The sequence below is a fragment of the Sceloporus occidentalis genome, unplaced genomic scaffold (assembly GCF_023333645.1).
Source record: "Sceloporus occidentalis isolate IW3139 unplaced genomic scaffold, rSceOcc1.0.p SCAF_3, whole genome shotgun sequence".
In the NCBI taxonomy this organism is placed as follows: Eukaryota; Metazoa; Chordata; class Lepidosauria; order Squamata; family Phrynosomatidae; genus Sceloporus; species Sceloporus occidentalis.
The window spans coordinates 159,668,634-159,812,812 of record NW_028316983.1 but is presented as its reverse complement, the minus strand read 5'-3'; the positions used below and the strand labels follow the sequence as shown (position 1 = coordinate 159,812,812).

Sequence of the window (144,179 nt, the reverse complement as noted above, 5' to 3'; positions counted from 1 at the left end):
GACAAGAACAATGTTATAGGTATTTCTTATCGTCATTAAAATTGTATTGTACTTGAATTTCTGATCAGGGACAAATTGTATATATAAATACTTATACAATTGGCACTAGGCTCCTGAATTTATACATCTTAAAGATGCATGATGTTTTGGGATATAATATCCATCCTCTTTTCTTTCAAATGAAACAGTTTATATGAATATTCTTCATTATCTGGAACATTTTTGCTGTCATACCTAGTTAATACACTTTCTAAGAAGTGAGTTGCTATTGATACAATAAGACGTACTCCTGAGTAAATAATATTAATCTTCAGAAACCTGGAAGGGGGTGGGAAGAGTATGACTTACATTGTTATTCTGTTATTCCCATGTTTGATTTTCAAGTATGTATGTTTATATTAGTGATCCATTTAGGCTCCATGTATAATTTCTTTGCAAGTGTGTTTGGTATTTCTTGTGCACCTCACTTTCCTTTTGTTGCCCGTAACAAGTAATCATATACATCAGAATGATATTTTTCATGCTGAATGGGAAATTCGGCTTGTTTTTAGTTCTTAAAATCAGTACCTGTTCATGTAAGAAAGAGTGTCAGTTATGTGAGTTCCACACTGGTCCAGAATATATTTTAAGCAGTGTTTGCAGTATCAGGGCATTAGGTATATAACAAATAGTATCACAGACAGTAATTCTGGGATATATGTACATAGAATTGGTTAATGTGTGAGATAAGATCATCTATGGGGCTTTTAATCTTTTTTATATTAAGTTGACAAGTACACACAAGGTATGAGAGGTTATAGCTGTTTTCTTTTACCAAAACTTCACCTCTCCACCCTGCTGAGTTAACTGAGTGCAAACTACTCCTGCTTATTGAACTCATTTTGAAGCAACTGTAGTAAGCTGAGTATAAAGGAGGAAAGTGGGAGGAAGAGAGAGAGACTGGGGCATTTAGAAAACAGCTGAAAAAGTAGAATGACAGAGGGTTAACTGGGACCGTCCCTGCCAAATCTGGACAGTTGAAGGTTATGTAAGGAACTGGACAAATGTTCAAGTGAATATGCATTTGTGTATTCTTTCCCCGCCATAAAGGTGGCCATTCCACCCATGGTAGGAGGGAAGGGGCAATACAGAGAACAGAACTTGTATGCAATGCAGTGGCAAGTAGTACATATCTCAAATGGCCTCTGAAGGCGACAGGAAATCCATCTTGAGGCAAGGGAGGAAAAATAGCAACAACCTTCATTTTTAACATATATAGCCTAATATATACTGGAGACAATAGCAAGTTTTTGTTAACCAGATGATGTGGAATACTGTAACACAGAAGGAAGTGCACCTCCTCACTAATTTCAATATGCTAATTTAGTTTTTGGAAATAATGGTGGCTTGGATCCTGTATAGTCTACATATGTGCAATGGCCCTAGATAGGGTGCTGCACAGTGAATTCCAGTGCAACTTCCCCAGTTGTCATTTATGGGCAGCTGCTGCTACTGCTGCTGCAATCAATGTGTTTTTGTTTTTCCTGTTTCTCAGGAGGCAGTGGGCTGCCATTTCTGCTCACTCCCATGAGTGATCCCTACTGTGATAGGCAGAAATAGGGCCCCTATTGCAATTCCCCCTTACACCTGAGATCACTCACATGAGGGGTGGGTGGGAAAAGCTGCCAGCTGCTTCCTGACTAAAATACCATTGTTGACTCCAGCTGCTGCCTGGAAAGTAAGGATTTGGGGACTTTCATGGTCCATAAACTAGAGTGTTAAATTAAACTAGGGGCAAAGTCTTTGACTGCATAGATCAGTAAAAGCTATGAAATGCTCTTAAAGTCATGGGAGTGCCACCATATCTGATAGTTCTGATGAGAAATTTGTACTTAGGACAAGAGGCTATTTTTAGAAGAAAATATGGAGAAAAAATGGTTCCCAAATGGCAATTGTGTCAGGCAAGGTTGTATTCTATCACCCTATTTGTTTAATTTGTATGCAGAAAATATCATATGAAGAGCAGGCTTAGACTGAGAAAAAGTAGGAGTAAAGTTAGGAGGGAGGAATCTCAACAACCTAAAAGAGAGAAATCTCAGCTGTGCAAGCAAGATTCAGGAAAGGCAGATGCACTAACGACAACATTGCATACATACAATGGCTAAGGAATTCCAAATGAAAATCAGTATGTGCTTAATAGACTATAACAAAACCTTTGACTGCATCGATCATGAAAAACTATAGAATACTCTCAAAGACATGGGAGTGTCAATACACTTGATAGTTCTGTTGAGAAAGCTGTAATCAGGACAAGAGGCCTGATCAGAACAGAATACAGAGAAGTAGAATGGTTCCTAGTTAGCAAAGGAGTCAGGCAAGGCTGCATATTGTCATCATACTTGTTCAACCTGTATGCAGAAAACATCATACAAAGAGCAGAGGTAGACTTAGAAGAAGGAAGAGTGAAGACAGGAAGAAGGAATATCAACAATCTAAGATATGCAGATGACACAATATTACTAGTGGAAAACCTCATAGACTTGGAACAATGACTAAGGGAGGGTCAAGGAAGAAAGTGCAAAGGCAGGCTTGCTGCTGAACATAAAAATAATGACCTTGGAGGACCTACATAAATTCAAATTATACAATAAGGAAATTAAAATAGTTAAAGACTTCTTGTACCTTGGATCAAACATAGTTCAGAATGGAGACTGCAGTCAAGCAGAAAGAAGACTAGAAACAGGAAGGGCAGTCATGAAAGAGCTAGGGAAGATCCTAAAGAATAAAGCACCAAAGTTAGAATCGTCCAAGCCATAGTATTTCCCGTTGCTGTCTCAGGGATGTGACAGCTGAAATGTGAAAAAACAGATAAAAAGAAAATCAATCCAACTGAAATGCAGTGCTGGAGGAGAGTGCTAAGGATCCGGTGCATGGCCAAAAAGACAAACAAATGGGTCCTTGAGCAGATCAAGCCTGAAATTGCCCTGGAAGTCAAGAAGATCAAGCTGAAGCTGTCTTACTCTGGCCACATCATGAGAAGGCATGACTCATTAGAAAAGACAATAATGCTAGGAAAGGTGAAGGGCTGTAGAAAGAGGAAGACTACAGGCTAGATGGATAGACTCTATTAGGGAGGTCACATATATAAAGTTATAGAACCTAAGCAGAGTCTCATCCACAGGGTCACCATGAGGCAGGATTGACTCAAGGGCAGTTAACAACAACAAAGTAGGGGTGACGTAGGGTCCGTGAATATGTAACAAACATTAATATGTAACTCCAGTTTATGCATTTGTTAACTGTCATACAGAATTCCAGTGTATATTTCTTATCTTTATTTTTCAAAGCAAGCTGCTTTTAGCATTTAAGGAAAGCAAGTATAACATGTCCAATACTTTGTGTGACAGAAGCTCATGCATTTTTAACATAATGGAAGAATAAATGCACCTTACTTGTATATCTATCCAGTCAAAGCAAATCATTTATTATTTTTAATGGGAGAATTCAGGAGCATAGTGTGTTACATTGAAATGTAACATGAAACAAAGTCGCAAAATATATTTGTATTTTTTTAATGCAAAGCAACCTTGAGAAGGTGTGGTTCTGAGTGGGAATGAGGAATTTTCTGGAGCCTTTTACTTCTGGCCATTTCCATTCAAAAACAATAATCCACTAGCTGTGACCACTTGCGCACTTCCACATGTGTGTCCATGAGGGTCGCATTTGTAACTCTGAGCTAGAAGAGTTGCTAATGGTAGAACTGATTGGGGAAAAATCAATACCATAGCTTCCTTATCAATTACAAACCCCCCGCCAGAACTTGGTTGCAGCCTCAGACATGTCCCTGTGACATGACATTGACTTTAAACACAATCTAAAATTGCTACACTGGATTTCAGATTATTTCATCTTGATTGGATTATATTTTTAGTATTATTTTGATATTAGTATTTACAAGTTTTTCTGAGGTAATTTTCTTTGAAGAAAATTCAATAAATTCTCACTAAAACTTAATTTGAATTAATTGTGTTTACAAACACACATGTGCTAAACATACTTACTTGGAAATAAATTCACTTTATTTGGTGAAATTCTCTCCAAAGCAAATATGCATAGTAATACAGGTGTACTTAGTTTTGAGAAAACTTAGTAGTTGTACTACATTCTAATTCTGCTCTGACTCATAATCTGTGCCCAAAATTTCTCTTTACACCAGAGACCAAGGCAAAGCTCTGGTCAAATAAGGGAATTGTCTTAAGCTTTGTGTATTATACTGAATAAAAAACAGTGTTTCAAAAGTCAATTGTTGTAAAGAAGGGTGCTTTTAAATGTGTGAAACAGCCCCAAGATCCTTCATTGCAGAGATCCTGATGGCCTTTGCAATGAGATCCTTTATTCAGGGATTTTGCTGTAAGATATAATTGATACGACAGCTTTTATAAGGATTTCTCTTATCTGAACTCTAGAACTGGCCAATCAACTGGATATAGAGTCTGTGCTCAGAAAACCTGAGCAAGGCTGTGTTGGTATGCCAGAGTTTCAACAAGTCTGGAAAATACATATATGAACTAGGTTGGGAAAAGATCCATTTTACTGGTTTTCCCCCAACCCTGTAATATGTTAGAAAGCCCTCAGATGCTTTGCAATTGTCATGCTGATTATGTTTTGCTTGCTTTGACAAGTTGTAGAAGGTCAGCCTACATTGTAAATGAATGTCTCAGTTTGCTTGAGAGCTGCTCTGAATTTGATTAACAACTGACAAGGACATAATCCAGCCAGGATCAAGGATTTTTAATACCCAGTGATTTAAGATGGGAAAAATTAAGTCATGTGCTATACTGATTTCAACAGAATTTAAGAATGCTTAACATTGCACAGATTGCCATAGGTATGATTATATGCAACAGATGCTGCAAAAATGAATATGGATGGTGTTTGAAGAGCAGTCTGTGGATACACAACTGTTCTGTATGAAGATTTTCTTTGTCGAGTGGTGTGTGTGGTGTGTGTGAACACTTAAGATGGCTTGGGATGTTATAAAATTCATATAAATGGAAAATGGGGCATCTTTGCATAGCATCCACTATGCCAGCTCTTTGAAAAATACTTGCCTTTGGTAGAAAAATTGTCTTCAAATGTACCCATCAGTAGCAAAATGTACACAAACAGTCATATAGGAAGAACAGTGCTGAGTAGAAGGTGGGTGGACTATAGATAGTATGAACAGTCAGAATACTGCCCCTGGTCTGTGGATAAAATTCATAACAAATTGGGCTAGCATTCCAACTAGTAGGTCAGTATGGTGGTGTAAACTACTTGGATGCCTTCTTTGGTTGCTCCTTGTTCACCATGAACAAATGGAAAGAAAGCTGGACATTTTTTAAACATCAACGATGACGACAACAGCAAAACTGAAATGTGCCATAAATTGTAAAGTTTTTCTAAAACTAGATGAGTTGTTTTTATTGTTTGAAACATAGCATTCATAAATAAAGTGCTTTTTAAAGAAGAATCTAATGTTCCCACGCACTTCACCTTAAGAATTTTATTAGCCATATAAAATTTTTGAACAATTTCCTGCTTTTATTTTATATTCATGGGTAACTCTATGGGGTCTACTTTCTCCCTCTTATTAAATTCTTATCTCAGATGTCTTACTTTTAAATACTCTAATAATGAAAATTAATAGGATTTCCTCTCCAGGTTGTATCTGTAGCAACATTAAAGTCACACAGATAAATATTTTTTTGTTAAAGTCTCCTGTAAGACCAAAACAAACTGCATGGATCTGTGTGGGTCTGTGTTGTAGTCATTACTGAAAACCTTGCACAATATGCAGGGCAACTTAATATTATGCCACTGAGGTCAGAGGCCTACATTGAACTGCTAGTTTCAACTAGATCCATTTAATTGGTTAATGGTAAATCAGCACTTACATTCCATTGAGTCAGTAAGTTAAAAGGGGACAAGCGGCAGAGGTGGAAATTGTTCAATACTCCAGATGTTTATTATTATTATTGTTGTTGTTGTTGCTGCTGTATTGCAAGTCTCAGCATTCCCCACCATTAGGTTAATTGGATGTAGCTACTGGAACTTGCAGTCCAAAGATACCTGGGAAATATTTTGCCTACCCCTCATTTAGGCCCAAGTACATAAGCATATGCTTAATTCTCCCACACAAATATACGCATGCTGCCCAACTGTCCCAATTTGACAGGGACAGTCCCTGTTAACCCTCCTTTCCCTTTCTTTTTCTGTTGCTTTTAAGATATTTCTCTCCCTTCCCCCTACTTTTCCCTTTATCCTCACATTGCTTCAGTTGCTGCAAACTGATTTCAGCACATGAAAGTAGTTTGCACTCAGTTAATTTGATGGGGGCTGTTGGAAAAACAGAATCTTGCCCTTCCCAGTAGGCTCAGGTAAAAGCAAATGGCTGTATCCTCTCCTAACTTGTGTTTTTTTTCTCTGTAATACCTTCACCACATGTTGATGTTATTGGCCAGAGGGCCTCAAAGAAAATATTTGCAAGGTGGAACAAGACTGCCTTTGGGTCCCTGGGGGAAGAATGCCTTTCAAAATTGGGTATTTAAGGCTAAGGTCAACAACCAGAATTCAGACCTATCAGTGATTACTGTATATCCCATTTCACAGGGTGAAATGATCCATTCATTTCATAGGGAAAATAGACAGGCCCTGGTAAAAAGCCAAGAAAATACCTGAAGGGCTACATATTTGCTAATCTTAAGTAAAATAAGGCAACTGAAAGAGGCTGGGAGGGTTTGGGTTTTTTTGGGGGTGGGTGGGCATCAGAAATTCACAGGTCCCTACTTGGCTTTCTTGGTCCCAGATCTATATACTGGCAGGACATTCCTCTTGTAGGCCCTGCATGGCCACACATGTCTCGGTTTTCATCAGTGAAATGCAGAAGGTTATGTACATGGGCTACAAATGTCAATTCTGTCTAGCTTATTGTACCTCTTGTGAGCAGTCCCTCCTAGGGGCTTTAGCCTACCCAGGTTATTACTCTCCCCATTTTAAGTTAACAGATTTATAGAAAGAACAAGGAGAATTCATTTGGCCTTTCAAAGGAGCAGTCACAGGCTGTTTACCTCAGCATTTGTCACTGGCACGGAGGTGGGGAAACACCATTGTGTCTCATCAGACAGATTTCAGGAAAGAGAAAACCACTGCCTACAGATTACGAGTTACAGCCCCAGCCTTTATGTACTGTAAATGTCCTTTAAAATAAAAGGCAAATCAGCTCAATTTTCCTTGTGACTACGTGTTAAAAATACACATCTGGTTGCCTATGCCTTTTGGTTTTCTTCCATTTTTAGTATCACCCTGTCTTCACTCCAAAAAGGCAAACCTAAGGCAGTTTAAATCCCACAGTGTCCATCACGTCTTACTCAAGGCAACTTCCTTCATCTTCCTCACCTTCTCCCAATGTATTACTATTAACAGGCAACTCACTGCTTCTTGCTCATTTAGCATGCTTATTTTAAAAATTGTATATTGCTTGTAAAATGCAGAATCGAAATCAAGATTTAAAGAGTAATTACTCCAAAACAAACAAAGTGGTGAGGATAACAGAAATAGTGGGGGGAACTTTCATTCAGTTTTTTAAAAACAAAAGTTTGTTTAGTTTAGCGTATCAGTGTTAGTTTCTAAGTTAAATAATATCAGTTCCTCCCCAAAAGTGTCTGTAGTTGTTCATTTTATTTAAGAGGGAGAAATGAGAGCATCAAAGTTTTAGCTACAGTGGACATTAACAATGGTGTCACTAGGGTTGCCATCACTCCTTGCAGTAACTCATGGTGCAACCCCTGCATTGACCTCCTTCCATACCACACCATACCAAACAAACAGAATCCTTAGCAATGTTTTTGCACTAATTTACTTATAATTCCCATAAATCACTGAATGGAATGGTGATAGTTGTGACATAAACAACATGCAAAATTAAAAGTATAGTTTAAATTGCATTATCATAGCACAGGATAAATGTGTTCACGTATACATAGTTTCATGTGGTTAAAGTGAAAATTGGATAAAATGTGAAGCTTTTAAAGATTTTTTTTAAAAAATGCATTTTTTTAAAAAAAATAATGAATGTTGAAATTTTAAACTTTAACTTAAAACAACAACAACAAAGAATCTGGGGTCTCTCCATTCTCTTCCCACTGAGCTTCACCCCATCTCTTCAGCATTTCAGAGACACAGGTGAATGCCACAGACTATTTCTGCCCAAAGGCAAGTATTTGAGGAGCATTGGTGTCACCCCTCCCCCCAGATGTCACCTCGTGTGGTTCGTACCCCTCGAAACCCCCTAATGATACCACTGGACATTAATATATATGAAGCACATTTTTTGGCCTAATTGCTGAGAAACCAAGATCCAGGTCCAAGCCTAGAATAGCCCTTTTTATTACATCAGTTTATATTTCCCCTTTTCATGCTTGATCAAGATGTTGATCACGGGTTTTGATTTTCCCCACCCACTGAGAGCTCCATGGAAGCATAAAAAAACCCTTAAAAGTAAAAAAAAAAAGTTTAAAGAAAATAATCTTAAAATGACACTCTGAAGTTAACTGTTACAATGATTACACAAGTGTGTGGGAACAGAGAGGACATACAATGGACAGTCAGGTCCAGCTATGTTAAATAGTTTGAAACCTGATTGAAATAATTGCCTTGAATCTTCCTTTTTCAAAGAAGTAAAAACAAGTTCCAAACAACCTGTGGGCTTTTCATCCAAGTAGTGCAGGGCAGGCCAACATCACCAGATTTTGATGACACTTCCATCAGCTCTAGCCATCACAGTCAATGGGGGGATATAGTTAGGATTGTCTAACAACATCCTGAGGAGCACAGGGTGCCCTCTCCCTTTACTAGGGAAAAGATGCAACTAGGTTGTTTATTTATTTATTTATTTGGATTATATCCTATTTCCCTCCCATCACCTGGGAACAGACCATAGGGAGATTATCACACCCAGAAATCCTGCTGGGATAGATGCAGGATTGAAAAGTCAAAACTCGGTATTATTGCATGCTGCTGCAGCCGAGCGAATGCAACCTTTATGCAGCCTGGATCCCAGCCACTTTTCAAAAATATCCAGCTGCTTTTCAAAAATAGCAAGCTCCTGTTTTGAAAAGCCACTGGATCAGCATGGCTAGGGTCTGGGCTGCATACAGATTTCACTTGCCTGGCCATGGCTGCATGCAATAACACCCGGTTTTGACTTTTCAATCCTGCATCTATTCTGGCAGGATTTCTGAGTGTGATAATCTCCTGAGAAGGCCCTGTCTCACACCTCACCAAGTGTGCCTGTGATGGTGGTGGGATCAAGGCAAGAGTCTTACCCGTTTTGGCATTACATGCCCATTTATGCAGTCACCTCACTCTGATACATACAGTGGTCCCTTGGTATCCACTGGGGTTGGATTCCAGGACCCCTTGTGGATACTAAAATCAGTGGGTGCTCAAGTACCATTAAAAACTAAAACGGCTTGGGCTAGGTTATGAAGCAGAGTATTATAGGTACTTTTATGAGAACTGAAGGAGCCTAAAGTATAAGATAAGTTATCAGGTTTACAAAGGATGACTTGGAAGTTTTTTTTTTATATTAGTGTATAATAGATTGTACATAAGCGTGTTATTTTGTGTTATACTTTTGTCATGTTGTACACATGTATATGGATATCTATGCTTTTATATATATATATATATATTAAATAAAATTAAAAAAACAAAAAAACAAAAAAACAATGGTATAGTAAAATGGTGTCCCTTATATAAAATGGCAAAATGAAGATTTGCTTTTTCGAATTTATATCGTTTTGAATATTTTCAAACCATGGATGGTTGAATCCATGGATAAAGAATCCATGGACATGGAGGACAGACTCTACTTGCATTTTAGTGGGGTATTCTTTTCAATAAACACACATAAAACAAGGCTGCTAAGCTGCGCTAGGTGTTTAAGCCTAAAATAAGTCGCCAGGCCCAAACAGAGAAGATCCATTGAAGCAAGGTGATTTTCGTAAATACTATTTTACTATTCAGCACTTTATCCAGTGAATCCACATGAGCTGAGCCTGGTGAATACATTTAGGCCTCAGATTACAATTCTATACTCACTTGTGAATAAGCCCCACCAAACAAAGTAGTACTTAACTCTTGGGTGGAAAGACACACAATTGTTCTGTTAACCATCAAGACAAACATTCCAACTCAGGAGCAGTGTTGCCAACAAGCCTCGAAGATATTCTCCGTAATGTTTTATCAAAATCCTCGGAATTCCCCAGTATTTACAGGAATATTCAGTCAAAATCTCCAGAAAGAAAGTGATTAAATTCCTGGGATTCCAGGGAATTCCCCGGAAATTGGCAACGCTGCTCAGGAGGCTAATTCATTTGACTTCTCTCAGAATGTCTCACCATTAGCTCTCCTGGTTAGGGCTGATAAGATCTACAGTCCCATCACATTTTGAGGGACACATGTTGCCTCTGCCTGAATTAATGCATTTTTGTTAATTATGCCAAGATATATTTTATCTGGATTTCTTGTTAAGTTCATTTCAAAAAACCCTAACAAATCTGTCTCTGAAAACAGTAGCTGGGGTGGGTTGGTTTACAATCAAGGGGAATCCCTCTGGGTTTTTTTTTTTGGGGGGGGGGGTTGTAGAAAATTTCACTAAATGTAACTTCCACTTTATAAAATATGCAGTTTCTGTTGAAAACTAGTTTTCTCCAGTTCATCCGTTTTACCCCCAAAACATGTGATTGAAAGTCCAGCATTGAGATCACAAATCATTATGAAGATAAAATAAAACCAGTGAGGAGAGTAGATAACATCTGGATGATGACAAAATGCAGACTGAAGGTAATGCGCAAAAGCTGTAGAGCATCATGAGTGCACATAATCAGGTAACTGGGAAGTTATTTTAAAAAGTAGTAAGTTACACTTAGAAACCCCCATTCCCACAAAGTAGTTTGTTACTGTTATAGTTACAATACTTTAAAAATAATGCTACTTTCCTGGTTCTGAAAAATTAATTGGTTTTGGAAGAAGCCTTTGTTGTGAGCAAACTGCCCCAAGTTTATTACAGCGATGTGACCCACAGTATTCTAAAATCACAAGAGCCAGTGTGGTGTGGAGGCTTGAGCATTGGACTATGACTCTAGAGACTAGGGTTCAAATGCCTACTTGACAATGGAAACCCACTGGGTGACCTTGGGTGAGTCCGCCCCAGAAAACCCTGTGATAGGTTCTCCTTAAGATCACCATAAATTGGAAACGTTTTTAAGGCACACAACAACAGTTCTAAAATCACACACCAGCTTTCAGGTAGACACAGATGTGATTTAAGCAAATTATTAATGAATATAGATAAAAAACCAACTATTATATTAATTAATGATTATTAATTCACCCAGTGAGAAACCAGATGAATGCAAAAAAGCAAAAGGTGATAGGTTCATCTTAGGGTTCCCATAATTTGCATAAGTACCAGCGGATGAGGGTAATAGTTTAGCATCGCAACTAGCTTTTGCTCACCATGTTTAAAGGAGCCATTTACAAGTTCCCCTATAAAAGGTGGTATCCCCCCTCCCCCCTCCCCCAAAAAGAAGTAAGGCAAGATCAGGTCCTTTTAGATGACACTGTGTTAGAAAATGTGTTTTGGGTGTTTTGCATAGAGACCTCATCCTCTTCCTTCTGACAGCAGCATGTCTGGAAACACTGTGTCATACTTGAAATGATTTCAAGTGTTCAGTTTTCTGACCTGATACACAGGGATCTGGTGCACGGTCTTCGCTGAGATTTTGACTCATCAAACCAGACTTTCAAGGGGAGTGGTCAAATGAGGCTCATTTTATGATACATGGCAGCCTATTTCCAGAGTTACAAATAACTGGCACCATGAAATCAATTCCTTTCCCAGTAAGATAGAACTATGTTGTATTATGGTTATAGTTTAACTGATATCATTCCATAAATTATATCAATAACTTTCATAGTGACATAGGATGGTCTTACTAAATAGAGGAAGAGGAGGAAAATAACATGGTTCAAGAGCTGGCTTATGGGGGAGCAAAATAAAAACTAATCATTATGTAAATGTTTGCAAAATATTCATTTTTTTAAAAAAAAAATGCTGGCTTATACTATGCCATGTGCTGTGGTGTGGATGTTATGGAATCAATGGAGATTATCAGATGGGGGGAGGTAATGACAGGAGAAGGACAGGAGCAAAGTGTCATGTTCCCGTCCTTATTGTGGATTGCATGAAGATTATCATACACATGGTGCTTACCTCGTGATTATCCCATCAATGAAGAGGAAAAGAGGAATTGTCCCGTCACTTCACTATTAACAGGTTATCCCATTATTAAGAAATGGAGGTAAATGACAGGACTATTCCTCTTCATTGATGGGATAATCACAGGATAATCGTGATGTCATCTGATAACCTTCATGCAATTGCACAATAACAACGGAAGTATCACACTTTGCTCCCATCTTTCTTCTGCCATTACCTCCCACCTGATAATTCCAATGAGGTTTGGGGCAAGAGTGTGTCTTTTCTGCCACAAGCTGGGAGATGGCTTTTCTAGTTAGTTTTTAGCAACAGGAGAGTGCATTTAAAAAAAATCATAACCAGAATGTCAACTAACTAATTATGGCTTTTGGAACAATAACAAATGAGTTTGAAAAGTACCTCTTTATTAGTCTTAGTTGTTTGGAATACAGCTCTGAGAATCCCTCACGCTGGCTGGGGGATTTCATGAGCCATATTCGAAAAAACCCCTAACTGTTCCAAGCTCTGTTCCCAGCACTGAAAAAGGCGATTACCCCTGGCATGACCAGTGCATCCCAAGACAACCTATAAAAGAGATGCTAAAGAACCAAAGAAGACAAACACATATAAAATAAATATTCTCTCAGAAGAAGGTGAGATGAACCTGCCCTCTAATTAAAATGTTTATCAGAGGCTTTTTCCAGGTTCTCCTTCCATCTGAAGCCAGCGTGGCATCTATTGAAGAGAAATCCTTTTCTAGGTTAAAGCCTAAACTTGGAACTCCGTCTCCAGCTTTAGTCACTTGCTGCCATCTTTGTTGTCTTGGGGGCATCAGGTATTTTTGGATTCTTATAATGGGTCTTGTAGCTACTGAGTTGAGGTTTTAATCTTTCAAGATAAAGTGCTGGTTTTGATTTTTTTAAAGAATCTTACTGATTATTGTGATTGTTCTAAGCTGCCTTTTGGCTACAAGATATGGGGCATGTTTTCTGTTTCATGTACTTAATATGTTAAATACTGGTTAAGAACTAAGGGTAACTTGGGAGCAAGATAAAAGAACAGCCAGACATTTTTGAAATTAAGTGCTATTGCCCCCTAAATAAAGCATTTCAGAGGCTCAGCCCTTAGAAAAATGGAATTTTTAAATGAACAACATGAATAATAACAGACTTATGAGAGTCAGGTTTTGCCCATCTTCTGCTTCACAGGTTGGTTACCTTTGTTGCTTAAGTCTTTGGCTTCACAGGAACCTTCCTGTTATAAGCTGCTCTCTTGACTGTGGCACGCACTGTGGTCTGGTTTGTGGTGTAGACAGTCACTAGGTGGATAGCCCTGGCCTTTTGTTTCATATGTGGATATCTATGTTGGTCTACCTGGAGATTTCTGTTCTATGCCTTTGCACAAATGCTGTGGAATTGCAGAGAAAGGCATGACATTTTAAACTGTGACATTTTAGGTGACCATGAAGATTCAATGTATGACTCTTCTCTGTAGTTTAAATGAGATCACTTTATTCTCCACCCTCAGTTTCCTGGGGTACTAAGAGAGGATAGGCAGTCAGGAGATACCTTCTTTTCATTGTCTTTAACACTAGGTTTATTCTTACTGCAGTCAGCTTCTACCATGGTTTAAGCCTCAGGGAAAAGTAAGCATGACAAAACCACAAATCAGCAAAACCAACATATGATGTCCTGGCACTAGGACTTCAGAGGAAATAAGACTGACGTGTCACCCACAGCCCACTAGCTGATAACTGACACAAGGCTGGTTTAGATAGTTTATAGGATGAAATGGGTCTGACTACCCAGTTTTTTTGAATTCTTTGGGTCCTTGACTTGTGATGTCTATTTTTCCAGTCTAAGTCAAAAGGTCATTTTATTTGTTAGCCTTGCTTGAATTTAGTTATTTCTAACATTGCTCCATTCAGAAACACGTGTAGCCACTGTAGAATTGGGTTTTTTTAAAAGAGCAGATTCTAGCAGAGATCATTCAAACCACCTTTCATATTCTCCAGTTTGTGGAACATTGTAGAATATGCCCCGCAAAATCTCCAACATGTTGACTGTGCAGTGCTGGGCCTCAGAGTCAGCACTCTGAAAATTTAGGGATTTTTAAAAAATCCAGCCCACCAATAATAATAATAATACTAATAATAATAATTTATATTCCACTTAATCACTTGGAATCCAAGCAGATTACAACAATAAAACCAGATACAGTTAAAAATTCTAAAAACTGCTATCCCTCCCCCTTTTTAGTAATACTAAAAAGAGATTAGACCAGAAAGACATTAAAACAATAGCATAAAATAACAGTTAAAATCAATAGAAGATTTGTAAGAAATTTATAGCAGGGTCCAGATAGGATGGAAAAGGGGATGTAGAAAAGAGAGGGGGGGAGGCAGGTAAATAGAGGTGGACCTAGTCTGGAAAGGCCTGCTGGAAGAGATCTGTCTTAATAACCTTCTTAAAGGTTTCCAAGGTGGTAATCTGATGGATCTCGTCCAGCAGGTCGTTCCAGAGTCTAGGAGCAACTGCTGAAAAGGAACCAAATCTCCCATACAGCACTGCTGGATCCTTCTAATATAGAGATAGAAATCATGGAGTCCTCCAGGTGTTGTTGGATTGTAGCTCCCAGTGTTCCTTATTGTCCATTCTGCCTAGGGCTGCTGGGAGCTGCAGTTCAACAACATCAGAGGGAGCTGCTTGAGTCATACTTGTGTTCTAATGGAACTGTGCTCTGAACTGTGTTCAGAAATCAACTGAACCAAATTTATTATTTTAGCACTAAACCTGGAAGAGTTCACCCATCGCTAGATGCATTGAATTTTTTTTAAAAAAACAAACAAACTAGTGTAGCATGTTCATTAGATTGGCTACTTAAGCGCTGCCAATAAAAAAGGAATTGATTAGTGTATAATGTGCTCTTGTAGATTTATTAACAGATGCAAATTGAGAAATAATTGCTATTACTTAAATAGAAATATGGTACATCTTGTTATAGTGAAGATTACTGTGATCAGGTGACCTATGTGCCTGTCCGCTTATTCTGGTGCCCAGAGGGACTCTTCTGTTAATCCTCTGTTGTCCTACTTTTTCAGTGCTTTCAAAATATCCTGGTCTCTCTCTCCTCTTCCCAATATCAACCTTTCTCCTTGGCTTGGTGAAAACTGAGTTCAAGGTGCAAAAGTAGTTTGGATTCAATTAACTCAGCAGGGAGAAAAGGACAAGGCAAGTATTGCCCTTCTGAATAGGCTCGGGCAAAAGTAAACTGCTGCAGGTTAGCATGTTTGTTCTTCCTCATTAGTAACTTTTGCCATCTTGACCACACTCTGTTATTCCTTGGCCATGTGTCCTGGTATTCATCTGTGAATATTGGAAGGTATGGATAGTTGAAATCCAATTAATGTTGTTTTGCTGATGGAGGTGGTGGTGGCACTGCAAAACAGATTGGGAGAGAGGGGAACTGGAGCTCAGTGACATAATTCACTGCATGAAAGAAATTTTTCTCCTTGAAAATATTCTCTTAAACAGGGCAAAGTTCCAGGTGAAGATAATATTCCTCTAAAGGGACTTGATTTGGTGGGTCTCATGGTTAGCAGCCTTGTTGATCAGTAGTTTGTTCCACAATCATGTCTGATGACTGGGGACTAACAGCCATTATGCCATTATATAAGAAAGAGAGAAGATCTGTTACTCTTTTAAGTGTTAGTAGTACATTATATGCTACCCAACTGTGTTACAAACCAACAGATGGTTGAATCAGGAACACATTTTAGTTGAAGCACATGCAGGATTTAGGACTGAGTGGTAAACTATTGGTCAAGGGCTGGTGCCTCAACATTTTGTGGAAACATATGCATTTATAATAGGAGGATCCTTTTATGCAGATGTTAAATTTGCCTTTGATCTTATCCTATGAAACAGTATGATAAAATTGCCACAAACACAGAAGAGTGCCTTTTCAGTGTTGGCACCCATACTTTGGAATGCTCTCATTAGAGACGTTTTCTTGGTACTTACTGATGACTTCTGTTGGTTCTAAATCAGGAGCTTTTCATTTTACCAGGCATTTAAACTTAGATTAATCTGTTTGACTTAGATTATTTTGATGTTATATTTATAGGTATGTTTTTTAAGATTATATTTATGTATTAGTATTGTTTGGGATCTAGTAGCCAGTGTGGTTCAGTGGTTTGACTGTTTGGACTATGACTTTAGAGACTAGGGTTTGAACCCCCTGCTTGGCCATGGAAACCTTGGACAAGTCACACTCTCTCAGCCACAGAGTAAGACAAAGCCAAACTACCTCTGAACAAATCTTGCCGCAAAAATCTCATGGGAGGGTTGCCATAAGTAGGGATTCTGCTTTTGAATGGTTGGTTGAATATAGACAAGCATGCACAGTTTAAACCACAGTACATGAATACTAACTATCTGAAAGTAAGCTGTCATTGTAAAAGTTCCATGGCCACTACTGATGGGGATTTTGGCTTGATGGCTTCTTTTGGGTTTCATTTATGTCCCACCAAACCAAATGGGTCTTGAGTGACAGTAACGTTTGTGGTTACATCTGCACTCCCTTTTGAAGTGGGAAGCAAATAACTATCCTACAGTTGTAAATGGCTGAGTGAAGTGAACTTAGTTCACTCATCATGGGATAGCACATTCTTGAGGGTAACTTTTGTACTCATCTGGTATGAGAATTCTTGAATGTTACTACTATGACTCACTGCAACTCTGTTTTGTGTGTTTCCTTAGAGAGAAACTGATGGCTTGCTTGATATGACCTGTTGAAGCAGCCAGCTGATATGCACATGAGACCACTAGGCTGGAAGAGGGTATGTGCTCATGAAGCAAAGGGAAGCACTCAAGACTTAGAAAGTTTGCTTTTTGGACTACACCTCTCTGAAGCCCACCCAGCATGTAACTTTTCCAGTTTCTAGGAAGGTAGCATTGAAAACTTCAGTAGCAAATTCTGAAAAAGATGGGACAAAGCTGGACAGTCTGGCTGGAACCCTGTTGGTGTCACGTGCATCTGTACTTTTTGTGCACATAGGGTAATAGTTTTTTTGGCTGTTGTGTAATGGACATATTCAGTTCATAGTTGTGTAAGGAGAATTTCACAAGTGTAATAATTTCATATGGGTCTAAATCCTATTCTTAGTCCCAATTTGAGTAGAGCCACTGAATCAGTTGGATTTACCTATGTGCTGACTCACCCTTTAACAATTGATTTAGTGGGTCTACTCTAGTTGTGACTAACCAACAAGATTCAAGCCATGCAGATGGACATTCTTGGGTGGTGTGTAACTATTTGTCAGGCTCTTCTGTATGCCATTTAGTGGCACAATATGCCACTGGGAAGCAGTCACTGTACATTCCCCATGGCACAATGAGACAATAAGCAGGCACACTGACAGAGAACACAGCTCAGTTGGTTGCACAATAGCAGCACAAAGTAGTATAGCACAACCACCATATAACTATACAAGTGCAGATTTACATTATGAGGATTTGCACCTCTGGAATCTTGGAGAGACTTTAGAACTGACTTTACTCTTCTAAAATAAAACTCTGGGCAGCTATACCATTGTAGATTGCAGTGACATGGAATAAGGTTGTGTGGTTGAATGGTCCCTGCCTTAAAAAAATCCCTGCAGAAAAAAAAAGAGAAGCTCAGAACGTTACTTTTTTAATATGTTTTCTTCTAAACATTCAGAACATGCAGTTCTTTCACTTACCTGGCTGCAACCTGAATTTATATAGTCCAGGAAAACAAACATCATTACATATACTATTTATAGAGACTAACTATGTCAAACATGGAATAGAGGGAGAATCTGTTAAGGAATATTTGCTCCTAAATTCTACTAAGATGCTACTACTTTATGAAAAGAACCCCACAAGCACTGGTCAAAATTAAGGTAATTGTTTCATGAAAACAGTGATTTTATTACAATTTTCTTTTGGTAAGATAGCAGAGACTAACTATCCACTCGGATGCTGAAATAATTCCTCCCACCAGTCCCATCTCTTCTGCTTCCACACATGACCCAATGGATGCACCCTCCCATTTTGGGGGGGTGTGTGTGTGTGATATTTTTCAAGTCATAAAACCAAGACCAGATATCTTTGGAGATGTGCTACATGGCTGTGGTGAAAACTGATTCTTAGGCTCAGAGCAAACTGAGAAGGTTCTTACTGTGTGAGTCCCCTTTTTAACTACCAAGGAAATTAAACAGATGGTGCTGCCTTGTTACCATAGTCCTTCCCCTAATCTGCATTGGGGAGGATGGTCTGAGATGCTTAAAGTCTCCTCACTGGTATGGGTCATTGGCAGCTGGTGGCTCCCATCAGAGTGGGGGCATTGAATCTGCTCTGGGTTTCAGTCCAAACTTGAAAGGAGCTGTCCAAAGTGCTGAGGATAAGATATATGTTTGACACATTGGAGGGCTCATTTAAAATGCAAATAAAATCCCAGAGCGGGTTCACAGTTGCACTGATTCAAAAACCACATTTTGGTAGTTTTTCTTTACAGATTCTGTGAACCTGCTGTTCCTTGGACAATTACTCTGCATCTCACTGAGAGCTTGGTAAAGAAAAAAAATTGGGGAGACTGAATCTCCCAGAATCCCCCAATCAGTATGGCTACTGTTCATGTTGATTGATACATAGATTCCAGGAGTTGCAGTCAGAACGATAACTTCTCTCAACCATGCCATACATACAAGCAACCTGCTTTATCTCCTCTCTGGGCCACCAACTACTGGAATGTCAATGCCTAACTTTCTCATTTCCTTTACCCAATGTGAATAGCTTGCTAATTTTGCTATGTCATTATATGTAATAGGACTTGAGCATCCATGGATTTTGTTATCCACGGGGGATCTTGGAACCAAACCCCAGCATATAACAAGGGTCCACTGTATCTTGTTAAGAACCAATTGACTCCCCCCCCCCCTTTAATGTCTTTCCAATGTCCTGAAAAATGTTTAATATATTCTTTAACAGAAGGATGTTTCCTGGAATGATACCTAACTTTATTTTATTCTGAGCTAGCTTTCTTAGAAATGGCATGAAATTTCTTCTTATCTGTGAAATCTTGGGTACAGGAATTTTCGATTCACCTTCAAGGGATCTTAAATGGTCTCTTGGTTAAGGGTATTCCCCCCCCCCCACCCGTTTTGTCTTTTCTCACCTCTTCTTCATTTGACACATAGGGTGGCCACTTGCGCATTGCCTGAAACAGGACATCCAAAGGATGCTGGTTGATATAGTGGCATGTGCCAATTCATATGCATAGATGCAAATGCAGAAATAATCTTTTAAATTTAAATTAATATATAATTTAGGAGGAAGAATTTAGGGGAAATTAGGACATAAATTAGGGCATAACTCAGTTGAAATGTTTACTGTTGATGAGCAACTTCAAGGCCCCTTCTTCTCCCTTTCTAAGGGTTATTCATCTTTACAATGGACTTGGATTTTAAAAGAAGATCCAAAGAGTATCCCCTGTAAGGAGAGGACTGTCTTCTGGAAACTGAGCATGCAGCCGCCTTAATAATACATTATATTCCCTCTGGACACTGCCAAGACCATGACACATATACTACGCACAAGATGTACCTTCAGCCTATTTTTCACTACCTACTTTTCACCTGGTGATTGACACACTTCAGAAAATAACATATAGCTAAAACACAATATGGCTCTGATTGCAATGAAAATAAAAAATAAAATTAAAAAATAGAAAAAATTGTTCTATCATTATAGAGCCAACTAAATAATCCTGCTAGAATTACTAATAACGGTAACCACATTATTACATTGTTAGATTTCTTGTTGCTGACAAAGTCCATAAGCAGGTTTCAATCTTTCAAAAAATCTGCAACTAACATGTCTTTTATAACCCATGTCAATTTGACCATTTAGGCAAACTCAGTAACCTTAATAATTCATTCTTCCGTCATCAGATCATGTATTTTCTGAATGTATATCCTTTTGATCTTGATTGTATATTAGACTGTTAGAGGTAAAAATGTATGTATGTGTGTGAATGTGTATTAAAAATGACACTCTTGAAAATATCCCTTTAAGTAGGATGTCATGTGGTTTTCCTTAACAGCAATGTAAAAACCCACACTGAAGAGAAAACACATGGCGAATTATAATAAATAATACTCCCCAAAGCCAGCTATTTGAGAGCCAGAAAAATATAAGAATTTAGGTTTCCAGCTACTTATATACAACCTTTTTGTGATCCCTCCCATTAATAACAGCCCCAACCAGGATGCTTTATTTGCAACTGGCTGGAAAACAGCTCACCTCCCCCCCCCCCCCCCCCAGCAACCAAACCATATCATTATTTTTGCAGAGGTTCATGTAAAAGGCAAGTATCCTTCTAGACCTTTTGGCTTGTTTCTTCTATTACACGTATGTCAAAGTTTTGGGCTAGAAATGCCAGATTTGGCCAAATACTTTAATTCCCAGGGATCACTGAGCAGAAGCGAGTGGGGGAAATAGGTTGACATGACCACTAAACCCAGTATAGGCAAATAGGCCCAAGATGAAGAAACAGAAACATCTAATAATAATAATAATAATAATAATAATAATAATATTTATTTGTATACCGCCCTATGGGAAACCAATCCGGGCGGTTGACAACAGTAAAATATAAAATTTAACAATTAAAAACACTTTATCCCTCCCCCCCTTTAAGACAGTATTAAACAGTATAACATATTAAAAACACAATATCAAAGCATAAAAACAATTAAAAACTAAAACCCCTGATATCCCTCTGTTGATCCTCAACCATCACTAAGATGGGGCCACGGGAGGAATGAGGGAATCAGGGAACCTGGGCCGGGATGGTTAATCTGGAAAGGCCTGCCAGAAGAGATCCGTCTTGACCGCTTTTTTAAAGCTGTCTAATGATGTTATCTGACGGATCTCATCTGGCAGGTCGTTCCAGAGTTTGGGGGCGACAGCAGAGAATGCCCTCTGGGAGGTCGCTGCAAGCCTAGATTTTAGAGGCTGCAGTAAGTTCTTCCCAGAGGACCGGAGAGCGCGGGGAGGATTGTACGGGAGGAGGCGGTCCCTGAGATAGCTTGGACCCAAGCCATTTAGGGCTTTAAAGGTGATAACCAACACCTTGTACTGGGCCCGGAAGCTGATAGGCAGCCAGTGGAGGGACCTCAAAACCGGAGTAATGTGGTCCCTCCTAGATGTTCCTGAGACAAGCCTAGCTGCCATGTTTTGAACCAGCTGTAATTTCCGAGTCAAGCACAGGGGTAGCCCCATGTAGAGCGCATTACAGAAGTCAAGGCGTGAGGTTACCAGCGCGTGCACAACCGTCTCGAGATCCCTTACTTCCAGAAAAGGGCGCAGCTGGCGTATCAGCCAAAGCTGATAACAGGCACTCCTGACTGTCGCATTTACCTGGATAGATCATACGCCTGGCTGCTTGTGATAATTTTGTGCCTGATAGAGCCAGTGTGGCATAATGGTTTGAGTGCTGGACTATGACTCTGGAGACCAGGGTTCAATTTCCAGCTTGGCCATGAAGCCCACCAGGTGACCTTGGACACATCCCAAACTCTCAGCATCATGGGAAGGTAATGGCAAACCTCTTCTGAAGAAATATTTCTAAGAAAACTGTATGATAGATTCATCTTAGGGTCACCATAAATTGGAAATGACTTGAAGGAACACAGCAACAACATGTCTAAGCACTGGCCTAAATACCCTGAAAGCAGCGATCCCATCAGATCTTGGAAGCTAAGCAAGATTAGTCATGACTAGCACTTGGCTGCAGTGGCGATCCCGCACCGAGTGTCACCTGGTCTGGAGGATGGGACTTATGGGGGTAGGGGGCGCATGGGAGCAGCTGTGCGGGCCTGAGGTATGGCTGTAGAGCTTAAAGTGCACCTGCGTGGACCAGACCCACTGCCGTATAGGCCTAAGGGGCAGCCGCACAGCCCCTGAGGAGCACCTGTGTGGGCCTAGGCAGCACCCGCGGGGGCAGGGACCAACTGGGTATCACTCCCTTCTGGGGTGTCAACCGTTGTGGTCCACACCCCCTGTGCCTCCCCAGTGATGTTACTGCTTGGATGCAAGACTACCAACAAATCCCAGGTCCCAAAGGCTATATTTCAGAGAATGGAATGCAAAACCACCTCTGCGTATTCCTTGGCTAAGAAAACCCTATAAAATTCATGGAGGCACCGTAAATCGACTGTTGACTTGAAGGCACATTACACACATATGCAGCTTGCATTTTTTTGTTCCATTTTGGAGTGAACATAATAAAAACTAGATCTGAGTGTAACCTGTTCCCAAAATATTTTTTTATGACACCTAGGAAGTGATCTCATTCAGTTCTCCCTTACTTTGAGGCCTGACAATTATTATGGTTATGCTTCATTCCCTCTTTTCTTCTTCTAAAAATACTAATATTATCACTGCATCCACTACTTTAACCACTTCTCTTATTTTCCTTGGACACAACTCCTTTCCACTTAGCATTCCCATAGTATCTCATTTCATTTCATATTTAAAGTGCTGATTTTCCCTCTCATCACTATCTTTCATTCATATATTAAAACTAATATAACAGTCCATGTCCCAGAGCAGTGACCAGCAAAATCAATAGCGAAAAATTCTGGAATATACAGTTTCTTTACATCTATCACACAATTCCTATCCCAGTGCTAAAGAGTTACTGTACTAGCCAAGCCATGTTTTTTAAAATGGCTATTTGCATTACTCCCACTGAAGCACTGAACCCAACTTTGTTCAGATTCACTGCACAGATCTTCTCAGTGAAAGTTCGCCACGTGGATTTAAGAGTGCATAGCAGCTGAATGGGTAAGTGGTACCATGATTCACTCTCAGTGATGTCAAGGAATCTGGCCCAAATAGTTGTTGTGTGCCTTCAAGTTGTTTCTGACATATGGTGATCCTAAAGTGAACCTATCAGGGGGTTTTCTTGGCAAGATTTGATCTAAGGCAGTTTGCCATTACCTTCCTCCAAGGCTGAGAGAATGTGCTTGCCCAAGGTCACCAAGTCGGTTTCCATGGCTGAACAGAGATTCAAATCTTGGTCTCCCATTGTCCTAGTTCAACACCAAACCACTACACCACACTGGCCCAAACTGGGTTTGGAATAAATAGGGAAGGAACTGCCAACCTATATTCAGTCAAACTGACAATTTTGCCATGGTTTGTACCATGTAGCAGATTGAGCTTAGAAAGTGGATTCCACACCAAGGAAGGGTATTATGGCTGGAAATCTAAGTTAAATGGATGGCAGTTTACTGAGATCAAATATATAGTTTTTAAGAGATTGAAATGAAAATGTCTACTTACAAATTAAGCTCATTATACATGTTGCTACATTTCTAGCTATGCACAATTCCAATCGAATAATTGTAATTTTTTTCATATGTAAGGAACATTGTATTTGCCACACAGAGCAAGTCCCTGACAATGTAACCACTCAGATGTTATCAGACAAGAAATCAAATTATATCAGGTTGCTGCAAATTTATCTTCCCAGTAGAGTGGCTGCTTAGGATAGAGGTTGGCAGAGGGTTGGATGTGGTTGATTAACTCACAAGAGCTGTTCACTCCAGTAATGTATGGTGATGATGCCATATATAGTGTTACCAAAAATGCATGGACCCTGAGAAGGCACTTACAATCAATATACAAAGGGGGAATTTCATTAGCTCAACCAACGGCTGTGAGAGAACTTTGGGTAACTAAAGCTGGGATCAGACCTGTGTATAACGGTTCTGAAAAACTGAACTTCCAGAATATAAGTTCCAAATATAATTTTATTTATAACAGCAAAAAGGAAAGTCAATTTTCACACACACATTCAAGAACAATATAAAGATGGTAGCTGATAGCAACTCCGAGCTTCTAGCAGTGGGTAATACTGTACCAGGTTCAGGCACAGAGCTCTGATAAGTGGAGGGACACAGTGAAGTGAGTCTGGCTCAGCACACTGCCTCAGATCATGGGTTGCCTGTGTGTGCCGAGGAGTCCAGGGGAGATACGGACAGGGTATATATCTGACCTCAACCGAGACTGAGTTGGAACTGCCCAAGTAGGCACATATATAGGGCAAAACCTATCCCGCGGCAATTTTGGGACTTGAATGGATTTTCCAAGTGAAAGAATAATCAAGGAGGTGGAGAATTGCCTGGTCATTCATGTAGATGGCCTTAGACAAAGGCATCTCTCTCCTAGAGGGAGATACTCTTGAACTTCTCTTTTACTTGCAAACACAGATATTGCATGCAACATAATTTCCATTGATGAAGGGCACATGCAGATTCTGATTGTTGGGAGATTCCTCTGGGCTATGGACTGTGCTCCCATGCTGAGTGTAAAGCTTCTCCATACACAGACTGGGATTTTCTTATTATAATTTTATGGTCAAAGCGGCTTCCTCTGCACTGGGAAGCCCTCTGGGCTCTGAGCCTTGAGACAGCACCTTTAATATTAAGTTTACGTCAAATGGAAGGACCCTGCATAGAAGGGTGAGCTTTGCCTTTCTTACCTCATAGGTATGTCTGATGAGAATGCAAGAAAGGGCCTTCTCAGGGTTGTTTTATGCCTCTGAAACTCACTTCCTTAGGATGGTTAGACTGACTCCCTTGTTGTTGTTATCCCACCAGCAGGCAAAGAGCTTTTTCATATCATTTTATAATAAAATATGTTTTATATTACTTTAATTATTTTTGTGTTATTATTTTATATGATAATGACAGGTGATCAGGAACTGTTTGTAATGAAAGAATTTTTAATAGCGTATTGTACTCTTATTTCTTTTTAACAGATATATGTTAAATGGGTTTACTGTTTGATTATATAGTGTTAATTTCATTTACAATACAAAATTGTATTGTTAATTACACTCTGAAGAATAACGTTTTGTATGCTTTTATCTGTTTCTATATGTCAAGCCACTTGAATCCCAGTTCTGCAGGAACAGGCAGGATAGGTAAGTAAATGGATACTGTAAGAACTGAGCAGATTATTGTCTGGGAATAAAGTACTTTTATCTATTGAACTAATCATGTTTCCCCCCCAAGTGTCAAGAAGAGGTTTATAGTATTTTAAAGCATAAATGAGAATCACTTGTGTTGGTGCATCATGGCATAAATTTACTTAATGCTTATTTAATTATGCACATTGAATGTTCTGTAAAATGGAAGGATCTAAGTTACTCTCTTACCCAAAACGAGTAATAATTTGCTTTGAGGTTTTGGGGAAAAGGTTGAAGAGGTTTTGGGATGTGGCAGCGAAAAGAATGGATGATGAAAAAGACAGGTTTCCTTTCTCATCTTCCCATTAAAGTCACCCAAAAGGGATGTGTGAAATATATATAGTTTTGTTGCCAGGATACAGTCTTACGAAAACGACAGCATACAAAAACACAGGAAAGCAAACGACTACATGTTCAACCAAAAAGGATTTTATTATTTTGTCCCTTTGATAATGTCCAGTTTGGACTTCAATTACAGTGTGAATATGATACACTGAAAGCAAAGTTTCAACAATGACTGTTTTAAAGCAATCATGCTCAATATAGTATGTGCATAAACCTGTTTTAGGAGAGATGGACCCATTGACCTCAAGGTACTTTTCCAGCACTGATTCATAACATTTAAGAAGATGAGTAAAAATACAGAGGGTTTTTTTTTTCAGTCTTTCAGATCCCTTAAGAATATACCACTGTTCTGTTACTTCCCACAACAAGGCTAGACATTTTTCCAGTAACCAACAGTTTAATTGTTGTAAACCTGTATCTAGGACACACTGATTTAGCAACATCTGTGTTAGAGACAGGCAATCCCTGCAGAGAAACATGCAGCACACTTTCTTTTATTGGCTTTATTACTGTTCATGAACACTATGCATGAAGGGAAATAATTAATGTCCTTAGGACTGTGGCAGTTTTAACTATGGTATATATAAGTCTAAAAATTTATGCCCAAATATTGACCCCAAAATCCCAGGTTAACTTAGTTATGGGTCGCAATGAAACGTGATAGCGGCTCTTTCAGATTTCCCTATGCAGTGGGGAGAGGAGTTTAGCAAGAAAGAGCCAAGCAGAAAGAGTCCTGGGTGATTGATTGAAATTGCAGTTTCTTTAAGAGTCCCCTCTTGCCCCTGCATCTGGCTGAAACAAAAGCTGAAACGATGAAGAAAAGCCTCAGTGAGAGTCTCTCTTGCCATACACACACACAATGAAGGAGCCTCCATGTTTTACCCTTGACCTATCCATGGGTCATGGCAAAATCCATAATTTTGGCCCCAAAACCTGACCTCAACTTATACACGAGGTCAAATTATAGTTGAGTATATACATTATGAACCAGTCTCACAAAGCAACACACAAGTATAACATGTACAGAAAGCCTTTCATGTACAACATGGGCCATTTCTTTTCTTTCTTTTTAAAAGTAGGGGCATGCTTTGGATTCAAACAAATCTCACACCAGTTTGGAGCTGTCTGAATCAAAACAAGGATTCTCCAAAGCACACTGTCTAAGTTCAAGTCTAAAAATGCCTGAAGATTTGTTGCAATTTTAACTGGAGTGATATGGCAGCAAATTCATACCATTTCCCCAAGTAATTTTGGACCAGCCATACTCACTCTATGTCTAACCTACCTCACAGGATTACTATAGCAATTTAACAGAGGGAGGTAGAGGGAGGGAGTGCAGAAGGTCAGACACCCAGCCTGCCTCAAGTATATCCCTTGAGATCCATGAAGCGAAAAAAAGGCTATAGATGTAAAAGTATATAATTTACATGCTGCAACTAAAGAAGAGCAAACCTCAAATCAACACAAAAGCCATGGCTGTCTCACCTTCTCAACAAAGAGACATGGGCCCCATCCTAACTACTCTCATATTGTCTTTTAAGAAGGTGCCAGATTTCACTATTATAATTTTATGTTCTTAATACACAAGTAATAAACAATGACTATATTTATGTTTGCTCAGACTTTCAGGTAGATTGGCTACATTTATCTACAAGTGTTACTACAATATCAGCCAGTTAAGTGATTTTTCTGGTAAAATTAAAACTCAACCCAATAACTGTAGCATTTTGCCTATAATACACAAGAAATATGTACTTCACAAGAATTTTGGGCTAGCCATTAAAAAAAACTCAATTTGAGAACCATGCCACAGAGACCTTTAAATGAGAAAATGCAATGTATCTTTCCCCTTTTAAGATGGAGCCATGGCTGGATCTCATTTGAATGCTGGTTTGCATCTGGGAACTTTGTTCCTTATGGCACCTACAAGCTTTCAACAGCTTTGTGCTAGGTTTTTTTCTACATTTAAACTGTAGAGAATGTATTAACATGTGAAAACAAAGGACGGTGCTGAGCGAGAGGCCAGGGCGCGGCTACAAAGCCAGACTACTGGAAGCAATGAGAAAACAATGGAATATGTATTTGTTTTGCTTCAAAACCAACACAGAATCCTATGAATGGTCAAAAGCTGGCCAGTGAACTTACCTGAAAAGTTTTTACTTCATAGGAAAACCCTCTTCTCAGACTGCCATTCCATCTAAAAAGTTATGACTGTAGGCATGTACATAAACATCTAATTGGAAAAGATGATCAGGCATAGCTTCAGATTTGGGGAGTCCTGGGCAGATTGCACTCACTGTCCAAGGCACTTACCTGCCACTTCAGGTGGTGCCCCTGTTGTAACTACTAGCACTCGCCAGTGCTTGTGTATAAGCACACTTACCTACTGGTAGCAAAGGTCTAGTACAGGGACCAGAACTGTGCAGACCTCCAGATGTTACTGGACAGCAACAGCCCAGCATTCCTCACTATTGGCTAGGCTGGCTGGGACTACTGAAGTTCAAATTCAACATCTGGAAGGCCACAAAATCCTTGCTCTAAAGGACTGCCACGTGACTTCCCAGATCATTACTAGAGCACATCTAGCACATGGATGCAAAGGGAAGCAGCCAGCTACCCTATTGCGAATGTGTTTACCTGGCAGCAGGGGCTGCTGTTTGGGGCCCCTGAGTTGACACAGCACCAGTGCTGGATAATCCAACCTGGGAGGGCAAGGGAAGTGGCACAGGGTGGGATGGCACGGATGCAAAGCATAAGCCCTGGTGAGATATACTCCCAGATTGCCAGATGGGGTACCATCAGGCTTGGTATCAAAAAAGGCTGTAGCAGCAAAAGCTGTTTGCTTAGAAAATAGTGTGAGTGTGCTTGTGCTATTCCTGGCTCCATGTAACTTTACACTCACTACTTCATGAGGGCACATTTAATGTTTACTAGATGTATATAATTTTGGAAAAGCATTGGTTAGCAATATTTGCAAGGTATCAACATGGTCTGGCATAACAATTGAGCTATAACACAGAAATCTGCTGGCAAATGGTGCATCTAGATGAAACAAAATATATCTATAGGTGAGTGCAGATGACAATCTTGGTATACATGCAGCCAAGGTAAAACAATAATCTGATAGGTAAGAATGTATAATTTCAAAATTTCTGCATCTGGCAAGGATATATAACTCCAATTATCTACATGGGACCAGAATAATGGAGAACAGCAGAGCAGTAAATTTTGTTTAATTATTTGGTAGATTAAAACATACAATCAGTTTTCCAGACAAACACAATATTGGTTGGCTTGTTCCTTCCTTCCTTTCCTCTTCCCTCCCTCAGCAGTCTCTCCAGCCTTGTGAAAATGCTACATTGAGGTTATACAGATCTTGCTAAATGGGGTAAATGATGGTGCCAAGGCCAGGCAGGATTCCTCTGGATTAGGGAGAGATATGTCCTGGGAGCACAGCCCTTCTATTAAAGCCATCCAATCTGAAAAAAGGCCATTTTATATGTTTTCATTACAGAGTCCCAATGAAGAAAACTTCTGTTTGGCAAACCACCTGGCAATGAATCTTACAGCATTTTGGAGTGACAGACTGACAAGTAAACAAGAGATTTTATTTTGGAGTTCTGATTCAAGAGACGGAATTCATACAAATGGAGTAATATAGTTACCTGTCAGCAAGCTGAACAACACTGTAATACAATGGCATACGTAGAACAAATGCAAACATCAAGAATGATGAGATTTATTATTTCCTTTTTGTGAAATAATTACAGTTTAGAGCTGCCTTATGTTTTCACCACAGTGGAAGAAGAAGCTTGAAAGCAGGTAAGCTGCAACTGCATGCTACTCTTGAAAGTGTTCAGAAGCTCTTCAAGCAATCTGTTAAAAAGAATAATATTTTAAAGATGGTTATTGTTTTTTTTTTTAAAGTATATATTTTGGCTATGGGGGGGAATGATAGAAGTAGAAATGGGCTTCATCATGCACCATAAATGTAATATCAGGGTTGTTATATTAGTTTGATGCAGCATAAACAAAAGAAGAATCATGAGGCGCCTTAAAAACTAACACATTTATCACAGCTTAAACTTTCATACTTCCATCTACTCCATGAGATGCATGTTATTCTGAGTTAGAACAGAAGCAACTCTCTTGTGAATTTTTGTTGTTGTTGTGTGCCTTCTGTTTCTGACTTATGATGACCTTAGGGCACTCCTGTTACATAGTCTTCTTGGAAAGAATTGTTCAGAGGCAGTTTGCCTTTGCCTTCCTCTGAGGGTGAAAGAGAGTAATTTGCCCAAGGTCATCCAAAGGGTTTCATGGCTGAGCCAGGGAATTCTTAGTCTCCAGAGTTCAGCATTCAAACACTTGGCTCTCCCTTTGTGAATAGCTACTGTTAATAATGTGCTTATTATTGTCTGTGCTTTCTGAATTTCATTTTACTATAACCTCTTTGTTTACAACACCTTGAACCTCAAATCATTTCTGTCTTATAAATCATGACTATACTTCATTCATTTCATGAAGTGGATTACAGACCACAATAGCCTATGCTATAAGAAATCTGATAATCTTGTACCACCCTAAAAACTCTTTGACATTCACAAAGGTAGTATACATGGAGGTGGCAAGCAATTACAAGCATATTGTCTAAACCTACCCATTACTAAGGGTGCCATATCAGTTTCCTATGGACACACACTTAAAGACTTCTGGTTAAGAATGATTCACAATAAATTCCTTTTAGATGTGTTCAAATAAAATGTCATTATTTCAAAAATCAGATAGATATGTTCTTATGAAGAATATTTGCATACAGAACAGTCTCAGTTGGTTTGAAATATGGGGGAAATGTTCCTTCCCAGATCTGACGTTGTGCCTTGATACTAACTTTGATATGAATCACAATCAATGCTATATAATTTATTATTGAGCGCTGGTGGCCTGTGAGCCAAATTGAAGGGGATGGCCATGCCACCATTTTGGGATCAAGCATATCACTGAGTTTTCAGCCTTCCTAGAATTGTCATTCATGGTAGGCATCATCCTTTCATTCTCAGACTGGCTGAAGGAGCAATCAATAACTACTGGAATATATCCAAGTTTCCACTTCAAAGACAGGACTGGCTGCTATCTTCTTGCAGTATTGCTTTCAGAACAGTTCTTCCAAATGCAACTTGCCTTGATTTGAATTTATCAACTTTATAGTGCCTAACTAACATGGATGGCTCCTTCCATCCATGCTTTACAAAGGTCTTCTAATGATGCAGCTACTCTAAATGCATGCTGTTACCAAAGATTTTTTTTGAATGCCATTTTTTCCTCTAGAAGACAAAAAGGGGGCATTTCTAGGAACTGACTTCCAGCTCTCATTAGCAAAGACTTAGAGACTGGATCAACAGTTAATGACAACTTTTACTTCTCAAATGTACAGAAATTAGATTTGACTGAAAATGATACTTACTCTGAAATCCTCCTAACCAAGGTTATTGCTACCAGAAATACCACTGTGAAAGTTAACAACTTTAATGAAGTCTCTTTATGTGGTTCAATTTTTTTTGTCAAAATATTCATCAAGTTCAGATCCCAAGTTTAGACAAGTTGGAAACGTATGGTGCTTGTAAAGTTGCACCTCTGAGAAACCCTTTTAATGTGAAGGTGAGCTGATAGGGACTTCTCTTTACTGGAAAGTTTTGTTGACAGAGCTGTTACCTATTTTTTTAATGTACTGAGTCTCAGGTCTTTCACTAGTCCATCTTGTAAAAATGCCAGGACCTCTTTTACTTTCATAGTTTCATGCAGTACTGAATTCTCTGAACACAACTTTTGGAAAGCTTTCCAGGCAGCCTCATACATGCACTGGACAGGCTATCTTCCGGAAGCCAAGATTGTACTAAGTAATGATTTCCAATATCCTTATTGAATCAAGTTTCTCAACTCAATCTCCAAGCAGTTAATTTTAACCATTTTGTATTGGGATGGAGTATTGGGCCCTGATGTAATAACTCTGCCACCCGTGGCAGGAAACAGACCCTCCACTGACATGCCTTTCAAAAGATGAAACCATGGCCTGCGAGGCCAAATGTGGAGAGATGAAGACTATTTCTGTTCTTTGCAGTTTTGATGTTTGTAAGAACTCTCTGAACTTTGAGTTATCAGCAATGGTGGAAAGGCATACAGAAGCCCCTCTGGCCATGTTACTGCTAGAACATTGTGACAGTCTGCATTTATATTTCCACCTATTGGGGAAAAACATTTTACTTTGAAATTTTTGCCCAAGGCAAATAAATTCTCCATATGGTATATGTAATCAGTAATAGATCTGACTTGTTTAAACTCCATTCTCCTAGTTATGCTCTATGCCTGCTTTAACAAAATCTGCTTTAAAAATCTGTCAGGTTTAGTGTCCCTTTTAGATAAACTGCTGACTGTGTTTTAGCTGTTTCTCAACCCAACTCAGAATTCTGTTTTCCTTTATCAGCTGCTGATGGCAGCTGGAAAAATATGCCTTCACTGATCTGTTGCCTGTGCATATCTGAACATTCTGATTCTCTATTATTGGTGCGAACCCTAATGCTAGCCAGGAGATTGATACTGAGTGTTCTTTCGAATTCTTTCCATTCTCCCTGTAAAGACTAGCCATTGCAATGTGCTGCTCAGCCATAAAAGCTCACAAATGTTATTACTGTTACTTTCCCTTGTGGAATGAAGGAACTGTCATTGTCCAATACCTTGTTCTTGATTTACCATTTTAAATTTCTCCTTACTTGGAATGGTAATGTCAGGTTGTAATGTAACTTTCTGATTATGGAGCTTTGATGAGGTTTTAAGAAAAATTGTAATGCTCCTGTATGGAACTATCATGATCAGGATATTATCATTCCTAACACTTTTACTAGATGCATTAAATCTATTGCTTTTATTTGTAATAACTCTGATGTCATCTTTTTTTTTTTTAATTCTTACCTCTGAAAGAAATACGCAGCCTTTCACCATGCTCCCAAATGAGTCAGATACCTTGTTGACTATAGGGGGCACCTTTTATGGTTCACCAGCAACTCAGGGTGTTCCAAACAATTCAACCGCTTTCACAGATTTGACTTGGCTTTCACCAAGATGTCATTTATGCAGAAGAACAATCAAATACCCCATTGTCTCAGGTAAACTATTATTGCGATGAACACTGGTGAAAACTGTGGGAGCTGCTGCTAAACCAAATGGAAGGGCCCTGAATTTATAGTGAAGGCTGTTGCAGCCAAATTTCCAGTATATTTGATTCATAGGAATGTGTAAATATGTTTCTTTCAAATCTATCAAACATAAATAGTACCATAGTTCCAAATTACAGGGCTACTGTGGTGTAGTGGTTTGAGCAGTGGACTATGACTTTGGACACCAGGGTTCGAATCCTGGCTCAGCAATGTAAACCCAGTGGGTGACCTTGGCCAGGTCACACTCTCTCAGCCTCAGGGGATGGTAAAGGCAAATCCCCTCTGAAGATAGTGGCTAAGAAAACCCCATGATATCCTTAGAGTCGCCATAAGTTGGAAATGACTTGAAGGCACACTACAACAACAACGTTCCATATTGTCTAAGATAGTTTGCAAGGCTTCCATCTGGAATTTACAGTTTGGAACAAACCCCTTTAAGTATTTTGACCCAGACCCAGTCTGAAACCTCCACTGTGTATGGAAAAAGGGAAAACATTGCATAAATGCCCATGAATCTTTGATTCTGAGGCACATCCTCCATTGCTCCATTTCCAACAAACTACAGATCTTTTGCTGAACTGTCTCTCTTTTTATAATACTTTTTTTGATACTGGCCATATAATTTTTTTGAGGGGGGAGGCCTTTTACCTAATTGAATGTTGTATTCCTATCATTACTTTAAGGACAAGTTTGTCTGGTGTTGTTGAATTCCTCAAAATGAAGTAGTCTTCCTTCCACCAGTTGTCCCTCAAGTCAATATTGAGCTCTTCCACCCCTCTTTGGGTGATCAGCTCCCCTTCTTGCCTTATTTGGGTCCTGATGCCTAAACAGAAACCTTGACTAATTCCACTGAGGTTTGTAGTTTCTGTAGTCTCTTTGTCTCTGAAATGTTCTTTCTCCTCAAATGGAACAGGTTTTGTTCCTAAAATATTTTCTATTCTTTTCTTTTTTGAATTGTTGGTAAAACGTGTTATCTTTTCCTTCTATCAGCATTATTTCTGATGATTTTTCACCAAAGAGTAATTTCCCTTTAAATGGTGTTTTTACTAAATTGGGTCTTGATTTTTAGTCAGCCACCCAATGTTTGAACCATAATGATCTTCTCCCCACTGCCGTTGCCATTATTGATTTAGCTGTGAATACTGTTGCACAGTAACCAGCATCTGCTACATACTGTAACACTTTCTAAATGCACTTATGTCTTCTGAGTTCAAAACATCGTGGACCCACAGCATGACAGCCCTAGCAAAAACTGATGCTGCCACTGAAGCTCTAATAGCTAAAGCTCAAGTCTTGTGCACCTTTCTAAGTGCAACATCTATTCTTTTTTTGTCTATGTCCTGTACTGCTGTGTCTCCTTCTTGAGGGAGCACCAAATTTGAAATTAAGAGGAACCAGGACCCTCAACCAAAGGAACAGACAACTGGTCCATCATTCCCTTTTCATACATACATACTTTTCAATTATAACCAGTATTAAGAGGGGTTTCCTATTCAGAATCAATTAAAATTTTAAACATTTCTGGCAGTAGAATTGAATGCTTTCAGATGGGACTCTATTAGCTCTCTGCTGATCCTTGAAGTCTTTTTGACCTCAATTAAAATCAATGTCGAAAATCTGAAAGTAGTCAGCCCTCCATAACCACAGATTCTTTATCCATTGATTCAACCATGCATGGCTTGAAAATATGTAAATAAAAATTCCCAAAAGCAAATCTTGAGTTTGCTATTTTATATATGGGATATTGAATTATGCTATTATATTTAATGGGACTTTTGCACCCTCTCGCACATGGCGCCATTAGCACCCTCATGCGCACTAATGACATCAGTGTGGCGTGGTGCCATTTGGATGCTGCACTGCGCATACGTCTTCCATTCAAGTATTAACAGGGGCTGACCCTGTTTAGCTTCTAAGATCAGAGGGGATATGGTGTCTTTCAGACATAAAAAAATTCAGCCAATGGATGTACAGTGCTTTTCAACTATCTTTGGTCCGCTAGATGTTATTAGATTTCAGTTCCCAGAAGACTCTGTCAGCACAACCAATGACCTGGGTTTCTAGCAGTGGAAATCCAAAATATTTGAAGAACTAAATATTGTGGAGAAACACTGGATTAGCCAATATGGCTTCAGTTTATGGATGGTTTATACAAATGATGGGGCACTTAATCCCTATTGTCTGGGTTCTATTCAGTACTTACTTTTTCCCTTTGAGTGGATGTTTACTCACTGGTCAGAACAAAGATTGATTAAACATTTTGATGAATATTTCAAACTAGCAGACAATGCCTCTGAGAAGGGCAGTACTGAAGATGAGCCTTTAGATGGGAAGTGTATTTTACATTTTTTTTTTAAAAAAAAGAATTAAGTAGTAAGGGGCAAAGTAAAGTTAAACTCTCAAAACTCTAGGAAGCAGAAGAAAACAATTTTATATTAAAAATGTTGAGTTAGTCTTTAGGCAACCACCACCAATTTCCTCTTGAAAAAAATGTAGCATTTATAGCTGCAGTAAATTCCACAGCTGTATAATCTTTGCCAGGGCCAGCGAGTAAAAAGACATAAACATGTCAGTATCTACTTCCTCAATAACACCCTCCAGAAATGGGTATGAGTATAGCAGCCACACACAGTCAATATTTAATAAGTCAATATTAAATATAATATGTCACTGGCAACATGAACAGGTCTAAATCATTCCATAAATTTGAATTCATTATTTGAAATGCTGCAATGAAGTGTGTGGTGATCTCGCAGATGCAGCAGAGTATATGAGCAAATAACAAGCAGCCCTGAATATAACCCTTCACCACTTGAGCCAGCAAGCGGTATCCAGGAGGAAACTCAACAGGGTATTTTGTGTGCCAAACTGCTGTTGATGCAGCTGGAAACAACCCAGATCCAAAAGTTACATCTGGAAATGTAAGCTTGCTGAACTTCCAGCATCAAAAGGAGATTGGGGCTGGGGTGACAGTGTGGTGAAGTGGATAGCATGTTTTATTCAGATGTGGGAAACCGAAGGTCATTTCTCTGCTTACCTGTGGAACTGCTTGTGTGGTTTTGCACAAAGTCAGCAGCTCTTAACCTAATCTATTGCACAAAATTCTTGGAAAGATAAACAGTGTAAGAACCATAGAGAATGTGCATGTATATTGAAAAGTGTCATAACCAATAACCACCACCAGGTTTGCCAAAAATATGAAATGTTTCTAACATCAATGGTTGTTTTAACTACTATTCTGTTCACAGAACACACCTTCTAAATAAAAAGAAAGCAAACTTACTTTTTATCTCCACCACTTGATAGCTGAGGCAAGGCTTCTAGAGCTTGCTTAAAGCTTGAGCTGTAACATTAAAAACATAATTAGCCTACACAATTTTCACAAAGATCTTCTGAATTCCAACCTCTCTTTCAGTGCAGATATATTTCTCAATTATGTAGGCTCTGAAAGTTTGCCAATTCTTACAATAATAAAATTTAACTTCAAAAATTAACACAGAGTAGAAAAATGCTACATAGACAGTATTCTGTGTACTGTATTTGTGCATGTGTATGTGTATATACTGCAGAATTAATGCAGTTTGACCTCACTTTAACTGTCATGGCTCCATCTGATGGAATCCTGGGATTTGTAGCTTTTGTGGCAGCAGAGCTTTCTGATAGAGAAGACTAGGTATCTCACAAAACAACAAATCCCATAATTCCACAGTACTGAGCCCGGCACTTAAAGCAGTGTCAAAGCAGTGTAGATGCAGCCATACACCTGCATTTTACTCCAAGAACTGTAAGCTCTAATCAACTAATGTGATCATTTTAATCTGTTATTTTGATTATAAATCTTATCAAATACAAGTAGAGGAGTTCCCTTCCTTGGAGGTCTTTAAACAGAGGCTGGATGGTCATCTGTCGGGGATGCTTTGATTGAGCTTTCCTGCATGGCAGGGGGTTGGACTGGATGGGCCTTGCGGTCTCTTCCAACTCTATGATTCTAATGTGTCAAAAGCAAAACTTGTTAAAGAATCCACTACTATGGGTTTCCATGGCCAAGCTGGGATTAAAACTCTGGTCTCTTAGGCGCGTTACAGACCATCGAATTGCGGCGGTCTGCTGCTGCTGCCGGTTGCTTTGTCCGGGAACCACAGCAGCCAAACAGCGCGGTTCCCGGATGCAGCAAAGAAGGAGTGCGAAAATCGCACTCCTTCGTGCAGCCTGGAAGAGACGCCGCGAGGCGCTAGTCGCGCACTCGCGGCGTCACTTCCGCCGCACGACGTGCGGACATAGAGCGTCCGTTACGTCAAGATGGTGGCGGCCGTGTGGAACAGCCGCTGCCATTTGTTACCGACTCAGTCCGTGCTAGGGTTAGGGGCATCTGGAAGAGACGCCCCTTTCTAACCCTAGCACGGACTGAGTCCGTCCTAGGGTGCCCGTTTGTAACGGGCCTTAGTATCCTAGTCCAACACTCAAACCACTATACCACAGTGGTCCTCTTCCACAGCTATCCTACAGCAATAAAAATATAATAATAATAATAATAAAAAGAAATGACAGGATCATCTCAACCTTAAAGGCTCCTCTTCCTTGACCAGGGTTGGGAAGAGAAATATAAGTGACTGATTGGGAGCCCTTTTATTGGGAATGTTCATAAACCTGTTTTTTGTCTAGTGAAATGGGCCTACCTGGCCTGGGAGAACCTCTCCTACTGTATGACACCACTGCTTCAAGGACTACAAATGTACATTACCCAGTACAAAACACATTTGCAGTTGCCAGACTATCCTATTCTAATGAGAATACCATGTTTTTACTTTTGTGCATATTAACTGAATTCATAAATTGTTAATGGACACTGTAAGTCATCTTTACTCACTTGCTCTCAGATGTAAGGAACACAGCCACAGCATCACTCAGAGCGCAAATTTCAAGCCGGGCCTGGAAGACAGAAACGACCAAATATAATGAAAATGTATTTCATAGCTTCAAGTTTTGTTCTCAAAAGGCTCTGAGTCTCCCTTCACATGCAAAGTATAGCTGGTGCTCAGACAGCATCAAAGCAGTAAGACCTTAACTGCTGAAAATTTGTTTCCTGTGTTGGAAACAACAGCCACAAAACAGCTGCAAGGTCAATTATAGTTTTGGGAAGTTCAGGAAGTAATTAAATAATATCTGATTATTAGGAAACATTTTATTCACTTATTTATTTATTTAAATATTAAACATATATTCTTGAAGTTATACATTCTTGAAGTTCTTTCTTGACCTGTAAAACAAATGCTTTGAAAAATATTTGCACTTAATATATATATATTTAAAAAAACAAAAACAAAGAGGCACTAGCTTCTTAACATACAATCTTACCAAAGAGGAAGGAAGTGCAAGAGGGGTGAAATCTGTCAATACGCTTTTTGTTCTTTTATTTTGCTGCTCCTGCACAGTAGCCACAAGACTCTTTTATCCACCCCCATCCCCTTAAAGGATTTGTTATTTTTCAAGTGAATGACTTTAAGGGTTACTGCAACAATATTTGCAGACACCCACTTTTTTACTCACTTTACTCTTATTGCATGCTGTTGTAGCTGTCCAATGCAAAATCAAATTCAAAGACTAGGTATATCCCAGAATGCTTTCTTTGATAAATCCTGCCTTTGAACAGAATATTGAACATATTATGAGAGGCTTTCCTCAGTCCAATGAAACCCTACACTCCTATCACAGATGGTTGTTAGGGATTTGCAAGAGAGACTTACATTGTGTGTGTGCGTGCACACCATCAAATCAGATGCTAATTTATGGTGACCCCATTCATTTCCTAGAATTTTCTTAGGCAAGGAATACTCAGATGTGGTTTTGCCAATTCCTTCATCTAAATATAGCCTACAGCACCTGGTATTCATTGGTGGTCTCCCATCCAGGTAATAACCAGGGCTGACCCTGCTTAGCTTCTAAAATCAGATGGGATTTGAAGTCTTTGAGGTATTTAGGCCCCTAAGTAAATACAAATTATGGATCTCCAGAGTGGCTTCAAGACATTTCCATAGATTTAAAATGTTAGACTATCAAGTAGTTGCTTCTAGACTATGCAATACTGTTGTTCCGGTACAGTATCTGAAAATCCAGATCAAGACCTTCACAACGTGGAAGTAGGCAGGGGCCAAAATCAAAATCACCAAACTTCTTCGGGTTGCAGGTAGGTGTTAATTAATTATTATAATGAATTAATATTAATTACTAATTCCTTATTAATAATTAATATTATTACTATTAATTCCATCCTCCTCCTCCTCCTCCACCCTGCTCTTTCTCGAGAAGGCCAAGCAGCGGAGGAGTCTTGAGCAGGATGATCAAACGTCATAACCAGAATAGAGGACAGAACACTACAAAATGTAGGACATTTAAGAAATATATATATATATATATATATATGTATGTATGTATGTATGTATAAGCTAGAAAACTGAATAATGGTAATAGCATATGGGCCATTTACTTTTTAAAAAATAGTCCAGATTTAAATGCTACTTTAAAATGTCTTTCCATCTCCCAGCTATGAAATGTTTTGGGGGGGAGGGGGATGAGAAAGTATTGAGAGGGAGGGACAGCAAACATATTAGGTGATGTATTCCGGGGTTTGCAGCCAAGTCACACACTCTCAGCCTCAGAGGACTGCAAATCCCCTCTAGGTGTTTTCAGCCAGCAGATCAAAGTCTTTGGGAAGCAGAGGAGCTAAGCCACCACCTTTAGCTCCTCCTTTACTCTTTGTGGTGTGTGTGTGTTCCCTTTGCAAATTCAGGCAGCCAAATCTGTGAACGTTTTCATGCACCTCCTCCTTCCAGGGGGTCATCAACTGAGAAGCCTCAGGCTTCCCCTGCTTCCCCCACGTGCACACAAAGACATGAACATGCACCCCCCAAAGCATGATCCTTTACATCCCCCCGCACCCAAAAAACAAAAGCAGGCTAAGCTTGGTTTCCTTGGGGGATCCCTACTACCCCCCCCCCCCCCCGGCCACAGATGCCCCAGATGGTTGACAGCTCCTTCTCTGAGGCCAAAAGTCCTTCAGGAATGAAGGGAGGGAAGGTATGGAGAGTCAGTAGGGACTTAGGCCCATTTGCCTCCACCTCCCTCCCTCCCTCCAATGGGCAGAGAGAAGTGCCTTCTCCTCACTGTGCTATCATGACCCCACTTTAAAAACAACAAACAAACAGCTTCATTTATATACTGCTTCATACATGAACTAACAGTGTCTAAGTGGTTTACAACTGTAAGCTAATTGCCCCCAACAATCTGGGTACTCATTTTAGCGACCTTGGAAGAATGCAAGCCTGAGTCAAGCTTGAGCCCTTTCACTGGTATTGAACCTGCAACCTTATGGTTTTGAGTGAGTGGATGCAGTACAGGCATTTAACCACTGCGCCACCAGGGCTCCTGACTCTTTAATGCCTTGACCGTATGGCACAGAATCTTCTGCTTTGGTAATCAGGTTTTGTTATTTGCCTTCCAGTCAATGGAGGTGAATTGAAGTCTTCCAGATCCTTGGGAGCCATGCAAAATCGCTTGCAGGGCTGCATGAGGCCCATGGGCCGTATGTTGTGCAGGCCTGATGTAGACCCAATAAAGTTTGCTGAATCATTTGATTCTCAGGGCTGTCTGGACAAGAGATTGGTGGGAGCATGTCCCTGCAACAGCAACAGCACACATAGGAATGCAAGCTGATTTATACTAATAGTAACTGCCTTTCACACCTTAGGTGACTACTCTAGTGGTGACAGTTGCAAAAGATCAACTAGACAAATCATTCTTTTTTTTTCTTTTTTGCCCAGTTCTCTTCCCAGAGAAAATGCTACTGCAAAAGGAATTCATATTCTGTCTCAGGGATGGAAGCTGTTTTGTCCTCAGATGATGCTGGACTGCAACACTCATTATCCATCATCACTAGCTATGCAGTCTAGGGATGACGGGAGGTGCTATCCAACAACTGGAGAGTCACATGTTCCCTACCTTAGCACCAGTGGGAGGGTAGAATGTCAGAGGAGTCTTCTTCAGCTTAATGGTGCTCTCTAGACTGTGATATACTACCATTCTCTTTATCATTAGCCAGTGTAGTCATCAGTTGCTGCTGCTGTTAACTGCAGTCAAATCGACTTTGACCTATGGTGACTCTATGAATGAGAGACCTCCAAGTCATGTTATCCTTAACAGCCCTCTCAGGTCTTGCAAACTCAAGGTCATGGTTTACTTGATTGACTATACCAGGGGTAGGCAAGCTGCGGCCCGCGGGCCGGATGCGGCCCGGCGAGGCCTTGGGACCGGCCCCAGCCCAGTCCTGCCACTGATTGCTGCTGGGGCCTTTGGGGGGCAATTGTCTATAGAAGCCTCAGAAACATGCATTTATATTAACATTTTTTAAAAAATCAGCAAATTTTTTCGCGTGTCCTCCATTTTTTTTTAAAACGTGTCTTCCATTTGAAAATTGTGTCCTACATTTGTCCTGGTTTATTTATATATTTAATTTTTTAAAAAATTATTTAATTATTTATTTTTTGGCTTCGCCCCCCCCCCCCCCCCAGTTGTCTGAGGGACAGCAACCCGGCCCCCGGCTCAAAAAGATTGCCTACCCCTGGACTATACATATCTGTAATATGGTCTTCCTCTTTTCTTATACTGTCTTCTACCTTACCAAGCATTACTGTCTTTTCTAGTGAGTCTTGGCTTCTAGGGAGAGTTTAAGTTTGATTTTATCTAGGACCCATTTATTTGTCTTTTTAGTAGTCTTTTCCAGCACCACATCTCAAATAAATTGATCTAGCTTCCACAGTCATACACAGAAATTCGAAATATCATGGCATGAATAACTGTAATTTTAGCATTCAATGCTATATCTTTACACTTCAGAATCTTCCTTCATAGCTGCCCTTCCAAGTCCTAGCCTTCTACTGATTTCTTGACTGCAGTCTCCCTTCTGATTAATGACTGGGCCAAGGTACATACAACATCTTGAACTATTTTAGCGTCTTCATTGCCTGCTTTAAAATTATGCAAATCATCTGTGGTCATTTCCCCCCTTAATATAAACCTTCCTTTGCCATTCCAAGTCAGTTGGAAATCATTCCATTTCTCCATATTTTATATCCTGAGTGCAGGTTATGCATCAGGACAATCAAATGATATGGCACACCCATTTTTAAAGAGTGATCCATGGTTTTTAATGATGTACATAGTCAAAGGTTTTGCTATCATCTATAAAGCTCAAATGATTTTCTTTTGAAGTTCTTTGGTGTGCTGCATTATCTAATGTATGTTTGCATTATGACCTCTAATGCTTTCTCCTTTCCTGAACCCAGCTTTACAAATGTCCGATTCAAAAATGCCTCTATATCATTACTTCAGCATGAATCCTACCTATAACTATTTCTGCACCAATATGCTTGTTGTAGGTTTCTGGAGTGTATTTGTGTAGTGTGATCTATCTACAAACTCATCTAGTTTACCTACAAACTTGTGTTGTTTACGCAAGACTGCCATGGCATCCAACAAAGAATTCTTGGAACTGTTGTTTGGTAATAGTGCAGGGATGCTATTAAATGCATAAATCCACACACAGAATCACACTTCTAAGGATTCCATGGAGTGAAGGAATAATTTTTAAACTAACAAGGACCAGAGATATAATTTCTTTCTTCAGCCACAGTATTTCCAGATCTCAGCTACCTGTAAGGCACCGTTTCTACTGAAAGATGAAACACACTGCATTAGCCTGTTCAGTTCTTCAGCAACTGCTTCCACAATTCTTGACAGCACTCGGGGCACAAGTTCTTTTGAGACGGTGAACACCTGCAGATTTCAAATTGAAATAATGACATTTAGCATCCCAAATTTATTTTTCCCCCAAAGAGCATTATCAAGAAAAAAAAAGTCTTCCCATCTCTAGTTCACGCAGACTATCAGTCACCCCCAAAGGCTGTACAAATAGGTAAAACAAGCAGGGACCTACAGTAACTTGTATTCCATTCTAAGCAGTCCTTTTCACTCTACATCCCTCTCTCACTGTTCTTCTCTCAATGAAAGACTCTATGCTGCTGCTAGCACAGCAGCATCACAGAATCCTGAGCATTTCAAGTCACACTGGAGTCACAACCCACCACCAAACTGTCTAGCCTATTTCTTGAAATTGTTTTTAGTACTGAAAGAGGTTTACTTTTCTTGAAGAGCAAAGTTTCAATTTCATCAATATGTTCTAGGTACTAAGTGTGGATAATCTGAAATTGCCTCACCTCAGCATGTACAGCAATGATGTGCACTAAGGCTTCTTTCAGATAGTTTCTAACACCTGTAATTAAACATATGCACATAAAACAGAAGGTCATTTCCATTTGCTTGTCCTGAAAGACAGATTGTATTACTGGGCATAATTACTTGTGCCATGCTGGCCTCTCATTCCTTGACATAAGTAGTTTTGACTTGGGTACCAGAATATAGAAAGTGAAAACTTCTCCCAACCACACTACCACAATCTATTTCCTTTTTGAAAGCAAAATGGAGAAAAGTACATTTCCTTAAAGCAAAAGGTTAAAGAAGCCAGACGTTCCTAGTCTGGCATCCTTTTCTTCCTTCTTTAGAAGAGTACGGTTTAGGTTTGTTGGTGGTTTGTGGGGTTTTTGCAATCCCTTAACCAATGGAAACAACTTTCCTCCAGTGAACAAGGTACAGTTACATTAAATCACAGCTAACTTAACGAGGGATAAAACATTTACAGTGTAACTGCAACTTTACACTGATATTACTAAATGGCAAAAGAGGGATATCAGGAGATTCCCGTGCTAGCTTATGTTGTGCCTTGTCTTGTTGCTCTTTTATTGGTGGTGAGGGGAAAAAAGGTGGATGGGAGAAGAAAGTGTTTGTGCCAGTGGATGGTAGCTTTCAGATTTTATTCTTAAACAAAAAGGTGCTTAAAAGCATCTATTTTAATTACTATTGAAAACAAGAAAGTAAAGATTTTTTTTAAAGAGCTGAATATACAACACAAGCAGAAAGTCTGCATTGGAACTTGGAAATGGGGTAATTGTTGCCTGAGCCTCACAAAGGCTGCATGTGGCCCCCTGCAAAAATGTGTAGCCCTTGCTGCTGAAATTTAGCAGTGGCAAAAATGAAATGTACATTTTGTTTTTTTGTTTGCCACCATGGTGCCAACATTTGGTATAGCAGTGATATAGTCTCAGTGGACAAAATCTGGCTTTCAGGCTCATGGAGGTTACCCAGCCCTGATGTAAACAATTCTGGGCTGGAGAGCAATGGTCAGAGAGACTCTGCATACAGTTTCTTTTATTCCACAAGGGACTGCCACTAGAGGAAAAGACTACAACCCCCTATGAGTGTATGCTTTTTGTTCTCAGATCGAGGGATCTGGCTCTTAACCAAACAATTCCAAATCATTATTACCTACATGTTTACACACTATTCATAATATTTTAAAAAATATAAACACTGCTTAGGAAGGTAAAGAGAAGATATCTATATTCTTTACAAAGAGAAATAAACCTGGAAAGCAGATTTTCCCTATAAGCTTTTATTAGACCTATAAATATGCAGCACATAAATGATTCCATCACAGCTGAAAAAATGGCTGCCAGAACTGTTTTCTTAATAGACAAAAGCAGGAGCGGGTGAAGTGCAACCTGGGCCTGCATGCAGTCCACCAGACCCAAAAGTGCCCCCCCCCCCCCAGTCACTAAAGGTTCATCTGCAAGACACATAGGACTCCATAACACTATTTAAAAGTTTTATAAAAACATTTTGTAATAATTTCTAAAAAATTAGTACACTGGTCTTAGATGAGCACTCTCAAGCATTAGGGCTACGGTGAAGGCTGCTCTGATATCTGACCTCTTGAATATGGGTGTTCTCAAGCATTGATTCCTTCACTGCTGTCAGAAATCTGCTAAAGGGTGCAGGAAGTATAGGAGAGATGGGGCATCTTTAGCTCTCCAGTTAGAAGGTATAGAATAGTCACATATTTCCTTACTCTTCATAAGAAAGTATGTCTTGATGACAAACTGACCCACCCCACTGGGAAAAAACCTATCAATTGCTATAAGATGTTTTGTCTTAAGAGCAGGGGAGGAAGTTGCACCAAAATATATTTTCTTGCACGAAAAAAACTCAGTACTTTATGAAAAAGAGAGCATTGTTTTTATACAAAATACATTTTTTCTGTACAAACTACCATATATACTTGACTATACGTCGACCTCATGTATAAGTTGAGGATTGGTTTGGGGGCCAAAATTATGGATTTTAATATGACCTGTAGATAGGTTGAGGGTAAAACCTAGGGGCAAGTAAGAAAGGATTTAAAGGATGAAGGAAAGGGAAACAATGCCAAAGAACTTACAAAATTTCAGCAGGCATAACTGTGTGTGCTCACACCAAAGGCTGGATGGATGGAGGTAGGGGGTATGTTTCCAGTGCTTTCAGAACAGATTATGCTCTTGCCTTTCATCAGGGGATGGTTCCTTTTTAAATAAGGGATGAAGTACAGTACTTACGTTGGCCTATGAATAAGTCAACACAGGTTTTCTGGTCAATTTTTTGACTAAAATTTCTAGACTTATATGTATGATATATACAGTACAATTTTTTGGGACAAGTAACTATTTTTTTAAAAGTCCCAAAATTTGGATAATATTGGAATAGGCACACACAAAAAATACAGTACTGTACAGAGGACACTTCTGAAATATTTTTGTTCTTATTTATGAGAACAATGTGAGCAAAGATTTATACATTCCTACTTTCTAGATGTTTTGAATTGCCCTCCTTTACCATCTGTCCTGCTGGGTAAGACTGACAGTGTCTGCTGGCTAAAAGACTTGGATGAACAAAGGTTCTCCATCCCTGAAATACAGAATAAATGTTCCCTCAGAGAACTTCAGAGAAAGACATGACTCACTAGAAAAGAGAGTAATACTATTTTAATGCAGCACTTTTGTATGTTTTTAATTGTACTGTTCTTTTAAATTGTAAGCCATCCTGAGTCCCAGTTTTGGCAAAAAAGTGGGTTACTACTACTACTACTACTACTACTGATGGTGTTGCTTGGTAAAGTACAAGGCAGTAGGAAAAGAGGAAGACTGTATTACAGATGGATAGACTGAGCCAAGTAAGCCATGGTGCTGAATCTGCAAGAGCTGAGCAGGGCTGTTGGTGAATGGGTAACTTAGAGGTCTCTAATTCATGAGTTGTCCATAAGTCAAAGTTGACTTGATGACAATTAACAACATCAGAACAGAGAACCCATTACTACTTTTCAAGGAAAGCTTGGAACATCATATTTACACTAATGAAGAATCAATAAATGTGTAAAAATCATAAAACGCCCTTCACGGAATAGATGTAGAAGCAAAAGACATTTGCCAAAACCCATGTAATTTATGGAGGTACTTTAAGATTTTAATCAAATGGGTGGTTAGGACATGGAAAAGAAACACTCTCTAAAGTTTTGGGTTATCCACTGTGCTCTGAACAGCAGAAATGGATTATTGGGTGAGATGGATTCATGCCACCAGGCCAATTAAAGTTTCTCTTATAGTCTTATCCTAAGCACAGAACTATTTGAACACATCTGAAGGTGTCAGAACTTTTTGCTCCAAGTATTCCAGCAAATTACCACCTCTAAATTCTAAAATATATCTAACAAAAAGCTGGAATGCCTTCAAAGAGGGGATGAACTCAACCACTCACCCAGCTCAAATATACAGAGCACAAAGTGAAGTAAATGTTGCCAAGAAAGCCGGAAAGGAAGAATATTTTCAACCCAATTTCCCTCTACATTAAACTCTCGGAGGTTTGCCCTGTCTTGATATGATGAACAATTCTGGCTATTCAATCAGGAAGTGCAACCTGGACTTCCTTTTCACAAGTGATCTATAGCCTACCCGCATATCCAAGATTAAAAAAAAACCTCAAACCACTTTTAAAAGTGAAAAAGCACTTCTTGCAGATTTGCAAAACTTAAAACACTTTTGCAGCAAAGACTATATGAATGTTCAATGCTTCGAGAGCAATGGTATTTTTCCCACACTCACAACATGTGAGCTATGAACCAACAGTGACAGATACAAAACTGGGGGGGGGGGGGGCAAACTAGCCCCAAATATAAAATCCTCAACACTAGGTTACATAACCAGCATCTGATCAAACCAGTGATATGAACACAGCACATGCATAGTAGATTATTTGTGATCATTACTTCAGACTTATGGATGGTGTGCGTGTGCGACTCTACTGTATGTAAACAACGATAGCTTTGCTAACATTGTGAACAGGTCCCTTTTGTACTGGAGGAACACCTAGCAGAGTACGGCTGACAAGAGATCCTGTATTGTGAAAAAAATGTCCCTTCCTCCCAAAAGATCAACTAGATAGAAAAAGCCAGATTTTCTAATACAATCAGAGTGTTCCTCAGATTCTTGCTGTATTTTTAACATTCACTTCTTTGAACAGCACAAAGTAACTGAAAAGTAACCACACATCATCTTTACACTGATAATTTAATATGATTTATTTCTCACTAGGACAAGGAACACTTGGCACACTGTGCTACAGATATAAGACCCTGCATTCTGGAAACAAAAGAAATGGTGGTGGTGCAACCTACCATGCCTTAAAATTGGAAGCAAATCATCAAATGAAGGCCACTGGTGTACATGAATGTGTAAAACAGCCTTTGCCCACTATTTTGATTAGCATGCCATCCTATGGATTTTTTACATGATGACCATGCTAAGAGAGCCAGCATGATGTTTGAGCGCTGGGCTAGAACTCTAGAGACCAAGGTCTGAATTCTGCTTGGCCATGGAAATGCACTGGGCAACTTACATTGTCTCAGCCTCAGAGGTAAGCCCCTTCTCACAAAATCGTGTCAAGAAAACCTCATGATAGGGTTGCCTTAGGGTTGCCATAAGTCAGAAACACCTGGAAGGCACACAACAGCAGAAACAACAAAACCTTCCTAAAATACTGGTTTTATTTTTGTCACTAATTCTGATGATGATGATGTCAGGGATGATGGGAGTTGTAAGCCTTCTCACTCTTGCTTCCACAGAAGTCTTCTCACTTCTTCAGGATCCAGCTGGCTCTTGTATCTTCTCTCAAGACACCAGACAACTCAGTAGTCTTATATAAAAGATCTACTTTATTCTACTATATACAGCTCCAAAACTATCCAACACAACTCCAATACTTCTCCAACTATCCACTACTACTACCCACAAAATACATTGGGATTCATAGCAATTATTATAGTCATTGGAAAACACCACCCACTCTTGTCAGTTTCCACCCAGTGGGCGTGTACATCCATTCTCATTGGTTCTCTTGATTCATCCCATAATTAATGATTTCATCATTTCACCTTGTCCACTTAACAATTCTCAGGTGTGTTCAGTTATTCACTTTGCATTTCTGTCCTTGGCATTTAGGACTTGCTAATTACATTACCTTTTACACCTGTGTGGCTTCTAATTGCTTTTGCTGAGTCATCCTGACTCTCACATACATGTTTTATTTCTTTCACTGTATATCCCATGTTGCTTTTTCCTTAACAGGTTATGTATCCACTAATTCTGATGATGATGATGCAAGTTATAAAAATCATAACCTTCTTAAGATATCTTTTGACAACATATGTGATGTCATGGTATTTGAAGGAGCCGCTCCCATCCACATAACCTTTTGAACTGTCTCACAAAAAGGTAGAACTTTGACTTGGAAATTCCCCAGTGAGGAAAAAAAAAAGTTGTCATGTACAGAGCAGATGATACGATGGAAAAAATCCACCACCATTAATATGCCACTACTATATAACTTGTGCATTATTACACAATAATTGCCTTTCTGGATTAGACTAAAGGCCCAGTTATTTCAATAACCCAGGCAGATGTCTCTGCAAAGAACAAGTGCAAACAAATCAAATGCCCTGACAAATCAAATGCATTTTATTAACCTTATGGCCTTGTTCCTCAAAAACATTAATGCCACCTTGTGGATCCTCATTCTCTGTTCCACAGGTAAACATGTAGAGATTGTTGCACCTAGATGAATGTACACAGCCTGCTGTTTTGTGTGAGAAACCTGTGAATCTACACAGTAATCCTGCATTGGCATTAGAAGAGGAATACAGTGCTGTTTCCCTGAAAATGTTTATTACACATTCCCTGAAAGAAAGAAATGACATTCAGTACTAATTCCTCTAGCTAATTTGATAAATGAAAAATAGGTGTGATACTAATTAATATCCATGTTACCAACTGTGAGAACAGGATCTGAGACATAGCATTTATTTTATTTTATTATTCATTTTATTAAATTAGAACTAGAAATAAAGAGTAAGATTATGCAATTTTCTGAAGAGTCCTAAAGCAAACACAGTTTCAACTGGTACATCCTCTGGAAGTGAAAGAGGAAGTACTTGGTAAAATCTTAGGGCTCTGATACTAACCTCATTGACGTCTCTGGCTAAAAACTATATTATAAATCTGCTTAAAAGGGGTTCGGGATTTCCTGGATAATGGAACACTAAACCACTTTTTAAAAAATATAGTACATTACTTTTTTGTAAACAACTATCATTTGAGTTAAAATTATAAGCTTAATAGCTTACTTTATTTGTTTGTGTTCAGGTCCCCTGACAATAATAATATTTTTAAGAAAATAAACTTTCTAAAAGTGTATGTGTGGAGGGGAATCCACAGTGGATATGAATTGTTCACCTTCATTTAAAACCTGATCTTCAGGTCAAGATATCTAATCTGAAAAGACTGCAGTAACTTAAAGAGTAAGAAAAACATTTACTAGAAGTGAACCGTGATCATCTCCATGTAGAGATCTTTTTTTTTAATGAGCCATTTCCTGCTTTTACTGGAAATATCCCACCACTGATCACAGAAGGATCTCAAGATGCAAAGCTTTACTTTTGCACTGATACTGTCATTGTCGTCAGAAGAAAACATGAATGTGTAGGCAAGCTCTGGAAAGTCTTTGGAGGAACTACCCACCTGTTTAATCATATTTCCTGTTTTGAACTCCTTAATTCTAAATTCCCCCTAGCTTGAGAAAAATAGGTTGAAGAAAACAGGGCTATAAATATCTCAGGCCCCATCTCCTATTCTGAGTGTTAAAATGACAGACAGTTTCTAGAAAATACAATGATTTCACAAAAGTGTTCCAAATGCCAGGAAGATTGTTACTTGGCATGAGCGGAAACTCAAGTAAGCACCCAACTATAAACTGCATGAAGTCTGCAGGCAGGTTGGCCAAGTACTGCCATTTGCTATTGGTGTGGTTTAATGTGATACTGGGCAAGCACACTGGGCAAAGGACAATGTTTTGATTTCCTTCTACTTTACTACTGGATATTGGAGTCAGAAGGCAATCAGGGACTTCGTCTTCTTTAAAGACCTCTGTGGAAGCTGTGAAGTCCCCATCCCATCAATCTTGAAAGTTATTTCTGAACCATTATCCAAACCAACTTTTTGACCATTCTAGTCATTATTTATTAGTTTGAGAAACTAATGTTAGCAGCTGCTATACAAAATCACTTATTCTTGCAAAGAGAATTTATTCACAAAAATATATAACAGGCACATCGTAATTTAAAACTCCCTTTTCTTTTATTAAAAAAGCTCCCACCCATCAGAACCAAAAAATTCCTTAGTGCTTTAGTATTTAAACCAATGTTTACTTTTATTAATACAAACCATATACTGGCTACAGGTTATTATTTGTTTAAACCCCATCATTTTATAAATCACCCAAAGAGGTGCTTCTTTATGATTTTAACAATTATACCACAATCTTCAATATACAAAATAGCTGATAAGTGATATGCACTTATATATCCATAAAGCTATTGTTACCATAATAATAGCCTGTCATAGCCTTTGCAAGATGAAATGACAGCAATTTAACAAATGAAGAATGGGCTTACAGATATGCAACGTTTATGAATTTAGTTTGCTTGTCACTCAAACATTATGAATATTACCACAAGCACTTTTTAGAAAAATAGGAAAATGAATCCATTGAACTGAAAAAGTCTTACATTATGGAGGGGAATACCTAGAATGCTACAGAGAAACCCAATTCTCTTTGAATGCACATCTTCTTTAAACCTGGCCCTTAAAGTGCCTCTGTTATACTGAAGCTATAATAAATTGGCTGCAGGCAACACCTGACAAATACAAGGAATGCAACATACAGATTTATATGGTGATATCCATGGGCCTGGTTTGGAGACAGCAGCTAGCATACAATCTGGCTGTTAAGATGCTTAGTGGAGTTTGCCATGATGTACAAGGCCTAAATACCTTAAAGGCATCAGATCCAATCTGATATTGTTGGAAGCTAAGAGGATCTGTCCTGGATATTACTTGGATGGGAGACTATCAAGGAACACCAGGTGCTGTAGGACAGTGGAGTCACTAGGGTGGATGTCACCCAGTGCAGTAACTCATGGTGTCACTCCCCCCCCCTCCCATTTCACGCCATACAGAATCCCTGGTAATGATTTTTTTTGCACTAATATTACTCATAAATTGTAATTCCCATATACTACTGAATGTAAATAGTTGTGACATAAACAACTAGCAAAATTAAAAATATACCTTCAAGTTACAATATCATATGCACAGCCTAAAAGTATTTACGTATACATAGTGAAGATTTGGTTAAAATGGGACGTTTTTAAAGAAAAATTCAAAAGAATATATTTTTAAAAATTTGAAATTTCTGGGGCCTCTCCTTTCTCTTCCCACTGAGCTTCACCCCACTCCCACCATTTCTTAAAGCATTTCAAGGGAAGCAGATGAATGCCACAGCCTATTTCTGCCAAAATACAGATGTTTGAGGATCAGTGGTGTCACCCCCTCTTAGGGTGACACTTGGTGCAGTCTGCATCCCCCTTGTGGTGCCACTGCTGTAGGCTATATTTCAAAGGAACTGGCAAAACCACCTCTGAGTATTCCTTGCCTAAGAAATCACTAGGAGATTCGTAGTTGCCGTAAACTGATAAACTTAAAAACACACACACAACCCCGTACGTGTAATCCAATGCTGAAAGTCCCGCTAAGACTGCCAATTAGTGTACAAGCCAAATTCAAGGTTTTACCCTTAGTTTATAAAATTCTAAAGAACTCAGGACCAGGTTTATCTGAGAGACTGCCATCAATGGGGGAGGCCATGGTTGCTGTTCTGTGGATTAGTGAAGATTCTATGGACATGGTGCAAAAACTGACCTTCCTTGCTGTGTGGTGTCCATCATGTGGAATGACTGTTCCATTGAAATAAGGGCAGCTTTCAATATAGGGTGGTTCCAGCTCCAGGAGAAGATTTGTTTGCTCAGGCATTTTCCTTTTCACTAAACAAGGGTGAATCCACACTTTAGAAATGATGTAGTTTGACACCACTTTAACTGCCATAGCTCCAGCTTGCAGAATCCTGGGATTTGTAGTTTTGTAGCCACCAGCACACTTTGGCAAATAAGGCTAAAGACCTTATAAAACTGCAAATCCTGGGATTCCATAGGATGGAGCTACAGCACTTAAAGCGGTGTCACAAAATCAAATAAAGTATTAGCACTTATTAAAATGTTCATGGCACAGTTCTTTCTTATTTGACTAACCAGTTTGTTAAAAAGGCCAAATACCTGTATGTACCCCCCAATGTTAAATAAATATTAATATTTAAAATTATACGGTTCAGGCCCATTACTGAAGGAATGGGAAAACAATGGAATGGGAAAATTACATGTTGTTGGGCTCTAATTCCTGTAGGCCCTAGTTGACATGGCTAGTCTTCAGGGATGATGGGAGTTGTAGCCAAGAAACATCTGGAGGACCACATGCTATCCACCCCTGCATTACCAGTTTTGAGCAGCATTTCAATTAATTCAAATTCAGAAAGTGCTTGGGTATGATGATATAATATTTGAAATAAAGGCTGCCACACAAAGCTCTTCAGGGCTACATGGAACATGGCTAAGGACTGGAACAGACAGCCCAAAAAAGCCTGCTTCCAGGCATCATTGGCACACAACATTTAGATGCTGCACGTCCCTATAATTCTGGGAAGTCAGCTTGAAGCTGCCCGGCTGAGACATGGGCTCCATCATGATACTCAGGCAGTGTGGTGTTGCCGGAGCATAATGAAGCCACCACAGAGCTGTGGCAGGGCGGGGGAAAGCTGGCTTTTTCCTGGCCAAAAAAATAAGCAGATCTTTGCTGCTCCTTTTTCGGCTGGCTTCAAGGTGGATTGGGGATGTGGTGTGTGGTTGCTGCAGCCCTAATCTGTCTTCAGAAGGGGTGGCTTGAAGTTGCCACTTCAGGACCATCTCTTTCTCTCCTCTGTGATTTAAACCTCATTTAACAATACTAAAATGAAGTGAAGGGGGACCTAACAGGTCACAGAGAACCCTAACGTACAGTGAAACATCTGTAGGCATAACAAAACTGCTGCACTAAAGCTAATCTCTGCAATATATTTGAAAGACAAGAGTGTCTGTGACCTTGCCTAGCTAGGTACTTCTCTCTCAGGTTTCCAGTCAGACTCCTACCTCCTATAAATCTAGGCAAACCACTTGTCTAGTTATCAAATTGTTGATTTAGAAATTAACAGCAAACACTACGGTGCACTGTTTTTTAAAAGCTTCACAGCTCAAAATGACATATTTCTTTTTCTTATGTGCCTTCCCATCCAACTGGATTATATTTGTATACTCTGCTTCAAGCATCTACACTTTTCCACATGAGGTGGGCTTATATCAGGGTACAGGGCTATTCTGTGCACAGTGGACTACTGGTCTAATTGTAAATCCCATATGCACATAAAGTGTACTGTGCAATAAATGATACAAACACATGAATGACTGTACAACCAATCTTTATACCCATTTCATTGCAGGGAAGAAATAGAAGGACCACAGGAACCAGACAATTACTGTGCATACAATGTAAGATGCAACACAGTTTTTGCACAATGTGATGTACATATGCCCAGTGCCACTATCACATGTAGGTGCTTTATTTTCCCATGGGAGTATGAGGAATTGCACGAACCAGTGTATTGTAATGGTTTCAGTGCTGGACTATATCTCTGGAGAGCAAGACTCAACTTCCCATTGGCCATGAAAACCCACTGGGTGACCTTTGGCGAGTTACACACTCTCGGCCCCAGAAAACTGCACTAACTGTATATGGTTATGATAGTGAGTTAAAGTCTGTTCATGGGTGTTCAAATTTTATGTTTCCTAGAAAGAAATCCTTCTCTCATTTTGGATGAGAATTTTAATAGCATACCCACGAAAAGTAAACAATAAATTAAATGGCAAAACATAACAGGCTAAACTACTGGTCTGTAGGACTGACCTGACTTATGATAAAAATCAAATCCTTTTTACAACATGTGTTAAAATGGTTTCTAGGTAGCTTCATTCTCAAATTAAGACTAGATTTTTTTTCTCAGACATCTTTTAAGTGCTCTTAGCATTTCATAAAATTTCAGTTTCAATTTCAAAGAACTACCACCAAAATGAACCATCATCTTATGTATCTGGAGACTGGTAAAATTTAAAGCTTCTTCTTCTTCTTTTTTTTAAAGTGTGAGCTGTGGCACTCAGCTCAAAATTCAACATTTGGAACTTATCTAAACTTATGAATGAAGTAAAGAACTGGAAGGCTGAAGATTTTTCACAGTTCAAAGTTAGAGGTTTAATAATTTTGAATCACTCGTAGCTACAGAACAAGTCCAGAGCTCTAATCTCATCCAAACATTAATAAAAATGTGAAGTGTTTCATTAAATTGAAATTGCTAAGCACAGTAAAGAGAAATCTTAAAATAATGAAATGTTTGCTATTACAATGGCCTTGCTATGCTGGTTAAGGGACCATTCGATCTGCCAATTTACAACTTGGCTCCAGCCTGATTATAACATTCAGTTCACCAGCCAAGTTTGTTTGTTTGGGCTTTTCTTTAAAAAAAAAAAAAAAATCTAAAACTTTACCCCAAAATTATGGATTGGAAAATATTATCTTGAAAACTACTAAAGATCCATGTTAGGGGAGAAAAACTGCCTCGCTCTGCTTCGTGTTACCCACCAATAAACTATGTTCACAGTGTAACTTATTGGTGAACCAGCGTCTGTAAACTGAACTGCGCCTGAGAGTATCATAGTGGTATTTTAATTCAAAGGTTCAAACCAAAAAGTTCATTTTGCTTCTTTTGGAATGCCAAACTGGACAGTAACTTCACTGCTCATGATAAAGAGCAATGGTGTGGTGCTGAGGCTGGTCACAAGGTACCATTAAACCCACAGTTATAAGCTCCCTCCTCAATATGACATCCCTTCAAATATTTAAAGAGAGCTATCATATCACCCCTTAACCTTCTCTTCTCCAGGCTAAACATCCCCAGCTCCCTAAGTCGTTCCTCGTAGGGCATGGTTTCCAGACCTGTCACCATTTTAGTCGCCCTCCTTTGGACACGCTCGTTTTTCAATGTCCTTTTTGAATTGTGGCGCCCAGAACTGGACACAATATTCCAGGTGGGGCCTGACCAGAGCAGAATATAGTGGCACTATTACTTCCCTTGATCTAGACACTATACTTCTATTGATGCAGCCTAAAATCGCATTGGCCTTGTTAGCTGCCGCATCGCACTGTTGACTCATGTTCAACTTGTGGTCTACTTGGACTCCTAGATCCCTTTCACATGTTGTCTCCTTAAGCCAGGTGTCCCCCATCCTATATCTGTGCATTTCATTTTTTCGCCCTAAATGCAGTACCTTACATTTCTCCCTGTTGAAGTTCATTCTGTTAGCTGTGGCCCAGCTTTCTAGTCTATTCAGGTCATTTTGAATTTTGATCCTGTCCTCTGGAGTATTAGCTATTCCTCCTAATTTGGTGTCATCTGCAAATTTGATAAGTATTCCCCCAATTTTTTCCTCCAAGTCATTGATAAAGATGTTGAACAGTACTGGGCCAAGGACAGATCCCTGTGGGACCCCACTGGTCACTTCTCTCCAGGATGAAAAGGTGCCATTGTTGAGTACCCTTTGGGTTCGTCCGGTCAACCAATTACAAATCCACATAACAGGAATGTATTCGTTTGGAACTCTCTACCAAAATATCCATTAAGTCTATCAATAACTCTTGCTGAACTGTATCTGTGGCAGTTCATTTCATTCCTCTCCCTTGTCTTCTATTCCTTTATTTTTATCCTATTAGTACTTTGTTACATTCCATTTTGCAGATCATTTAAAAAAAAAACTTTTATCAAATTGAAGTGTGGGGGGGATTTGTGGTACTTTAAAAACAAACATATTGGTTGTGATGTGAGATTTCCTGGGGAGAAACTATTTGATAAAATTCATCTTGCTGCTGCTGTAACAGAGTAACATGAAAAAAAGCATCTGGAATTTATCTTGGCCTAATTCACACTCACAAATCCTATACAGTATTTTGCTTTAGAATTTTAAAAACTGCCCTTCAAAACAAAAGCAAAAAATCTTAAGACATCTGAAAATAAGCAAAGACAGAAAGAACTTGCACAGCTGTCTAGAAACCTAGCAATCAGAAGTAACTCAGAGAAGGGAGGAGAATACACAGCTATTATGCTGAATGAATAGTAGAACTGCTCAACATCCATGATAAACATCAAAAGGCACGAGGATGACAAAACGTCTCTTTCCTATAGAAACGTATTTTCATAGCATTTTATAATTTTGAGGACCAGGTACACCCCCAAATCCTCAAAGGCTATCACAGATATTGAATTTCAGAATAAAGGAGATTAACCTCTTTGTTGTTTAACACAAAGGTTTGGCACCCTGACAAATGATATCCAAATGTTTCTCAAAGACCAAACCTATCTCTGCATTATTTTTGGGTTAAAAAAGAATTAACTGAGTAACCTAGTTATTAAAAAAGGGTCCACAGATGACAGACAGTCAATATTTTCTCTTACTCTGGAATATAGAAGGATTTTATTATTTGCAGTTAATACGTTTTTTTAAAAAATTGAATATGTTGTTTTATGCCAAATGAAATGTGATCGTGACACAACAGCCTATGACCCGTAAGCACAATACTGATTATGACATTACCACATGATCCTCTTGTACTTCAGCTCAGAGTATATGACAGAATGTGCTCCACTGACCACTGAAATCATCCTCACCAGTCAGTGAAAGACAAATGAAAGATCATTGTGAGACAATCACATGGCATGGGTGCTTCTCAGACCTTTGATATTGCACCAAAATGACAGAAATCTTTCCTTACTTCATTTCTACATGCAAGAGGGAAAAGTATCAAAACGTTTCTTCTGGTTTTTGAACATTTTTCAATTTTATTTTATTTTTTTGACATTCTGGGTCTTTTTGCAAAAAGGCTTTTGTACCAAACCTACTGCTTTTTATGCAAAATCCAATGTATTTGGGCAAAAATGTATTGTGGTGCAGATTACATTTTGTGGGGAAAACCCACCATGAAATTTCAGGACTTTTTCTGCGAACAGCTCATGATGGCTGACCTTTTTTTTTATGGGAGTGTTTCAGCCCTTCAAGACTTCCTTCCTTGTTGAGGATAGAACAGCTATTCCTTATATTCCCACTGCAGCACTGGTTGCTGGGGGGAAGCATTTTTTGTTTGTTTGTTTGTTTGCCTGTGGGAAGTAATGCAAGACTGCATCTGGGAATTCTTCATTTCTCTAATTCCTGCCTTGTGATAATGTCAAGACTTGCAACCGAGGGCAGCACAGAGTCATAGTATCATACAGTTGGAAAGGGCTTCATGGGCTGTCAAGATCAAACCCCTGCTCAATACACGTTTTCCAGCTAAAGCAGCTGGCTAGCTGTCCATCCTCATTTTGAAGATGTCCAGAGAAGGAGATCCCATCACCTCTCTAGGCAATTGGGTCTACTGCCGAACTGCTCTTACTGTCAAGAAGTTCTTTCTAACATTTAACTGACATCTACTGTCCTGTAACTTCAAATCATCAGACCTGGTCCTACTATCTGGGGAAGCACAGTGCAATCATGTCACCCCTCAGTCTTTTCTTCACCAAGATGAACATGTCCAGCTCCTTCAACCTTTCCTCACATATTTTGTACTCTATACTGCTTCTCACCCTTATTGCCCTGCTCTAACCTGTTCATATCCTTCTTAAAATGAGTTGTCCAGAACTGAACACAGTACTCCAAATGAGGCCTGACTACCAGAATACAGTGGGACTATTATTTCCCTTAACCTGGAAATGATGCTTCTATTAATTCAGGCTAAAAGAAGCATTTGCCTTCTTTGCAGCTGTATCACACTTCTAACTCATGTTCAAATTATGATCAAAAATAACCCCAAAGTTATTTTCACATGTAATACTGCTGAGCCATGTATCCCCCATCCTATACCTGTACATTTGTTTTTTGTGGCTCAAATGTAGAATTTTGCATTTGGCTCTACTGAATTTCATGTTATTATTTTCTGCACAAATTCCTAGTTTGTCTAGGCTCTCTGTCTCTTTGTCTTAGTGGCATACCAACAGCAACACAAGCAGAAACTGCCTGGTGGCTGTAGTATTCTAGCATGCAATGCTGCTCCTGCTTCACGTACTCCTGCTCCCTGCTGCCATCATGTGATAGCTGCAAGAAGTTTGAGGATACTTATGTATGTGCCCAAATTGGGCTGAGATGTGCAACATACTAACTCTAAATAATTTACAATACTATGAATTTTCATATTTTGATGCAAAACACATCTCTAACTGGTAAGGCACTGAAGATTTACCAATACCTTTGATGACCAGAAATCTTTTATTGATAACCAATATGAATTTGATACCAAAACAACAACAACAACCAAAAAACCACCTCAAAACATTTACATCAATCTCTTTGGCTGATTTGAATGTTGTTCCTACACGTTTCCCTACACAATGGCACTCTGGTCTCATATACAAATGGTCAGATTTAATAGAAGTTTTGTTAGAGCAGCAAAGTTGTATTTCATAACTATTCCAAGGTGTAGGAAATATGAACCAGTAAGACAACAAAAACTACTACTCAGGGAGATTACTACAGATAGAAGAGACTGTAATTATTTGGGTTATTTAAAAAGAGATTTAGAAATTATGCCAGTGAAGGGAGAAGTTTTAACATTTGATCTGATGGCGAGAAACAAACTGAAAGTATAAGTTTACTGATATAAAATATTTTTATATTATTAAATCTTATTTGCCTGCAGTACAGTTGTTAGAAGTTTTAAAACTACCTACCTGTTGGAGCAAGACAGTCTTTCCAATCAAAATAACCTGCATAAATGCCCGGTTCCAATGAGCCCACTATAGGGTCAGCTTTTAGTTCAATGTACATTTCAAATAGCCGTTGATCCAATTCTTTCAATGAATCCATGCTCACCTAAAAGAAAAGGGGAAAATATGAGAGATGTTAACAATACCAACAGAAGCACCTACAGTACTTTAGTTTAGCAAATATTCAAGCATTTAACAACTTCAGAAATTAAAACACTAGGTTCTATAAGAAAACATTTAGAAAACAAAGTAGATTGTTTTCAATATTGTTTTTACTTTAATAGGAAAATGACAGAATCTGAAAAGTTAAGCCTATGGCATATTTTGCTAAGGGATCAACAGTTAAACAAACAAAATTGCCTCTAACTAATGTGAGGAAAACAATCCATGTGGTGTGTGGATTGTGCCTCTGCATTACTCAGAAAATGAGCCTAAGTCATCTGCCTGGGTTTTTGCCTCCACCACACAGTGGCAAGGTGGCAACAGAATCAGAAGCTCCCACTTCTGTTTCAAATAAATTGCATTTTAGACATTTGTGTTAATGCTAAGTGTGGTTAATGTTAACTATGACAAGTGGAGGTAAGTAGGCTTGTTTCCATTAAGTGTAGTTAACATTTAATCACAGTGTGTTCAGGTTCAGACAAGACAAGCTGTGCATACTGAGAAATGGAAATGAAAGCTATCAAATGCCTCCTCACAAATACATTATGAGAAAGAAGAACAGCAGTCTAAGTACCCAGTACGGTTGAGGGCAGAGTACTGTATATACTCAACTACAAGTCGACCACATGTATAAGTCAAGGGCATGGTTTGGAGCCAATATTACGGATTTTGATAAGATCCATGGATAAGTCAAAGGTAAAACCTAGGGGCTTCTAACAAAGGATGACGCAAAGGAAAACAATGTCAAAGAACTTATAAAATTCCAGCAGGCATAACTGTGTTCACACTAAAGGCTGGATGGATGAGAGAATAGAGGGGAGTCAGTGCTTCCAGGAAAGATGCTCTTGCCCTTTACCAGGGAATGGTTTCTTCCCCCCCCCCACCCACCCTCCAGAGTTAAAATACAACACTTACATTGACCCATGGATAAGTCAACTCAGGCCTTTGGGGTCAATTATTAGACTAAATTTTAGCAATTATACATGAGTATGTACAGAAAGTTCATTTTTACAATGGTATATAATAGTTTAGCATAAATAAGGAAGGCCATTCTCCTCATTCATTTCTACCAGAAAGACCTGTCTGCTAAAACACACTAATAAAAATTCTCTCTTTTCAGGCTCTATGTCATATTTTTGGTCACCCATGAACATAAACTTGCTAAGTTTATTAATTGCAGATGCAGAAATTAGGTGATGGACAACAGAGGGGGTGAAACAGACCACCCAAAAAGGGCAGATTGGGGCTGTGCTTGCACCATTCGCACCAGGGCCATGGCAATCACGTGGGGACAGTCCCAATCTGACCCCTGCCATGGTCCCAAATGTTCCATGGCAAGGGACAAAAAAGATTTGCTCCTTCCTGGACCGGGTTTGGCCCTTAGGTAGCCTGAGCACAGCTTCAACGTGGGTTGTATGCGTACATCATCTAAACGCTACGCACCCAAGTTGCGCAGAAGCTGGCTTAAAATGCCCATCTATTTCAGGCCTAAGCAATCTTTTATTAGAGAGGTCCTCAACGTTGCTAAGAGAGAAACATGTCATAGGTTCACAAGGTATAAAGTCACCAAAGATGTTCCTGTCATAAAGACACTGGAGATGACTGTCGAAACCAAAACCAACATGTACAAGATAAAATATGGTAAGCTAAATCTTATTTACATGCATTATAATTAAATATGCTCAGCAATACATTTGCTTTGTTCCACCCCCCGCCCCCCTCGATAATACACACATTCCTAGAGAGTGACTACTTCTAAGAACAACATTTTAAGAAGCTGTAATATTTCTGATTAAAAGAAGCCCTGGTGGCGCAGTGGTTAAATGCCTGTACTGCAGCCATTCACTCAAAACCACAAGGTTGCGAGTTCAAGACCAGCAAAAGGGCCCAAGCTCGACTCAGGCTTGCATCCTTCCGAGGTCGCTAAAATGAGTACCCAGACTGTTGGGGGCAAATTAGCTTACTTGCTAATTAGCTTACTTGCTGTTCGCCGCTATGATCTTTGGAATAGCGGTATATAAATAAAACAAATTATTATTATTATTAAAAAAATTATAACCATCTATTTACAAACAGTCAGGACGATAAGATTTCCATTTCCACCCACTTTTGACATTTCTATTATTAGACAAGAAGAACTCAGAACAAAACCATAAATCTAATTTAAAAACAGTGGTTGCCAAAAAACATTCTTTTTCATGCTAAAATGTTTTAAATTATCTCTAAGTACTGCATTAAAACTATGTATCACTAAAATTAAAAATGTTACTGAGAACTGGAGGATCTTTTGAAAGTTTCAATATTATGGACAATTTGAGAAAAATAAAGAGGAAGAGAAATATCATTCTCAAAACACATAGAATCATTCACATAACCTAGCTGGCTGCAGGATCAGTGTAAACAAAATGTACTGTATATACTCATGTATAAGTCTAGAAATGTTACTTTAAAAATTGACTCAAAAAAACCTGGATTGACTTATCCACAGGTCAGTGTAAGTACTGTACTTTAATCTTTGTAAAAAACAAAAAGAAACCATGCCTTGGTGAAAGGTGAGAGCTTAATCTCTTCTCGGAGCACCTAAAAGAAGCATCAACCCTCTTTACTATGTCATCCATCCAGCCTTTAGGGTGAGCACTAACAGTTACGCTACTGTACAATATAGTTAATTCTGGAATTATTAGTCTCAAATGTGAAATCAAATTTAGTACTTTAAATAATCTATACTAGATACTAAACTACTAAATACTAAAATACTGTCAGTGTATTTTTCCGTAAACATTTCTTACGAATACAGCCTAATCTAACTAATTATTCTGAACAGTTATTGAGAATTCAGATCCAATTTAGATCTAAGACTTACTTGAGTTATTTTTTCAACTCCTTGGAAGCCGTGTTTTTCAAAGTGCTCAACTAAGTTTAGAAAAGTATGACGTTCCAGGTAACAGCAGTTACTAAGCACAACCAAAAGCCTCCGTTCCTAAATGAAGGAAGAATTTAGCAGAAGAATATTATATTAATGCTACAAGAAGGATGAAAGGCAAATAACTGTGCTAGCAAGAGAGCAATTGGAATTGTTTTTAAAAAGAGCCTACAAATTACTGATCTGGCAGAAATATTGAAAAGAGGAATAGTACATGCATTATGTATATAGTTTAAAGATGTTGTTTAATACCAAATATAAAGGTAATGTAATGGTACTGTTCCAAGTAATACTAAGTATAAGAACGCTTGGCTATTCTCCTTTATCTGATTTTCAAGAACAGGTTTACCATACTCACTAAAGACAAACTGGAGTCCTCATGCATGCTTCCAAATAAATCTGAAGATGAAACATCAGCTGAAAGACTAAGAGATTTGGAAAGAAGTTACTGTAGTTTGAGCATGGCTGTTATGATTTTATAAACATTCAACATGTACATACATTATAAAGTTAAATTGGTTTAAGGTCACTGAAAGTGACATAGTTTCCACTGAAGAAAATTAGGTTAACTGTGGCTGCAGCCGCACTGCAGAAATAATCCAGTCTAACACCACTTTAACTGCCATGCGTTCATATTGTAGAATCCTGTAGTTTGTTGTGGCACCAGCGCTTCCTGACAGAGAAGGTAGTCTCACAAAACTGCAAATCCCAGAATTTCATGGCATTGACCCATGGTAGTTAAAATGGTGTCAAATCATATTATTTCTGCAGAGTGGATGCAGCCTGGGATTCTTCAAATGGTCATCTGTACAGTCATACATGTAAGTGATGTGTGCTTGCATAGAAGAAGGCTCAGAACCTTCTCAAGTTGAACGATGGAAGTTTTTGTTGGATACCTATTACCAGCCCTCTAGTAATGCAAGGGGCTGTGTCATGAACCTTGAGTGCAGTATTTTCCACAAATTTAACTTTCTCAGAAGGTAGATGAACTCAGAGCCCTCTCTGTGGGTACACACGCTGTCACCCCAGGACAGAGTTTGCCAGAGTTTGTTACTAGAAAGCCACAGGGATCTGGCACTTTGCAATAAATAAGTGGGTTTGGGGTAGCAGTTTGGGCACTCAGTCTCTATAACATTTGCCATCACTGAATTACTAGGCCTTTTCTCCACATATGACAGGCCTTCTAGGGCTTTACAGAGATCACAAAGAAGAATCTGGAAGCTGAAATGTGAGAGGTTTTTAAAATAATCTGTCAGGTTTCCTAGTCTCCATCGTAGAAGTACAGACCCCAGAGGAGAGGCAATTCAGCTATGGTACATATATGCACTTAGTCTTCTTTTTAGCCTTTAGAGTACCACTGAAATATCCATGAGATCTCTGAAGTTACTGGTTCATCACCAAAGTGGACAATTTTTTGATATCTCAAAGTTGTTTGTCCAGAAACAGGAAAATATTTGTGTGTGCATGCGTTTGTGTTTCAAAAGTAGAAAACTGGAACCAGAATCAGCAATAAAACAAGCTAAAAGTATTGCTGAACAGCTATTCTTTATTGCTGATGTTCAGACTGACAGGTTAAAGACAATAAAGGGAAAGAGTATCACCAGATTATTTTACTTACTGTGTAGTATCTACATCACTATCAGGCTTTGTACTCAACTGTTCCAGGCAATCAATGAATACCTTTGAAATAAAGAAAAAATATTTTTATTTATCATTATAAAAAGGGATACTTTAAAGCCACATTTTTCTTTACAACTCTCAACCTTCACAGTATATTTTCCCTTTACTCAAAGAACACAGTTTTTAACTTAACATTAGGTTAAACATTAAGGTCATTAACATTTATATTGTATCTACTTTTAATTACGTAACTCAAGATGTTAAATTGAACAAGATATATATTTTAATTTTAATTTCACTTCTCCACACAAGAACTGAGAGTGTGTTAACAGAATGGAAATAAATAAATGCTGATAGTGAATTCATACAAAGCATATATGTATACCGATGGCCCAATTATTTTATATTATAATCTGGTTTATTGCTGAAGGCAGGGTATACCTGTTCTGAAGGGAACATGTATTTCTCCACTCTTAGATTCCTTTACTCTTTTCATCTTGTTGTTGTGTCCCAAGTCATTTCTGACTTATGGCAACCTTGGTCTCCAGAATCATAGTACAATGCTCAAATCATTATACCATGCTGGCTCTCTCTCCCCTTTTCATCTTGCCTGTATATATACATTTTTTCCTTTTAATATTTTATCTGCTCTGAAGTTTATTAGAAGATCTGATGATGAATACACACCAAACACTTGGTGAAAAAGATCTATACTGGTGGGGAAAGATGAATAAATTGAAAAAAAATGTAGCTGAAACAACAATTAACAGGGCGGAAATATATAATTTACAAACGTATACTTATGCTTGGATACCAAGCACAGGACAGTTGAGGTTCCTATGTTCAGTGTATGATTCTGGTCATTTGCAGCTAGGGCCTATACAGAAGCATTGCAAGATTCAGCTGAACATAAGGAGGCTAAGTGCAAGTCTCAATATGAACCAAAGGGAATTCAGCCTAATTCAGACTGGAGCTTCTTTATTTAAAAGGAGGACATTTTAAACTTCATTTCCTATCCTCAAGCCCTCATCAATTCCCCATTGAATCAGATTAAATACTCATTGCATACAAGACAACCCATTTTACAAAAAATGTATCCAGTATGTTGGCCTGCCTTTGATAATAGATCATGACATACAAATAGTGTCAACTTTGGCAGGTAAGTATTGACTGAAACAGAGAAATTGAATATTGGCTTTCCTACACTAATTGCAATTGCTTTTTAAAGAAAAATAACAAGTACTAATCTATGAAACTCCCAATACCTCAAAAATTGCATCTTCCAAGCTGAAGATAATGGCATTTTTGTCTAGTTGGTTAATTAATTATTCTCGAGGTTTTCTTTGTAGTGTTCATTCTAATCTGTGTGTGGATAATACAGTGGAGCCTCGGGTTACGAAATTAATTCGTTCCGCGGCCGCTTTCGTAACCCGAACGGCTTTCGCAAGCCGAAACCCCATAGCCGCTAATGGGGAAAAGCCGCGATTTGGTGTAAAATCGCGCCGAAAAGCACCAAAAGTTTTTTCGGGACCCGAAAAAACTTTCGTAACCCGGATCAATAATTTCCTATGGGTTTTTTTCGGGTCCCGAAAAATTCGTAACCCGGGTATTTCGTATCCCGAGGTTCCACTGTATCTACTCTTTGATATGACTATTATAAACATTTTATTATTATATTGATTTTAGATTATGGGTTTATGGTTGTTTCTGTTGTTACACTGAGGACAGATTTTTGAATCCTTTTTGTTAAGTTTCTTGGAAAGGGTTTCTGTGGTTGGAAGGAATACATTAATGTAATAAACACATTATTGAACTGCGATATGCAATTGTACAGAAACAATTAACTTAGCTTCTTGTCTTAAGTCTGATGTTCGTATTACCTGCATAATGTTAACGCTCAGCTGGCACACATCTTCCTGTATTTTTGGTTGCTGAAAAACCTAAAGAAACGATACACACAATGCAAGTGAAATGGCTACACAAGAGAAAAGAAAGATCTTTCATCCTACATTTGGTCATGACATTTTATTGCCAACCTGAAGAATTTCTGCGAACCCACTAAGCAGAAAGTAAAAGGAAGTATTCTCAGAAACTACATTTTTTTTCATGCTGATGTTTTTCAAGTATTCTATTATGGACAACCTGGTCTTATGAATACTCCACAATGGTTTCAGGGCACCAGTCCTTACTAGGGTTGTCAAATGGTTAAAAAAAAATGGCCTGAATAATTTGGGGGCTCCCATTTCCCTTTCCTACAGCTATGTGAGGGTGGCACCATCTGGCTTTGTGTTTATATTTGTGTGTGTGTGTGAAGGAGGCGCAGTCTAGACTGTGTTAGGTTGATCTTTGCTAACATCACATACAGACATACTGCTTGGTGACAGAGAACTAGTAGTGACATGTAGCAGCTCAAAATCAGACATGAACAGAATGTTTTCAGTATCTCTGTATTGGTGAGCTTCACTCTTTTACCACTGGGATGCAATCCTCAGGTACCAGGTTTCACGTGACCCTTTTGGAAGCTTCTGGGAATGCTATTATCAATGAGATCAAGAATTCATGGGGTTGCCATAAGTTGACTGACTGGTGACTTGAACGTGTGCAAACATACACATACATGCAAGATGGACATGCCTTATTTACGAGGCTGGTAGTGTTTCTGGAGAATTATTAGCTTGACTTATTATTAGGCATGCACACATCCAGTTTTGAGGAAAAAATAACTGAGGGGAAAGGTTAGTGTTTGCCTCTGCAGCAAATTCATTAGTGCTGGAAGCCAAGTGTGTATCCCAGTGTGCTCTTGTGGGGGTGGCTGCAAGACCCTTGGAGGCTGCCCAGTCCCTAACCAGAATATTGGCACTTTAATGTAATTCCTTCTGTTTGTTCTAAGAACATATTTATTATTCAAATTCAAAAGAAATGGTGATGATTTTAGTGTCTTCTATGCTATTCAGATCCTTGGAATTTGACCCATACTTACACTTGTCTCCCCAGGTTTGCATTCCAGGACTCCTTTAATTGACTGCAGAGAATGTACAACACACTGCTCAAACTGGGATGGCTGAAAGGAAGACAAATAATTTTTTTTAAAATATAAAGTTGAGATGATATGTATAAAAGCTAAAAATCTTATTTATTTATTTATTTATTTATTTATTTATTTATATTTTGACCTATATCATGGGACCTTGAGTCAGCATACAATAAGACTAAATTACCATATATATTCATCTATAAATTGAGTAATTTATGCCCAAAAATTGACCCCAAAATCCTGGGTTGATTTATATATAGGTTAATATGGTAATGCCAATCATGGCAGCTCATTCCGTGACAAACACAGACACATACATCTTCCTCCCCACTTTCCCTTCATGTCTGGGAATGGGCTGCTGGATGCAGAGAAAGTGCAGGATGATTTTTATTTCTATGGGAGCAACAGCTGATCCAGTCACAAACATACACACACACCTTCCTCCCTACTTCCCCTAGTCCAGCATGCATGTGCACATACACACACTTTCTCTCCCTGCCTGCCTTAGCTCCTTTTACATTTGGCTTTCCCCTAACTGACTCTTCACCCCCGTCTCCTCCTCACCCTCTGTGAAAAGACAAGCCAGTTGCTGCAGACAACTCTGGAGGGACCAGGAATAAAGAGCTTTCATTCTGGGGAGAGTCTACTGTAAAAGCAGGTTTTTTGGTGGGATTGAAGAGGCAGAGGGCACCTGTGACTGTTTAACTACACTCAAAGGAAAAAATGGCTGCAAATGGGGCTCTTTGGTGCTTCCTCACTGTAGAAGAGAAACAGCCTCTGTCCATTGCCGGGGAAATGCTGAAGAGCCACCATGAACCTGAGGAGCCTCAAAGGTTTACCCTCAACTTATCCACGGGTCATACCAAAATCCATAACTCTGGCCCCAAAACTTGCCCTTGATATATACATGAGATCGACTTAATAGTCAAGTTTACATAGTAATCAGTTCAAAATAGTAAAAAATAATTAATCAGACTGAAATAATTTAATAAGGTAAAACACAACAGTTTAAATAGTTTAAACAGCATACACATGCAGAAGTGAATGAAATCAATTAGATCTGAAAGGCTTTATTTAAAAACAACACTGCTTTACTTGACATCAGAATAACACTAGCATTGGTGCCAATTAGGCTTTTAACAGAAGAATATTCCACAACTGGGATGCCACAACAACACAGAAGACCAGGGGTAGGCAACCCTTTTGAGCCGGGGGCCAGGTTGCTGTCCCTCAGACAACTGGGGGGCTGAAGCCAAAAAATAAATAATTAAATAATTTTTTTTTAAAAAAAAAATTAAATAAATAAATAAACTGGGACAAATGTAGGACAAAATTTTCAAATGGAGGGCACTTTTTAAATAAAAAATGGAGGACACACGAAAAATTTTGCTGATTTTTAAAGAAATGTTAAGATAAATGCATGTTTCTGAGGCTTCTATAAACAATTGCCCCACCATGCCCCTCGCGCAAGACGCCAAAGGCCCCGGTGGCAATCGGCAGCAGGACCGGGCTGGGGCCGGTCCCAAGGCCTCGCCGGGCCGCATCCGGCCCACGGGCCGCAGGTTGCCTACCCCTGCAGAAGACCATCTTCTATGTCCTTCCACAGTATACTGTCCATGAGACACAGGCTGCATCTATAAGAGGGCTGTATCCCAGCTCCATTGCATAGTATCCCTACCTTGGTTTGACCCCTATATTGCCACAGATACTTGTTTTAATCCAAACTGAAATCAATTTGGAAAGCCACTGGGGACTCCTATTATGTAGCCACACTGGTGCATGAGGGCTTTTCTACTGCGTGTATATGCTTGCCATATTGGCTTATGTCCAGTCAGATGACTGCAAGAGCTATGGGTTTGTTTTTGGATTCCCACCTCACATGCACATATTCACATATTTGCTTAATCAAATAGCCTTTCTCTGTTTTCTTGTTCTGATTGCCCACCTGCACTTCTATAAAATGAAGCTGGTAGAGGAGGGAGGTAAAATGCTGATTTGTGAAAGTGAAATAAGTGTTTTCACATTGGAAGGAGAGGAATGTTGTGTGTTCCAACAGGACTGGATCAAGGTAAAGAGGCAGCAACAGAGGAGGCCCACTCCAGCAGGACTCAATCCTTTGATATGCTATCTATTAGTTAAATCTGTTTATAAAGCCATACAATTTCAGTAAAAATACATGGTTCTGCTATTCCTTCAACAACACTTTGAGCTAGACAATGGGGAGAAACAGACAGGCCATATCAAGTGGATTAAGAAGCAGAGCCCTCTCTTCAGTCCATCTGGTGCCATTCAGCCTTGGAGGGAGAGATGCAGGCCCAGCTCCATCGGGCCTGGCCAGGACTAAGAAGCTGAGCCTTCCCTCCAGTCTCAGAGGGAGTCCAGTCCAGGCCTCAGAGGGAGAGAAGAACTGCTGGACCTGATCCCCTTCCCCACTGCCATTCCCTTCTCCTTTTGTGTCATGTCTTTTTAGATTGTAAGCCTGAGGGCAGGAAACTGTGTAATTAACCATTTGTAACCCGCTCTGAGAGACTTTCTGGGCAAAGAGCAAGGTATAAATGCTCTAAATAAATAAATAAGTGGCTTCTGGCATGCCTCCAAAGCAGCTGTAAACTGTGCTGAACCTGCACTCTGGACCAGAGCAAAAAGGAGCTGGGATAATCTGACTCCTGGCAGTGCCAGTCAGCCTCTGCATCCCGCCTTAGGGGCCAGTCCATGTGGACTGCAGAGTTCTGACCTGCTTCTGGCCAGAGTGGACTTGGGCCCTCTTTCGTGCCCGTCTGTTTTGGCCCTGAGAGATAGTCACAGTTCTAATGACACACAACGAGCTTCATGACTAAATGGGAATTCGGACCCAGGTCTTCCTAGTTGTAGTTTGATACACTAGCCATTAAAGAGCTCTGCCTTTCCTGATATGTATAAACTCAAGTGCACGCAAATGTATTTGCTAATATTCATTCTATATTAGCCATGTTCCTATCTTTACTATCTCACCCTTATTTGCCAACACAAAATGACTTGAGCACATACAAGAATTAAAATGGGGTGCAAGAGATATTTTCACAGTTTAGTACAAAGAGAAATGACATAACTTTCCTGATGTGGTTTACATACTGCCAGTTATTTCACCCAGAGGATAAGGCAGAGACAAAGTTATAATCTTTACATTATTTTTAAAATGTATTTTGTATTAAAGATTAATAAACAATTTTACAATGTCATAATAGGGACGTAGTATAGATTATTAAGGCTGAAATTTGCAATTAAAGCCCACAGACAGTCTCAGGACTGGGTCAGGTTCTGAACTCAGGACTTGCTAGTCAAATCCTAATAGAGTATGCTCTGTACCATACACTGTCTGTCTGTTATGTGCCTTCAAGTCATCTGTTAATTTATAGTCACCTCATAAATTTCACACAGTTTTCTCAGGCAAGAAATAATCAGAAGTAGTTTCCTTCCTCTAAAGTATAGCCCACACCACCTAGTATTCATTGGCAATCTCTCATCCTGGTACTGTCCAAGGCTGACCCTGCTTAGCATCCAAGATCAATGGGATTTTGTATCTTTAGTGTACCGTATATTCCGGTGTATAAGACGACCAGGCGTATAAGACGACCCCCAACTTTACAACTTAAAATAGAGTGTTTATACTCACTGTATAAGACTACCCTTCTCTTCTACGATAAGTCAGAAAGGAGCTGAAGGCACACAATAACAGTAGCAGCAGCGGTAGAGGAGAAAGAGGGGGGGAGGAGAAAAAAGGAGAAGGAGAAAGAAGAAAAGGAGGAGAAAGAAGAAGAATAGGAAAAAGAGGATAAAAAGAGGAGGAGGAGGAAGAGAGAAAGAAGAGGAGGTGGAGAAAAAATAAGAGTAAGAGGGGAAGAAAACGTAGAGGAGGAGAAGGAGAAAGAAGAGGAGGAAGAGGGGAAGAAAAAGAAGAAGGGGAGGAGAAGAAGAAGAAAAAGAAGAGGGGAAGAGGAGGAGAAAGAGGAAGGCCCCAGGTAGCTGGCTGCCTTCTCCCGAGTCAGGGGAGCCGCAAGCTCTCTTTAGGACTCAACCAGCTGGCTTGGCCTTCTGATAATGTCCCTAGAGTTGGAAGAGACCCCAAGGGCCATCCAGTCCAACCCCCTTCTTCTGCCATGCAGGAACTCCCAGTCAATGCATTCCCGACAGTTGGCCATCCAGCCTCTGCTTAAAGACCTCCAAAGAAGGAGACTCCACTACACTCCAAAAAAGGAGTGTGTTCCACTTTTGAAATAACAGCATACACAACATTATTTCACCCGCCTTGACAACTCCTCCCGCCCTTCTTCTTGGTGCATCTACAATGTAGAATTAATGCAGTTTGACGCCACTTTTAAGAGCTGCTGCTCCATCCTATTGGAATCCTAGGATTTGTAGTTTTATAAGGTCTTTTGCCTTCTCTGCCCAAAGAATGCGGGGGGGGGGGAGGCTGCTCCAAACTACAAATCCCAGGGATTCTGTATGGATGGAGCTGTGGCAGTTCAAGTGGCTCCTATTGGAATCCTAGGATTTGTAGTTTTATAAAACTTATAAAAACTACAAATCCTATGCTTCTGTGTGGATGGAGCCACTTGAATTAAAGTGGATGGCGCATTCTACTTCTACGGTGTAGAAACACCATGAGAGGCATGTGAGAAAGAAAGAAAGATAGAAAGAAAGAAAGAAAGAAAGCCTCCAGCCAGAGTCCTAAGGAGCAGCCTGGCTGGTTTCTCTGTGTGCCAAGAGTTGTTGTTTTTCTATTTCTCTCCAGTTAGTCAAAGAAAAGAAACAAAGGTCCAAAACACAGGGCAGCAGTAGTCCAGTTTGAGAACACTTTAACTGCCCTGGCCCAGTGCTAGGGAATCCTGGGAACTGGAGTTTATTGTGGCACCAGAGCTCTCTGACAGAGAAGGCTCAATCTCTCACAAAACTATATTTCCCAGAATTCCCTAGAACTGAGCCAGAGCAGTTAAAGCAGTCTCAGATTGGATTATTGCTGCAGTGTGTTTTTGCCTGGCAACAAAAATTGGGTCCTTCCTTCCCAACTGACTCCGGAGCTCTTTCTTTCCCCCAACAAGGCTCCATCCTACACAAGGGAAGGGAAGGGAAGGAGAGGCAGAGGCAGAGCATGGGAAACCCTCTGCTCCTTCTCTTGGGAAGGACTGAGCCTCAGGAGGGAAGGTAGAAAGACCTCCTGCCGCCCCTCCCCAGAGAGGAATGCCACCGCCCGGGAAAAGGAGGACAGGAGGGGAAGGAAGGGGAGGGAGCAAGGAAGGAAAGAAGAGAAGAAAAGGAGGAGAAGGAAGGAAGGAAGGAGGGAGGGAGAGAAGGAAGGAGGGGGAAAAGAAAGGGAGGGAGGGAAGGAAGGAAGTGGTGGAGAAAGAGAGAGAAACCTAGGAAGGGAAGGGAAGGAAGAAGGGAGGAAAGGAAAGGTAGGAAGGAAAGGAAAGGGTGAAGGAAGGAAAGAAGGAGATGAAAGAAGAAAGGGGAGGAAGGAAAGGGAAGGGACGCATTGTGCGACTCCTTTGCCTTCAGGAGAAGGCTTGCCGCTGCGGGCTCTCTTTAGGACCCACCGGCAGGCTTGGCTTTTTTTTTTCCAGCGCACAAGATGACCCCTGACTTTGGGGAAGATTTTCCTGGGCTAAAAAGTCATCTTGTATGCTGGAAAATATGGTATTTACGCCAATTTATACAATATAGTAATATAGTTATGCACCCACCAAACAAGTTAAGCCTTCATTATCCACAATCCAGTCTTCTTTTTCAGCTAATCTCTTCACATCTAGAAAAGGAGAAAAGGTTTCCAAATTGTTATCTTCTCATCAAAAAGAAACCACAACAGTTATCATTCTCTTCAGCTGTAGCTACTTATTATCTTATATTGCTATGAAAACTTTTTAAAAATCTGCAACAGCTTTCTATGTATTAGGTGTATTAACAGAAAAGCAGCCCCATGAGTTTAATTACATGTATAAAACATATTGAAAATACGGTGTGTGAAACAATTCTTTTAAGATATACTGTTTATACTCCTGTACAAGTCAACTTCATATTTAAGTCGAGGGAAGGTTTCAGGGTCAAATCCTGGATTTTGATATGATCCGTGAACAAGTTGAGGCTAAAACTTAGAGGACTATAAGGAAGGATGGAAAGGGGGAAATGCAATGTTTAGAAGCAAAAAAGAATAGGTGCCTGCTAGGACTGGTATACAAATGAGGAAAGATATAAAAATTGTATCCTACTACCTTCAGCTGTATGTTGTAAAGTAGTCATTATACAACGAACTCTGAGATCGAAAATAAGATCCTGGATGATCTGAAGCATATCGTTTGGTATTTCAAGAGCAGCAAGAGATTCATAGCTAAGCCTAAACAATACAAAAACAATTAAAATAAAATTATACTTAGCCTATAAATTAAAACCAGCCTAGTTGTTTTTTTAAAAAAATACAATCAATCTTGTTTCTTTAGCACATCAACGCAACAATCTACATAACTAGTGCAAGTAGCACCTAGTCTTATGAATGTAAAAATGTTGCTTGAACAATGGAATAAAGAAACTGGATCTGACTATCGTTTTAAGGATGAAAAGACACTTTTGAAAAAAAGCAGATGCTATGCCCCAGCGTGATGCATAAAACATAGTTTAATGTGGAATTCAGATTCTTAAGAGGTGTAATTATTCAAGCAAGAGTAATTATGGAGTGTTTATGGGGAGTGGCTTTTTAAAAAGTTTATTTCTTTACGACACAGTTTACTGTGACACACACTGATATTTTCACTCCTCCTCATTGAGGTTATGAGGACGGTAGCAAGCATGAAACCATCCTCAAGAAAACTTCCCTAAGTGGTTCAAAAAGAGCATTTGTAAGTCTATTCAAGATCTAATTTAAATCCCATGATAACAAAGCTTAATAAAACCTGCTGCCCGAACAAAAATCATACATTAATCACTGTACTTACCTAACTGTCTCAATAACATGAGGCAACCACTGGCTAGAAAGTTCAGACTTCATTTCCCAGCCACCATATTCTCTGAGCTCATTTTCTCCAAGGCTGAACGGAAGTAAAGCACCACGAATCAGTTTGACCAGGGATTTCATCACTTGCTGAATCATAGTCTAAAACAACAAAAGGAAAGAATTGACACCCTTGTACCAAGAAAGATACAAGAAAGGTAGCAGGCAGTAGGAAGAGAGGAAGACTGCATACTAGATTGTTAATCAAGGAGGACATGGTCCTGAGTAAACAGGACCTGAGTAGAGCTGTTGAGGATACAATGTCTTGGAGGTGTCTCATTCACAGGATTGCCATCAATCGAGGTCATCTTGAAGGCAGTTAACAGCAACATCAAGAAATGACACACTGTTAAATATTGACATGCCTGGCAACACAATCTAAGTTACAGGTGTCAAAAGGCAGCAACTTGTCACAATTGTACAGATTCACCCTTTCCTATAGTCAGATTCTGACAAGTCTATGAGGCCAGTAACCAGTAGTTTGGTTCTGTGTCCTCCTCCTGACTCAAAAATCTTCAGAGTTATCTACATATGGGGCAGTTAAGTTCCCTACCTCAATTTCTTTCCCTGCACTTCCAAGAACTTACCCACACTTTCCCCCAATATTCTCTTTTCCAAACTGAAGGACAGTTCCTTTACAATATATGCCTTGCTATGAAGCAAACAGCTTGGTCTATCTAAACCAATTAACCTTTGTCTATTTCATCAAGGAAGGGATCTCCAAGATCTTAGGCAAATGTTATTCATAGCCCTACTAACTTTTGCCATGTGCTCTAGACTAAATTTCAAAGGACGGAATTGGCAAAATCACCTCTGAACATTCCTTGCCTAAGAAAACCTATGAAATTCATGGGGATGCCATAGGTCAACAGGCAGCTTGAAGGTGCATGTGCGCGTGTGCACACACACACACACACACACACACATACACTTTTGAATAATTGAAGCTTATGGATAAGTTAACTGGCATAATGGGAACAGAAGTACTAGCTGTTGGGCTTGTTTTCAATCCTACCATTATCTGAGGAGTTTGTGAACTCAGTTTATGAGACAATAAAAACAAGAGAAGAGGTGACAGAAACACAAACAATGCTTACAAATGAGGAGTGGGTGGAGCAAATGTGGGATATTATTAGACCGATGAAAATGATTATAAAGTGCAATCCCAAGGCAACTGAAAGTAGCAGATATTCAAGTAAGTAATCACCTATAATAAGTTATTCAAATTCAGGGAAAAGGGGGAATTCAAATAGGGCAGTTTGTATTATTTCAGGAGTAGGAACTTTTTAATTTTTCCTCCCTAGATCTCTCCCACAAAGGAGGACCAGAATCTATTCCCAGCTGAAGCACTGTGCAGCTCTGTAAGGCAGTGCCAGGACAGTTTAATTCCTTTTTCAAAAGAAAACAGACCAAAATAGACCTATGGATTACAGGGCTTCCATTCCTGAGTTATCTGAATAGGCTTTGTATTATAGCGCTAAATTGCTCTACTTATTCCTAGTTTAAAAGTGTGGTGTAGTGGGTTGAGCACTGGACTAAGACACCAGGATTTGAATCTTGGCTCAGCTTATAGTCACCATCAGCCAAGTTTGGTCTTGCAGGGGACAGCGACCTGAGTACAGAAGTATCTGGACACTACCTGCATCACTAGTCAAGTTCATTATTATAAACAATTTAAAAATCCACATGACAAGTCTTCAATTATTAAAACAATGCTGCCTTCAAAAGATCAAGATGGGGTGTTTACACCCGACTTACCTTGAAATCGTTTTGCCTTTGCCTAGCATTCTTCTTTGATCTTTCCATTTGGCCTGATTTTTCAGCAGTCTTGGAAAATGTAAAAATAAATGAGAGTTAGTATTGATATTCAGGCCTTGTTCCCACTATGGTTTAAATTGGATCAAGATTTTAAATGATCTGGTTCAAATCATTATGGTTCCCACTCAATTTGAATCACTGAAGCGATTCAAAAAGGGGGGGGGCATGATTTTTACCCATTTTTACCTGTTTAACCCACGTCAAAAAGACTCTGGTAAAATGGGTTGTTTTTTGGGTTGAATCGATTCATTTGGGAAATGAATCAATTCAGCCTACTGAATCCCTCCAACTTTCTTCCGACCTCTTTCCCCGGCTGCGGGGAGGCCGGGAATGGCAGAAGACGGTCACAGAGCTGGGAAGCTTAGGAAAGAGGTCGTCGAATGGAAGAAGCCCACAGGGAGGCTGAAGGAGGATGCAAAAGGCTGAGGAGAAGCTGGTGGCCCAGGTAAGGAGAAGCAGGGGAGGCAGGGAGGCCCGTGACAGGGGACATGGCCAGGCCTTCCCACTAACTTTGTGCTGCTCCTCTTGTTCCGGTGCAAACATAGTGAAAACCACGGTTATTGCTGCACCAATTTCTGGATTCGGTCACAGAAACCGATTTAGCAATAAGTGGGAATGACCCCTCAGTTGTTAGCCACTGGCACGAACAAACTGGCCTCTCTATGAATTCCATTGAGCAAAAGTACTTGCTTTGAGCCCGACTTAACAGAATTTGGAATAAGAGATAAAAGAAAATGGAAAGATCATTTCAATAGCTTAGGTTAAAGCTTCAGCTGCTTTGATGAATGAAGTAAACAGAAAATACTATCACATTAACATGCTTTTAACTGGTTTATCTTAGATGAATCTTTTAGAATCTCTATGGGACTGTGCAGACCTAAGGGGCAGCCTGCAGCCACCTCTATCTGTGTCGGATCAGGGCTGCGGAAACTGCATGCCATGGCCCCAATCTTTCCTTTCTGTGCAGCGCCAGAGGAGCACTGTGACTGTGCATGCCATGTGGAGTGTCACGGTGGCCTGGGGGTGGAGTCGGGATGTGCGTCATATGGATGTTATACACCAACTCCATCCCCAGGCCAGCCTTAATGGCCAGTCTGTTGAGCCCCTCTGTTTCTCCATGAAGTATTTCTAAATAACTAATTATAGATGTTTTTATAGCTAAATCTATTGTTAACAGTAAATATAATGTAATGAATGACGACACCTAAAGAAGAAAAGACATCATAGCAAATTTGAAGAGGAATCAAATGTGGAGATAAGACTCTCTCTATCCATATAAAAGAAAAAGAAAAAAGTTTGATGTTTTAGGACATGATTTATATGGACAATACTGAAATAAGTGCAACACATCTCACATTTCATATATCATACACAACACATTCAAAATAAACTTGAAAAATCCTATTTACTATATAACAATTCTTTCCACTTTCTAAAGAGCTAATCAGACTCTGCCTACTAACACTCAATGTAAGCACATACTGTAGCATTTAAACATTTCACTAAAAACAGAAAGCTGGTTTAACTGTTTGCACACTTTGTATATTCTAAATATTCTGTTAAATGTGTTGCTCTTATTTCCTGGCTACAATGTGCAATCGTGGTAAATCAGAGTAATGGGGCCAGTCAATGGATTTCTCTACCTTTGTAAACCTCACAGATACTAGAACAATGAAAGGTGTATTGAAAGTAAAGATTTTCCCCTTCCTCCACTAGTTTCGCTGACTAGGTTAACCCCTTCCTGTAGAGACGTCTGTGGTAAGTCCAACGGTTAGATTTTGCAGATTTGCTTCACGTAGCACAAACTTTCAGTTTAGCTACATACTATTTAAGTCTGTTGAAATACTAGAGAAATCTTTAACTGATTTTAAAGATCACCTTTATTATTAGAAAAAAATAAATCACATAGCTTCTTTATTACTGTTTTTCCCTTGTCCATCCTTGCTCACCACTTTCAGAACTGAATTATGTTCCAGTGGCTTTTTGTAGCATTTTCAAGATAGTCTCAACCATCCTTTAGATTAATAAAAAATGGAGGCTAGCTATAAAAACTATGCACAAGTAAAAGAAAATCAAGACCTTGATTCCACATCTGTTCTTCCCTAGTTGTTGTGTGTATACTATTTTTAGGTTCAAAATCTTGTAGTATCTATATATGTCCGATATGTTGAAGTTAATGGGCACCTTTAAAGTTCAGACTTCAAAAAATTAAGTGAACAGTTCCTTCACTCAATGAGAAAAAAAGCTGTCTCCAGGCTCTGGAAGGACATTGGCAAGAAATGCTTTGCTATTCATGAAGGACAGGAATTCTTCTTCCAGGTCCTCATTTTTCAGACAGAAATACACAGTTAACAACAGCTGTGGTTGATGTTTACTGCTGATCCACCACAACCTGCTCTCCCAACAGGTGGCAACAACTGCTTAGAAATAGCTGCTACTGCTGAAGGGGGTGAATGGTGACAAGCTAATGAAGAAGAAGAAATAGGAAGATCTGTTGCTAGCAGCAGTGTACTACCATCTCTGTGTGAGGAGAGCAGAGTGACTGAGTCACCTTATGGCCACCAAGAAAGAAACAGAAGGAAACAGTAGTAGCTCAAAAGTGAATGGTGGCATGTGCTGGGCTGCTGAACCAAACTATTCCCAACACTTCCTTAGGACTTCACAAAGCTTACCATCTCTTTGGCTACCAAAAGGGAGTGGAGAGAGAATGAACTTTCTTTATATGTTAATTTAAAGAAAACCTGAATAAAAGAGCAATTGATCTTATGTTTCTCACAGAATTCCATATACAGTAGCTGAAAGCACTAAAAGATATGGATGCAAAAAGTCATACTTCACTAAAGAGGCTCCCATTCACATAGGAAATCCAGAGTTTCCAGAAGTTGGGTAGCTGGCTCACTACAAGCTTTGTCAGCTTTTCAACAAATGCCACTTGTTGAGGTGCTTTAAATCTCCATGCTGAAAATGAATCACAAAGTCATGAGTTAACTTCAAAACAATTTAAAAGGAATCATTTCTAACTGCTGATCAGAGGAAATGCAAAAACCTATTAAACATACCAAATAATATTAAAATAAGACTTTGCCCATGAGGCCTTGCTGTTTGCATTGGTTTAGCAACAAAAGATGGCAATATGTGGCTCTCTAAGTTCAACGGGAGATCAGCCCAACAATATGTGAAGTTACACATTATCCACTCCTGCTGTAGGCAGTTCAACTGTGTTCATATCAAGAAGAAAAGTTTGTTGACAACCAACAGCTTTAACTTAGGCCTGGTACAGATGGGCTGAATGTGCTGTGCTGGTGGAGATACTAGGGTTAGGGATCGCACACCAACCACATGGCCCCTAACCCTAGCATCGCGTGGCGTCCGAGTAATGGAGGCGTCCTGTCCATACGGGTGCGGCCATTTTGATGTAAGCAATGTGCAGCATCTGCACGCCGCCGCGCATTATTTGCGTCATCAGTGTGCCAGTGGCACACTTGTGACGTCACTCCGGCAGTGCAAAAAGAACCCGGAAACACTGGGTTCTTTTTACTCCGGTGGGACGGCGCGTGGCTTGGGGGCTGTGCCATCCCTCTGCAGTTAAAACGGGTGAATGCAGACCGCCATTTCACGGTGATCTGTACTGCTCCTTAGCAAACTAAAGTAAGTGATTTCCTTAGCTTCTCTTATGTTTTACAGTTTGGTTAAAGCATACTAAAGGAAGGAGATGAAGAATTAATGAAGGTAATAATAACTGTAATAGCAATACTCAACATTTAAATAGCTTTTTATTTAAACTACATCACAAGAATATTTTATAGTAATTCTTACAATGGAAAGCTGAGACTTAGGCCCGAAACAGACAGACGTAAAAAGCTGGCTTCCGCATGGCTTGGGTGTGGCATTTAGATGACACATGCCCCCAACCTGTGCAGAAGCCATGCCAGGGTTGCTCCTGGGCAGCATAAGGCAGCCCAAACCTGGCTCCAAAAGGAGCTGATCCTTGCAGCAGTCCATTTGGGACCACAGCAGGGAGTGGCATTGGGGCTGCGATGTGTGGTTGCTACAGTCCTGCGGCACTCCTGGGTGGAAGCGGTCTCTGGCCATTCCTTCCTTCCTGTCTGTTCTGCCCCTTTTACAGTATATCATGGAATAGGCACTTCTTGATTCACAGCTCAGTCTCCTACCATTCCATTACACATGTAAAGGGCATAGGCTTTGTCAGATTGCAACTCATTTTCTCAAAAAGCAATAAAATAAAATAAAATTAAAATAAAAAATAAAATAAAAAGCACATAATAATAATAATAATAATAATAATAATAATAATAATCCCAGCACCTACTTTCATCACGACTGGACTGATTGCTGCTGCCTCTTTTCAATGAAGCACTCCGACTGAGATGGCCAAGTGAAGATGGACGTACTTCATTGTCTAGATCCATCATGGGGCTGTGCACTAATGGATTGCCTGGATGGGGCAGGGGGAGAGAATGACCCAGTTGTTATCATTAGGTTTATGCTAATTCTGTGCTGCATGAAAACATCCACCATAATTTGAAATCTACAAGGACAAACAGATGCAATTGTAAGCCTGAGGGCAGGGAACCATCCAATTAAAAAGATTGTATGTACAGCGCTGTGTAAATTTACAGCACTTTATAAATAAAGGTTAATAATAATAATAATAATTACAACTGCCCAGCCAAAACAACTTTAGTATATTCCAGTGAGATTGTATATACTTCTTATATCTGACTGAGGGAAAATAAAACCATGACTTGCAGATGTAATGTACAGAGAACAACTATTTTCTCATTATGTCCACACTTAAGCAAATATAACTCTCTAAGATTTGTTTCAGTGTGTCACAACCTACATTCACAAAGCACCAGTGACACCTATGCAGTCACAACCCACACTGCAATTCCAAATGTTATGACTTTGGGGAAAAGCCATTTCCTACACTTCCCAGGTAATATAAAATATATAGCATTTGAGCAACTTGAAAAATGTCGCTATTTGCAAAACAAAAGTGTTACTTGGATAATCTGGACTGGATGTCATGAACAGGAAACAGATTTTATTTATATTCATTTTTATTTCAAAGAAAAGAAAAAAGAAAAAGAAAAATAAAGTCCCAGTAACAGATAAAATTACTATTGATCTAGTTATCAAGTTTGGATCAGTGTGCACTTGCCAACAGTCTGTGTCTAGTTTTCTATTCTTCCACAAGGTCACTTTGACCCAAATTATTTCAAATCCTCTCTTCACTAATACCATCTCAAGAGTGAGTGCCTCTCTGCAGGACTGAATCCAGCTAACAGTCTGCTGCAGGTTCCTCAGCTGCACCGGGCTAACTTTCTGGCCTGGGGGATATATAAGGAAGATACTTCAGGCTTTTTGCAAGCACAGCACTCTACAGAAAGAGATGAGGACCAAACAACCATCTGCAAGGAAAGGAGAGGAAGCCTGTTCTGTCTGCCACCTCTTCTTCCTCTGGGACTCTTTCACCACTCATTCACCATCTCAAGAGTGAGTGCCTCTCTACAGGACTGAGCCCAGCTAACAGTCTGCTGCAGGTTCCCCAGATGCACCGGACTAGCTTTCTGGGGGGATACTGGGGGGGGGGGACTGCTGCCAAAGGGGAAAGAACTCTCCTATTACTCTTGGCAGGAAAGAGAACTTTACCTGCTCACAGATTGTTGTGAACTAATAGATTATTCTGTGCGGAGGAGAGATGCACTACCAGCCAAGGGAGGGAGATAATGGTAGTCAAAGAGCAGCCATTCAAGTTATAAATATAGAGTATTGGGAGATATGGAAATGGGAGTTAGTTACACTGGCTTGGGGCTAGAGTCTATAATAAGGTATTAGTTACCCCCAAACTCCCATCCCAAATAATCTGGATAGCCATGGCAGCAATCCCCCTGGGCTGAAAATGCTGGTGCTGAATGCCATTCAGAACCTGATCCTGGGAGTAACTAATACCCTATTATAGCAGGTAAAGTTCTCTTTCCTGCTCAGGTTCGTAGTTTGGGGGTTCTTCTGGATTCAGCACTGAGCCTGGAAGCCCAGGTATCAGCAGTGACCAGGAGTGCTTTTGCACAACTAAAACTAGTGCGCCAGCTGCACTCATTCCTTGAAAAGTCAGATCTGGCCACAGTGGTACATGCCTTGGTTACATCCCGTCTGGATTACTGAAAGGCGTTCTATGTTGGGCTGCCTTTGAAAAGTGCTCAGAAACTTCAGCTGGTCCAAAGAGTTGTAGCAAGGCTGTTAAGAGCTGGCTACAGGGAGCATACAACTCCCTTGTTGCAACAGCTCCATTAGCTGCCAGTCCATTTCAAGGTACAATTCAAAGTGCTGGTTTTGACCTATAAAGCCCTATACAGCTTGGGTCCAGACTATTTGAAGGTCCGTATCTTCCTGTACGAGCCCACCAGAGTACAGTGCTACCTCGGGTTACGAAATTAATTCGTTCCGCGGCGCCGTTCGTAACCCGATACATTTCGCAACCCGAAAAGGCTTTCCGTTAGCGCTGGAAAGCCGCTAGCCGCGCTTCGGATTTGAATTTCGCGCCGAAATGAATTTCGTAACCCGAAAAATCTTTCGTAACCCGGAACAGTTTTTTTCAATCTAACTTTTTCGTACCCCGGAAATTTCGTAACGCGATCAATTCGTATCCCGGGGTACCACTGTACTGAGCTCATCTAGAGAGGCTCTTCTCTCTATCCCACCAACCTCTCAGGTGCGTTTGGTGGGAACAAGAGAGAGGGCCGTCTCAGTGGCTGCTCCCAAGCTTTGGAACACTTTGCCTAGAGAGGCCAATATGGCATCATCCTTACTATCCTTCCGACACCAGGTAAACACGTTCCTGTGCAGTCAGGCCTATTAAGCTGAGAAGAACTGGGTTTTTAATGCCAGGCTATACAATTTGTAATGGTTTTATTTTAATATATTATATTTTAATTTATAACTGTTTTAATCCTTAAAATTGTTTAATTGTTTTTAAACTGTATATTTATGTATTTTAATATTTTGTATTGTTTTTAAATTTTATTGTTTTATACTTGTTTGCTGCCTTGAGTCCCTCTACTCAGAGAAAGGCGGGATATAAGAAAATACCAACAACAACAACAACTCCACTGTGTCTGCCAAATTTCTCCTGGCCCAGATCAGTGAACTGGGCTATGGAAAAATTTCTGGAAGCAACATTGTGTAGAAAAGTAAGGTTGGGGTAGGTGTCACTGCCCTTAGTATATGCTCAATTTCACTGGAAAACAGAGCCCTCCCTCCTGCTTTATATGTGAACAGGAAAGAAAAGTGACAAAATATATGTTTGCTCTCTGTCCATGTAGTTTAGCCTAGTCTGGCCAGATTAGTTCCTATCACTTCTGCAGCACACAAGCTTGCACGGGAAAACGTAAGAGACAGCTATGATCTGTTCATCCTGGCAGAAGGAACCTTACTTAGTGACAAATTTGAAGATTCTACTATATCAGTCAACTGTTGGGAGTACTGATTCACCAAACAAAAAGAGCAACAGACATTAAATTTTGGTGGTGGAACTCTATAACAACTCTGTGTACTAATAGAAAAGTACACTGTAAATACATTAAGCAAACTTAATCAAATAATGTGTACTTAATAATACATGCAGGTTTTTGGGGAAAGGGGGGCAATTTGCCAGTGCAGCTACATGCTTTTTTTCCTTTCACAGAGGGATTTAAGTAATGGGCCTAACTAAGCATATTGCTCATCCAGAAGGAACTGTTATTCAACCTAGGTAAGAGGTCAACAGCAACAATGCAAACAGGCAAAAATAAAATAAAAAAATCCCTCCTGGGCATCAATGTTGCAAAGGAAAAAGTAGTAAATATATTTTGCAAAATCACCTGAAAAACACATCTGTTCCTGCAAACATATTTATTGGGAGCACAGGCAGTCAACCAATATTTGCAGAATGACTTTAATTAAATTAGTGTTAACCTAACCTCTCTTAAACAGGAAAACCAAATCAATCAAGCAAAAAGGAAAGCACAATAATTATGATTTTCCCCCAACCCCAAATTCACAAGGGTATTCTATAAACCTCGTTGAAATTCTAAATGCTTTGAATTATTCATTTTTACATATATACATGGTTTTGGCTCAGTATCTTAAACCTAAACCAAATAATCTGTAAATTTCCTTAAATCACTGGATGAAAACATTAAGATAAAACAAATTTATCCTGTTGGCATGGGAACTTCCAATCATAAAGTACCTCGTCATACATTAAAATTACACAGGCTCTCTCTCTCTCAACATATACATACTAAAAACAAGCTGTAGTAGTTGCTTTTAAATAAAATTTTCAGACTGACCAAATTGCACATTTCAAGAGGCAGCTACTACTTGTAGAAGAGAGGGCTTCTCCATTTTGAAACATATTTCTTATTTATGCACTACATAAATCTTTTAGGCACTGCATCAAACAGAAAAGGTTCCTTGCAATTACATTTTTTTCAAAAACAACAGCACAGTACACCGGCAAAAGTTGTTTCAGAAAATATACACTAGGTGGAAAAAATGATACTTCTATAATATCAGTTAAAAATCCTCATCTGATACTAGATGGATACAATGAGAAAATGAAACATACTAAATGGCTACTCCAGCACACAACCCCCATCTTCACCAATGGGTTGTTTATTCAGCAATAACAGAAAACAGGGCAAAGAATACTCTCTTGTTCCACTAGAAACCACATCATCAGTTTGCAGTAGTACCAGGAAAAGAAAGTTTAACTTGAAACTAATTTCTTAATTGGTTGTCTAGCATTACAAGAAAGTATAACACAGGAGTAGAGAACTACAACAGCATATATACCCTCAGGACTAATGAACATCTGGAGTACATTATAAAAGCTGACTTTTTTCCAAGTTGTCCAGGAGATAGCGCTTCAAGACTACACATTGAAGCCTGGAAAAGAAAAGGCTCTGGCACAAGCCAGAATTCAAAACCTTCTCTCTGAATAAAAAGTGTAAGTGTGGCCCTCTGACGCTACACAATGCTATTTTAAGTACCAAATATAGCTGCAAGGTCCATCTCCACTCTGGAAAAATGTGAAGAATTTTTTTGTACTGAAACTAAACATTAAAAAGATTCTAGAAGTATACAGGTAGAATGTCATAAGATTTGCAATATAATGAAAAATGATCTTAAGCAATGTCACTGTGTAATTTTTATAAGTATTGTTTTTAACGTTTTGATATACTACTTAAAATGATATTTATAGGGACCACAATTTATTATTATATATTATGTTCTATATGAAAACCCACTGGGGGAAAAATCACATTTACACAATTCACCTTAAACATATTTGCATGCACTATACAATAAACTTCAAAAACATTCCTTTAGGATTAATCTGAAATTAACAACATACTAATTTCAAGACCTTTTCCACAGTCCTCAGCAGTTTTTTCAATGTATCAATTAAGACTCTGATTATGTACAAACTTACCATGAAAGTCTAATCCTTTCAGACCATTCAGACCTGAATTTTTAGAGCAGAATTGCATATACATTTGGTTGTGATTTTATTTTTTCCAGAACACTTTTAGGGTGTATCAATAGTTTAAAATGTCTGATCAATCTATCTGTCTTCACATAAAAAAACCAACCCAAAACTTCCAATTAAGTGATATTTTGCTTTTAGAAGAAACACAGTTCATTCTTATTTGATGATTTTTCTTATTTTGCGTGTCTTGATTTTAGTATAATTTTTTTCTTATCCATAGAAAAGAAAATTTGCTAGATAAAAGAAAATGAGATGGCAAAGTTATGTAATGGAACTATGTGATTTGTATTTAAAGTTTATGGAAAAGGTCCAGATGTATCACAGTGTCATAAACCAGCAGTCTTTCTTCTTGCTTTATACACCATACAGTGGGCTTGCACAAAGGCTACAACAGTTGAGAAGAAACACTGATCTATAGTTGCTGGATTCTCTGAAGGGCAGCAGACTTCCTTACCGCCCTTAAACACCTTTGAACATTTTTTCCTGTGCACAGCAGGCCCTTGTCCTGTGCTACAGCCCGACCACCCACTGTTGCTTGTTGACCAAACAGGCAGTGCCTAAAGCCTGCACCAACACAAGGAGGATAGAATTCCTTTCAAACACACCACACAGAAGACTTTCAATTTGCTGAAGAAAGAAATTAAGGAAGTTCCTTTAGGATTAACCTGAAACAACAATACATTTCAGATATGTTGCTTGTTCTTAGTTTGCTTTATATTAAGAAACTAAGACTGGCTACTTATGGAATACATATTTAAAAGGATATCTATTTAAAAAACAAAAACAAAAAACAAACCTCCGTACATTTACTAAGCATTATGCTATCACAATTACTGATTATTTTCACTTGGCAGTAGAAACATTTTTTGCAGCAAGTGTAAGATATTTTTGTAGTAATCCATACGGAATTTTTTAATACTGAACACAGTAGGCTGGATCCAGGCATTATTGTATTTAAATTATATCTACAGTAATCAACAAAACTAACTTAAACCCCATTGAATTAATGGGACTAATCACAATAAGATTAAGTCTGGATCCAAACCAGCAGTTTTTAATGTATGGGAAATTGATGGGAAATATTTCTAAAATAGCTCGGTAGATTTTTCATTAAGTTGCAGATTTACAACGTTTCATTTGTGCTTAAGATTGTTTCTGACATACTTTGGTCAGTGCTTTATGTGAATACAGGTGTCCCCTGCTTTTCAACAAATCACTTTTTGATAATCTGCTCTTTCAACACTATTAAATTATTAGCAGAACCCATTGATTTGACATATGGTTTGCTCTTTCGATAAACATCAGCAGAAATACAGGTATGAAGACTTGTATAGTGCAGTAATATAAGCACACAATGACACAAGAAACGTCTACAGCATATAGTACACAGACTGAACAAAAAGACTGCACTTTGCATGAAGCTTTTGTTTATTTTGCACTGTTTTTTTTCCTGACTCGGCACCATCAGTCTGTGTATTGTATGCAGTGGAAGTCGTTTGTGGTGTTTTTGTCTCCTTAAAATACAACACTGTACAGGCATTCATATTTGTGTTTGTGCTTATACAGTAATATGATGTAATATACAGTAGTATGGGTTCCACAGTTCAACAAATTTTGCTTTTTGACAGTGCTCTAGTCCCTACCCTGTTGAATAAGCAAAGGCTTACTGTAATATAATAATGGATGTGCCTTTCTAGAAGCTCTGTCTACTCATATAGATCAGTGGGACTTCTTGGATTTAAGGACTAGGTTCAAATCAAGATCACCCTGAATGCCATAAATGCTTCTTAAGTCTTTAAGACAAATATTTAAAACAAAAACCAGTCAACTATTGAAAATAACAGCAAGAAAGCATGTAGCAATTTTAAAAAGCAGCATATCATTATTTCATTATACACAAAATTAAGATTTAGAAAAATAAACATTTGGCATTGCAGCCACACTTCTAATGACACTTCACAAATACCAGTATTGACCACAGACACATGTCACTGCTTTACATGTGTCTAAGCCATTGCAGAAGAAGACTTTTTGCTGTCCTTTAACGTTGTTCTTGATGCTATTTTTGAATAAGAAATCATCTCCTTTCCCCTTCTAGTACATATCTGTCTATACTTGAAAAACTTTGCAGTAAATATGTTTTAGGGGTTTGCTTGTGTTGTTACATTTGTTGGGTAACTTTGATTATGGCTGTAATAAGACTGAAGGTGGGATGGACAGGATCCAGCTATTCATCTGTGCTTTACCTGCTGCTGCTATACATGCAACAGAGCCAATGATCAATTACTCTGGATGCTATTCAAATGGCTATAGTGAGCTTAGCGATATAAAGTTGAAATTCTGGGATTCAGGAAAAATGCACAGCAATGGTAGAACTAATACATGACTAACTTGTTTTCATAAGTCTTTATACAGGATGTAATATGTCATTAAAGTCTGTAGCATAAGGCCCACAAAATGACCAAACATAAGTAGCCAGCATGTAGTTATGAGTTCTGATCTTAAGTTGCTTGAAAGACACAGTAACTGAAACTGGTTCAATCTGAACAGGACATAGATAGACAATCATGAACATTTCAACAGAGAGTGGCTAGTTTATAACTACTATACTTTGCCTAGCCATGTTTTTATTATATGTTAAGATCTGCAACAAGCAGATTTAAAGAGATGTGAGGACCCCAAACATCCAAAATTGTGTTTTTCTTTAAAAATTGACTAAGAAATGTTTTTGTTACAATGATGCATAAAAAAAGTAAAATATTTTGATAAATTGCTGTATAGCTTTTACTTTCCCAAAATAACTTCTAAGCAGATTTAGTATTTCACATTGGACATAACTTTCAAATGTGACAGAATACAGAGTATATTCAGGTATCTGGTTCAAAAATACATTCAGGGATTCGACCAAGCTCATCCCCACATTAAAATGATGATTAAGTTATTTGCATTATGATACCATGGACTGCTGTTGCCTGCCTCCCAAGTCCTCCATCATGTGCAGTTTTGCAGAAGAAATTGATGTATGTTTTAAAACACACCAGTTCAAGAATTAAAGTGACATGTGAAAGAATCACACTGGTTTCAATCTGGTTTAGTGTCAGTGTTTAGAAGCCTATGAAGACAGTAAAAATAAAGGAACAAAAGGAGGAGAAATTGTTGATAGGAATAGATCAGAAAAGCAGAATAGTATTCTGGGTATAAGGGAATAGCCGCCTCGATTGTCATGGACAGAGAAGTAGGATATAAATAAAGTTTTATTATTTTTTAATTATTATATAAGTTCCCTTTTTCTCACTCAAGTCTTTTTTCTAAAAATGTTGCATGGAGAATGCTCAGCAGTGAATATCAAATAACTCATTTTACTGTAATGTTAACAGTTTCGTTTTTAATTTTAAACTTTTTGCTTGCTTCTTATAAACTGGCAAGAACCAAGACATACTAAATTTGAGATTAGGAATAGTTGCATTTGAAACCAAACTGAAAAAATATAAAAGGATTTTCAATTACAGTTTTTTAAACTGCAGATTATATATAATATAGTTTTAAATATATTAAAACAAAGTAATTTTCTAAACAAACTAAGTTATACACAACATGTTTTGTGATTCTAAAGCAACAAAGTGACTCAAGACCTGTAAAGGTCAGTAAAAATAAGCACTGTGTGTTTTCTATTGACTACCAAAAAATTGTTCAAAATTTCTGGAAAAAATACATTTTTCGGTATAAATAAATACAGTTTGTAGTCAGGCTCATCATATTTTAAGAAGGAACCAAGGGAAGAAGATTAGCTGCCTCAAAAACTGTTGAAACTGCTAATCTTATGAAACAAATGTCACGATCTGTAATGATTAATATTTTAAGTTTTGATATTGCATTAGGGCTTTGCTTGACAGTCACTGTTAAAAGAATATTTCTATTAGGAACAGGGGATGTGGGTTAGACATGAAATAGCTCCCAGCTGCAAGAGGCCTTCTTCCAGATGTACTGTATTCACAAGCAATAGAGGAGAACCATCTGCTGGGATAACAAATTGAAAAGGCTTTTTTTTTTTTTGACACAAGCCATGTTGGTCTATCTGATCAAACAAAGATAGATCGTTTAACTAAAAAAGAATAGAAGTCCCCTAGAAGAGAAGAAAGGGTAAGTATCTGTCTTATTTCTTAGCACTCAGCCAAAGTTTTGGGCAAGCTTGGTGGTTCTAAAAATACATATAAAACTTTGTTACAAGACTAGAAATGAATCTCATACTTTATTTAAGCAATATGCTGTAACCCAGGTGTCAGTAGTTATCTGCCTTTCTCTCAAAAACAAAAGTTTATAGAAGTGACCAAAACATTCCACAGCAACCTGTATGATCTCAAACATGCTTAAGATTAATTTCACACTTCTCCATAGATATACTAAAATGACTTTGTTTTTATATGCTTGTTAGTTGTGTTGTACAATTTGGGGTGATGTGAGAAGTTTGAAGTACTATGTTTCTCACTGTGAGGTGATACAGATAGGTGGCTCCATCACACCTGTTTTTGTCCCTTGTCGGTGCGGTGCCAACCCCACAGCGTTGCACCGACGCCGCTTCTGGCGAGCGCCGTTTGTATGCATGGATGCCCACGCATCATCATCATGCGCCCCATGGGAGTGGGGCACCGGAAAGATGGCACATGGACTCCGCTAGAAGGGCTGGGCGTGTATGGACGCCCAGCCCTCCGGAGCCCTAAAATCAGCCCTATGATGGCGCTTTTGACTGTCTGTATCGGGCCTGTGTGAGGAAGAAAAAAGGACAGCAGCAATCAAAGGCGGATCAGTCATGTCAGGCTACTGTGGTTTTTTCTACAGACCAGTAACTTATTGCACATCTACCAGTATGGAGACTGTCCAGCCTAAGTAAAGTCAAAATGATATTGTGCTAATAAACAATGATGTATTTGCCCAAGCCACCTTCTTTCCCTGCCTGGTGCTAATGCTGATGTTGTGGCTAATTTTAAACAACAGTTTTGTATTATGTGAACTGGGATTGAAACCTTGCTTATCAACCAAGAAACATAGGCAGGATCAGGCTGCCTGTCCTATTCATGACATCTTTTTAAGGGACGGGGTAGTCAGTCAAGTCAAAATAGCTACTTTTTGCATTAAGTAGTTCACACTAAAAGTAATGCAGCTTTATTGACTTAAAGAATGGGTCTGGCTCCCTTGCTTCCAGCACCATGCCATACAAGCGGAGTCTGAAAATAGTCACAGGAGAAGTGACTGCAGTGATCTCCAGATGTGACTGAATGCCCTACTCACTAGATAAAACAGGATGTCATGATAGGTAGTGACTGGATAGTGTTTAACTGGGGAGAAGGACAACTGTCATTATGAGTGCCTGTACTGGGCAAAGAAAGAAAGCAGCCTGCCTCCTCCTTCTAGAGGTCAATATGAGAGGCAGGAGAAGCAAGCAATTCTGCAAGAAAATCTTGTAAGAAACATGATGTATGAAGTAGCTCCAAGGCGCGCTAGACAGTAAGAATTGGTTGATAAAAGGGTAATCCCTATTTTAAAATAGTATTATAAAAATATTAACACTAAAAATTAGCTTACACTTAAATTTGCACAATGAGGCAACTAAGTTACCTTTCTGTTCTTTAATATAGCTCTCTTTACAGTTATGCATAAGTTGCAGGATCCATTTATGCTGGGCAGAAATACATTGCCAGGCTGGGTCTCCTTCCGCGTGAAGATCAGAAAGATATCTGTAAAATCATAATATTAAACAAGTGATGATTTAGTTGTGATATCATGCCACATATGGCACATTATTCTTGTATCTGTATCCCTTTCCCTCTTACTCTGACTCTAGGAAAAGGAGGTTATCCGTGCTATGAATAAAGGTTCTCCATCTAAGCAGAATAGAAAGGCCACCAATGTCAGAGAACTAGATGCAAACGTTTTGAGCCATTTTCAAAAGTGTCCTACTGACATAGCTTTAACCTTCCAAATACAAAAATGTTTTCACTAGTAGGAACTTAGAGGGAATTTCACTGATATGGAAACACAGTTTCACTGTAAGCATTCTGGTTTTAAAAATGAGAGAATTATCTAGTGATGGCTTATGGAGGTTAAACTTGATTTTTAATTATTTTTTCCCTAGATTGTGCTGATATAGAACCTATTTTTCACCTCACTGCACTTTTAATACTGACTTGCATTAGTACCACTACACTCCTATGCTGAGACCCAATTAGAAATCTGCCAGAGATTAAAATTCCCACCAGCATACTTACACCAGCAGCCAAAGTCTGTTCCTTTCCCAGAACAAATGTGAGGGTGGTGGAATGGGACTGAACCTGGGCATTGTCCAGCTTGCTTTGCACTGGTGGTGAAAGGAGCAGCCTTTTGTCTTCTCAAACCTCCAGTGTACTTACTGGCTACTCCGAGCAAGCTAGATGGTATCTAGATGCATGCCTACCACCAAACAGTTGAGGTGATGGAGCTGCTCCCAGGTACAATGTCTTTAAAAATACACCAGCATAACACCCCTGATTAGAACAGTGTAAGTAACGAAAAAGATTCCAGTCTTAGGCTACAGGATAGGCAGCTGTAAACATTTATTTCTGATATTTATATCCTGCTTTCCTTTAACAGAACTCAGACTGGGTCACACTGGTTCTTAAACCAGTACTAACTGACTGATACTTCCAAGGCTGCATTGTTATATGCCTCAGACCTGTCTGTAGAACCTAAATTAATCACAACTACCATTACAGATGTAAAAGAATGTTAAAAGTGTGGTGGGGTATAACACTTATATTCCAAGCAAGCTCAGTTGTTTTAAGCATCATTAAACCTCACTGTACAGACGTTGATGGTTTTGAATAATATAAATAAAAGGATATAGTTAAGCCGATGCACGTTACTTTTAACACTGGCAAGTACTCAAGACATTTATCCTTAATTATTGAGAAACTGAATAAACAACACAACTGCTATATACAGTCTCTTAAAAGTGAAAGATAAGAAGTTGTGGTTTTCAAATCAAATACCTTTCTAATTAGCATCCGGAGCCTAGGAGTGCAGCCCCTCCCATTGTCTGCTCTGCCTTGCTGCAACTTTCCATTTCATTCCACACAGCTGCACTGCCTCTTTAGGTCCCCACCAACTCAGGGTCAGGGTGGAGAGAAGCCACTGAAACATTCTTTAAGCTCTTGGATGGTCTCCAGTTGCCAAAGCTAGCTGAGTTGTTAGAAAGTGTTTGGCAACAGGTCATTTACTCATTATCCAACCTTGTAGGTTGAGGTTAGGGAGAGGGAGATGTACGCAGGACATTTAATCAAAAGCTTACCCGAGCCCAATCCTTTTCTGTGATGGAAAAGCAGACATACTTGCCTTCATCATGTTGATAACATAACACAAATACCCACAGTTTAGGAGGGCCAAATGGTGTGATTTTAACCCTTTTTACCCAGGGAGAAGAGCTGTTCAGACATATGAGCACACTAGTTTGCATAACTTAGCAGCATTTTTCTACCCACTCCAAACTCGTGAGGGACTAAGACCATACAAAGTCCTAGTATACAAGATTTCAAGAGTCATCATCATGCTCTTTCCTCAGCAGAACCTATTCTTCTGTATACTTGCTAATGTTATCTTTAGTACTGCTTTCCATCAATTTACCAAGAATAGACAATGGGCTAGCTAGTCTGTAATTTCATAATTTGGGGTTTCAAAACACAGAGAAGAAGCATATCTCAATGAAAATGGATCCTTGATTGTTGCAAAGATACACTATACTTCCCCCAGGGCATCTAAACAGCAAGCTGGATCAAGACAAAAAGAAGAGACAGCAATGTCCAGTTTGCTCCACTAAACTACTACGGCTTACTAGAAGCATGTTGTGACTACTACAAATGTAAAAGAGAATTCAGATGAAAATGAAATAAAACGAGTGCTTCATAGAAAATGAGCCATGGCATAGTATATGTCTCAAATCTACATGATGTTTTCAGGAAAACAATGGCATCAGATCCACTTTTAAGAGAAAAACCAGAAATGATAGCTTCTAAAATCTAGCTAAACTATGTTTCAAGCACAAAATGGGAAAATAAAGGACTGGATCCATAAATGTGTGGAGAACTAGGCAAGCTGGAAAGTCACTTTTGCTTATTTCCCCTTCTGTCACCCTGTTGGGGGACACCCAGAACAATGTGTGAAATAATACTGGAGGCTTTTGGAGAAAGGAAAAATGATTAAAATTGCCACCTGCCCCACTCCTGCAAAGAGCTTCTTCTGGATATTGATTCTTTTCATGAACAGAACGAGCCCTTATATTTGAAGAGAGAAAACTCTGGGTACAAAGTACAGAGAGTTTGCCATTATTTCAACAGGAAAAAATGTTCTCTGTGTAGTTGATAACATTATCAAGGGAATATTCCTGTTTATGCAAAAGAACATATAAACAAGAAAAGAGTCACCTTATATAGTGCTTCTGATCATGTAATGTTGATGGAGTCTCAAGCAATTTATCCAGAAGTAGTTTCCTTAATGCTTCAACCCGTGTTTCAACTTCAGCATAATCTATTTTATTTTTTAAAAAACAAGGCATTTATAAAATATAATGCTATTAAATTATGTTGGCTAAAGATTAGGTTATTTCAACTATGACCACTTTCAGTATTTCTTTCTTTTGACTCAGTTATATTTCTCAGTTTTCCTGTCTTCCTGTCTACTTTTCAATGGAAGGAAATACTGTTACTTATTCAATCAAAGGCTTTCCATTTGTGTCAGCTCAGCACTAACATAATCTAATGCTATTCCAAGGATAAAATGACAATACACAGACCTAGAAATATATGCTTTGCAGTACATTAAAAATACATATAATCTACAACAAAAGAAACCATTTCAGAAAAATCATACCAGAATTCAGCACCTTTCCCCCCAAACTTAGGTTAGCCTCAAATGATTTGTGCTAAGTATTTTTACAATCCTGTAACTACAACACTGAAATTTTGCTTTAAAACAAATATGTCTGAAAAGGATACCCTGCAAGTCAACCTGTTTTATATCACATAACACAAAAAGAAGTGAGTTCAATTCCTATTATATACAGTAGAAAACAGTATGTATTTGTGGGGTAGAGAAATACACCTTACAGGTATCTTGCTAGAGAGGATTCTGAATATTGCAAAATGCTCTGCATAAACAGAAGATGAAGCAGATATACAGCTCAACAGTTTGTTCGATAGGACTCATCTTCCCAGTTAAAATTGCAAACAATTTTAACAAAATGCAAAACTCACATTTTTTGAAGACTTGAACTTCTGTCTTTCCAAATAATGACTTTGCTTTTTCATAGTCGTTAATGACAACATCATAATCGCCCTAGACAAAAACAAAAACCAAAACCCCATGAGATTTATTTTAGCAAATATATTAGGAAATGGGTGTAAGACACTAACACTATTTTAAAGGCTAAAATACCTTTTGAATGTTTCTTTCAATATTCAGTGGAAGATTAAAAAGAAATTTGAAGCGCTGGAGGACATTGAGTGCGTTCCTTGTTGAATCTGCCTTGTCTTTCCGGCCCAATACTTCTTGAAACAAGGTATCTGCAGTATTACTTGCTCCTTGTTTTGTTTTGGAAAAGGGAACAAACGTGTAAGTAAGCTTCACATGATGCAGAGTAAACTAACTTTATGAAACTAAATTTAATCAGCAGATTTGTCATGCTAATTGTAGTGATTAAAGTTTCCTTAACAAACACAAATGTTTATATTCAAACTAAAAAAACACAACCTTACTGGAACAATATTTTATAAGTGCTAATTGCTTGAAGTTTTAATGTGGTGGGAACCGCAATACAATTAAAGCAACCAAATATTTTAACTTCATTGTGGTGACTTTGGAGTTTGCTTTGGCTACGGAGCTGAATTTTACAGTTTCAGTTATGCTGCGTAGGAAACCTGATCAGTACTTAACATATCCCTTTCATTGTGACAGAATATGAAGGAATAAACATGAATTTTAATACCACTGGTTTCAACAGAATATATTAGAATTTTTATTTAATGGGAAGAGGAATAATAATAATAATAATAATAATAATAATAATAATAAACATTCTGGTGCATTTAGCAATAAATAAATAAATACATCCCCAACTGGAAACCCTTATTCTTCGGGAAATTTATCAAAATGACAATGTACAGTAAACAACCAGAACAACTGGTTCTGATTCTATTTTTATTTTAATTTAGTTTCCATAATTCTGAATTATCAAATAGCAGATCCATAACTGTTTACTGGATTGCCATATAAACATAATCATTTAAACAGGAGCTATTTTAAATGACTTGAGAGGCATTGAATGAAGCCATTTCAAATGCAGGAATTGATTCAAACCAGCATTTCAAACAATTAGAATCATTCAATCTTCTTGTTGTAATGCAGTATACTAGAGCATTTTCAGATTGACCAAAAATGCCTTTGTCCTTTTCACTTGAAACAAAAATGATGTATAAGACTTGTCAAGCATTTTACTTTTTTCACACACGCCCCTTTCAAACGTGTGACTTATCATTAATTTGCCAGAAAAAGGTGAATGTTTTTAGCTCTTTTGATGCCTGCCTGTAAAAGTTTCTACATTATCTGGTCTAGTGACTATAATTTAAGCAAAGATGAAAAAATTACATCAGTCTCTCTGGGTGGCTTGCATGCCATTTTCTCTCGTCAACACTGTGGGTGGCCTGCTCATGTTAAAAGTAGGCTTTGTAAAATAATTGTTATATCTAAATAATGTTTAAACACCGTTGGAGTTGGAGTTTCAAGCCCCTAATGCAAGAAACTTTGTTTGGTCAGGAGGGCTGGTCCTACTACATTTTATGGATGGGGGAACACATCTCACAATTAACTGATGTCTCAAACCTGGTGTAGCTAAAGCTTCCATTTTTCTGAAATACTACAAAATGCTAGCTGAATTAAGTTGTATGATTTTGAGAAGGTTAAAGAATATGACTATTTGAGGAAACAATATTCCAATAATGAAATATGGTGACATTGAGCTATAATTTGAATGATCTTCTGCTCAATAAATGCTTTTGATATGCATGCAATTAAACATTTATATTTATATAGCATTATTCATTTACTATTTCAAACGGTTCCATGTTCAGAGCAATACATTTATAATCAACTTTATTGTTTTCCAGAATTGTTTTTTTTTAAAATTTAAAACATGAACTAGCATACTGAAGCATAATAAGAGGCTTAAGAATCATTAATATAAGTGAAAGTAGTAAGTAATTGCAGCATTTTAGGAACACTTTCATTGCATTTCTTTTTATTTAAATTGTATTGTGGTTAAGTGCCTTGATGACCATTTTGAGGGATAAAGGCAGGATGTAAACTTAATACTACTGTAAATAAAGAAAAATATAGCAAAAAGCTACAAGATAACAATATATACAAAAGCAACCTTTCAGAAAATTTATTTATGTATTTATTACATTCACATGCTCCCTTTCTCCCAGTCTGGGACCCAAAGTGGCTTCCACAGAGAATCAGTTAAGGCTGTTATAATTTTTTAAAAAACCAATTTAAAATCCCTCCATTATATAATAAAAATAATTTAAAATCATATAAAAGATTATTTAAAAACAAATAAAGCAAAACAAAATGTATTTTATTCTCAGAATTGTTCTCTTAAAAGAACATTTTCTAAAGCAATTAACAGTATGTCATTTCAATTAGAAAAAATGATGCCAATTTTAACCAAGACAACAGTGATTTGGTGAAAAATAAACATTTTAGCCCCATTCTATACATATCATCTTGTTAATACTAACAGCCAAAATTAATTTTAAAAAGCATCTTATTTAAACATCCTTTATCTTATATTATTTAAGATTACTGATGTCAGAAGCAAGTTCCAGTTAACTGTCAGAATTGCTACATTCTTTCTAATGTCACATTTGGTAAACTGTATTTTTAATTACTTTTGGCACTTAAAAATGACTCTTTTTAAAATATTGGATAAACTGTTCTCCAGGTCATCCTTTCATTGAAACAGAACTGAAACGCTGCAAACTCATTCACCACTTTAAATCTGCCTTTAGGGGCAAAGATGTCCCAATAAATCAGACAAGCTAGACATCAATGCGACAAAAGTATTTAGTGTGTATCACTGTTCAAAGCTTATTATTTTCAACAAAAGTAGTAAGACAAATGAAAAGCATGTCCACTTCAGACCTGGCCCAAACTCTCCACCTATCACCCTGACACTGGAAAAAAGAAGAAAAAGAAAATGCCTTGATGTCACTTCTTTTGCTCAGAGAATGTGCTCATAATTTTACACAGTGGGCCAGTTACCTGGATGAAATTCTATGGAAATATCCCTTACATTGAGGTAGGTTTAGACATGGGAAATAGTTATTGCAGATTCATAAAAATATAACTTTTAAAAATAACCTGCTTATATATGCCAGTGGACATTTTCCCCTACTGATCCCTCCTTATATCATTATGTACAATCCCTTGAAAAGAAATTGATTATAATTGTTAAGCTGCCTGTCCAATCCCTACCAAATTGTTCCTGCATAAATTGTTCCTTTTTTCTAGGTCACTTCATCTGTCTTGAACTAGCACTGAATTTTGTAAAAGGGGGAATGAACAAACAAAACATCTTGTCACTTATTCAGAAATCAGTCCTTGAATTTTAATAACTGCAATTAATTAATTAATTAATTTAGAAGTATATTTAATGAGATTAAATTAATTGAGATTTTTCCATAATTCCAGCTATTAAAGGTTTAGTTTCTTCTTATTATAGATTTTTATAAAATTTTCTTACTGTTAAGCTTAATTAGTTTTAGTCTTCACTTAACCAAATAAGAAAAACATCTTACTTAAATCCATATCAGAAGTATTCCTAAAGTTAAACCAGCCAGTAAAAATTGGGAGAAGACACATCAGGCAACACTGAATAGTACAGTATAGACTACCATCCTATGGCTCAGATTCCCTGGATGACTTAATGACTTCATCCAAAGAGACCAAATCCTTGCAATCATATGGCATGTATTAAAAGAAACTCTTCTGAAAGCTTTGACTTGGTTAATAATAAAGATCAAGTGAGACAACCATTGATGAAAATGAGCATTCCACCTGGATAAATTTCCTTTGGTCAGTAACTGAAATCAACAGGTTTACTACTCCATGAACTGAAGAGCTCTTTCCACTCACAGAAGGCACTGCGATCAAGAACTAATTGGAAGAAGGGAGAGGGAGGAAATCTTTGTTGATTCACCTTTCCCCAGCAGACTGTGTTACCTCTCATCAAACTTTTGAGGGTCCTTCAGTCCCCCAGAACAGCTTTTCAGGCATTATAGGGGACAGCAAGATGATGGAGGAATCATGAATATTACTTCCTCCCTCCCCTCCCTCCACGGCAAGCAAAACACTTCTAAACCCTACTCTGGATCCCACCTATTGGCTTAGAAGTCAAGATCCTGCCATATGAAGACCTCCTCCAGACAATGCTCCCAAACCCTGGCTAATATCTGTAAATCAGCAGAAATACATTTATTCCATTTTAATATTCATATATTGATTTTACTAATTCTTTGTTCAAACACTTAAAAAACACCTAGAGCACACAAAAGAAGCCCTCCTCTTTTTCCAGACTGATCTTACAGCTGGTGAAAACTTCCACAAGCTATCATGGTTCAGCTGGTAAATGATCAGGCGCCATAAATCTTTAGAAATCTGTTTTTCACCAGACTTCAGATTCCAAGAAGAAGGCCCATTATAAATCCTAAAGTCTACAACTAGTTGATTCTGGGCATATGTAACTTACTGTTCAGAACATTCTCGAGTCTTTGTGTCATGGATCCTTCAACCTTTTCTGTTCCATCTGCTTCCAGTTTTTGATGGATTGCTGGAATAAAACATTTTGTTAAATGCAAAGTGATTTACTGAGTGAGCTACACACCTGAGCTCTATTTTTGTTAGATCTCAATTGTACATGTTTGCTAGAGTATTTGTGAACCAGTGAAGCTGGCACTGTGATGAGAGCCAAATATTCCAGACTTCTAAACTCTATTGCTGCTACCTTGCTCTATGATCTTTGATATTAAACATATAGCCAGGAATCTATCTATGGGGGGCATGTTTTCTCATCAATCTTCTAATTAGGATAAAATGTCTGTTGTGAAGATGTTCATATATACATACACATTCACAAACACACTGTGTAGAATGTAGCATACAGCAGTTACATTTTGGATACCAAGAATTTAGTGTTTAAATTATTGCTGCCTGGAATCCCTATATTGGGAGAAAGGCGGGACATAAGAAAATAATAATAATAATAATAATAATAATAATAATAATAATAATAATACCAAATGCAAATACATTATATACTAGTGCTAGTTTATGTCAGTCTTACCATCAAGAGATACCTCTAGTCTGAAAAACTCAAAAATCAGTGTAGTGCTATTGGAACAAGACAAACCAAACATAGGCGGGTTACAAACCGCCGGGTTGCAGCGCTCTCCCTCCTCTGCCGCTTGCAGCGTCGGGGAGCCGCAGCCTTTAAACAGCGCGGCTCCCGGACGCTGCAGAGGAGCGCGGAAATCGCACTCCTTCTCAGGCCCCAGAAGAGGCACTGTGAGTGCCAAAGGGCGCACTCGCGGCGTCACTTCCGGGGTGCCATGTGTGGACACAGAGCATCTGTTACGTCAAAATGGCGGCGCCTGTATGAACAGGGTGCCGCCATTTTGTACGGACTGAGTCCGTGATAGGGCAAGGGGTGTCTAGAAGAGACGCCCCTTTTCCAAACTGGGACGTCCTCAGGACGTCCCTAATGGCGGTTTGTAACCCGCCATAATATATCTTTTATCACCTTTTAACTTCCCTTTAAATTTTCTCTTAAGTCACTGGCCTTCACCAATGACACATTGCCTGGCCAGTGTTCTCATTTTTAAGTTGTTCTTTTATTTATTTAAAGTATAATACAGGAAGATTTTGAAGCTGCCATCCAATTTGGATTGAGAAAATAGACATTTTTAACATCTTTTCCAAGATTATTCTCCTTGTCCTATTATTTTCTGCTACAGAGTTAGCAGAGCTACTCAGAGTGGTGGTCTGTCGACTGGTGTTGGTCTCCAGGCCATTGGCTGATGACCCCTGAAGTATCCAACTGCAGAATATACCAAGGGCAGGGTTGAGCATAAATACATGCTTAAAGATATGGCATGGAATTCAGCATAGGCACTGGTTTCCTTATATAAAGACCTATTGAAAAAATATAAATGTTTAACCCCTGGAACCTCTGATGAGTCTTGCTTGAGAACAGTGTGATTGAGTATTTGTGGTTTTCCCACTAATAATTGAGAAGATCCTTCCTTTATGCTTCAAACCAGCCTCTTGAAAATAAGAGATAACAAACAGATCAAATAAGCTAAAAAGAGCCTATCACATAACCCAGACTAGATAATCAATTTATGCTGACATGTCTCATATCACATGCCTAAACAAACTTTGATAAAAAGCCACCATCACACTTAAATGTCTCAAAACTGCTCTGAAATGAAAAAATAAAACAGTCTGGTTTTATGTTGTTACACCAAAGAATAAAATGTTATGCAAAGTATGTCCTTAGAGGAAGAGCTGCTTGACAGGAGACAAAAAACAGTTAAAGCTTTATCTTTTACTTGATTTGATTTCCATTTTCAGATTTCCTGAGCATTTGAAGTGCTTATATAGCATCATAACTTGGTGAATTGCAAATATGCTATTTTGGCTTGCTTTGTATCTCTTAATACAGAAATGACTATCTTCTGTTAGTACCCTTCTTGGGCAGGTAGCAGTCCAAGGCCATATATATATTTTACCACACAGGCTCCATAATAAAGTTGTTGGCATGTAACAATAAAAGTTTTACAGTGACAGAACACAGGGAATAACATTCAAGATCTCAAAGAAAGATGAAACAGTAACCTATAAATTCCTTCTCTTACAACTTGAGAAACTTTTGTTAGTATAAACTTGATTAAAATCTGAAATAATCACAATAAAAGAAAAAGAAGAACTCCAAAGGAAAACAGCTTCAACAGCTGGATCTGGGCCTTCAAATTATTCAAGTGCAATGAAGGTTATAAGAATCACAGAATATTTTAGTAATTTCAGCTGCCTGGCATCACTTTCCTGCTTTCCCCCTTTTTATTAATTGCTTATGCTGGCACACAATGGAATTATTTATCTTTTGCATGATATCAAACTGCTACTAGGAACAAGATAAAGATCATGCCACTATTATATAATTCCTAACATACAAATACTGCTCATCTCAGAAAAAACAGAGGTGGCTACCTTGGAAGACTAATTATCAAAAGTCCTTTAACAGAAGTGATGCCTGATTTAAAAAAAGGCAATAGATAAAAAGAAGGAAATATTTGGGATTAATTTTTAAATTAGTACTGCACTTCTGGTTTCATGTAAGTATGAAAAATGTAAAATTAAAGTGACTTATGTTATTTTTATATTGTCAATGACATGGAAAAATCCAAGCTTTTAAAAAATGAAGCCACTTCCTACATGAAAGTATAGTATATACTTGACTAAATCAAAAGATTTATGCCCAAAAATTGACCCTAAAATCTGGGTTTGACTATATACTGGTCAATACAGTTGCAATGGATCCAGATCGACTGGAGGGCAGTTAACAAGCAGTAATACTGCTTAGAAAGGCCCTTAAAAAAGTAGCCCCGATGTCCCACTCTCTGTGCCTCAGCAATGATTTCTGAAGGAACTTCCCAGCCAGGTGTGTGTGTGTGTGTGTTTGTGTATGTGTGTGGTGATACCCTTCTCAATCTGATGTTAAAACTTCCTTTCCCCATCCTCCTCCTTTCAATCATTCTGACCACCAATTTCCCTCCACTTTCTTCACTTCCAAATCCAATGTTAATACCTTTTCTTCTCCTCCTTCTCCTTGGATTTCCCCTGATTAAACACCCAATTTCCACCACTTCCCAATCCGATGTTAAAAACTTTTCTTCTCATCGTCCTCCTCCTTGGATTTCCTCTGGCCACCAAACAACCCCATTTCCCTCCACTTCCTTCTTTCTCAATCCAATGTTAAAACCTTCTCCTCCCCCAAGTTTTACCCTCGACTTGTCCACAGGTCATATCAAAATCCATGATTTTGGCCCTAAAACATTCCCTTGACATACAGTCTACTTTTACATGAATGTATATGGTATTCTTTTGATTCTATATTGCAGTACACCAATAAAAGCAATTTAAAATTCAATAAATGATGTAACTCATTATTGTTGCATGCCTTCAAGTCATTTCAAGTGTGATTTGCCCAAAGTCACCATGACCACTGTAAGCCTAAATCATATTGTTACTCCTGACTAGTGAAGACCTACTAAATCAATGGAGTTTACTTTCACATTGACTCACCATTCAACAGCTGACTGAATGAGTCTATTCAAGTTAAAACTAAACAACAGGATTTCAGTTTGTATGTGTTCCATAACCATATTCCATAATATAGTTGCTGTTCAGGGAAGAAAAAATCATCTTACAAGCTCATGAGGAACATACTGAAAAGAGGAATTTTTCTTAAAGCCTTATTTTCTAAATACACTGTAGTTTCCTCCAATCACTTTGTACTATTAGAAGGAGAAGCAAACAGACCTTCTCCTTTTATGAACTACTGAATATTTTCTGGTTGAGAATTAATATCAGTTCATAAAAAATATAAAGAATCTTTGCAAAATTCTTGAATTCAGGGAACCATGACAAACTGTGCTGAAGATCAGTAGAACATATAAAGTATTATCTACACATTTAATTTCTAAAAAATGTGTGTATTTTATGCCAACTCATACTTCAATAATATAGAAAACTCAATTCTTGCTGTAAAGTAGCATGAGCAGCTCCTCTGATGGCTAATGACAATCCAAAGAAATAACTGGTTGACATTTTTGACATGCAAATTATAAAATCTTCCTAAAACACCTAGCAGGCCTTCTTTTCTACTGATTTACATTTTGTCTGACTCTTTCACACACATATACACTCATTGATCTTAGCCACCTAAAACACTAAAATTTAGTCAATGCATGACTGTCCTTATAGTCTTCTGTACATAATTGTAAAGGTGAGATAATCAATTATTCTTTTGATGTTCTTTTTATATTCTGACACTTACCTGACAGAGCATCTTGTGCTTCAAAAAAGGTGCTGAGGCCTCCTTTAACATACTGTAGACTGCCTTCGTTCTTCTTGTTGGCTTGTTTCTTCAAATTCATTACTGCCATTTTAAGCTGATCAAAACTAAAACCAACGGAGAAGGGCAAAAAGCAATGACATGACATTCATACAAGAAATGGTAAATCAGACACGTAAAATGACTATCAGGTCATCAAACACCAATACCTGCACACTTAGAAGGAGATTAACCTATTAACCTTCATGCTCTTAATCACCTTCAGATAAATTTACCCTTGGGAAACATTACTGCATCGACCGCAATTGTCTACTCATATTGGAAAGTACTACAGTGTTGGGTAATACATGACAGAAGCTATAAATTGTCAGGTTATTTTGTGAGAACTAAATTCAACATGTTCTGTCATGTGAAAAACACAGTCATGTCAATCTATCATCAGAAACTTTTGGAACAGATAAGAAAAATAAAGAAAACATAGGAATGCTCACCAAAAAGAAAGAAAGAGACAGATTGAGAATAGTTAGGTCTCCACATATACATAAAAGTACCCGTACTGCCCATATTTATCTTACCTGAAGATAAAACAAAGATTGTGGTATGGGTCATTTACAGTGTTTTAAAAACACTAGATAATGAAGAGTGGATTGCCAAAAAAGAGGGAGAAGGGTTCCCATTCTGTCCCCTTTTTTGAAGTGGAAGAAAGATGACAAATAGAAGTAGTCTGCAACAGCATGATTCAGCAAACTAAAATGTCATTATTATTGATCTTTCATCTCCTCATTGCTATTACTAGTCTAAAACAATAACTGGATCTTTGCCTTTTAAATTTTTAGTTTTTTGTCTATGTACTTTTGTTTATTCTTGTCATAATGATAAATATATGTGGCTCAGCAAACCTGCCAAGAGGAAGCCTATTCCATTTATGTAATACATAACAATGAGCTCCATCTATGAATTATGGATAGAGGAACAGATTCTGTGACATGGAAGGAAAAAAAGCTTGTTATTTCAAATCTAGGAATCTATAAAATAGTAGGTATAAAACTGTAATTTTTATACAGGTCATCAGAAATGTATACAGGAGATAAACAGGTAAAACAAACTCTTTTTTGTCAGCGTTTGCATCCTAACAAACCTATTTGTATTTGTTGAATGTCCACTGTCTCTTTTGTTACATGACAGTAAATACTAGTAAGTAAATCAACAGTGGGCATGGCATAACCTAAATATGCTTGATTTCAAAGCAAATGAAATTCAGCTAAATTAGTCTGGACCAACCACAATGGTTAAATTATGACTGATATTTACATGTCACAAGCCAGATAAGCAATAAATAAATAAACATGCACCTGTAAGGAGGCACACCAAATCTACCGATTTCGGTATCTAAGTAGTTCCAAAGTCATCAGGAATTGAGATACTGAAAACGAGACTGGGTAATAAGGTACTGAAAAACGTTTTAGTGTCATTTTACTGCTACAGGGATCTAACTGCTTAATTACGAGCCATAATGAACTGGTTACAAATCTAAAATAATCTCCTATAGTCTCAGAATTAGGGTGCAAAGCATAATCTGGATTTTACTGTGATGCAATTCATTACATATTACTATCTTTCAGCCTCCTTCTGCTCATAGCTAGTATTACTGATATTCTTCAGCCAGAAACCACTAGATTATTCTTACAATATTAAACTAACCTTGTTGTTGAATGGTTCTCTATCAAATACCAGGCAGCAGAAAAGTTTTCACTGGTGAAATCAGCACTCATCCCTGGAAATAGAGCTTCCAATTCTTTCTGTGGAAATTTTCCTCTGAAAATTAAATAAGAAATATTTCCTGAAACAAAGGCTATGGGGGTGGGATGATCTCTTATTGGGACAGCTGTACATAAAAATAGCCCTTTAGATAAACACAAAGTATTAATTCCACCCAAAATATGTATGCATGAATATAACTGGATCTAAACGCATCTAATACAACTACTTATGGGCTCAAGAAGCAGTGTGATGTAGTGGTTTGAGTGCTGGATTATAATTCTGGAGACTAGGATTTGAATCCCTGCTCATCTTAAACAGAAGACAAAGGCAACCCCCGTCTTAACAAATCTTGCCAAGAAAACCGTGATAGGATTTGCCTTAAAGTTGCCATAAATCAGAAATGATTTGAAGGCACACAATAATTACAAGTAAAGGTTTACAACCCAAAATAATGAACACGCTGTACTGAAATTTCTTTTTTTTTAATTGATATTTATTTCATTTTTGCATATAATACAGAGGGAAAAAAGAAATCACTTTCTTATGTTTAAGTTATTACAGTTATACTTCATCTGTACAATTTCATACTTCATGAGGATTTTTACCTTGTTACACTCGACAGTATCAAGGGAAAAAAGAAAGAAGAGAAGAAAAAAAAGAAAAAAAAGAATTACTATTATGCTTTAAGTGCGGAGATGCTGAGGAGATTTTACACCTATTTTACAAGGTTCTTTATGTGTATAGTTACACCTTCATATGTTCAAATACTATTTATCCCTTTACTGTGTTATCTACTAAATGAATCTTATTTAGAAGGAGGGTTTACAACAACAACACACCTTCGATTGGAGTTACAGGATCTTTCAAAATGCATGAATTCTGGTTTTGTTTCTTTATTTATTTCCTTTCCTCTTTACTCCATCTTTCTGTTATTATCCTCCATTTCTTTTTGAATTCTTGATTTGTTTTCCCTGCTAAGTACATTGTCATTCTATCCATTTCCTTGAGTTCAAATACTTTAATTTTCCATTCTGTTATATTAGGTATTATCTTTTCTTTCCAGTGCCTTGCAAAAACCGTACGTGCGGCCGTGATAAGGTAAAGTACTGTACTAGTCAGATTTCTATTTAATTTTGTATTTATTATTTCCGTCATATTTAATAAAAATAGTTCTGGACTTAAAGGTATTGTTATTTCACTCACTTCCTGTATTTCCTTCCAAAAATTTTGGGTTTTCTTGCATTGCCACCATACATGGTACATTGTTCCCACTTTTTCTCTGCATTTCCAGCAGTATCCATCTGCATTCTTTTTCATTTTTGCTAATCTAGAGGGGGTTAAGTACCATCTATAAAATATTTTGAAATAATTTTCCTTTAAGATATTTCCTTTTGTAAATTTTTGGGTTGTCTTCCATGATTTCTGCCATGTATCTAAAGGTATCGTTTTTCCTATATTTTTCATCCATTTTATCATTGTTTCCTTTACCGTTTCTTCCCTTTGATCAATATCTAAAAGCATATTATAGATCTTTCTGATTGTTCCTTTTTCTTTCCCCATTATGATTTTATCAAATTCTGTTTTTCCTGTCTCTATACCTTTGTTCTTTATATCTTTGTTTGTTTCTATTTTTAACTGTTTGTATTGTAACCAATTAATTTTTTTCCCCTCACGTTCTAAAACCTCTTTATTTTTCACTTCCATCTTTCCTTTTATATTAGATACACAGTCTTCGTATTTTATCCATTTATGGTTCCCCGGGAACTCTTCTTTATGGAAAGCTTCTTGTGGTGACGTCCATGTTGGGATTTTGGTATAAAAGAATTCCTTATACTTTTTCCAAGTTTTTAGTATTACCTTCCTGGTATTGTGCATGTTAAACCTTCTATCTGTTTGCTTGTATATCAGAAATGCGTGCCAGCCTGTTTTCATATCGATTGCCTCTAGCTCCAGTTGTTTTTTATTATTCAGTGTTATCCAGTCTTTAGCCCATAAAAGGGCACAAGCATTATAGTATAATTCAAGACTGGGTAAACCTAGTCTTCCCATTTCTTTTTTCCCTTGCATCACTTTTGATTTTATTCTGGGTTTTCTCCCACGCCATATGAATTTGGTTATGTCTTTGTCCCATTGTGTGAAAGGTGATTTGTTCGTTATAATTGGGAGTGTCTGAAATAGGAATAACATTTTAGGTAGCACGTTCATCTGTATTACCGCTATTCTTCCCAAGAGAGACAAAAACTTGTTAGTCCAATTATTCAATTCTCCTTTGATTTTTCCCCAAACAACCTCATAATTATTTTTGTACAGGACGCTATTGGAATTAGTAATTGTTATTCCCAGATATTTAATTTTATCTATTATTTTAAATTCAGTTACTGTTTTTAACCTTATAATTTCTTTTAAGCTTACATTTTTGGTTATTATACCGCTTTTACTTTTATTTGTTTTGATTCCTGCCAAATTTCCAAATTCTTCTAAGATTTCTTCCACTTTTTTTATACTTTTCACTGGGTCATCCAGAAAATTACTAAGTCATCTGCATACGCCCGCAGATAATATTGGTAATTTTTTGTTTTGGGTACTTTGATCTTTCCTTCCTTTTTTATCTTTCTGGTTAAAATTTCTATTATCATGATAAATAATAACGGGGAGAGAGGGCATCCCTGACGGGTCCCTTTGGTAACCGAACAATTGTTTGTTTTCTCCCCATTAACGATTATTTGTGTTTCCTAATTTTTATATATTTTTTGTATCCCATTTAAAAATTTACCTTGTACTCCGATTTCTTCCATTAGGGTCATCATAAACTCCCAATTTACATTATCAAATGCTTTCTCTAGGTCCATAAATACTAATCCCAATTTTCGCTCCTTGTGTGTATTATAGTATTCGATTATATTTAATAATGTACAGATATTGTTTCTTAGCTGTCTTCCTGGGAGGAACCCCACTTGTTCCTCTGAAATCCACTCTCCTAGAAAAATTTTGAGCCTTTCTGCCAGTATAGACGCGTAGATTTTATAATCAATATTTAGTAGGGCGAGCGGACAGTAATTTACTATATTTTTGGGGTTTTTTCCTTCCTTTGGTATTAATACCGTTAAAGATTGTTTCCATGATTCAGGTATTTTTCCACTATCGATTTGTTTAATAGTTTTATGCAGCCAGGGAGATAGTTCAGATTTAAATGTTTTGTAGTATTTCGCCGTGTATCCATCCGGGCCAGGTGCCTTATTCTCTTTTAATTTGTCGATTGCTATTTCCACTTCAGATATTGAGATGGGTGCATTCAAATTTTCTAACTGTATTTTGGTTATTTTTATAGGTTGGCATTTCCTAATGTAATCTTGTTTCTTTCCTTTTCCGTTTTCCTCCCCTCTTACTTCCTTAAATAAGCTTTTATAATATTGCTCTGTTATCCTTGTTAGATCTTTTTGTTGTGTATATGTTTTTCCCTTATCTGTTAGTTTCAGAATTTTTTTCTCTGCTTTTCCTTTTTTTAATTTATTAGCCAACCATTTACCCACCTTATTTGCATTTTCTAAGTGGTAGTGTTTGCATTCTTTTATGTTATTCATAACTTCTTTTGTCATTCTTTGTTCTAATTGGTTTCTAATTACCCATATTTCTTCTCCTAGTTCCTTATTACCTGGATTCCTTATGTATTCTCTTTCTTTATTTTTAAGTTTATCTGTTAGTTCTTTTTCTTCCTTTTTTTCGTTGTTTCTATGTCTTATTTCTTGTTGTATTAAATGGCCCCTAATTACCGCTTTTGACGCATCCCATATTACATCTATTGCTGTTTCCTTGTTGTTATTTTGCTCAAAATATATGCTAATTTCCTGTTTTATTTTTTCTATTATTCTTTCGTCTGCGAAAAGATAATCATGTAGCTTCCAGGAATATTCTTTTTTTGGTTTGTTTATTTGTATTGTAATTGGGCTATGATCTGAAATGTACCTAGGCTGTACTGAAATATGCATTATGCAATAAAGACATTTTCCTGCTCTATGTGTAAAAGAAAAACCAAAAATTTTATCAGAAATTTCATGCTGTACTGAAATTTCTGATAAAATTTTTGGTTTTCTTTTACATATAGAGCAGGAAAATGTCTTTATTGCATAATGCATATCTAGCCCAGCATATTTTCCTAACAAATTCCAACAAGATATCTCACTGTATTAATAAATACAGATGAAAATGTAGACCAAGCCCTGTCTTCTTTTTCCACTATCTTTCTCTGTAGATGGAGGTTCCATTCAGATATCATTAATGATGACTATTAATAATGTATCTTGCTCTTGAACACCAAATTTAGATCCATTTCAAATCAGCTTCAGAGAAGGATAAGGAGACCACTATGTTTGCCTTAGTGGATAATCTTTGCCTGAGCTTTGACAGAGGGAGTGTGTTCTGTTGGTGCTTTTGGACTTCTCAGTGGCATTTAATACCATCAACTATGGTATCCTTCTGGAAGGCCTGAGGCATTTGGGAATCAGAGGCACTGTGTTTCAGTAGTTTGGTCCTATATCATGGGCAAGTTCCAAATAGTGGTTCTTGGAGACAGCTGCTCCTCAAGGAAAGGAGCTGTTATATGGCACACCACAATGCATCATTCTATCCCCAGTGCTGTTCAATATCTACATGAGACCACTGGGAGAGAACATCTGGAGGCATGGGGCAGGGTACTATCATGATGCTGATGACATCCAAATACATTTCTCTATGCCTTCAAAAACAGCCTCAGCTAAGGATAATGTGTCTCTTCTGAATGAATGCCTGGAGAAGGTAGGGGGTTGGATGAGAAAAAACAAACTGAAGATGAATCTAGACAGGATGGAGGTGCTTTCTGTCAAGGGTCCTAATCTGGGTTTGGAGGTATGTCCTGGATGGGATTACACTCCCCCTGTAATACTGTGTTCACAGACAGCCTGGGAGTGCTTCTCAATCTATCACCCAAATGACAGCTCAGATAGATGTGACAGCCAGGAGTACCTATATCGCTTCCTAGAGCTGGAGGATTTAAAAATGGCAGTGTACATGCTGGTAAACTCAAGGCTGATTTCTGCAATTTGCTGTACATAGTACCAGGTTCAGAAATTTCGGTTAGTTCAAAACATGGCAGCTGGAGTGACTAAAATGAGTGATCTTATTACACCAATATTAATATCATTCCACTGGCTGCCAATTAATTTCTGGGCAAGGTACAAATTGTTGGTTGTTACCTTTAAAACCTTATGGTTTGGGTGCAGGTTACCTACAGGATCACCTCCTCCCATATAATCTGCCCTGTACAGTCAGGTCCTCTGGGGACATTTACTCCATGCAATCAAGACTATGTCATATCTCCTCTGGTTGAGGAGGAGAAATAGAAAAAATATTTCTAAAATAGCTGGAGAAATATGAAGGAACCATGCAGCAGTATGGGATATATTCATGTGAAAGAATACATCCATGTAGTAATTTGCATGTGTGAGGTATCAATTTTAACTTCTCTCTTCAAGAACATGATCCTTATTCTTTACTCACTGTTGCCTTCCAGTATCTTACAGCCCAGCAACACTTTGCAATAAAGCATAATTCAAAAATAAAGCCGTAAATAAATGAGAATGTCTGTGATGACCATTACCCACTGAGACATCATGTTAGATAACCAAAAACACTGTATCAAATTTTGAGGCATTACCCAAGTTGTAGTGCCCAGTACTAAATGTAGGTTCACTAGAAGCAGACAGGTACAGTTCCACTTAAAAAAGAGGAAAGGGATCTCTGACTTGTTGCTAATATTTCTGAAGCTGGGAAAAGATGAGAAAAAAACAGGAGAGAGCTAAGAAACTACTGCTAAGATTTTTATATTTTTTAAAAAGAGCAAGACAACAGGAAAGGGCTGTCTGGGATGTACTACTGGGAGGGTTCCTGAGGTTAAATAAGGAGACTGAAAAAACAGGAAGCCCCATAGACCCCTTTAAGGGTGTTAGGTGTAAAATAAGGCAGTGCCCAGTACACTTTAGCACTTTCAAAATAAAAGCTCATATCAGGATCAAAAATAAACTTAAATATACTAAACTGTATGATCTAGTATGTGCCCTACACCAATCTAATATGCGCCATACGTCTATCTAGTATGTGCCCTACACTAATCTAACATGTGCCATAAAAGAATATGCCACCTTAGACTCAGGGCAGAGCTCTGAGTAAAAGCACAGACTGTACAATAAGCTATACTGCAATCCTTCTCAAAGGTTTAGGATTCAAATAATCTAAACGGGATTTGAGTAGGATGATAAATCTACTGATATCAAAAACAATCCTATTTGGGAGGAGGGGGGAGAATATTTCAAAACAATGACTGAATCAGTACAGTAATTACCCCAACTGGCTCCAATCCTAGATTTGGAATAGAGTAAGGTCCACTGGGACTGACTTTTGAACACATCCACAGGACTAAACTGAGCCAACTTCCACATTTCTATGATAGGTACAGTAATAGTTTAAATAATTATGATATCTTGTAAGGTCATTGTCTCTGACTGTATGATGGATGGGTTCATTTAATTTAATTATTTTTCAACTGTTTTACATATTGCTTTAATGATAATTATTCTTTAATTTGTGAATGTAAGCACTTGTGGCTGAACCCCAGCTATCCGTCATTTGGGAAATACAGCTATATTGTACTTAACAATGGACCAAAACAGACTGTAGAAATAATCCACTTGAGACCACTTTAACTGCCCTGGCTCAATGCTAGGGAATTCTGAGAACTGTAGTTTTGTGAAACATTGAGCCTTCTCTGTTAGAGAGTTCTGGTACCGCAACAAATTACAGTTCTCAAAATTCCCTGGCACTGAGTCAGGGCAGTTAAAGTGGTCTCAGACTGAATTATTTCTGCAGTCTGTTTTGGCCCAATGTTGTTTTGAGTTTAATCACTAGTCTGACATCAATACCAGGAAAGATTCTAGAGCTGACAATTAAACAGAGATTCTGTGAACATCTAGAAGGCAATGCCACAATCACAAAAAAGTCAACATGGGTTTCAGAGAAACAAGTCATGCCAGACAAATCTGATCTCTTTTTTCAATACAATTACCAGCTTGGTAGATGAAGGGAATGCTGTGGATATAACATATCTTGACATGGTTACCCATGACATTCTTGCAAACAAGCTAGCAAAATGTGGGCTAGCCAAGGTAACTGTTACATGGATTTGTAATTGGTTGACTGGCTGAACCCAAAGGGTGCTCAACAACGGCTCCTTTTCATCCTGGAGGAAGTGACCAATGGGGTCCCAGAGGGTTTTGTCCTGGGCCCAGTGCTATTCAACATCTTTATCAATGACTTGGATGACAAAATTGGGGACATACTTATCAAATTTGCAGATGACACCAGAGAACAGGATAAAAATTCAAAATGACCTGAATAGACTAGAAAGCTTGGCCAAAGCTAACAAAATGAAATTTAACATGGAAAAATGTAAGGTACTGCACTTAGGAAAAATGAAATGCAAAGATATAGGATCGGGGACAACTGGCTTAACAAGACTAAGTATGAAAGGGATCTAGTTGAACATGAGTCAACAGTGAGATGCGGCAGCAAACAAGGCCAATGCAATTTTAGGCTGCATCAATAGAAGTATAGTAGATCAAGGGAAGTAATAGTGCTATTCAATTCTGCTTTGGTGAAGCCCCACCTGGAATACTGTGTCCAGTTCTGGGCACCACAATTCAAAAAGGATGTTGAGAAAGTGGAGTGTGTCCAAAGAAGGACGACTAAAATGGTGAAGGGTCTGGAAACCTTGCCCTATGAGGAACGCCTTAGGGAGCTGGGGATGTTTAGCCTGGAGAAGAGACAGTTAAGAGGTGATATGATAGCCCTGTTTAAATATTCGAAGGGATGCCATATTGAGAAGGGAGCAAACTTGTTTTCTGCTGTTCCAGAGAATAGGACCCAGAACAATAGATGCAAGCTACATGAAAAGAGATTCCACCTCAACATTAGGAGGAATTTCCTGACAGTAACGGCTGTTCAACAGTGGAACAAACTCCCTCGGGGAGTGGTGGAGTCTCCTTCCTTGGAGGTCTTTAAACAGAGGCTGGATGGCCAAATGTCAGGTATGTTTTGATTGAGAGTTCCTGCATGGCAAGCATTGGACTGGATGGCCTTTGTGGTCTCTTCCAACTCTATGATTCTATGATTCACTAGTTAAGACAAACACTGTTAGCTCAATTGTTTCCTGTTTTTGGGATTATGTGCATGTGTACATGCCTTTCAGTCACCTATCAACATTGCACCCCTCCAAATTTAATAGGGTTTTCTTAGGCAAGTAATACTCAGAGGTGGTTTTGCCAGTTATTTCCTCTGATATGTGGGATTCCTCAAACTGGCTGAAAACCAAGCATTATATATATATATATATATATATATATATATATATATATATATTAAATAAGCAGCAATAAGGATGTCTTCTTCCTCATCCCCACCTGTTTGGTTGCAGATCCAGTAACTAACTACAGTACATTGCAAAAACTGAATGTACATGCTTAATAAAATAAGAATCAGTCCCAGCATTTTGAGCTTAGTGTGCATCATGCCAACTTTGAAGGAGTCTTTAGAAGTTCCTTTCCAAAAATGAGCACTGGAAAGATGTTGAATACTGTGCTCTGCATCAATTTCTAGCATATGGAAGCTGATTACAGCCTTATAAAAGCATCTACAAAATAAATTTCATTTCATTTAATCTCAACCAATTGAGACTAACAGGCTGGAGATCATCAGATAACTTCCATTAATATAAACAGAACTCTATCCTCATAAGTGGTTTGATGATCGTAGTACAGCTTGTCAAATGGTCTGGATGACAATATATGGGAGAGTTGGCTCCACTCATCATGTGTTATGTTTTCATTACATTCCACTGCTGAATTAACTTCTCCAAACTTGCTTACTGTCTCAAGCACCATAGTCAGGCTGTAATAGTAACAATACCAAGACCAGCATATCTGTCTTACTTGAGTGGTGAAAGTTGCAAGTCTGGGTGGCAAACATCAGCTAATAACCAAAGGGAGACTCTGCTGGCACTCCTGGAAAATGTCAAATGCTGTAATGTATCTAATTCATCATAAAAGCAAAATAAAAATCTTTCAGCTAGAAAAATATAACTTCAAATGATCTTGCTTTAGGTTGGTTCCATTGTAAGCATGCAGTGTAAATAATACACTCTTACCTCGGGTTACGAACGCGCCGGGATACGAACTTTTCGGGTTACGAAAAAAAAAAATAAAAAATATTTCCGGGTTACGAAGGTTATTCCGGGTTACGAATAACCTTTTGGTGCTTTTTGGCGCTATTTCGCACCAAATCGCGGCTTCTCTGCATTAGCGCCTATGGCTTTCTCGGGTTACGAAGACTTCCGGGTTACGAAAATGGCGCCGGAACGGATTAAATTCGTAACCCGAGGTAAGAGTGTATTCAGTTTTGGTAAGCCTCCACATAAGGGTCCTCTAAAGAGCCGATCAGACATGCACACACATACAGCTGGCCCGCCCCTTATGTGGGCTTGACCTTTCCGGACTTGAGCTCACGTGGAAGGCAAACCCCAATCAAAATAATGGGGGGCACGCCGCGGGAGCATGCTCCATTATTCTGAATGAGAATTGACCATACACTCAATTACCCTTACGTGGGAGGGTCCAGAATGGATCCCCTGCATAAGAGGTGGGTCTACTGTAGTTTGACTTTGTATTGTAATCTGTCAACACTTAATGACTTGATGTCTGATTGTGTGAACCCATTACAAAGAAAAAGCACTGGTAATATGGCATTACAATATCTATAGCACTTCAGATTATCCATGGATTATTCACATATGAAAGACACCTACTAATGTCCCTTGTCCTTTACTTTCCCTGATGAGACATGTGGTGGGAAGTATTTTCACAGTATTGGCTGATTTATAAGCTGTGGCCTAAAAAAAGCAGACACAGCATCAGGCATGCCCTGCTGTCTGTCCTACCTACACAATGTTTGTCCTCTCTTTCACAACTCAATTCACTTCTTTCCTAAACCATACCTATACTCTCCCCTCTGATTTCTTTGAACATCACTGTTTTTGTTTTCCCTCAAAAAATCTATACATGCAAACTCAATCCTCTATCTCCTTTAATAAAACTCCTTTCTTCTCTTATGCCTCTTTTTGCATTGAACCTTTGCTTTCTTCTTAACATTTATTTTAAAAAATGGTAAGCAAACAACTATATACAAAACATATTACAGCAATAAAGCAACATAAACTAATTCATCTCACAACTTTGAATTGTGTTGCGGGTCCCCTTCTTGGATTCTATTCAGTGTTAAGTGATCATTTTAAATTCCAGTGCTGTCTTTGTGTAAATCTAGTCCAGAATGTCCGACCAAAGGTTCAGATGAGATGGAGGTTGTCTTTTCTTGTTTCTGTCTTTGTTTATAAAGTCATTGAGTGGGAACCATTTGTCTATGAAAGGTACTGATTTGGTTGTCCTGTGTAACTTGCCATTCTGTCAGACAATTTTTCTAGTAGCCACGGGTCCCACACCTTTTCCCACCACTTACCTAAAGATAACTCCCCTGTTTTCCAGCATCTGGCAATTTCTCTACAGGCTGCTGTAATGAGGAATCTATGAGGTTTTTATGTTCCAAATTTGAGTTTGTGTCCACATATATTGATAACAAAAACATTTCTGGACATAATTTTATTTCTTGGTTGGTAATCAATTAAATTTGTTCAAGTACCAATTGCCAAAATGTGTTTATTTTGGGGCAGTCTAGCCACATGTGTAGAAATGTGCCATTAACATTACAACCACACCAACATTTGGAGGAAACATTTTTAACCATTCTGGCTAGCTTCACTGGAGTCAAGTACCACTTGTGTAGAATTTTCATGGTGTTTTCTCTAGTCAATGCTGATCTGGATTTAAAAGGGATGGAAGACCAAACTAGTCCATTTTGAAATGGGAATTAAAAGATTCAAATCCATTTCCCAGGTTAGTTCTATGCTACAGATGTTTTGGTAAAAGTGGTCAATCAAACAGTTATAGATTTAAAATGTTGATCCTTTGGTACTTTGGGAGGGGGGAACACATCGTGCCTCAAACAAGGTAAGTTATCTAGGTGGTCCTCCTATTGCTTTTAATTTGTGTGTAAAAGCAATTATCTGATGTAGATGAAACCAACTAGCCTTTAATGGGTCTAAATATAAAGTTAGTTCATTAGAATCCTAGTACTTTACCAAGGTCCAAAACACACTGCAAAAATAATCCAGTTTGAAACTGTTTTAACTGCACTGGCTCAGTTCTAGGAAATCTTGGTAATTGTAGTTTATTGTGGCACCGGAGATCTCTGACAGAGAAGACTAAGAAGTTTATCGCACCGGGTTCTCGGCCCGGCCCAGCAGGAAACGGAAATGAGTGGGGGACGGATTTTACCACACACACCCGTCCCTCACTCGTTCCATTCCCCCTCTCTTCCCTGCCCCTTCCGTTCCAGAGGGGACGCTTTTTGAGAACTGTTCAGAACAGTTCTCAAAAATTTCCCCCTCTGGAACGGATTAAGAACGGAAGAGAGGGGGAATGGAACGAATGAGGGACGGATGCGTGCGGTAAAATCCGTCCCCCACTCGTTCCGCACTCATCCCTACTCCTTCCGTTCCGTTCTCAGAACACGTGGAAGGAACGCATTGCGATAAAGTTCTTAATGTCTCACAAAACTACAGTTCCCAGAATTGACTAGCATTGAGTCAGGGCAGTTAAAGTGGTCTCAAACTGGATTATTTCTGCAGTGTGTTTGGGACCCTAGATTTCAACAACAAATTTCTTATGCCACAGATAGTAAAAGACATCTGAGAGGGGGCTCACAAAAGGATTGGGAAGATCTCAGGCCTTCTACCTTTCCTGATCATATCAATGGGACAAGCACTGAGATCTGAATATCAGAATAGGAGTGAGCTTAAAAATGAGTTCAGACTTAATCTAAATTCAGTCCAAATTGCATTGTTTTAGGTGACTGCCCCAAATGAAGCCCCATGCAGCTCATCCATCTGTAATACTAACTAGTCTGAATAGCACCAAGCAGTTCAAAACAGATCTTCTTCAACATACCAGCACAGTTGTAAATTGGAAACCAGGTAACAGGACATTCAATTTAAGCAAGTGCTTAAAAAAAAGTGGTAGAAATCCTCTCTTATGAGGATGCCATTAAACAAGTAGAGAGTGAAAGGTTTCCTTGCTTTCATTTTAAAAAGAAATGTGAATGTGTCCATAAATATAGCTTTTAAATAGTTAAACAGTCCAAAGGTAGTGATTTCTGTATACATGACTCTGTAAAATCTATTTAAAACCCAAATGAGGCAATTTTACTGGATACTGTCCGTGAAAAGTAACATGATCTAGATTCCAGAGGATTTTATAGGTCAAGAAGAGCCATTTTATGTAAATAAAGACTGAATGGCAACCACCATAAACAAACCATGTTACCATATACATTCCCCCTGTCTGGTATCAGCCAGACCCCAGGAGCAAATGTTTGTACCAGCTGTATTCTGTTACTCATGCATGCAGGAGACCAGCAGAATGGATGCTAGAGCAGACTAAACAGCACAGACCTAAAGGTGCTAACAAGGACTTTCGCCAATAGTAGGACAGAGGACCAGGATGCTCTCTGGAAATAATCCAAAGGAGAGGTACACTGTAGTAGCAAATATGGAATGGTCAAAATTGATGTGGCAAAACATCACTAAAACAACTCAGTGAGAGACAAAAGACAAAAGAAGAATCAGCAACAAAGGTATACAGTCAAACAAATACAAGACACATTTCAACTGCAGCTAATTGCCATGCATTTCAATGAATGAGCGTATAATTATGTTTCTGCAAATCAAATGGGATTTTAAAGTATTTCACATCAGCCATATTAGGCCCTGCAAGGTATTGTCTTCCAATGCTAAAAATCACTATATTAAATATTAAACTTTAACCAGCAGCCACACAAAGTGTTTAAGAATGTGGTCTTTTTATTTTTCATATAAACCTAGAAATGAACTACTCCATAAAAACAATCATCTTTGTTACCACAAAGATTCATATATTCCATTAGGTGGCAGTGTATGACCAGCAAGGTAGACCTCAAAAATGGAAATGAAGTTACTAGTAAGAGGACAAATACTGCTACTGGGAATATTTCACCTTTGTATTCATTCTCAAGAAAATCCCAGTAGTGACACAGTAAGTGAACACAAACCACACACAGACTATACCAAGCCAAATGAAGCACATTTAGGGCTGATCATTACTGTCACATTTCAAGGCTACATCTGATGCCAGGAAAGCAAGCAAAACAGAGAAGTTCAGCATTTGTCCAGCAAAAAGATATAGTCCTTAAAATTAACTTGTTGGCTGTGTCTGATTTTTTGCAGAAAAGAGCTTGATTCAATAGGTGTAAAATCCAAACCAATTTTTTTCCTTTGAAGAAGGTATGGAGGAGCTGGTGGAGCAGGAAAGAGACCAAGAACCATTCTATCTATATAATTGGTCAAGTAAATTTATCTTATCTTGTGGTTGAGCTCTTAAATCTCTGTAGTGCTGGCTGTGAATGTTTAAGGATCTGCATACAGTTTTATTTTTATTGTTTTAATGTTTTAGTACCATACTTTTAATTTTTTTAAGCATTTTTAATCTTTCAAATTGCTTTTTATTCTTTTCATGAGTGATTTGTTATACTATACTAATTTAATTTAATGCCCACTTTTGTATCTTTTTAATTATATTGCTTTGTAATCTGTAAGCTGCTTTGTGTCCCAATTTTTTGGGGAAAGCATAACAACCATAACAACAACAACAACAACAGGGGTCCAAGTCCAATTCGTGGTAATTTTGCCCTCCTCCAGGAGCCCAACATGTCCTATTCACATTCATCAGGAGGGTCCACATTTTCACAGAAATATTGGCCTGTTACAGACAGGCCAAAATAATGCAGCTTCGAGTCACTTTGTAGGTATGGTATTTCAATGATGCATGCGTCCTAAGAGTCCAAAAGCCGCACCAAAGCCACGCTCCAGTCCTAAGGACTGGAATGCAGCATTGGTGCGGCTTTTGGACTCTTAGGATGCATGCATCATTGAAATACCATACCTCCAAAGTGACTCGAAGCAGCTTTATTTTGGCCTGTCTGTAACAGGCCATTGGTAACTGCAGAGGAAGAGGAGGAGAATGGGAAATGTTTCCAATAACCTAAGATTCAAGTCATAGCCACCATGGAAAAACTGCTTCGCTGCTGGAATTTGTTCATCATTGACACCGTAATATAATCAGGAACTATCTACTGTCATTAGAAATTAAGGAAATAAAACCAATCAGTTTCACTCCACCTCAGCTAGGTTTTTAAAACCTAAATTCATTGTCTTCTCATGCAGGAACTTAAAAAACAGAGGAGAAAGCTGATACATGAATCTAAGGAAAAGCTGTCCTTGCTAAAAGAAAATAAGGCTATGGTTAATGTCATAAGGAAATACCAATAAAAAAGGTGGCAATACTATCCCTTACCATTGTGCTTCACAGCACCATCTACACATGAACCATAGATAGTGGAAATGCACCGTTAGGTCCTCAATCTGCATGTAGAGAGCTCTTGTAACACCTTTGAAATTAACTGAAATAAAGAAGTTGGCAGCATGAGATTTCCTAGACTTCAGTCTACTTCCTGAGATGCTTTTGGTGGAGTGGAAGCCAGGGACAAACATATATAAGCCATAGGTATGTGAGAATGTCAATTCAAATTCAAAATCATTTTGGTATGAAAATGAAGTAGCAAGTCCATCTGTATGTCTCTCCCTGGCATCCACTCCACCAAAAGCATCTGAGGAAGTAGACTGAAGTCTACAAAAGCTCATGCTGCCAACATCTTTATTTCAGTTAGTCTCAAAAGTGCTACAAGATCTCTCTACATACTGATTCTACAGACTAACATGGCTATACCTTTGAATTCTTTGTCAATGAACAGAAAAAAGTGGCAGAATATTAGGTGGTAAAAGACAGAATTAGTTATTTCAGATAAGAGCATATCTAATATTTGTTATTCTGTGCCCTCAAGTTATTTCCTAAGGTGAACCTGTCATGAGGTTTTCTTGGCAAAGTTTGTTCAAAGGATTTTTGCCAGTGCCTTCCTCTGAGACAGAGAAAGGGTAACTTACATCTGCTATATTACTTGTTAAATTCCATCCCCATACCACAACAGTCAGCAGTTTAAAATTACATTTGTTGTATGTCTTAACATTCCTTTTATTCATTACTATGTACTGTATAGGACCCTTCTCAACATAAAACACTGCCCCAGACCATTGGTTCATATCTTTCCCTACCTTGCTATATGCTTTTGGTATGTGCTGGATTACTATATCCAGCATCCACAAGCAATACTGCCATTTCAAGATCACCACATTGAGAAAGGGTGATCTAACTCACTTGCTACTGGTTTGCCTAATACTTAGCCAGAAGTCTTTCCCAGCCTTGCTCCCTTGATCATTTAAAGGCAAGAGCTAAGGAGCTTAGAGTTAATAAAAATTCCATTTGTCTGTATAGGTGAATCTTGATTTTGAATTTCATATTTCTTTTGAGAAGGGAAGGGGTTAATCAATCCACTGAAAAACCCCATCTGAGCAAAGAAAGATTGTCCTATGGGTGAGGGTACCACAGGAGATAACAGTTTTCCCAGTCTCCATGTCTCCCCGTAACAATAAAAATGACTCCCCCACCCTCACCCCCTAAGAATCTAATAATAGCTTAGACATGCTTATAAGGGGCAGGTGGGGTTTTGGGAACTGTTCTATGGGATCCAATCACTTTAAAAGCACCTTAGTTACAGCTTGAGTCTCCCTTATCTGAAATGCTTGGGACCAGAAGTGTTTGGGATTTCAGATTGTATTTTTAAAAAATGGATTTCAGAATACCTGTATTTGCATATAAGTACATAATGAGATACCTTGGAGATGGGACCCAAGTCTAAACACAAAATTCACACACAAATACCATACGCACATAGCTTGAGGGCAATTTTATACACTATTTTAAATAATTTTGTGCATTAAATGTAGTTTGTGTATACTGAACCATAAGAAAGCAAAGGTGCCACTATCTTACCCACCCATGTAAAAACCTTCGGTTTTTAGAATATTTCAGATTTTGAAATTCTGAATAAAGACTCAACTTGCATTTACAAGCAAAAATGAAATTAACTTTCAGCTGCATGCTAGGCATCGAACATATCATGTACTTTAGGGGTGGGTGACTACACAGGAGTCAGGGCCACCACCATCTTGCTCCAACCTAGTGGGCCACACCAGTATTTTTCACTGTGCCTGAAGTGCCACGTCATCACTTCCAACCATCATTTTGCCCATTTCTTTAGGACATTTTTAGTAGATTTGGGAGGGGTGGGAGTGAGAGTTAGAGGAAGCAAACAGTCACACTTTCAGGTGACTTTGGTGGCTTTTGGCTTGCTGAGGCAAAAAACTGCCTGAAAAATGGCCCAATCTGGAGGGCTTAAGACACTGACAGGCAAAGAAGTAAAACAGATAACTCCATGCTGCTGAAAACCTGCAAGGGTTTTAGAATTTTATTTTATATGTTGGTTAGATTTTATAATCAATTTAGGATTTAATTTATAATTTAGGATTTTAGAATTAATCCTTTTAAAAAAATCTGAGAAGAGCCATATCAACAAATACCAACAGAGCAAAAATAAGAGGCAAGATACACTGTCTATCTTTCTGTTAAAGCAGAGAAATCCTTTAAAAGCAGGTATAGATCACTTATTTGTTTTCCCATTCTTTTGACTCCCCCCCCTCCTTCAGATTATGTGCACCAAGAGTAACTGAGCAGCTTTGTAATGACCTCATATAGATCCATGTCTCCCCATTTAACGTGATTGTGCCCTCTGTCCATCCTACACTATTACAGGGTTATTGCAGAGTTGCACTGAAAGTCAAACACAGCCCAGCACTTCATGACTTGCAGCTCACTAATTACTTCTTATTATTGCCACCAACCAAGAACTGCCAAAAGAAAACAACCCAACAGGATGGTTGTCAAAACATCTCACAGCTAAGCCTATGCCTGGTAGATGACCAGCTGTGCAGAGCATGGTTAGCGGAAATCAAATATCAGTGGACTGTTGCCTCAGTCAATACAGTCTGCCCTCATAAATTTGCTTGCAATCTTGATACAATGCCATCTTTGTGATTCTGTAGCCCTTGAAGGCACATGCACACTTTATTATTGTTGCAGCATTATTTTAGAAGTAGTAATATTTATTTTGTGTTGGATTTTTAAGTACAGTATATACTCAACTATAGGTATAAGTATATAAGTCGAGGATAGGTTTGAGTACTAAATTTATGGATTTTGGTATGACCTGTGGATAAATTGAGGGCAAAATGTAGGAGCATATAACAAAGGATGTAAAGGATGAAGCAAAGGAAAATGATGCCAAAGAACTTACAAAATTCCAGCAGGCATAACTGTTTGTGCTCATCCTAAAAGCTGGATGGATGAGGAAGGAACAACAGTAAATGGTGGCTGCATGATGTGTTGGGGAGGCAACCAGGTGTGGCTGGGGCTAAGAAAATGCACACATCAAAAAGGATGAAAAGGCAAAGCAAAGACAATTGTGACTTTTAGTAGTGAGGATAGCCTTTAACTTTACTGTGATAATTTTGCCTGATTTTAACCCAGGAAGGCCTGCAAACATACACAAATGTCAGGTCAATGTCATACTACACTGTTATAGTGCTATTATTCCACTTTAATTCCTGTGGCTGCTTCCTGTGGAATCCTTGGGTTTGTATGCTTAAGAGCCCTCTGGCTGAGGTTTATAATTGCCCCTTCCTAAACTGCAAATGCCAGGATTCCACAGAAAGCAGTCATAGCAGTTAAAGTGGAATAATAGTGCTATAACAATATAATGTGATAATGTCTTTATTCAAATTCTTCAAAGCCCAATTCCTCTTGACGCTCCTTTGAGGTCAGTGTCAAAGAGCGGCAACTGCCACAGGTTTCCCACCCAGGTATTCGAAAAGGTCAAAAGTGGCACCACAGCAGAATGTAGAGGGATTGGTGGGTTTTTTAGATGCTCCTGGGATGGGCTAAGATCTTGCCTTTTGCCACTCTACTCAGAGAAGGTGATAGTTCTTCTTCTGATAAGAGTTAAACTACAGTATTTAAACTGACCCATAAATAAGTTTATGGGGGTTAATTTTTTGACTAAAATTTCTAGACTTATACATGAGTATATACAGTATTCCACATATGCTAAAAATATTCATTACACTATTATGACACTGCAGAAGTTACTTTTAAAAGTAATTAGCCACAGTTACATTTTCAGGCACCTGTTGGATACCCTTATAGTTGCAAATTTCACTATTCAAGAATAACTAAGCTACTGGTAATTACTTTTACTTAGGGTTTTTTTAATGAAAATGCTGCAAACTGCTAACCTGTGGTAAAAATACATATCAGAGCCTCATAACTATAAAAGCAACTAAAATAGTTGTACTGAAAAAGAAGTAAAATTGTTTCTCTTCACCTTACAACTGTAATGTGAGTTACTGAAAGTAGACATTAATTACAAATAATTTTTACTTTCAACTGCTTTGAAGCTCTGCACTGTGATCCATGTATTTTCAGATGCCCAGCTATGCAACAAGATAAATGTGAAAAAAATATTTAATTATCCAATAAAACTTATTCTATAAAATATTTATTTCACTACTTTTCCAAGAACAATAAAATACAGATAAACCCATCAATATACACTCATCCCTCCTCATTAGCTGCGGTTAGGAGCACAGGATCCCCGCAAATGTGAAAAATGCAAATAACAAAAACACTGTATGTTTTTACCTAAGAGAACACCTCTCTAGGAATCTCTAGCTCCTCCAGTGCAACCTTTGGTTAAAGTTGACCATAGAGTTGCACTGACAACCTAGTTATTCTTAGAGAGAAAATATTAATAAAATCCATAAATAACCAAAGCCGCAAAAGTCAAAGCCACAAACATGGAGGGACAAGTGTAATTTTAAAGCTCAACATCTTTCTGGTATACCTGTCCTTAGTGCTAAAATTATATTATGGGTGAAGCACTGCAGTGATACTTTCCCCAAGCACTTACTATGATGCTAAGCCTAAAAAACAGGGACACATCTATAGTAATTTCTTTAAAAAGCCACATTTATATAAAGTGTGGCATTTGTGGAAGGAAAATAATAGGATTTTTAGCTTAGTGGAAAAATCTCTATTTTTTTAATTAAAACTGAAAGAAATGTTCAAAGGAAAACGTATTTTTTATTTTATAGCTTTATAGCTATTGCTGCAGATCCCACACTGAACAAACTCAAATAAAACAGAAACCAGCTATTGCTCTGAACAGCTAAACTTACTTACAGTGGGCCCTCCCCTTAGGCGGGGAATCCGTTCTGCCCCCCCCCCCACATAAGGGAAAATCCACATATGCTTGCGCCCCATAGGAAACAACGGGATGCGTGCATACGTGCATGTGTCGGCACACGTGCACGTGTCAGCACGCCAGCGCCTGCACCACAGGCGCACACTCCATTGTTTACATTGTTGCGCAGCTTCTGCGTAAGGAGGAAGCTGCATATAGTACGCCCACGTATGGCACAAGCACACTGTAATTTACTACCTTGTTCTTTTATCTCCCTCTGCCATTACAAACTTTCCCATTATACTGAACTTTAAGTGATCATCTGAGCAATAACATTAAAATATACATTTTTATATAAAATATAAAATTAAAATACTGTTGTATATTTTACTATTAAAATCACGAAAACTAAGAAACAAACGACTAAATGCAAGCAACAAGCCCACCAGGTAAAATGATTTGATTACATATTTGGAATGCTAAGGCTGACTTGGGCATGCTTTCTAGAAATTACAAGGTGTTAAAATGTTTTCTGATCTGTGTTTCAGTTTGTTTAACATCCAGGGTACATCATAATGATCTCTGGTGGAATGGATACTGGTCGGAGAATGAGGCATGTGGCCATGCACTCCTTCTTTCACCCTTCCTTCTTATGCCTAGTTTGAAATGTCATGGTTTCTTCAAACCAGTTTCCCATTGCAACTATCTGAGAAGCTGGTTTAATATCTGTTTAACAACTAAGATGAAACCCAGATGAGCATCCAACTCTTTTTCAGGTCATAATCCATGGTTTATCAGTCTAAGATCATTAAGTGCAAACTGAACTGGTGTCAGCCAATCCTAGTTTTAAACAAATGTACCCAAACATGATTGTCATGCCCTCATTTTTTTGATTCATGTTTAATGAGTTCAGTGTGTGTGCCCCTTGTAACCATTCAGAGAAATATCATTATTCTTTCAATTCATCTGTTGGATAACCAAACAAGGCCAATTTATCCAGTTAAATCAGGTCAGAGTTGGGAATGAAACACTAACATTTCATAGCCAAGTCAAATTTTCTACCCATTCAGCTATACTTGTTTTCTACAAACCTCAAACTTTGAAACCTTCTGGAATTGATACAAGGAAAGCTACTAAGAATGTAGATCGTGGTACTCACTTGTCTATCTCAATACCAAGAGGATTAGCGGGACGTAGAGACAAAGGGGGCATCCCTTTATTCCTGTCAGTGCGCATGTCATAATAGTTCATTTCCTCAACCCAGACAGCAGACTGATCCAAGATACCTAGAGAAAACAAAACACATATCCTTGTAACAATAAGCCCTGTCCAGTCTCATGAGGTTCTGTCTTGCTGCGCTAAGTCAAGGAAGCTGTACAAGTATAAAATAGATGCTGAGAAAATTATCTGAGAAGAATAAGACAAATGCAACCTGGTGATCCTCTCCTTTCTGGCTCACACAGTCATATTCTGGGCTAACAATGGAGCCCAAATAGAAGCAGAACAGTGTAGCTATGAAAGGATTTTATCTGAATTAAAGCACTTTCCCTCACATATTGTTTCTGCTTTCCTGAATCTATAATACAAATGTTAAACCATTACCAAAAATATGCATTAGTCTTTTACATTTCATCCTGAATAAACAACTGAGCATTGTGCATGAGCACCATGAGAGACTTAATATATTTCAAACAATCAATTGGCAGAAAACTGCATTTTCAAAATGTGGCTAATTGGATCTTAGTGGGATGCCTACTAAATGTAATAAAACTTAGCAATATACAGAAGCCTATGGAAAGAGAATAGTATCAGTATAGCTCAATTTAAGAACATTGGGAAATGCTTAGACATTTTGAATTCAAGAGTTTTTCAAGAAGAGAGCCATAAAGCAACAAAAGAATACACATATGCATGATGCCAGGTTCACTCCCAACAATGGAGGACAGACCTAACAGAAAGCAGATGGAAAAATCCTGACACAACCTAGGTCCGAAACATTGCAGAAATAATCCTGTTTGAGACCGCTTTAACTGCCCTCACTCAATTCTGGGAACTATAGTTTTGTGAGACATTTAGCCTTCTCTGTCAGAAAGCACTGCTTCCACAATACATCTCAATTTCCAGGATTCCCTAGCACTGAACCAGGGCAGTTAAAGCAGTCTCAAACGGGAATATTTCTGCAGTATTTTTTTGGACCCTAGAGTGTAACTGTATGTCAAAGTAGACAATAGAAGGCTATATAAAACAATCTCTCTACATAAACGTGGCTTCCTGAATTCATAGAATTTGTTAAATTACATACCTAGAACATGTGTTGATAACATTTCAATTTTAAAAAAACTATATACAGATATTGTTTTGAAACTGAGGCAAACATACCTATTTTTTCAGGTTTCAAGAGTTTGAAAGAAACAGTTGAGGTCCCTTTGCCTCCTGATCTTGTAGTGACGATAATGTCTCCTTTATCATTCTTAGCTTGCCCTACTCGACATACAATTTTGCTGGCAGACATCCATTCAGCAGTCAGAAGACAATTGTGTCCACAGATGGTCAAACCTGAGTTATCATAGGGAAACAGAGAAACAAATTGCTTGATGGTGAATATTCCTTAATTCATTATCACATCACTCTAGTCTACCAATATGACTCAACTGTTATTTCAAAGACCCACTTCAAAAAGACTGTTTAAAAGACTGCAAACTGGTGGTCTAAATATATAAACATCAGCTACCAATATTATAATACTCAAACTTAAGCACAGAATGAAAGTGAGGTTGCATGCACCATCCAAAGTGGTAAAGGACAGCAAAGTGCAGTTTAGAGAAAGCCAGTGCACTCCCCACACTACCCCCCCCCAAAAAAAAACCCTATGAGGGTGAATCTACACTGTAGAAATAATGCAATTTGACACCATTTTAAGTGCTGCAACTCCATCCTACGGAATGCTAGGATTTATAATTTCATAAGGTCTTTAGCCTTCTCTCCTAAAGAGTGCTGGTGTCTCACAAAACTACAGATCCCAGGATTCTGTAGGATGGAGCCATAGCAGTTAAAGTGGTGTCAAACTGCATTATTTCTACAGTGCAGAAGCACCCAAAGTCAGACATCTCTTCCGGAAAACAGAGATCCCGAAGGATGGGTTCATCATCCCCTAATGGAGAATTTTCACAGTGTCCCCAGTAATCTATTATCCCAATTGTATTTTATTAAAGTAGAAAATCAGGAAAAGAGGCTGTTCCTTCCAATTATCATCCCCTCTTTTTAAAAATCAGTCTGGCTTTAAGAGTGGAGCATACAAAACTGTGTTGTTATCTTGTTCTAATGTGTGTGTTGGATTACTCCAGAGATCCTTATATGTAACAAGCTGCACGTGACACAGGAGCTTCCACATATATGGAACAGGTTATTATATGGTGGTTACTGAGGACCTCAAAGGACAGCAAGCTAGGTAGGGGCAAATACATTGGAAAAGTCTGAAAAATGCTGGCATTCTAAGCCAGCTGTAAATGTAATAAAAAGGCCCTCATTTTAGAATAAGCCATTTGTAGCAGGTAACCCTAAAAATTAACTACAGATCTATAAGCACACAAAAAGCAGAAATCTGCTTAGTGAACTCAACAAGCCCACACTTTGAAAATCCAATGGATAAAATAAGGCATTAACAGATTGGCTCCCCTTTTCTGATGCATCTTCAAAGAAGTGTCTCATGTCAAGCATGTATCAGCGATTTGGGCCAAAAACACTATGCTGTGCAGGCAAATTCTCTATAAGACACTTAGTGGATATTACATCTTGACTCTTGGTCAGATTTATAACAGAATAACATGAATGGTGTTAAACTTAAACAGCCATTCGTGTTACCTCTCATGAAACAATTTCCTTGTTTCTTATTCCTAACAAGCCTAAATACTCATTGTGCTACCTTTTAAATGGTTAAATTATTTATTATCTAAATATTGTCCTAGCCTCCACAAAGTTCTGTGTCACTGCTTGAACTTTATGAAGGGAAAAAAGCTTTATATTGTATATTAAATATTTTCATAGTACAACAGAATTATCAAAAACATTTCTGAGTAATCTCTGCTGGATACAGACCACCCCCACCACAATTTAAAACAGCTTTCTTGACTTACCTATCAGATCCGTTGGGCCCATTCCCAAGTTTTCTCCTCGAATTGTGACCTTTGTCCACGAAATGCCTTCATTGGGAGATATGCCCGTCACAAGAGGGGGCTTGCGTGTGTGAGCCATAATTGTTTCTTCTTTGATGAAAGATTCAGATATTCTGTAGGCTGAATTAGTAAAACCATATGACATGTAAAAGATCTGTACAGCAGCAAGTGCAAAAAAGAAATGGAAAAGTACTTGTAAATGCTTCTGAAATAATGTTATTAGTATGGCCAATATAACTTGCTAAAATATACTTCTAAAGTACAGGAAGATCTTAAACATCACAAAGGTGAAATTGTTGATTTTTCTTACTTAGATTTAGATTAAATGTGTGGGAGTGTACAAGAGCTAACTAACACTATCTTTCTTAACTACCAAGTAGTTGGCCTGGTGTCTTGATTCCTGTTACACCATTCTCATATTTTTCAGTCCACAGCCCTTGTAGGATTTAGTAATTAATAAAGACCTATTTATTTTAGCATCACCAAATCCAATGGAGCAACTTTTAGGAGAACATTACTGTCAGGGACATTTGGTTTGCTGTCAGCTGGGTCAGAAAAAAGCATTCAGATGACAAGAAAGAACAACACTGCCCTTCCAGGGTTTTTAGAAGATAAGGGCAAAGTGAACGCAAATTTGTCATCTGAAATGGCAACACACAGGAAACCAAAAGGGAGCCATTGAATTCTTCCAGCCCATCTTGAGCCACCCAGACCATTGCATGGAAGCAAACCAACAGGATCCTTGAAGGGTGGAGTGCAATGAGGAACTGGGATTTGCTGACAGGTTTAACACCATTTCAGCCAGGATCCATTAATTATAACTTTTTGGGTTCACTTGTATCTCTAGGCCTGAAAAACAGGAAGCCTCTGGCCAGCCAGCCATAGGTCCCAGCCGTGACACATACATTTATTGTTAACTGCCCTCTAGTTGTCCCCGACTCATGGCAACCCTGTAGATGAGACATCTCCAGGACCCCCTGTGCTCCACTGTTCTGCTTAGGCCCTGTAAATTCATATCTGTGGCCTCCCTGATTTGAGTCTATCCATCTGGCATGTAGTCTTCCTCTTTCTGCTGCCTTATCTCTCCTAGCATTATTGCCTTTTCGAGTGAGTGGTCCCTTCTCGCAATGTGGCCAAAGTAAGATCACCTTGACTTCCAGAGAGGTCAAGCTTGATCTATTCTAGGTCTGCACAACATATGGCCCGGGGGCCGCATGTGGCCCACCAAAGGATTTTGGGTGGCGCACAAGGATGCGGAACAATTTCAAGGCTCGTTCACGGCTCAGCCTTCTGAAGGGAAGGCCAGGAAGTGGAGGAGGAGGAGGATGGGCAAAAGCTTGCCGATCAAGGTTCCTCTACCATCTGGCTTTCTCCTGAGGAGGATGGGTAGCATAGGAGGAGGAAGAGGAGGAGGACGAGGACAGGCAAATACTTGCCCTACAAGGCTCCTCTGCAGCTTGGCTTTCTCCTGAGAAGGCCAGGTGGAGGGTGGGGATGGGTGAACATTCGCAATGCTCCTCTGCAGCTCAGCTTTCTGTTGAGGAAAGGGCCAGGCGGAGGAGGAGGAGGAGGGGGAGGAGGGAATTAATATTGATTACTAATAATAAATAAATAAATATTTAATTAAAACCTATCTGCGGCCCAAAGAAGTTAACCTATTTTAATTTTGGCCCCTTCCTACTGCCAAGTTGTGCAGGTCTGATCTATTCTATGACCCATTCGTTCATTTTTTGGGCTGTCCATGGTATCCTCCGTACTCTTTTCCAGCACCACATCTCAAATGAGTTGGTTTTCTTTCTATCCACTTTCTTCGCCATACAGCTCTCACATCTGTACATATATAGAGAGAGATCTTGCAGCACCTTTTAGACTAAACTAAAAGAAAGAAGTTGACAGCATGAGCTTTCCCAGACTTCAGTCTATTTCCTCAGATGCATCTGAGCAGAAATAGATGCATCTGAATGCATCTGAGGAAGTAGACTGAAGTCTATGAAAGCTCATGCTGCCAACTTCTCTTTCAGTTAGTCTCAAAGATGCTGCAAGATCTCTACATAATGATTCCACAGACTAACATGGCTATATCTCTGATCTGTACAGATTATTATTATTATTATTATCAACATTTATTTATACAGCGCTTTACATAGCAGAAATAAAAATGAAGTAAGAATAAAAACCTGCCAAACGGGCATACAGTCTAAAATATCAATATTACAAAATGAAAACATGACTAAACATAATACTCTGTGTGTGTGTGTGTGTGTATGGGAGACAACATGGCCTAGTGGTTTGAGTGTTCGACTACGACTCTGGAGACCAGGCTTCAATTCCAGCTCAACCAAGTAAACCCACTGGGTGACCTTGGGCAAGTCACAATCTCTCAGCCTCAGGTGAAGGCAAAGGCAAACTTCCCCTGAACAAATGTTGCTAAGAAAACCCCCATGATAGGTTTGCGTTAGGGTCACCATAAGTCAGAAATGACATGAAGGCACACAACAACACACACGAATCAGCATGTTGCAGTGTTTTGAGGGTTGGACTCTAAGATTCTGGAGACCAGGGTTCGAATGGAAACCCACTGGGTGACCCTGGGCGAGTCACACTCTCTCAGCCTCCGGTGAAGGCAATGGCAAACGCCCTCTGGAGACACTCTCTTGGCCATGCCCTTGGGCCAGTCGCACTCTCTCAGCCTCAGAAGAAAGCAATGGCAGCCTCCCTCTGGAGACACTCCCTTGGCCTGTCCTTGGGTCAGTCACACTCTCTCAGCCTCAGAGGAAAGCAATGGCAACCTCCCTCTGGAGACACTCCCTTGGCCATGCCCTTGGACCAGTCGCACTATCTCAGCCTCAGAGGAAAGCAATGGCAACCGCCCTCTGGAGACACTCACTTGGCCATGCCCTTGGGCCAGTCACACTCTCTCAGCCTCAGAAGAAAGCAATGGCAGCCTCCCTTTGGAGACACTCCCTTGGCCTGTCCTTGAGTCAGTCACACTCTCTCAGCCTCAGAGGAAAGCAATGGCAACCTCCCTCTGGAGACACTCCCTTGGCCATGCCCTTGGGCCAGTCACACTCTCTCAGCCTCAGAAGAAAGCAATGGCAGCCTGCCTTTGGAGACACTCCCTTGGCCTGTCCTTGGGTCAGTCACACTCTCTCAGCCTCAGGTGAAGGCAATGGCAACCTCCCTCTGGAGACACTCCCTTGGCCATGCCCTTGGGCCAGTCACACTCTCTCAGCCTCAGAGGAAAGCAATGGCAACCTCCCTCTGGAGACACTCCCTTGGCCATGCCCTTGGGCCAGTCACACTCTCTCAGCCTCAGAGGAAAGCAATGGCAACCTCCCTCTGGAGACATTCCCTTGGCCATGCCCTTGGGCCAGTCACACTCTCTCAGCCTCAGAGGAAAGCAATGGCAACCTCCCTCTGGAGACGCTCCCTTGGCCATACCCTTGGGCCAGTCACACTCTCTCAGCCTCAGAGGAAAGCAATGGCAACCTCCCTCTGGAGACATTCCCTTGGCCATGCCCTTGGGCCAATTACACTCTCTCAGCCTCAGAGGAAAGCAATGGCAACCTCCCTCTGGAGACACTCCCTTGGCCATATCCTTGGGCCAGTCACACTCTCTCAGCCTCAGAGGAAAGCAATGGCAACCTCCCTCTGGAGACACTCCCTTGGCCATATCCTTGGGCCAGTCACACTCTCTCAGCCTCAGAGGAAAGTAATGGCAACCTCCCTCTGGAGACACTCCCTTGGCCATATCCTTGGGCCAGTCACACTCTCTCAGCCTCAGGTGAAGGCAATGGCAACCTCCCTCTGGAGACACTCCCTTCGCCATGCCCTTGGGCCAGACACACTCTCTCAGCCTCAGGGGAAAGCAATGGCAAAAAACCCCTCTGAACAAATCTTGCCAGGGAAACCCATTTATAGGTTGGCCTTAGGGTGGGCACAAGTCAGAAAGGACCTGAAGGCACACACATCAACAACTACAGCCAAGACAATATGATAGCCCACCCCTGGTTTACTTACTGAGATGCAGGAGGAGGAGGAGGAGGAGGGGCGGGACTTAGGCGTGTCTATCAAAGGAGCCCTCTTCCGCTTCCGCGATGATGACTTCTCTCTGCCTCCCAAACAATCCCAATGGAGCCCTGGAGGTAGCCACGGCCAGCAAAGCCGCGCGCGGAGAGCACGTGACTAGAGAGTGACGTAAGAGGAGGAGAAAGAACACTCTGACAGGCTCAGCTGACTGGGCAAGCACTGAGGCAAATCCTGATTGGCTGAACCCGAGCTGTCACTCAGGCAGCCAGAGCCAATGAGAGGAGAGGAAGCAACCAGGCGCTATGAAATGGAATTCTGGGAACTGTAGTTTTTTTTATTTTGAGACATTGAGCTTTCTCTGTCACAGAGTGGTGCCACAATAAACTACGATTCCCAGGATTCCCTAGTATCACTGAGCTTTGAGGGTAGTTTAAAGCAGTCTCACACTTTGATTGTTTTCTGCAGGAGTTGTAGCATGAGCTTTTTGTAGACTTTGAAGCTGCATCTACACTGTGGGGTTAATACAGTTTGATGTTGCATCTACACAGGAGAAATAACCTGGTTTAACTTGTTGTCTGGCTCATGGCTATGGAATTCTGGGAGTTGGAGTTTGTTGTGGGCCCAGAGCTCCGCTCCGCTCTGGGCCCCACAACAAACTCCAACTCCCAGAATTCCATAGGGCTTCAAAGGTGATAACCAATAGCCAGTGAAGTGATTTTAAGAATGGTTATAATATGCTCACTCCTAGTTTTTCTGGTGACCAGCCTGGCTGCCATGTTTTGTACTAGTTGGAGTTTCTGGACTAGGCGCAAGGGTAGCCCCATGTAGAGCACATTGCAGAAGTCAAGTCGTGAAGTTACTAGCGGGTGTATATATGTCTCATCCACTGGGTTGCCATGGATTGAAATCAACTGAAGGGCGGTTTCCAACAGCAAGCAGATGAGCACAGGTTGTTTTAAGCATCCTTCTGAGGCAGCCTTTGGCCTCTCAGTAGGACCGAAATCCATAGTTTTCACACCAGTTTTGAAGTCTGTGTGTTGCAGTTTGTATATATAGTATTCCTATTCGTATTGTATTTAAGCCATTAGTTTGGTTTTCTCTCATGGATAGGTTCTTAGGAAGTTACTTCCGGCTACCAATAAATGAACTATCAAGAGCTACTTCAAAACTGAAGGCTGAACAAAACAAAACTTACTTGGCTATGAAGCTGTAAGACACAAAGAAAGAATGCTGGGCAGTATTCTCCCCCCCCCCCCCCCCCATTTTATACATATGGTAACAGAAAGAAGCAACAAGGATTGCAACTAGGGTTGCCATACCTCCGGACCTCGAAACCGGGAAAAATGTAGGACAAAAATTTCAAATGTAGGACACACAAACATGTGTCCTACATTTGAAATTTTTGTCCTACATTTCCCCTCACCGCTTGGGCTCCGCCCCCGCCGCGATCGCAGCGAGGCCCAGGGCCCAGGCGGGGAGGCAAAGCCTCCCTGAGTGAAGGATTCCCTCAGGGCCTCGCCGCAATCGCGGCGGGGAGCGGAGGCCCAAGCGGCGCGGGAAAGCCTCCACCTTAAGGAGGCTTTCAGTCGCCGCCTGGGCCTCCGGCCTCGCCGCGATCGCGGTGGGGAGCAGAGGCCCAAGCGGCGACTGAAAGCCTCCCTCAGCTTGCCACATCCTGCCCGGGGGCGGGGGCAAACCGGGGCGGGACCGTGCGGACCCGCCCCAAACCGGGAAAGTCCCGCCCCCAGGCGGGATATGGCAAGCCTAATTGCAACTGTTCTGAAATGTCTTCACGAGCTGCCACTGTCTTCCATTGGTCCCAAACTAAGCAGATCCTATAAGGTTTTAAATGGCTCAGGATTCAGGTGTTTGAAGCACTGCCTGATGCAGGACCATCTTTAAGATCTGATAAAGCTTTGGTGCCACAATCAACTACAGTTCCCAGGCTTCTCTAGCACTGAACCAGGGCAGTTAAAGCAGTCTCAAACTGGATTATTTCTGCAGTGTGTTTTGGACCAAAGTATGGCTGGAGAGATGCTGAGTCCTATAGTTTGTGAAAAGTGTTACTCTATCTTGAAAAATCTACTGCCTCACAGGTTGTTATAGTCCAATTATATGGCTCCTTTATACAGTTACTAATAAAAGTACCCAATGTGACATGGGTAGGAATAGCCCTTACTTTGTAGAGTCTTAGGAAGCAAAGTCTCTCATCTAGTAATTGAAGATATTACTTCAGGATTTAGATGCATTAGAATAATTTTTTAAAAAACCATCATGTACACATCCCCACAATCCTTTCAGTAATCATGATGAGTTTAAGATGTTTAGGTTTCATCGTCCTGGAGCAATTGATCAGAATAGAACTGATTTCTGATTATTATTGATTAGAATGGATGGATCTGATTTCTGTTGTTGTTATTGTTGTTGTTATTAGTCAAGGTGACAAAAATGCATCCCCCCACCAGGATGTTTTTGTGCCTCTCAATATCTCGAGAATCCCAGAGTTACTTTTTTGTGATTACAAATAAGGTTTTAAGGCCTCCGTGGATTGTTTAACAAAAGCAAATACCCATGTTTGAGAGCCAGAAGTGGATTTGAAGCTGCTGGATTTCTGTTTTATTTTTCTTTAATTTACATGGCTCCTAAAGGCTCCGAGGCCTAAAAGGGTCCCTGATCAGCAGTAGTTGTCCATCTCTGGCTGAAAACCAATTGCTACCCCCAGCTAAAGTATACCCACTGAATCAAGAAAACTTATCTAACTTTTGATTTACCAATTTCTTATTTGTTTAAAGGGGCTACTTTAATTGATAATAGCAATAGGATTTAGACCTTAAATGTCATAGTGCCATTTCCCCCATAAGATTTGCCCAGGATGGCTGCTCCCTTGCTCTCAGTAGGAGACACACTGCACACCATTGATATAGACCCCATTCAAAGGGTTTATACCTTGAGGTGGAATTGAACTGAAGTCAAACTGATGCTGTTATCAGATGATCAAGCAGTCTTTTTGAAGAGAAAAAAAATGTTCTAGTGCTCAGACATTTGAAGCCTCCTAATTAATTTTGGGTTTGGACTGTGAGTGGCAGAATTCACCCACAGATTTCATCAAAATGGGTCACTGTAATAGATTATGGATAAGCTAGGAGGAGAAGTAATAGTCACAATGTCAAACTAAAAGTCCAAACCAGATGGATGCTGAGAAAAAGCAATAGCGATGTAAATAAATGTATTGAAAATGCATTTCCCCCATTTTTTACTGCCAGTTCCCCTTTCGTTTTAGCCTATAATGCCAAGGCATTCAGGTGATGCCCATGAAATTAAGACTGTACTAGACAGTGATATTAGGAAATATTGGAGCATGCTTTATTGGATTTCAGAAACTGGCACACACTACCTCTTTCCATTACAGTATGGATACATGTAATAAAAATGCTGAGCCTTCCAAATTCTAATATTTTTATCCAACAATTTCCATGCTTATTGCAGAGCACTATAAAAAAATCCTCACTGGAATGGTGAGCATGAAATAAAGACTCAGAAGTATTATAAGTGGGTCAGTCTTTTTGTTGTTTTTTTATTTCCTTTCCTAAAAAAAATTGGACCAGTGTCCACTAGTATGATAGGCATTTTTAAAAGCTCCAGAGCTTAGCCACCAAATGCTTTAAATGTTGCAACCCTTTCCCCCTCCCAATCAAATAATCAATTTTTTACTTAATGGTTTTAAGAAATTCTAATACAAAAAATTAATTGCACCCAAGAACTATTGTGGTGTGGTAGTTAAAATGTTGGACCAAGACTCTGGAAGACCAGGCTGTGAATCCCTGCTCAGCAATGGAAACACACTGAGTGACCTTGGGCATGTTAGGCGGGATACAGACCGCCCAAAAGAGTGGTCTGCCACCGCCCTAGTTTGCTGCGCGAGGGAGTTGCAGTGGAAAAACCGTGCAGCTCCCTCGCACAGCAAAAAGAAGCCACAAAAAGCGGCTTCTTTTTCCGGCGCCATTGTGACGCCGCAAGGCGCCAATGGCGCACTTGCAGCATCACAAGGGCACCGAGACATGTGGACGCTAGGTGTCTGTCACGTCAAAATGTGTATAAGGCCATTGTATAGGGCGCTGCCATTTTTACACCCTCATTACATGCAAGGGGCAAGGTGCATCAGGAAGTGCTGCCCCTCGCGTGTAACGATGGCGCCTGTCTAAACAGTGCCAAAAAGTGGCCATGGCAAATTTTCTCTGAATAAATCGTACCTCGGAGAGGGCCCCATAAATTGGAGTTGACTCAAAGGTACATACCATGAACAACAAATAACACCAAATGATTGAATCTTCATAATTATACTGAGGAGAAAACAAAATATCTATGTAATTTCTATGTTGTGTTGAGTCCAATTGTTAACTCCAACTAGAGCAGACTTACAAAACAAATGGGGTTTGATCAACACTGATATAAGTTTCATTGATTCAGACAATCAATTCTAAATTGGCACTGTCAAAAGTCCATTGTCTCAATAAACAATGTCTTAGAAACTTTACAGTCTTACATTTAACCCCTATGCACAAAAAACTGAGTGAGTTGTAGGGTATTTTGTAACCCTAATAAAAATTGCATTGTATTGACCAAATTGAGGCTGTCATAGTTCAGACACATCATGAAAAGGGAGGACTCATTGGAAAAGACAATTATGCTGGGAAAGCTGGGGGGAAGTAGGAAGAGAGGAAGGCCACACGCTAGATGGATGGGCAGTATTAAGGAGGTCATGGGCATGGGGTTACGGGAATTAAGCAGAGCAGTGGAGGATAGGGGATCTTGGAGATGTCTCATCCATTGGGTTGCCATGAGTCGAGATCGACTCAAGGGCAGTTAACAACAAAATTGAGGGTTAACATAAAAGTTTCTATTAAGACTGATTTGGGTTAGAATTAGGAGCAGAATTTCATGTACACTTCTTGCATTTGATTCCAAACAGAATTCCAATGTATCACCACCTACTAATAAGCAGAGTAATTCATTGCTAATTCACTTTCCCAATATATTACATAACCTGGGACAAAAAAAGTCCTTCTATGATCAAAAAGAGTTGATTTGTTGGGCCCTTTTTTGGTTTTGAGGGTTTTGTTTGGGACTTTTTATGAAAAGAAAAATCAGCCAAAAGCTGGGGTTTTCAGCTCTGGTTTCCAGCTTGGCTGGTGACAAAAGTCACATATAGTGCCAACCCTGTAAATCTAATTCTGTGTGATTTCTGGGACAAAATGTAACTCTGAAAATTAAAATAGTCTGTCCTACTACAAAAAACAAAACAAAACAAAAACTGAGCTTTGTCTTCTTTTTCATGTGGCCACTCTAGGATATTTGAAAGACTTCGTTTTCTCCCAAATTGAGCCAGCCTGAATTTTAAGATCTTCAGAAGATTTCCTTCTCTCAAGCCTACCATCACTGGATGCATGCTTGGAGGAAGATGCAAGAGAAGGCTTTCTCTGTGGCAGCTCCCAGGTTTCAGGATTCCCTACCAAGGAAGGCTAAGGTGGCTCCTCCTTTGTTGTCCTTTCACTAGCAAGAAAATATATTTATTTATTCAGACATATCATTGGTATTTACTTGTGGGGAGGGGTTGGCAGAGGTTTGTTTGTTGACTAAAATGGTTTTAACTGTTTATTTCTTTTTTATTCCTACATTTTAAATAAATTTGCTAATATGTTTGTATTTTATTATTGTTAGCCTGCAAAACTCCATTTTGTCTCAAAAGGCAAAATACCGTTCCCTCATCCATGTGGGCACTGGCTATGTTGGCTGGGAGATTATGGTTATTGCAGTCTAAAATAGTAACTTTCCCAGTCTAGTGAAGTAGAGTCATAAACTGTCAATTGTGGACATGTCTCTCTTACTATTTCTGGTGGACAGACATAATGCTTAGGATAACGCTAAGGTGGATGGACATAATGTTTGGGAGATCTATGTCATGGACCAACTAATCAGTGGGACTAAGGACTTTATCACACCTTGTCTTGCCACAATCACATTATTTAAAGAGAATCGATGCATACCAGTTTGGAGGCTTTTATCATTTCAGATGTCTTCAATAGTGTGACTAGGGCTTTTTGTGCTACCGATGGTCCCATTTACTTGCTTCTGCATTCCGTCACTGTAATTTACATTACCACAGTGGTGACTGGAGAATGAACAAGAGCCATTTTATGACTGTCCAGCACAGGTTATGAGACTTTGGCAACTGGAAACATTTACTTGCTTCTGCATTCTGTGCCTTCCTGCCCTATGCTCTATTGTTGTTGCTGTGTATCTTCCAGTTGTTTCCAACTTATGGCGAACCTATCATAGGGTTTTCTTGGCATATTTCTTCAGAGGGGTTTGCTATTGCCATTGTCCGAGGCTGTGAAAGTATGACTTACCCAAGGTCACCCAGTGGGTTTTCATGGCTGAGTCAGGATTCAAACCTAGTGTCCTAGTCCATACTCAAACCATTACACAACACTGTCCCTATGCCCTACCCTGCATGCCTTTGGGGGGTTATTTTTATTTGTAGTGCACTTGTGGAGTTATAGCAATACAATTTAGTTTTTAAAGAGAAGAAAAGAAAAAAAAAGTTAAAAAAAAACCCAAAAACAGGCTACTTGGGAATATTGAGGGAGGGGGAGAGGGGGAAAAAAGGAGAATGACACCATGTGACCTATCAATATTGGGACTACTGTAGGAGCAACATATTGCACCAGTGGAATAATGGGGTTGCAGTGCAATTGGCTGCTTATTGATGGGTTTTCTCATCATTGAAAAGATGCCCGCTAACAGTTCTTCAGAGGTACATCAGCAATGGGTTGGGGGTGATGTCATGTGATAGGTACTGCCAAGGGCACTATTCTTTTACTAATATTGCCGTTTAAAAAACACACGTGATAAAATCTTAAGCAGAACATGAGAGGTGTTGTTGGTATAGCTTCTTCCTCATGGGTCTACACTCAGGATAATAGACATGAATTATAATATTTAGAGATCCTTCCTCCCAAACAGAGGTGGTTGATGACTTCCATGTCAGTTGACCACTGAACGCAATCTTGGTTTTAGTCAGAACTCTGAAGGAATGCTGGTTCTGACCTATAAAGCCCTAAACAGCTTAGGTCTACACTATCTGAAAGCCCATATCTCCCCATCTGAGCTTGCCTGGGCTCACCTACCCACCAGGACTCAGATGATGAACACACAGGAGAGAGCTTTTATGGTGGCTTCTCCTAGACTTTGAAACTCCCTCCTGAAGGAGGTTTAATCTGCCCTCTTCTGCTTTCTTTTTCCAGGCCTTCAGCCTTGAACTGAGCAGGATAAGGGCATATACAATTAGGTGTGATGTTTATAGTATGCAATATGTATTTTAAATATTTTGATTGTTTTGTTTTGATGATAAAATCTTCAAAGTCATGTTTTAATTGAATGTATAGTTTAATGTTTTTTTATCTTTTATACTCTTCTTTTTGAGACTTTCTGTTTTAATTCACATCTTAAAATACTTTTGAGTCTCATTTGGGAGAAAAGTGGGATATAAATCAAATAAATACATTTAAAGTTCAGACAAAGCTCCAGAACAGATTCACTGCCTACTGACAATGGAGGCCATCAGCTACCAATTGCTCTCAAATCAAATTTCTAAAAGTCTCTGAGTGGTAGTTCTTAATCCTTCTGGAAGACTTTAGAGACACAGATTTGTTACAGCCTACACCACTTATCCTATGAATATAAAGCTCATTCCTGCAAGCTAGCCAGGAAGGACTAGGAATGAATAAGCTAAACAATGCTGGAATTCCAAGTCATATTAAGAGTACATGCATGTTTGTTTAAGTAATGAAAGGAGACTTGTTATTTTGATATTGGTCATGAATGCTACATTTTGTGGGTTTTTTTTTAATGCTCAAATAGCTCTAAGATACTTAAAATGAAAAGGTAAGCATGTATATAGTAAAAGGTAATTTTAGTTTAATGAAACAATGAAAGTTTCATTTGTCTTATCTTCTCATAACCAGCATTCATGTAAAGCAAATATAAGTGAATAATGTTTATGCGAATTTTCAGGGTTTTTCCTACAGTGTTTCTTTTAAATGTTTACTGAGAAGTAAGTAAGTTAAATGAGGCTTACACCTTAGTAACTCTAGCACTCTAACATTTGTACTCTGCTTGACTACCCCAATAACAGTTTAATTGAACTAGCAATATAACATCCATATAATTATAAAATAAATACAGACGGTTGGTACTTCAAACCCAAATCCAGTTTGCAAGTAGTGACTAAAAAGGATTGCAATAAGGAAAGGATAGAGTAAAGTTCAAAATATGGATCAGAGATGGTACAATATAATATCCTATTCTGTTACCCTTCTTCCATCAATGTCGTCAACATAGTAACTATTATTATTACATTTTTATCTTTCCTTTCAAGGCAGCCTATGTGTTTTTGCAAATCCTTCCCCACTTTATTCTTACATTAACTGGTTAAGATAGGTCAGGCTAAGAGAGAGTGGCTGGGCTAAAGTCACCCAGTGTGTTTTCTGGCTCAATAGGCATTTGAAACTGGATCTCCCAAACCCCAATTTCAACAGTATAACCCAGGGATGGGCAACAAGTGATGTTGGACTGCAATTCCCATCAGCCCCAACCAAAACAGTAATGATGAGGGATGATGGGAGTTCCAAATATTGCCCATCTGTGCCCTAATCTTTCCACTCTACTGGCTGTCAGACCTAAACAACTCAGTTAACAATAGAATGTGTATAGTGATTTTGACTGTTCCAAATGTACAGCTCAAATACTTGAGCTATCTTAAAGGAATTACCATATATATGTTTGTCAGCATCTTAATTACTGCTTTAAATAGAAAAGTCCATCATATATATATACACAGAGAGAGAGAGAATCTATCTTGACAGAGTCAAACTAAAATAATCACAGCACTCAGCGATGCCATTAAGATTTCTGAGTCACAAGGGATTAGCAGACTGGACTTGAAGCAGATGCTGGAAAGGCACTTTGGTCAAGGAGTTCAGCACATATTTCAGACTGGGCCGCAGCTGTGAGGGATTGCTGCCACTAACGGTGGAATCAAACTCAGGAGAAACTCCGGGCACAGTTCCGGCATCCGAAATAAATTAAAGTAAACAGTGTTGCTCTCTCTCTCATCCACCCTGTTAGCAGCCTCTCAGCCAAGCTGGAGACCACACACACCCGGACCACACAGCACCAGTTGAACTCACTCGCACGCAACCTCAAGAGAGGCTGTCACTCAGCTGAGTTCCTGGGATGAGGGGAAGGGGGCCGGGTGGGAAAGTGTGTGTGTATTTAAGAAAGCTGCTTGTCGGCTTTGCCTCCTATCATTACAGCTGCTGGCTCCAGTGCTGTGGGGTTTGGAGTTGGAGGGAATTTAGGGATCCCTGATCCATGCTGGGGGGAAAGCACAGGCCAAAAATAATCATGGATTTTCGTCACTCTGATTTACATTACCACAGTGGTGACTGGAGAATGAACAAGAGCTATTTTATGACTGTCCAGCACAGGTTATGAGACTTTAGCAACTGGAAACATTACTGTTTTGGACTCAAGTTCCCATCAGAATCTCTCAACCAGCTTACTAGCTGGCCTGGGAGTTGCAGTCCAAGGCCTAAATCCCATTGCTAGTCAACCAAAGTGCACACATTGACTCCATGGGATGTATATAAAGGCTGACTTACTAATTTCTCATTGATTTAATGGATGTGTTCCACTTGAGGCAAAGGTCCGGGTTTAGCCTCCTCCCCTTTAACTTTTCCAAGGTCTGTGAGAATTTATACCCATTTTAATGGGCATGGATCGTTCCCTCTCAAAGATGCTAAAAATAGCCAGGAGAGACACTGGAACACATAGAAAGGGTCATGGAGGTCTCTCATGCATAGAGTGACTGTAAGTCAAAGCCAAATTGATAGCAAAATAGCTACAGCAAAGCAAAAAGGATGAGCTATGAACTGGGAAGTGTCTGATTCAAAGTTTACTTCTAGGAAACTCTTGCTAAGTGGCTATATGCAATGACAGCCTAAGACATTTTGCTGGATGAGTCAGGGCAGAAAATGATATTGTCTTCCAAGAGAGGGAGAGAAAATCCTCAGCATCACTTTCCATTCCTGGCAGTAAAAATGCAATAATTACCAAAAAAAGGAAAAGCAGCCTAACAATTTGCTGTACTTTCATGACATTGAGAGTATCTTGCTTGGTACAGGTACCTCATCCTGCCTAGTGGTAGAGATAGGGCTGCTGATATGGAGATCACATCAACTTTGTAGAATGGGAATAATTACTAAACAGATCTATGGAAAGTGTTTTTAATGTTCTAAAGCAGGGGTAGGCAACCTTTTTGAGCTGGGGGCCAGGTTGCTGTCCCTCAGACAACTGGGGGGCCGAAGCCAAAAAATAAATAATTAAATAATTTTTTAAAAAAATTAAATAAAGAAAGAAACCGGGACAAATGTGGGACAAAATTTTCAAATGGAGGACACTTTTTTTAAAAAAATGGAGGACACGCAAAAAAATTTGCTGATTTTTAAAAAAATGTTAATATAAATGCATGTTTCTGAGGCTTCTATAGAGAATTGCCCCCCCTTGCCCGCCGCTTGCGCCCCTTGCCTGCCGCTTGCCTCCCCTTGCCCGCCTCCTCCTGATAGGCCAAAGGCCCTATGCCCTAACGCAAGAGGCCAAAGGCTCCGGCGGCAATCGGTGGCAGGACCGGGCTGGGGCCAGTCCCAAGGCCTTGCCGGGCCGCATCTGGCCCGCGGGCCGCAGGTTGCCTACCCCTGTTCTAAAGCTCTCTGCTGACTTCAGGTATACAGTTAAGCATCAGTTAAATCTCAAATCAACATGCCTGCAAGGTAAGATGAGAACACAGATTTGCTGTACAACAGTGGTGAGAATCATGTGGCCTTCCAAACACTGTTGAATGTAACCCCCCAAAGCCTTAATCCAGCATAAGTCAGTGGGCAGGAATGCTCAGAATTGTAGCTCAATAACCTTGGGAGGACTGCATGATTCTCAGTATGTATAGTATGAAACAGCTGCATTTGTGAAGGATATTAGAGGGGTTCAGGTAATCACAAATACAGATATTTCAAAAATGATGCCCCCA

General features: G+C 39.0%; 1 protein-coding gene across 3 annotated transcripts; it reads right to left on the bottom strand.

Moving 5' to 3' along the window:
- Positions 1 to 27,997: 27,997 nt before the first annotated feature.
- On the bottom strand, positions 27,998 to 133,170 carry LOC149316996 (exocyst complex component 2). 3 transcript variants are annotated; one of them, XM_089516637.1, is made up of 28 exons: positions 133,028 to 133,170; positions 128,969 to 129,161; positions 127,215 to 127,391; positions 125,995 to 126,121; positions 105,300 to 105,413; positions 103,581 to 103,705; positions 99,213 to 99,293; positions 94,841 to 94,986; positions 94,660 to 94,741; positions 93,832 to 93,934; positions 90,995 to 91,113; positions 80,156 to 80,281; positions 78,659 to 78,783; positions 75,766 to 75,834; positions 73,952 to 74,109; positions 73,235 to 73,356; positions 72,710 to 72,771; positions 66,936 to 67,016; positions 65,836 to 65,895; positions 63,954 to 64,015; positions 62,694 to 62,760; positions 62,276 to 62,392; positions 59,215 to 59,356; positions 43,170 to 43,225; positions 42,607 to 42,729; positions 37,769 to 37,830; positions 36,185 to 36,244; positions 27,998 to 29,569 (listed from the first exon to the last, which is right to left on the bottom strand). In XM_089516637.1, the coding sequence occupies exons 2-28, from the start codon at positions 129,150 to 129,152 to the stop codon at positions 29,476 to 29,478; spliced, it is 2,844 nt and encodes a 947-aa protein (XP_089372763.1). In that variant the 5' UTR covers positions 129,153 to 129,161; positions 133,028 to 133,170; the 3' UTR covers positions 27,998 to 29,475. The 3 variants fall into 3 exon arrangements, with proteins under 3 accessions (XP_089372763.1, XP_089372764.1, XP_089372765.1); XM_089516638.1 differs by having other exon boundaries at positions 128,969 to 129,127; XM_089516639.1 differs by lacking the exon at positions 133,028 to 133,170 and adding an exon at positions 132,977 to 132,997 and having other exon boundaries at positions 128,969 to 129,127.
- Between the last annotated feature and the right edge of the window lie 11,009 nt (positions 133,171 to 144,179).

Excerpts from the sequence above, each read along its gene's own strand:
- LOC149316996 (XM_089516637.1), bottom strand. The coding sequence starts at position 129,152 with ATGTCATATGGTTTTACTAATTCAGCCTACAGAATATCTGAATCTTTC. Across the intron at positions 67,017-72,709 it reads ATGAAGGCTTAACTTGTTTG|CCATCCCAGTTTGAGCAGTG; the intron begins GTGGGTGCATAA and ends TCTTCCTTTCAG. Across the intron at positions 62,761-63,953 it reads AGTGATGTAGATACTACACA|TCTTTCAGCTGATGTTTCAT; the intron begins GTAAGTAAAATA and ends CAAATCTCTTAG.